We start from the raw sequence: 144,179 nt of genomic DNA, 5'->3' as shown, positions 1-144,179 counted from the left end.
CAAATACATAGCCTACCATTTGGTACAGCCTTGACACTTAATATGTCTTTAAATAGACAGCTTTGGGAACAGAGCAGCAGATGAAGAAGCAGAAAAAGTAGAGATGAATTGATAAGGAGATGGACGACTCTACTGAGCAATGTAGCGCTGCACAGATCACAGACAGCCATCGCCCGCAGCAACACAGGACTCGGCCCATAAATCCGGGCGACTTCACCAGAACAAAATCTCCATGGAGATGAGAGTTTTGCCACTCTGCCCCAGTGTGGCGGAGCATCTTCAACTCTACAGTGATAGGAGGAGAAAAATGGATGTAGGGCTCGATGGACTGACAGAGAGAGATGATGATAAAAGACAGAGAGAAGCTCACAGACGCACTTTCTGTCCGCCCTCCCCTATGGTGGCATGATATTACCAGATCTCAGCAGTGCTTATGTTTTTTTGGTCTGCATGGTGTAAACACACATACACACAAGCACACTGGCATGAGATGAGGATTTCTGTCACGACATATCGGAGTGGATTAATACTAGATGGTTTTAATCTAGCTCATGAGTTCATGACTGTTGTAAACACCATCAGCTTGACAAGCCACACACGCATAAATATACAAATATAAATGCTTATTTATCAACTTTGATGTAGGGGCTTACTGTGATATTTGCAAAAGCAGTGAACACACCTTTGATGGGCCACATACACACACACACTTTGTTTCCGCCTCTCACACATAGCTATATAAATGAGAACAAATCATAGTCCTATATTGTTGCGACCAAAGCAAACCCTAAATATACCAGTAAAAGAAACCTTGAATAAATAAATAAAAGCTATAATAATAATAATAATAATAACGATGATGATGATGATGATAATTATTAATATAATTATCTCTACAATTATTTGCAATAAATAATTTATAATTTATTATTCAAATTTATTTTTATAATATAAATTAATATAAATAGTATATATTATTTATTTGTATATTTACTTATATTATAAATTATTTATATATTATATATTTATATAGTATAAATATTATAAATTATGTATTATTATTTAATTATTATTATAACAAACTATAATAAACAATTATTTACATTTATTAATTAAATTGCTTTTATTATTATTATTACTATCTCGAAAAGAAAATTATTTGCAATAAATAATTTGTTTTTATTATAATGTATTTTTATATTATAACTTAATATAAATATTATAAATTATTTATTATTATAACAAACCATAATAATAAAATTATTATTTACATTTATTAATATTATTATACTTCATAATTATTATTAAAATATGTCTTATTTATTCACATTTATTATTCACTTTTATTGCTTTTAATATAAACAAATTATAATTAATAGAGACAAACCTTAAAACATGTTTACTCTTGGTTGATAAAGAAAACATCATTTAGCCCCTATATGAATCTGTGTTTCATTTTAGCGACACCTCCATGTGATTTCATTGTGTTTTACTATTCTTGTAAGGACATTTTTGCTCCTGCAAGTTTAGAAAATACACCCACACACTGTTGTACAGTCCAAATTCATTTAAAAAACAATTACCTGGCATGCATTTACAATACATATGCGTTTAAACTTAGAATTCAGGGCTTGCAAGTAACAAACACACATAGTTATTCACACACACTCTGGCATAGAGGTAAATCGCAGGACATGGAGGGGTGGCAAAAGAAGTGTTAACAAGAGAGATAGACAGAATGAGGGAAGAAGGAGCAAAAAATGAGGAAGACTTGAGGGGGAAGGGACAACACAACAACATATGGTGACAAACACAGTGACAGAAAGACTTGAGAAAGCGTGCTCAAGAGAGAGAGAGACACTCACCACGGTGAGCCATAGATGCGGAAGCCCCTGACGGTAACATCAGAGTCCTGTAGGTAGATGCAGTTGGTGAGCAGGGACTGAACATTCTCATAGTTCTCCGGCTTGAGTTTGGAGGCTGAAGGAAAGTAGTAGAAATCCTGCTTTATCAGGTCTGCCATAAACTCCTGATCAAATGTCAGCTCGTGGTTCCCGGCTATAACGATTTTTATCTCGTAGGGCAGAGTGCCTGAGGAAAGAGAAAATAGATGTCATCATACAGTGTCTTCATTAGGGTTATGATAGAATAAAGATGAACGATATTTATTTTATTATTTGCTATATTTAACTTTCATGCAATGTTGCCATGATAAGCAACTACAACGACTACAAATTTCCATAACTTTCCAAGTCATCTGTGGTTACTAGATAAGGACTTTTATGAATCATTTTATAGGGGCCCGCCCCTTTTCAGCGCTGTGCTTGTTGTGTTCGGTCTTCCGGTTTGTATTTCCACAGCATGAAGGAAAGATCTTACGGATTTATGAACGAACCACTCATTTTAAACTCTGTCTACTGACACTTCAAACATTACAGTGCTAATGATATCTTTTGTTAACTTTACAATAAGTAAATCCACTTCACCAGCTAAATACTCTTTGACAGCGATGCCACAGAAATACACACGATCCCCGCCGAGGAATAAGGGTCATATCTAGTGAAACGAAATGTCCATTTTCTAAAAAAAACAAAAAAAAAAGCCCAAAAAAACATTTAACCACAAATGTTCATGCGATGCGCCACGCATTACGTAGTCACACTGGAAAGGTCACGCATAACGTAGGCGAAAATACCAAGCGTTTACAAAGTGAAAGTAGAAAGACTAAATCAAACGGCCTTTACAAAAAAAGGTAAAAAACAACAATGTTGGACAATTTTGAAGTTGGAGGAGAAAATGAGATGGAGTTTTTCGCCCTACCGCGGTCCTTCTGCCTACGTCACGTGTGACCTTTCCAACTTGATTATGTAATGCCTGGCAAATGGCAGAGCAGTGCAAGATAAGCATTTGTGGTTAAAAAGTATATAATTTTTTTTTTTTTTTTAAGAAAATGACCGATCATTTCACTAGATAAGACTCTTATTCCTAGTCTGGGATCATGTAGAGCCCTTTGAAGATGCACTGAAACTGCAATTTGGACCTTCAACCCGTTACAACTATATGGAGATAAATCCTGGAATGTTTTCCTCAAAAACCTTAATTTTCTTCACAAAATTTTAGGGGGAAATGTGCAGAAAACTTTCCAAATTGATTTAAACATAGCAGAGCTTAGAGACTGCACTGTTGTTGGTACCTGAAAGCATAATCGAATTAGCCAAAATATTTAATAAATGAACACATAAGGGGAAGGGGGATGTGTAGCACTGTAAATGACAGGCGGACAAATACGGAGAAAATCTGCACTGCTTTCTGTGGGCACAGATGCCGCGTGGGCCTGCCAATAAGGTGGGCTACATCATTCTCCTTGAGGTATTAAGTTGGTCGATATTGGCACTTTGTGTTTTTCGACTAGCAGCAAACCAGAAGATGATGCAGGACTCTTAAAGAACTTGTTTTCGGCTCCTCTCTGGAACAATGCAAATTAATATAGCACTTCATAATTCTGACATCAATAAACATAAAAATATTATTACTCCTCATTCCATCTCCATTTTTTCACGGTTCTATAAAATTTTCACCACATCAGGGAGCGAACCTGTCCACGCCTGGCAAACACAAAGACAGTCTGTCCCCACAAATCTCCTCTCTCCAAATCGCTCTCCCCGCAGCCCTGCGGATCCGAGGCGAAATTACGCCAAACATCTGGAAATGTTCCCTTTATTTGAAAAGTGTCATAAAAGAGATGAGATGCGTCAGAAAGTGTAAGGTTTGAGGTGTGACGGAGAGTTCAGTCAGCCTGTGTTTTGACAATTACGCAGCCAAGCGCGTCCCTGAAAAGCGGCAATTAAATTGTGGGCGGTAAGGACGAAGGGGGGGTTCTGGTTTTGAGGACTTACAAAAAAAAAAAATGACAGAGCGCACACACACACACACACGGTCCCTCGCACATGCTTATGCTCAAAACGTGTGAGTTAACAGCAATTTTCCTGACACTTAACACACGCACAATACTCCACGGTACCTCTAAAAATCTGCGTCCATAAGCACAATTTTACAATCGCTGGGAGATGATCGTAAAAGTAAGACATGGACAAAAATTAAGTGTGAGTTTTATGTGTACGTGGCAGATGCTTTACAAGAATCAGCACAGGAAGTCTTGTAGATTTAAAGCCTCCTTCCAGAAGCAAAGCTCTGATATCTTTCATGTTTGCTCAACACTTTTGTAATACACGTAATAAAGGGCTATCTTCAAGCTCAACAGTTTGCTTTACAGTGATCTGATTTGATTTCCAAGCAGATTTTAGAGATCTTCTAATGCATGTCAAACCCATCATAATTCAACATCAATTTCTCAGACATCTGTCAATAAACTCTCTATATTACAAGGAATACTTCATTCTGATTAGTCTTAGCGTTTCTTTGTCCCAGGCAACAGATTTCCATACATGCTGTGTAAGTTTAATATCTGTTGTATCACTATATGCAGTCTGCTTCTGCCTGCATAATAAATATTTAATATTGATTAGGTAAGTATTTGTGTAAAAAGTGTAACAATGTACATTAGGGTCCTGATCACACTGTCAGGGTTTAATTTGTCCTTTACCTCAGTGGTTCTCAACTGGGTTTGCTTCAAGATTCAGACTTTACAGTATATTTAAATTGGTTTAGCATGCAAAAGTAAGCAAATGTCTTTAATCCTTATGCATCAATTAAAAAAAGTTACACATAGGTCCAAAGAAGACAAAAATGTCCATGACCAAACATTTCAGTTTGGTCTCATTTACCAAGGTACACCAAGTTGGGTTGTAAAAAAAAAGTTTAAAAAGTGAACTAAGAAAAAGTTTATGAAAATGCTTTATGAAGATTATTTTATATAAAATATAGATTTTATGAAACATGTAGAACTCTAAAACTGATAGAAAATCGAAGCCATAAATCTAAATAAGTTGCATTCCAAATTTGGGGTTGATTTCTCAAAAAATGAGCTTTCAGTAAGATTTTGTTTGGGTGCAGTACCAAAATTTGGTGGTTGGATTTGTGATTTACAGTACAGTAGAGTTTTCTCTCTCAAATATTACACACACACACACACACACACATTTTTTTTAATACACACATATAAACCACACTCTGACATCCATACCAACACACCCAGACAATTATAGATGCATAATTTATATTAATGGCTCTATAATATGCAGAAGTAGAAAACAAAAATAAAGTGAGTATTTGCTTTATAGGCCAAACCTGAGAAAATGCTACCATTTGGTAAAAAAAAAAAAATGTAAAAATGTTCATTTTGAAGCCTTGCCAACAGAATGAAAGCCTATTAACAAAGGGGACATTTTTGTCCTTAAGGTCCTGAGAGGAACTATTTTGTGTAAAATAGATTTATTAAAGGAAATGGGGGGTGAAATAGTAAAATTCCAATAAAAATGCACACCTATGCCAAAATGTATGCAGTTTGCATTAAAACAGACAAAATGATCAAAAAAACAAAAATGTCCATAAGGACGCAAAAGGGTTAAATAAATAATAGGCAGATAAGCAAACAGATAGACAAACAAACAAATAAATGTTATGCCTGGCCATGTAGGCATCAATGTGACTATCTTTTACCTACAGTAGTGACAAAACTTGTGCTCAGTTAGATGCACAACCTGTCAACAAATAGATATAGGAAGCATTTTTCTTGTAAAAGTTGATACGCCTTTATATTTTACTATCCTAATTATGCACCATCAAATGTTTAGTTGCATTGCATTATTTTCATTTTAGAATTGTTTTTCAATGCTGTTCACAACCCTGTTTTTGGGATCACGACCCACAGTTCTCCTTCTGCAAAAAAAGGATAAGAAATTCCATATTGTGTTTATGTTGTGTACCATCGGTTTCACATATATGTGTAGGCACTGCAAAAGTGTGAAAATCTCCCGGTGCATATGTTCATCACACTCGTTCCCTTTTTCTCTCCTTCTCGTGCTCCCTTTCTCTCTCATATAGATTCCACAAACAGCCAGACTCCTTCAAAGGCAGAATTACAGAGAGAATCACCATTTTACAATGGAGTCATTCTCTTAGAAACACAAAGCAAAAAAAAAAAGTCTTTGGAAGCAATCAATCACACAAATACAAAACGCCAGCAAGAGGGAGGACGGAAAAGACAAGCCCAAAGCTTTTGTGATGAGGAGCGGGAAACGGAAAAGAAAAAAGCCTGCCGATTTCAGCCCAAAACGCCTAATCTGGACACACGGACGAGTACGCGCTGCTTGTTGTTATTAGTTTCTATCTTCTTGGGCTCTTTGTCTTTGATTTCAAAAGCACTTTCAAGGCGGCAATAGCTTAAATTTCACTGTGAATCTGACAGGCAGCTTCTGTTCTTTTCACTTCAAAAAGAGCGCAATTAAAGCAGATGAATGCAGGCCCGTGCGTGCTCACACAGGGACATACGTGCAGCGAGAATAGCGTGTTCAACAACTTAAGACACACACACACACACACACAAAATGTCTCACTCTTAAACATGTCTACTGAGCTGCAGCATTGACATGTTTGTATGTGTGTGTGTGTGTGTGTGTGCTGTGGACCATTGGAATAAGGGCTTTAGAGGTGCATAAGCCCAGAGGAAGTGTCTGGATTTGAGTGCTATTGTCATTTCTGTTCTGGTGGGTGGTCTTTGGACTTTGATGGAGCAAATCCTCCAACCTCCAAAATTCAGAGCTCATTCAAGAGGATTACGGAGCTGTCTCACACTGTGTGTGTGTGTGTGTGCGTGTGATGCTGCAGACGTTCTGCGAGACGTTTGCCACCTACGTGATATGTGCACTTTCTTGTAAGTTGGCTGACTGCGAAAGTATCTGCCAATGGCATAACTGTGCATTTAACACAAATGAAATTTAATCAGGGTGTATTGTGAAATATAAATAGACAATCACAGATCTTCAGAGCACAGATTTTGTCATATTTAGGCAAATGACAGTTAGTTTCCATTTAATTCTTCAGGTAAAACTGTCATGCTGTCATGTTGAGTTTGCAGTGTATTCACTATAGATAAATAATTCAAGTCACTACAATACATTAAAAAGAAAATATGAAAATGCCTGCCTCTCTTTACAAAGTTTATGTTTATGACAGTGTTCATCATTTAATATTCTTATTTAAAGGGTTTTAAGAGATTTTCTCTTTCTTCCTTACATGATGATACTCATTAATAATTTTTGTTTAGTTTATGTTTTTATACTTTTTTCTGTTAAGAACAAACTGTAGATCAAAGACTCTGACTGTGGTGATGCTGATCAGTTGATTTTACATGAAAGCAGCACTCTGACTACTCATGGCCAATTGTAAAGAAACTCTCTTTAAATTTAAAGGGTACAAATTGCCTATTTGGACCATTTAATGAGATCTTTTTTAAACAGAATTTAGTTTTTCCCCATTTAAAGCTTTTTTGGCCCTCAAATTTTTCATGACCATTTCCTACCCTCTCTGTGACCCTTTTTAACAATTAACAGGCAATGCTTATGCTTTTAGGACTTCTATATAAATGCCCTCTTTATTTGTGAAATGGGTTCTGTTGTGTGAACTGTCAAGTCTAATATAGGTTGCACTGTCCCATATTTCAATAACAGCTTTGCAAAGCCTTTTCAAATTCATAAAACAATCCGTGTTGAAACGTGCCACTCAAATTTTGAATATCAGATGTGGGCGGCTTTAAAATCCATCTGATGTTACAGTTAAGGGAGCACAAAACAAGTCTTTTTTTTTTCAGCTTAGTTTCATAAACAGTCTTTTTGGACTGAATTCTGATGAACAGAGTTCATGTTTTCATAGTGCATCAAATACTTTTATTTCAAAAGATCAATGAAGATTTGATTTCTCATGATATGACCCCTTTAAAGCAAATATGTGACATCTGATTTATTTAGTTCATGCTTCTCACTTGTTTCAACCCTTCAGTTCACCATCTTCCTCCTTTTTAGATCTGTTTTAGTCCATAATCCCGGCTCAACAGAAAACAGTGACGCTTTGAAGAAGTGAAGTGAGGAATCTTTTTGCCAACATGCACAAACACACAAACAGTGTAGGTGTTCTTTGTGTTTCTTCATGTGCCCATGTGAAATGTACACACACACAGCATCCACCCATGCATAAGAAATCAGTCTCACACACACACACACACACACACACACACACACACACACACACACACACACACACACACACACACACAGGTGGCAGGGCACAAGATAGGAGCATAAACTGAATCTGTATATAAAACTGTGAGTTTGTATAGAGCTGTACATAAAACAGTGACACAGCAATTCATTTTTTTTTTTTTTTCAAAATAATATTCATATTTACTCTGTCATATGCAGCTCATTTTTTTCTTTGGATATGTTTTTTTTTTTTTTTTTTTTTTTTTTGCACTACTCTTTTCCCATTTAAAAAAAAATCCATAAACAAATGTTTGCATTAAAAAATGTTGGTCTGCTACTAATCATACCACAAATCATCAGAAGCACAAGTTGTATGTATGTATTCTATTTTGAATCTTGACAGGTCATGGAAAAGAGAAATACATTCTTCAAAATTAGAAAACAAATAAAAGCATACAGATAAATGACAGAAATTTCAAGAAATTTGCAAGAAAGTCTTTAAAGTCACCATGAAATCAAAATAGACTATTCTTATTTTTTATGAAATATTGTAGTATTTACTATAAATGATTTCCTTAAAAAAAAAATCATGTGCCCTCGTAATCTTAAATCAGAATAACTCCCCCTCCTTCTTGCAACAACATCTCTTTTTCTCTCTGATAATGTTTACAGAGTGAGGGCGGGAACCTGTCACTCACATGAGATCGACCAATAGAAAAATGGTCCAACGATCTAATCAATTCCCACCGATGCAAAAAAAATCAAGTTCCACCCAACATAATTTCTTGTTCGAGAAGTCACCTCATTGGGATGTTCAGTATCTCACAAAAGTGAGTACACTCCTCACATTTTTGTAAATATTTTATTATATCTTTTCATGTGACAACATTGAAGAAATGACACTTTGCTACAATGTAAAGTAGTGAGTGTACAGCTTCTATATCAGTGTATATTTGCTGTCCCCTCAAAATAACTCAACATACAGCCATTAATGTCTAAACCACTGGCCACAAAAGTGAGTACAACCCTAAGTGAAAATGTCCAAATTGGGCCCAATTAGCCATTTTCTCTCCCCGGTGTCATGTGACTCATTAGTGTTACAAGGTCTCAGGTGTGAATGGGATGCAGATGTGTTAAATTTGGTGTTATCGCTCTCACGCTCTCATACTGGTCACTGGAAGTTCAACATGGCACTTCATGGCAAAGAACTCTCCGAGGATCTGGAAAAAAAAGAGCCGTAGTTCACTGATAAGCCACGCAATTTCACGTTCATTATCGAAGGCGATACATCTGCGATATGAACGCGATATTGCGTGGCTTATCAGTGAACTACGGCTCTGTCTATTAAATGCCGCTCCATTTGAAAGCAGGAGATGGCGATTTAGCGGTAATCAGGGAACTGGCTTTACTGACGAAATGCGCGTGACAAAAGCATTCAATATATCGCCCAGCCCGACATGCGCAGCGTCATATCCAGAGGTTGTGTTTGGGAAATAGACGTATGAGTGCTGCCAGCATTGCTGCAGAGGTATACGCCTCACACTGCATCAAATTGGTCTGCATGGCTGTCGTCCCAGAAGGAAGCCTCTTCTAAAGATGATGCACAAGAAAGCCCACAAACAGTTTGCTGAAGACAAGCAGACTAAGGAAATGGATTACTGGAACCATGTCCTGTGGTCTGATAAGACCAAGATAAACTTATTTGGTTCAGATGTACACTCATTACTTTACATTGTAGCAAAGTGTCATTTCTTCAGTGTTGTCACATGAAAAGATAATAAAATATTTACAAAAATGCAAGGGGTGTACTCACGTCTTCTTCACAATAAGGAAGAAAAGACTATTGCAGCTTCTGTTTCATGCCAACTTTAAAGGGGTCCTTGAATATTATTTCACTTTTTTAACTTTAGTTAGTGTGTAATGTTGCTGTTTGAACATAAACAACATCTGCAAAGTTACGATGCTCAAAGTTTGATGCAAAGGGAGATGTTTTCTTTTACAGAAATCGCTTTTTAAAGGAACACGCCATTATTTTTGAAAAAAGGGTCATTTTCAAACTCCCCTAGAGTTAAACAGTTTTCGAATCCATTCAGCCGATCTCCAGGTCTGGCGGTAGCACTTTTAGCATAGATTAGCATAGTTCATTGAATCTGATTAGACCGTTAGCATCTCGCTCAAAAATGACCAAAGAGTTTCGATATTTTTCCAATTTAAAACGTGACTCTTCTGTAGTTAGATCGTGTACTAAGACCGACGGAAAAAGAAAAGTTGCAATTTTCTAGGCCGATATGGCTAGGAACTATACTCTCATTCCAGCATAATAATCAAGGAACTTTGCTGCCGTACCATGAGTGCAGAAGGCACAATGATATTACGCAGCGCTTGAAATCTGCTCTCCTCCTCCCTGCTGCCCCAGTCTGTTCAGCCACACTTTCTGCCTTTCACTTTCCAAAAGCTCATCTTCAGTGTATTCCTATTAGCCTATTTTCAAAAATAGTGGCACGTTCCTTTAAGGACTACAACAAATGGCAGGTAGGGACTACAACGACCTTCTTCCCGGGTTGGTGACATCACAAACCCCAAAATTTACATAAACCCTGCCCCTGGGAACACGCAACAAAGGGGATGAGGCCTTGTTGGGCTGCTTTAGAGAAGAGGAAGAGTTGTTGTAGTAGAGTTTTGTTACCATGCCGTCATTTTACGCTGGACTGCTTCACAAACGAGGGTCAATTCAACACTGGATTTGCACAAAAGATTAACATGACAGCACATGCTAGTCGATGAGTTGAATCAACTCCACAGCAACTACATAAATTTATCCACTAACCATTCAGAAACGTCCAGTTGCATTCTTAAAGTTGTAACTTCTTCCTGAGTCTCTCCATCAGTAGACGCATTTCCATTACAGATTTGCGCAAAACTTTTATTGCAACTATTTCCATTAACCGTTTCCATTATGGGACTAAAACTCTCGCGATGAGTCATTTTCCTCTCGCAATAAGTAATTTTCTACTGACTATACTTCTTTCTGAGCACTTTATTTGGAGCGTAATATATGCCACGGCTTCTGGAAGCCATTCTCCCTCATATATGCTTCCCTGGGTGCTTTTCAGTACTCCAATAGATGCTTCCTCATTTCTTCGCTCCTCCATCCTCCAGCCTGTGACCGTTTTTTTAAACCATTTTTTTTTCTATCAATGCCATTTCAATTCTATAAATGCATCGCAAGGAGGTGAGGAACAAGGAGTGAGAAAGCTTCCTGAGAAGCTATGAGCGAGGATGCACAGGTGCATAGACATCTAATACCAGTATTTCTAATTTATATTATGTTAATTATTAACTGTAAATAGATTATTATTAGTATTAGATGTCAAACTTTAATAACATAAGATCCCTTCGAGGCTCGAGTGCAGCTGATGAAGCTTTAAATTGATGCTTTAAACTGAAGAATATTCCAATATACAAATAAGATTTTCTTAGATTACCACGTCCTCGTTTTCTTTTCTTGCATCCTCCCGTTGCATCTATGGGGTCTCGTGTTCTGTACAAACATATCTTTCAAGAATGATGATGTGACTGTACGTCAGGTGACCTGTAAATGCTGATAAGTAAATATTTCTTTTCCGAACTGCCTGAAAACCACCTCATGCGAGCGTGCGATATCATGTGATATTTGTGAGGTTTTGCAAAATTCACATGTTTCCATTAAACGTAATTTCAATTCGCAATTACAATTTGTGCAATTTGAAGGGTAATGGAAACACAGCTAGTGTCCGACTCCGGTTTGAAAAGTGTAAGGCTGAACACCGTTACTGACATTCCTCATTTTGGCTGCATGAGATTCTCCAGCTTTGTTGTTGTTGAGCAACCGAAGCACGAGCTGTTAAAGCTCCACCCTCTTCTGGAAAGGGGGCTGGGAGCAGCAGCTCATTTGCATTTAAAGAGACACACACTAAAATGGCATGTTTTTGCTCATACCCAAATAGAAGCAAATTTGACAAGCTATAATAAATGATCTGTGGGGTATTTTGAGCTGAAACTTCACAGACACATTCTGGGGACACCAGAGACTTATAGTACATCTTGTAAAGGGGCATTATAGGTCCCCTTTAAGAAAGTGATAAGACAAAAGAAGATATTAATGTGTTACAGTACTAAACAACTGATATGCCATACACAGAGATCCATAGACACACTGCATTCAGCCACAAAACTAAACAAAGCTTTAATCTTTGTCTGAGACTGTGTTTTACACTTTAAGTGAAAAACTGTAAAGCAGTGTCAAGCTTCCTTGTTAATAATCCACAGCTAAACCTTCAGCTGACTAAACCCATGGCAGGGTGAAAAAAAAAAAAAATGCAGAAAAAAAAAAGAGCCGTAGAGCTTGAAGGAAGAAAAAGGGAGAGCACATTAAAGTTTCATGACGGGTTTCTCTCCAGATACAGACCAGAGAAAGCGAATGGAGGGAAAATTCCAAAGTTGAGAAGAGAGAGAGGGGAAAGAAAAGGAGTGAGAAAGGTATAAACTTTTCTCCCAAGATTCTTCCACCCCACACATTCAAACACACATCTCACACAGCCCACGCAGCTGTCACATCACCATTGGGCTAATCTATTATTCATTATGTGGACAGGACAGAACAAGACGGGGAACTACCAAACCTTCCTGACCTGAGAAAGTATATTATCTACTTCAACCCGCTTCTCTGCTCATAATGACTTCCAAACAGAAAAAGTACACTGAGAAACAATGCAACAACAGATTCATACTTAAAATTCAGCCTCAGCTATGCGCAAATTGTTTTAATAAACTCACAGAAAACACATGTGAATCCTCGCACAAGCAAACTTCTTCTCAAATTGGACTGGACTACTGCTGCAATCCGCACAGACAGAACTTACTAAAACTATTGATTTATTCTTCACCCTGCCACTACAGCAGATTTCAGTCATGTCTATGACCTCCAGAAAGGCTGTAGTATCACTTGTGATTACTGGGAATTTGTTTCAAATCTTTTCTTTTATCCAGTTCTTGAAATTATCTTCAAGCATGTTCTCTGGCCGGCGTAAGCCCGAAGGATACATGGGGAAGATACAAACACTGTTTCACCGTTGTTCCGCAGTCAAATACAAATAATTCAATACCAATAAACAATAAATATACAGATTTGCTTAAAATCACACAGTTAAAACTGCGCTCTGACATGCTATGCATTCATATAAATAGCACTGCTAATGAATGAACAGCTGTACTTCCTAATGATTTCTTCTGTTGGTTTAAATTAACTTGTTGGGCAGATGAGATAATGCTGAAATCATTATTTAAAATTAATGAATAGATTAACATTTTTTGTCATCTAGTCAAATGACAAAAAAGCTCTCTTCACATATAGATTTAAAGATATATGATTTAAAAAAGGTACCGAATGGCCATTAACAGTTTAGTATGTGTCACAATATTGGTCAATCTGTGATGACTGTAACATCAATATAATTTAAAATAACCTTAACGTTTAATTTATACCTTAATAACCTTAATGTTTTTTAATACTTTAAATAGGATGCATTCAATTGAACAAAAGTGAAAGTAAATACATTTATAATGTTATGTAATGTAAATTTCTATTTTAAATCAATGCTGTTCTTTTGAATTTTTCAAGGAATTGAAAATCCCCAGCACAACTGTTTTTAACATTGATAATGTTTCTTGAACATATTAGAATGATTTCTGAAGGATCATAGATAATGATGCTGAAAATGCAGCTTTGCATCACAGGAATAAATTATATTTTTAAATAAATTAAAATAAATAATTATTTTAACTTGTAGTAGTATTTCACAATATTACTGTTTTTCCTGTATTGACTTTTTGACTTGAAAAAAAAAAAAAAAAAAATCAATAAATTTTACCAACCTCAAACTTTTTAACAGTAGTGTGTCATATAATAAATCAAATTAAATCACATATATGATTTTTCTTCCTATAAATGAAGATAAAAAAACCAGTTTATTTCCATATCAGTGAATGTAAGTCTTTCTCTCACCTACAGTCTACAGTAATCAATTTTGCAATGTTTTTTGTCTATTTAAACACAACAGACAGACATCTTCAATTGCTGAGACACATCACTGTTTTTTTTTCCCAGTGTCTCGCACCATGAGAGTCATTTTATTAGTTCCAGCAGTGCTAAAACACACAATATAGTAACAACCCTAAACGCTCAAAATAATTAATTGGTTTGAGTAGGACAAACTTAAATTAAACAAATTAGTTCAGTCACATTAAGCATTTAGCACTTTCTTTTTCTTTCAAGTTCACAGAACTGATATTTTTTAAGTAAACTGAACTGTTACATTATTTTGAGTTTTATGAACTCTTTTAATTTAGATGAACTTAAGTTTAACTGAAACTATTTCTATTTCCCACACTGTAAAACTCAATAAGTTCAGAATACTCAAAACATTTGAGGAAACTTATTACCTCAAAACATTTAAGTTAACTAACTTATTTTTTTTAAGTTAGTAGAACTTAATTTTTTTGTGACAAGTGGGGCGGGGCCGAGAGCCATGGAAGTGGAGCAATGCTAATGTGGTGCACAGGTGTCTCTGATTAACAATCACATCACTGGCATTCCTTCGCTCCCACAGTTCTCAGCCTCGCCCTACTCAAGTACATATAGTTAATTTACATAAACATCACATTCAAATCTTGGTTAAATGTTAGTTAGCAAAAAACACATGCTATTATAATTATCAAAGAGACTGTCAATTTATACTTGCATGTATATAATCAAACAACATACAGTATATGTGGTCTTAAAAGTTTTGCAGCCCATCCTCAACCTAACCACACGATCTACTCTTCACCAGAATGGTAACCCTACAAAACTAACATAACAGAACCCCCTGTCAATCCCAACATAACACAACATTAAACACTAACTTATGTCTCCCTATGTTAATCTTATGCAAAAACACACAAAATAACACTTTATTTCAACATTTAGACAGTCTGATGCAAAGCATGCTGGGAATTAGAAATCTGCTGCAACTAAAACAGTTTAGTTTACTTGAAATATGTCAGTGCTGTGAACTCAAAAGTAAAAGAAAGTTTTAAAAACTCATAACTGTTAATTTAACTGAACTAATTTGTTTAATTTAAGTTTGTCCTACTCAAACGAATTAAGTATTTTGAGCATTAGGGTTTACAGTGCAGCATGCTTTGCCCATGGCACTCGAAAGGGAGAGTAAATGCTAAAATTATGTGTTATATAATAATTTTGTTGTTGTTGTTGTTGTTATGCTAATTTAGAAGAGTTTCTGTTAATGTGGGTTTTTGGAGAGTGGTGCATGCGGCTTGGTTTGAGAGCAAGTAAATGCTTCATATTGCTGCACTCATTCAGCAAGTGCTATACCATGCTATTGCTAACATGTTAGCAAATTAACAAGTTAGCATTTTCTAAATTAGTAAAATGTTCACATTGAGGATACATGAAAATTAAATGTATGAATTAGTGTACTCAAACATTTCAAGTTAAGGACAATTAAAATGCATGAGTACAAAGTAAAAATCTGCCAGTTCTGCTTACTTAAAATTTGAATTTCTTAACTTAAAAATTGAGGCAACTGATTGCCTCAAATTTTTAAAGTTTTGCCAATTTATTCGGCTTTACAGTGTAGGACACATAACACCGGTTTACCAAGGTACTGTGTAAATCTCTATTGTAGGTTTATATAAATGATAACTACACTTTGGATCCATGTTATCCACTAAATAAATAAACCATCTTTTATGTACTTCCACACCTCCTCTGAGTTGCTTTTATGCTGTATTGCCATTCACCTTGAGGTCTAAGGTGATGCTCCATTATTGAACATCCCAAACTGGCTAAAATATTAAGGCTGACAAGTCTTGAAGAGCTCAGACAAAAAGAGAGGAAACAGAGTTCGCAAACATCAGAGTGTTGAAGTGAAAGAGAAAAATATATAACTGACAAGAAGGCCATGAGACTAGGTTAGAGTTAAGAGCATCACCATATGAGGAAGTCAATGTGATACTGTGTGTGCATGAGTGTGTGTTTGCACACACTTTAAAGTATTGTGAGGTAAAAAGTAAATCATATCTCTGAGGATTGTTGCTGGATAAAGCAAGCATGTGCGCAGCGAGTTCTCTCAGATATACAGGAGCAAAGATACAGAGATGAGAAAAAGAACCACGTTATAAATATTTATACAGAGACAAACGCGAGAACAAACACGCGTACTTCCTTTTTGGCACAGGGACGGCATTGCAGAAAGAAAAAGAGAGGCAGGACAGCAGAGAATCAATAGCAGAAAAGAAGATGAGACACACGAGCGACGGTCTTAATCTGACTGGTGTCTCCAGCACCCCGCTGACTAACCTCCATCCTTCCATCCAGATCTCCTGCTTTCTATTCACTGAATCAATACCAGTCATCTTTCTTATTCGGTTTCTTACTGCGCCTTCATCACATTTTTGGACATGCACGTGTGTACAATACGTTATAAATAAATAAATAAATGCAAAACATCATGACTACGGCCTCTACATGCCACTTATGGTCTATAAACATCTTAGAACTTCATGTTCTCCTTGTGATAAAAAGGCATTTAAATTTGCTTTCAAATTCACTAAAATATTCTGAAATTATTTTATCAAAGATTGGTTCTTCAAAAATTGATTTTGGTTATCATTTATTTTTAGTGTTGTCAAATGATTAATCGTTATTAATCACATCCAAAATAAAAGTTAGTGTTTACATTATATAGGTTTGTGTATTTTTATTGTGTATATATATATATATAAATACACAGACATATGCATTTATGTATTTAACAAAAAAATATTTAATTTGTATAAAAATATTTATATTTACATATAATATAAATTATATATAAATACAATAGGGGTCTACGTACGGTTCGGTACGTACCTTTTGAAGTCAGCAGGGTGAGAAAACAAAACCATTTTTTCTCTTTTTTTTAATTAAATAATGTTTTACTGAACCAATTGTGTCTCTGTCTTTAAATTTATTCAATTATAATTCAAATTTTCTTAAGGAAAAAAAATCTATCTCTGCTAAATAATGCTGTAAACTATTAGGGAGCCCTTACTTGCACATTACTATAATTGCTATTTATTTTTAGATATAATCATCAACACTCAAATAATAATAAATAGTGTATGTATTGTAAACATGTAAATTACACATAAGGCAGTTTTTGCATTAACTTCTGTTTCTCCAATTCGTTGTTGAAATATAATAATTTACACAGTGGCTAAAACTTGTTTTTAGGTCTTACATTAACTAACAGGTTAAGTAAAATATAATTAATATATAGGCTAATATGGTGCATATATTGAGCGAAATAGTTAGTTTCTCTATCGAACTAACAAGCTGTTTACACTGAATGGCTTTTCTGAGGTAAATGTACTACGTGACATACAGTATTCGTTTACAAATGCCATTAATAGTTTACCTGTTTTACTGACATCTTGCCACGGTTGAAAAATTGATTAAGCGATTAAACAAGATATGATACGTTTCAGTCAGTTGTACTAGGGCTGTGACGGTATGGGATTTTTCTTACCGCGGTGAAGACGCAACATATCACCACGGTTTGGCGGTTAATACCAACCCCCCTCCCCCGACCTCCGTGGAAATATAATGACTTAAGAACACATGCAGCTTGTAAATGAACATGGAAATAAAGCAGTCGGTCTTCTTTATTATTTAACACTCTGAAGTCTGAGGTATCGCCGGCGATACCACCGCGTTTTTGTTTCTTACCAGTGTGAAAGAGACTCAAAATACTCCGTCAATGTTGCATACAATTAAGAGTTATACACCATTTTAATCTGTGGAATATCTTCTTTCATTTGTGTACACTCAGAGAAAAAAAAAAATGTTGTGTTTTTTGTAAAATAAAGAAAACTAACATGATGTGTGATCTCTCGTCTCCCTTTGAACGAACTCCAATCTGATAGTTCTCAGAAAATGAACTGTAACTTAGAGGATACTAATGACAAAAAAAATTACACTTATGTGTAAAGAAATGTAAGGTTTTAAATCGTGCAAGTCAAATCGAAAACAAACATTCTCTGTTTATGTAATCTGTATGAAAAGAGAGCCATGTCATACAAGAACTAACATTGTAAGTATTAGCATTGTTTCCTTGCATAGCAGATCCAACAAATTCCTCATTCATTGAAGAGATAACACAAAAAAAAATGTGTTGCAATGAATGAACAAACTCATCCGTTATGCATTACGCAAAATGATTCATAGAAAACGCTCTTAAGCGCTAAGATCAATCGTTAACGGGAAACCCGGCCCTGAGATGTAGGCTATATATAAAAGCTGTTTTAAAGCATTTGCTGTATGGATTAAAAAATAGGCTAGTAAATATATTCATATATCAGACAAAATTGCGTTGCAGCAAATCCTTTAAATTTTAATGTAGGCCTATTCAGAACAGAGCAACATAAAAATCAGAATATATAAGCAGCTATACGATTATAGGACAAAGTTTTACATATATGCCATTATAATTTGTGTTTTATTTTTTTAATTGTATCGAATTATAAAATAAAACGCAAATTTTAATCGGGCCTGTTTTAGGCCTTTCCTTATTTTTATATTTTAGACATCCATCAATTATGGTTATGAAAAAAAAAAGACTGGCCATCTCCTCATTGAATGTGCCTTTAGAGAGAAATGCACGGATTACATAATAAAAGAGTTTCTATTTTCGATTTGAATTATTTTGTTTTAAAGTAGTAATTTAAATCTTTCTATATATATCCGTCATGCCTGTGTGAAGCGCCCCTGTTCAAGCCAGAGACGGCAGAAACGTTTTGTTGATATTGTGAGTGTACACGAACAAAAGTAGACCTTTACAGTTTGGAATGACGTATTACTCTTACCTTTATGAGCAAAAATGAATGCCTATTTTAAGATGTTTCCACTGTTAAAAAAAAGCAAGAGATCTCGCTAACGCCTCCATATCCTGCAGAGCCCGCTTCAGCTTCACTCTGTACAAACGATTGGATATGCGTCTAAGAGCGCACATTTATTTAGGTTAAATATTTAAACTAACGTTGTGATATGCTTGAACTGTTTTATATCTATAGATTATATTTTAGACAAGTCCTTATGATTTGAGAAGGCTAAATTTATTAAAACATAGGCTATGATCAACTCATTGTCTGCTGCTGGCCGCTTGGCCATTAGCCTACTTAAAAAAAAACAACAACTTACATTTAACTAGCAAAAAAATGCTCCAAACGTTTTTGTAAATTAACTTTATAAAGAAAAGAAACGAAATATAACCATTTTTACATTACATACAAAACTTAACTATTTTAATAGCTGAAACAGTAATATATAAGCTGTTTTGGGAGAAGGAAAAAAAAAAAAGTCTGGATAGGGCCTATATTTGAGGCCAGTGCAGGGCGCTAATCTACAATTCATCCAACGCTGTTTTGTTCTCTGTTATTTTCATCTTTTTAAAACGTATGACAAATTCGTTCTGCTCTTGCCGTTCGTTCGGCAGACCCCCCACCACCTTGCAAAAAAACAAAAAAAAAAACAGAGGAAATACTGCAGATGCTGCCGGGACAGAAGACAGTAAATTGGCAAACAATGACAAATTGTTTATACTTCATATAACACACCATATGCATTCCTGTAACTTTCACTAGCAAATAATAAAAAGGAAAAAAAAAAGAAAAAAAAAAAGTGCGGTGATGACGGTGATGACCTAAACACCGCGGTCGACATCTTATTACCGCGGTTATCGTCACAGCCCTAAGTTGTACTATATCTTTCAACATACCTTCACATTCATTCTCTAACATTAGTAGTGAAGAGGAAGGGATGATCGTGTTCGCTCGCGCTGCCGTTTGAACTGAGGCGCCTATACAATGATCTGTCACGCCACATCAAAAAGCATCAAAACGGCATTTATTGTTTGAATTTCCTGTTAAAATGGACAGAATTTGAAAGATGGCACTTTGTTTCTAATCGAAAGTAACAAAACACAGAGCTTATTGTGATTATTGGTGGTTAATGCTGGTTAAAATAGGTTAGGTTAAAAAGCATTACTGTGCGCACCCCCCTTCATTGTAGTGTGGATCGCCTGTATTCGTCGTCTAACTGCATGACCCGAACCGTGATGTTTGTACCGTGACGGTTCAGGATGAATACATGTACTGTTACACCCCTAAAATATAAATATATATACACATGTAAAAAAAAATTATATATGCATGTGTATTTATATATACATAATAAAAATACAGAGTACACACACATATATCATGTAAATACCAACTTTTATTTTGGATGTGATTAATCACCTGACAGCTCTATTTATTTTGAAAGAGCTCTGTGTTTTATTGCCTATAGAAATATTAATAATAAAATTATAAACATCTATCTGTATACAATTATTTAACATTTAATTCATAAACTATACATGAAATTAAAAATATATCTAAAAAAAAAAAAACAAAATTAAATTAAATGTTTATATAACGTCACCAAAACCTTGAATGGTGATAAATTAAATATTTTAATGTTCAATGCTCAATACTGGTCAGGTCAAGTTTATATTTAAACTCCGAGTTTATGAACCAGGCATAAGTAAATGCACCTAGCTGACTTATTTCCAATAAGTCTATTTGGAATGGTACTTAATGTTTTCATAGTACATGAACTCCTTTTTCAAAAGATCTAGGCTTTTGTAGAATTTGAACATGCATCATTCACAAAGCTGCACACATCCCACATATCTTGCATGTTCATTATTTAACATTTTGGATAATCTGATTATGCTTTTTTGCTAAGAGTAAGACTGCAGTTTTATCATTTATTTATCATTTAAATCCACAAAATCAGTGCAGAAAATATGCAGACTTACTCATATGACACTTTTGGTGATGCAGTGATCCATAAAAGTATTGCGTATATTTTGTTATCTGACTTTGAGTCAAACAGCTAGCAAAAGTTTAAGGAAGCGAACAAAAAAAATTAAAAATAAATAAACTCACCGAGCCAGTCATTAAACTTTTTGACTTCGCTGGGCAGGCCGAGCTCTGTGAAGTCTCCAGCGTGCAGTAAGACGTCACCGTACGGCATCTGAATAGTGTCAGTGCGCGAGTGTGTGTCGGAGATACAGACAAACCGCGTGTAGCCCGGGGGCTTGGGGGTGTCATGGGGTAATGGATCTACCCTGTGGAAAGACAGAGGGAGAAGGAGAGAGAGAGAGAGGTGTGGGAATACATAAGGTTATATATCGTTCTCCCACAGCTTAAACAGTAGCATTGGCAGAAACGGGTCTCTGAGGGACGTGGCAGAGTTTTGAATAAGAATGGCCCACTTTAGAGCATCTCCTACTGGGTCGACCACACAGACTCTACCAACAACACACACACACAGGTACACACTCACAGACATTCATGCACATTTGCAAATATATAGCTGTGACCTGTTTTTCTTTGTAAATAGACATGAATAAAAAGTTTTTTCTAAAAAAAAAAGCAAAACAATGAAATATGGCCCATCAGAAAACAAACAAACAAAAAAAACTCCACTCACAGATAAAAGCATGTGCAAAATCACATATTTTCAAAAGCCACTAGTTAGTTGTTTCCCTCAAAAATTAGTCTTTTAAGGAAGCCCTGAATAATTCATATTCTCAAAATTCACATGAACCCAACTGGAGGCATTTCATAAGAAACATGGTATCTTTAAAATGCAATGCTCATGGCGTAAGCTGCTTAAAAAACAGCATGGATTTTGATGCCACAGCCAAACATGTCCATCTAAATACGTATGGCTGTAGCAGTGGTGTTTTAAAGGTGATGAAAGCCCCCTTTTTTAAAGCAAAGCATACTGTCATGCAAATTAAAGTGCTGAAATTAAAAATTGAATTCGTTTGTAGGACAACTAGTCAACCATAGTGACCTATACCAAATGTGCACATGCAAGTTTCTTACATGTGGACGTGGGGCGGCTGGAAGCGACCCTGGTTGATGTTGTAGAAGGTGAAGGCTTGAGTCGGGTTGGCGCTGTATTCGTCCACCTCCACCACTCCTCTTCCTCCTCTCTGAGTCTGTTGCTGCTGTCGTCGGGCTGCCATGATTTCCGAAAGTGTGAAAGCCATGGCAACACACACACTATCTCTTTCTCTCTTACACACACGCGCTTGTCCGGTGGTGTTCGCTCAAAGGGATTTCACTTCAGCAGGGATCAGATGGTCTTGTGCAAGTCTTTGGGACGTCCAGGACCGTATTCAGTGGCTCTGCTACTGGGATAGAGAGCCTGCATGCTTCCCCTCAATCACAATACACCAGCGGCCACAATACACCTGAGGAAAAAAGGTGCGAGATACAAGATAAAGGGAGATGTGAGCGGTGACAGCGGCATATTATCAAAACCCACAATCAGACATGCGGTTGGCGGTGGTATGTCCCACTCTCCAGTGTGTTAGCGCCGAGATCTTACACAAAGCCATGGTAACCATTCTGTCACGATTTCTATGTCTAACAATAGAGTTCCCTGCACTTTCAAGACGGCAGAAAAAAAGATGCGATGCAACAGAGACAATTGTTTGGGAAGAAAGAGGACACAAAAGCCCTCTGAAAGAAAGGGGAGCTAAAATGTTATTTTGAACTGAAATAACAAGTAGGAAAAGAGCTGAAAGCTTTCTACTCCATTCCTTGAGAAATATAAGTGCTCAAACAATGTAGAAAAAGAATTTTTTTGTCTGAAAAGAATAACGTTAACAATTCATAAAAAGATGGATGATGACTAAGCAAACAAAGTAAAACTATGTGAGACAAAAGCTTTGAATTATAGTGCAGTAGATGGTTGGATGAAAAAAATTAAAACGAAATTAAACAAAAATATCATATATTACTCTTACAAAACAAATGTAATGTGGTGGTACCATAGTAAAGTGATAGAATTAGATATATAGCATGGTACTGAATGATTGCCATAGTAGTATTTCAAAAAATACCATGGTATTACAATGATACATGTCAAAAAACATGGTATTAACATGGTATCATGTCCAAAAATTAATACACACATACTTGTTGGTACTTGTTGGTACTAACATGATTCATAAAAAGATCCAAAACGAACTACCAGTTTCATTGGCTTAATTGCATGATAATTTGAGTTTAATTTTACATGATACGGTTTTTGTTTAGATAGCAAAGACTAAAACCAACACATAATATCAATGCCAAAAATCAATCAGTCATGTTTAACAAGCATTCAAGAATTGACTGTATCTATGGTAACTGTCTCTGCTTTCCAAACAGACAAGCATCATTAATAACAGCGCACTCTTATACATAATCATGCATATTCAAAATATATGCGGTGCGGATTTACATACCAGAAATATACTTACCCTATTCAAACACAGGAGTCTAACGCCAATGCGTTTTCGGAGTCGTGCAGTAATACCTAATACATAACCGGTAAGAGCGTGAAAACGCAGCGGCTCCTGTTTGCAGAGGCTCGCGCTGGTTTGTTTGAACTGGAGTCGCGTGGTGCCCCGGTGTGTGTGTGTCTCGCGCTTGGAGTCACTCCCCCTCGCGCTGCTCTGGATCTTTCTCCCCTCCTCTTGCGAAACCTACTATGGTAAGAGCTAATCATGTAACTTCATTAATAATCATAAGCCAACCTTTCACTGTTGCTAAAAGAACCGTTTTTGTTGTTGATTAAGTGTATTCACAGAAAAATAACGCCACATAATTGGCGCCATTCGCGAGGAACTTCAATTCGATAATATTTGATATTCCTTTCAACATCATAACGCAAATCCATGTTGCCAATTTTCTGTTAGGCACTTTTGTATGCACTTAAAATTATTTTTGGATGTTTTTTATATATATTAAAAAGCGCTTTTCTTCAGCTTTACCAACGTCTCCCTTTCAACCAATCCGTTAGGAGTCTTCAAGGTAAACGTCACGTACTTCATTAATATTCATGAGACAATCCTTTCCCGTAGTATGATTTGTTAAAGGGTTAGTTCACCAAAAAATGAAAATTCTGTCATTTATTACTTACCTTCGTTCATATTCAGAACACAAATTAAGATATTTTAGTTGAAATCTGATCTCAAGATCCATAAAGGTACTAAAAATATATTTAAATCGGTTCATGTGAGTACAGTGGTTCAATATTAATATTATAAAGCGACGAAAATATTTTTGGTGCGCCAAAAAAACAAAACAAAATAACGACTTATTTAGTGATGGCCGATTTCAAAACAATGCTTCAGGAAGCATCGGATCATAATTGAATCAGTGTATCGAATCAGCTGTTCGGAGCGCCAAAGTCACGTGATTTCAGCCGTTGGCAGTTTGACACGCGATCTGAATCAAGATTCGACACACTGATTCATTTGTGCTCCGAATCTTCCTGAAGCAGTGTTTTGAAATCGGCCATCATTAAATAAGTCGTTATTTTGTTTTTTTGGCGCACCAAAAATATTCTCGTCGCTTTATAATTTTAATATTGAACCACTGTACTCACATGAACCGATTTAAATATGTTTTAGTACTTTTATGGATCTAGAGAAGAAATGTCATTGCTTCTTATGGAGGCCTCACGGAGCCATCGGATTTCAACTAAAATATCTTAATTTGTGTTCCGAATAAGAGTGTGGAACGGCATGAGGGTAAGTAATAAATGACAGAATTTTCATTTTTGGGTGAACTAACCCTTTCGTCCGACAAGTCAGTTATTTTAGTCAGGATGGCTTAATTTTTATATATATATATATATATCTGCAAATGCTATCTATGCTGTCTAATCAAATGTGGTATTTTTGTTTGACCTTGATCTGCATGTTATTTTTTTTAAAGTAGCAGTGGCTTTTAAAACCACTAAACGTCTAGACCTGTGTGGTAGTTAAAAACTGAATTCAGAAAACAACCTTTTAAGTTTTCATATGAGTTCAGCTATTTTGAAAAAGCAAAAAATGACATTGGAAATAATTATTTAAGAAATCTTGGTGCACACTGCCCCTTTGTGGGGAGAAAACAACATGATTTTGATGATATTAATATGACCACAAGCGGGCGACAAATAATTCAAAATGGCGTTCGGTGACATTTTTCTAATTTTGCGGCAAGAGAAGAATACATTTTCCTCTGAACTTTCACTTTAAAAGAAAGAATTAACTAATAGGCTACATAAAAAATGAGAGTAAGCCCCAAATGTTTCAAATGAAATGCAACAGTACAAAAAACAGCGTGAGATTTGAATGATTTATTAATAAAGTGAGGTCCAATAGTTCCCATTCTCTTCTACACACCTTCTGGGGTTGATTTCACACTGCTAAATTGTTCAATCTTCTGTAATGCTGTCATTCACCATGGTGGGAAGCATACTATTCAACAAAGCCTTCCAAAACAGTCCTGTAGGCCTACATGTTAGACTGTGACCTTCCCCAGCATGGCTCCTTCTATACTGTAAATATTAACTTTAAAAAAACAAAACAACACTAACATTTGTACATCATTTACACATCTGTATTCATAAAGCTTACAAATCACACCAGCAGCAGTCTGAGTCACTCCATCTGAGGGGCAAAGTACTTAAATCTGTGTGTGAAGCCATCGAGGTGTGTGTGTATGTGTGTGTATTAGTTGCTTTTGCTCTTCTTTGCTAATGCCATCAGTTCCTCAATCAGTCACTTTGCTTTAGTATAAGACAACAAAAATGATTAACGCACACACTCACACACACACAAAAAAAAAAGATCAACGACAATCTGCGGCTATCTCACAAATCATAAATTACTGTGCTAGCATAACAATATGTATTAGGTACTGCATTTGAGTGTGCATGCATGAATGTATGATTATTTATGCTCGATGCATGAGTGAATGTGCTTCCCTGTCCATATGAGGATATTACATATACAAGCATTAATAAGTGCTCATATAACAAAGCAGCTTTAGAATGATCACTCCGCCCCTCCCTCCCAAACTGGAATATATGCAAAACAACGCAGAATACTGTAAAATGACAGCTAATATTATCTGTATTTCTGTGACTTTATGGCTCATATAGATGTATGTGGTTGTGATTTAATTGTGATGGGTATTTTTCCATCTTTTATCTCACTCTTGCACATGCAGTCCATAGACTTGCAAAAATCACTAAAATGGACAAAGGATATTAAATAAAACTGTACCAGAACTACATATAGACACTCACAAAGTCCTAATAATATAATTTTTGTCTTCCTACAAGGTCATTTAGCTGATTTGTGAGGGGAAATGATCTGATTTCTGGATTTTTTTTTTCAGCCAATCAACATGCACATACTTTAGGTGTCGTCAGTTCAACAAACATCCTCTAATCTTCATCCACAGTTCAATAACAAGAGCAAAATATGCGCCTTTGTGCACAGCACAAAGGTTATATGTAATTACTATGTAATATACGATATAACTATGTAATACACCATAATAATCCAAAATGGAGTTCTTTGTTCTGAATAAACTCTTCACCATTTCCATGAGTTATGACATCCAGCTCAAAAAAAAGAAGAAGAAGAAAAAAAAAAAAAAAGAAATCACCATATTTACAATTTCTCAAAATTTTCTCAACAACTAAACTGCAGGTTAATAACAAACTCATTGCATCATGTAATCTTATAGAAATGAATCTTATACTTGTCAAGCAGGTACAAACCCAATAAAACCAGGTAGCTTAATACTTTTCTGATATTAAACTGAGATTATTATGAAATGTGTTTTGTTTTCAGGAGAGGGAGAGGTGAGAATATCTTTCTGTATCCCTGTAGAGGGGCAGTACAGATGTTTCTTGTTCCTACAACCAAGGTAAAACATCTCTATACAACAAAAACATTAAGAAAAAAAGTAACTTATATTTCCTTATTCTCTACAATATAAAATTCAAGTGCAATTGAAGCTCCAAATACTAGTTAAACAACATACACATAACTCTAACTCTCATACTGACAGGTAGTCTTTGTCTTTCATCTTGTTTTTTTTTCTTTTTTCTTTCTTTCATTTGTCTGGCTTTGTCTTTTATTTTGTGGTCAGAACAGAAGGAGATTCCTTTCTCATTAAGTTTGAAAAGAAACTTTAAGTGCACTAGGATATTAAAACCCCTTGTGCACATTAGGGGCATGAAAATAACCTTTTCAAAATAAGAATATATATCTGTGTGTGTCTGTATGTGTCCTTATACGCCATAAGCTTGCACATAATTTTTGTACACGCACACATACGCACACGCATATATATATATATATATATATATATATACATACATACATTTACAAATATATACTATAGATATCAAACATCCAAAGAGGGCTTTTGCAAAATCAAGCACATAAATATTAGCAAACAAAAAACAAACAAAGACAAAAAAGGGACAAATGGACAAATCTCAGACAGGAAGAAGGCCAAACGTCTTTATCTTCTTGCAGTAGTTAGGCCTTCTGGGAGCTAGTGGAGAAAAGACAGGAAGAGAGATGGGGATAGAGCCGGGGTCGTGGAACAAATGTTCGGGTTTCTATTTATACGGCCGTAGAAACCTGGTGACTTTGGAGCGTAGTAGTTTGATAAAGGAACGTGGGAACATCTCTTTTGATTCCTGCACGGTGTATTTAAAGTAGTTATGAGGGTGGGCCAGCACATCAAATAGAGCTTTAATCAGCTTCTTATCCTGAAAACAGAGAAACAGAGCATTAAAAGAGGTATATAAAGTCACGTCTGACCACAGTTACTTACTATAGTGAAAATAAACACTCACTTTTAATATCTCTTGATGGTTTTCTGAGGCATAAAGTCGACCATCTCGAACAATATCCTCTATAAGTTGCTGGTAGTCTTCTATAATGACAAAAACCACACACAAACAAATTGATATTAGCATATTATTTATGCATATAAATAACTTTTTACAATTTATAGAATGTTTTTTGTATGTATTTTGTGTAGTGACTGTCTTGTCTTTATATACAGGATATATTTATATATATACAGGGCTGGGTAGGTTACTTTTAAAAAGTATTTCACTACAAATTACAAAATACATGCTTTAAAAAGTAATGTGTAATGTATTTTGTTAGATTACCCGAATTTTGTAACTTAATCTAAATACTTTAGAATACTTTGGAATACTAATAAGCTAACACAAAAACAAGGTAATTGAGTTTTTATCTGACAATTCTGACTTTTTTCTTAGAATTGGTTATATAATGTTGCAATTGTGAGTTATAAAGTCAGAATTGTGAGATATAAAGTCTCAATTTTCCAGAAAAAAGTCAGAATTGCGAAAAATATACCAGAATTGTGAGATATAAACTCGCAATTGTGAGAAAAAAAGTCTGAATTTCAAGTTTTTGTCATGCAATTCTGACTTTATAACTTGTAATTGTGAGTTTACAGTACATCTCCCAATTCTGTCCTTATAAAATGCAATTGTGAGTTTAAATCTCGCAATTCTGAGAAACAAAAGTCAGAATTGTGAGATGCAAACTTAAAATTGTGAAGAAAAAAGCCAGAATTGTGAGATACACCACACGCCCAGAGTCAATCTACGAATCTGCCTGTTTCGTATTGCTCCTGTTTGTTCCTGTTTGACCCTTCCTGAACGACCACGCTCACTTCTAATAAAACGCTGCAGTTGGAGCTTACTCTGAGTCCTGCCTTCATTACAATTTCGTTACTCCCCAACCCTGTATATATCACCAGATCTATTTTCATGAATTTTCATTATTCCAGTTTTCAGTTATCCTTCAAATCATTCTAATATGCTGAAATTCTAATCAAGAAACATTTCTTATTATTATCAATGTTGAAAATGGTTGTGCTGCTTAATATCTTTGTGGAAATCATGATGCTTTTTTTTAGGATTCTTTGATGAATAGAAAGTTTCTATTCACTTTTGATTGATTCTGCATCCTTGCAGAATAAATCTACTCAATTCTTTAAAAAAAAAGGACCTCAAATCTAGTGCATGTGAATGTGCTTACATGTGGTTGTGTTTGGACTGTATCTTAAACTTACCATCATAAGTGACATAAGGAACCTGAAATCCTTTTCCACTGTTTCCCTCATTAGATTTGAATTGGATCCACAGTTTGCGTGAACGGGAGGTGAAGGCGATTGGTCGCTCATAGGTTTGGCATGTCTCATAAGTTGTAATGGAAGTGGGCAGGGCTAAAAATAGAGGGGAGGAGCTCAATAACTTGCATTCCTGCTTACAATAATTAATTAGCATCCAAAATGACAGGTATACCATACCACTCTTCCTCATGACAAGAACATCCCCACACTCATCCTCAATGGGCAGGAAGATCTCTGGTACAACAATAAGGATGCGCCTCTTGTTCGGAGGGTTAATGGTCCAAACGCAGTCCACATTAGATGGATAATCACCGGGATAGTTGGGAGATTCGATGTAGCCCATGAAATCTCCCAGCTCACCACCACATAGTTGATCTGCAAGGGAAAAGAACAGACAGACCCATGAATTGACTGCTGATCATAGGATCTGTGAATGGATTTGCATATCACTGCCTTACTTTTGCAGTGAGATACATTGTTAGCTCCGTCAAAATCTGTAGTGGTGTTTCCAGGGCAGGTGATGCAGTAGTTCTGTCCGGACTCGGACTGGTAAGTTCCAGCCGGACAACGAATGCACCGGTGAGTGGTGGCATTATAATGATGCCCAAGAGCACAGTGAACTAGAAATACGGAGTAGAGAAAATGCAATGTAAATATTGTCATAAGAAATGTGCTTATTCTGCAGTATTTCCATCATACCTTTGGCTTCACAGTCTCTGAAGGACGTGCTGCCCGTGTGTTTAGTCATGAGTCCTCCTCCACAGGCGAAGCACAGCACACGACCCGGCTCAGGCTGGAAGGTGCCCAGTGGACACGGCTGGCACGGACGGAAACCATCAGCAGAGAACTGACCGGCAGGGCACTGGCCTACAACCAGAGAAAGACATTTTGAGCATTTAACAAATAAAACAAGAACTTATTTTGATTATGCACTACCATTCAAGTTGAAGTGTGAGATTGGTAAGACTTTTTTTTTTTTTTTTTTTATGTTTTTGTAACAGTTCTCTTATGCTCACCAAGGCTTCATTTATTTGATCAAACATACAATTCATTCTAATATGCTGAGTATGCCTTCAGAAATCCTTCTAATATGCTGAGTTGCTGCTCAAGACACAATCTTTTATGATTATCAATGTTAAAATCAGTTGTGCTGATTAATTTTTTTTTTTTTTTCTGTATGTGAAATAGATTTTAGAACATTCTAAATGTCTTTACTGCCACATTTAATTAAATTTAATGCAAATTTCAGTTTGGAATTTACAAAACTTGTCAAATTAGCTTTAGAAGATTTAATGAGTATAGAAAACAAGCTCTAGACTACTTTTATGGTGCTTTTTGTCATTATTGCCGCTTCATTGCCCCTGTTCCCATTCACTACCATTGCATTTAAATGCACAACCTGAACATTTAACTAAATAATAGATAGATAAAGAAGTGCTTGTTTGAACTTTTTTATTCCACAAGGGGGAGCTAAAACCAAAGTGTACCCTATCAAGTCAATTGAACAAGCATTATGTCTTTCTTTTGTAAACCGTTCGTCTGTACATTTTACCATGAATATATGAGAATCACCTAATAAAGGTGTTAGTATTGAGGTGAAGTTGTATGCTGTCAGTCAAATATTTTGAGCTGCTCAAATGGTTAAAGTGAGCTGCTACCAATTGATCCAGACTTTGCTCAGTCGTTCATAAGAAATCTCGCATTTGCATGATAATGAGCAATTCTGGGATTTTTTGACCCTGAATTTCAAAACGTATTGATTAATTTGAAAAAGCGGTGGTCTTGCATTAATCAGCTCCAATAATCAATCGGTGAGTCATTACCATCACAAAGCTATTCATTGATTGAGTGTTTGATAACGTGTATCCACACACACCTCCGCACTCAGAGACGTTCTTGGCCCCTGCGATGCCCTGTCCCTCGGTGCTGGGGCAGGGCTCGCAGGACAGCTGTCCCTCCCTGTCCTGATAGGTTCCTGGTGGACATATGATGCATTGTTCCTGTTCTCCGCTGTAGAACGTCCCCACACCGCAGCTGACTGGGAGACACCCGAACACACAGAAAACCCCCCAAACACACAGATACAAGATTTAACACCAGATCAGAAAACAAAAGCATGCTTGAACTCCGCCAACCTCCTTTCCCAAAATGCTCACCGCACTTCCCGTCAGTTAGGACCTGCCCTATACTGCAGGTCTCATCTCCCTCTGTCTGTCGCACAGCACGCTGGGCCACCTCGTACGCCGTGCCGGAGAACTGAATGTAGAACTGCTGCTTACTGATGGACTTCCTTAGTGTGCGCATGGCGTTCTGCAGCCTCTGTTTGGTCTTCTCACGCACACAGTCCACATTGCATGACTCTGACACATAAATTAAGACAAAAACCATCATATTTACACTCTAAAGTCACAGATGGCATGACATGGGAACACAACAGTTAATGAGAGAGAACTACTATACACACACATGCAGGCAATGTTACCTGAGGCTTCCTCTTCTTTCATTTCCATCTCAAACTCTGCTGTGATGTGGGAGACTTCCTTTGATGGAGACTTCCGGCCACGACGGCGCTTTTTGGAAGAGTCGCACTTCAGATTCACAAACGTCACCTGACAGTCGTCTGTGCAAGGGAACTGACCAGCTGCTGGAAGAAAAGGAAAGATAAAAGAGGAAGAGAAATGGAAAGGAATAAGGAAAAGGATGATAGTAAATGAAACAGGAATAAGAAAGAGAGGATTAGGAAAAGAAGAAACAGGACAGAGGAAAAGGAAATGAGGAAGAAAAAGACAGAAAAGGTAAAGAAAATAGGAAAAAGGAAAAGAAGAAAAAATGATAGGGAGCAGGAAATAGGAAAAAAGATAAATGGAAAAGAAAAGGAAATTGGCAAGACAAAAAACAAGAACAAAAAGGGAAAAAGAAAATGTAATGAGAAGAAAAAATGAAGGGAAAAGAGAAACGAAGAATGGAGAAAGGGAGAAGAAAAAAAGAAGTGGGAATAAGAAAAATGTAAAGGAAACATGAGGAAAAGGAAAGAAAGAATGAAAGGAAACAAGAAGCAGAAAATAAAAAGGGAAAGGAAAAAAAATATTTAAAAAGTTGGAAGAGCCAAAGAAACCGGACAATGGAGAATAGAAAAAAGAAAGGAAAAAAAGTCATCAGAAAAAAAGGAAAAAGATAAAATGGAGAATAGAAATGCAAATGTAAAAAAAAAAAAAAAAAACAGGAAAAAGGAAAGGAAAGGAGAAAAGAAAAAAAAAATAGGAAATGAAAAGGGATAAGAAAAGAAAGCCAAAGAAACAGGACAATGGAGAATACGAAACAGGAAGAAAAACAATCATCAGAAAACAAAAAGGGAAAAGGAAATAGATAAAAAGGAGAAGAGAAAGGAAAATGTAAACGAAACAGGAAAGAAAAGGGAAAGGAAAAAAGATTAAAAAGAAGAAAATGTAAAAGAAATGGGAAAGAAAACAGGAAATGGAAAAGGAAAAAAAAGGACAGGAGAAGAGAAAAGTGTAAAGGAAAGAGGAAAACAGTTATAAGATACATTGTGTTCATCCTTCTATGAAAACATATTTTTAAATGTACAGTGTTTGGTGTTCTTTCTCACCCTGCAGGCCCTGCTTTCCCATGTCCCTGTGTTTCTCCTTGTTGCGGGGTCTCAGGTGGCACTTGGCATCTTTGATCTTAAACCGTGCTTTCTGCTTCACAGGCTGGGCCAGCATCTCTGATGGATAGGAAATCGGCAAAGTCTCACTTTCACTTGCACAGTTTGGATAATAATCATGGAAAACAACAAAATATGAGGCCTTTTTGAAATCCAACATTCAAGCACACTAAATCTGTCCTGTGGGCTGAGCAGCCCTTTCCAAAGTATTAAAAATGTGAGTATCTAGTTTAGCACAACAAGTTCAAAGTCAGTGAGGGAATGAAGGGAGAAGAAGGGTCAGGAGTTGAAGTGAGAACACACTGCGGTTGAGGACTTCAGCTGGTCTTCTAAAACCATATCGAGCGTGTGGCGGTTTTGGACCCGGCAGCAGGAGGTTTGGTAGTGAACCTTTCAGCAATTTTTTTTTTTTTTTTCAGAATGTGTGAATCGAGCAAACCGTCTGTTTACTCGTTCTCCCCGGGCCCCTGTGTGTAGAGGCCCTCAGGAGCCACTGTGGTAGAATCCCGTCTGTGTATTTCAAGTCTGTCAGCATGTAGATGTGCAGCCAGCACAGAGTCATTTACTCAGGTTCACAGCATTCCTATGTACGCCGTCCAAAACAAGAAGCGGCGTGTGAATGCGTATTTCTAAGCAGTCTGTCTGTCTGTCTGAGTCTTGCTTAGCTGTCCAAAATCTACACAACGAACCACATGGGGAATGTCGAATTCTGAGAGCCGGGAAAGAGAGAGTATACTGGGGATAATAGTAGTGTGTTTGTGATCTCAGCAGGGTTGAATGATAGGACCTCTCCTAATTCTCCTCACAGATCTCTGTATCTGAGCCCTTTCAGTGATCCAGAGTCTGTCATGTAATGTAATGGAGTGGAACACGTCAAGCTACATGACTCGTTTACAGTTGTCCTGTCTGATCTCTGCTGAAGGGGCCAAAAAAAGCCAGAGAGGAATTGTGGGACAAGGCAATGACATGTGAACATCTGCGTCCTTGCACTGAGCCAACCGAAAGGACAAGTAGGATATACTAGACTCATGGTGCAAGGTAAGGGAAGGAATTAAAGGAAAGGAAAGGAAACAGGAAAAAGGAGAAGACAGAATAGAAAGAAAGGGAAAAGAAACAGCAAATTTGAGAAAGGAAAGGAAAGGAAAGGAAAGGAAAGGAAAGGAAAGGAAAGGAAAGGAAAGGAAAGGAAAGGAAAGGAAAGGAGAAAAAGCAAAGGAAAAGAAACAGCAAATTTGAGAAGAGGGAAAGGAAAAGGAAAGGAAAGGAAAGGAAAGGAAAGGAAAGGAAAGGAAAGGAAAGGAAAGGAAAGGAAAGGAGAAAAGCAAAGGAAAAGAAACAAGAAAAAGGAGAAGAGGGAAAGGAAATGAAAGAAGAAAAATGACAAGAGCAAGGAAAGGAAAGGAAAAGAAACAAGAAAAAGGAGAAGAGGGAAAGGAAAGGAAAGGAAAGGAAAAAAGAGAAGAGAGCAAGACAAGGAAAGTAAAGGATAGGAAAGGAAAGGAAAGGAAAGGAAAAAGAAGAGAGCAAGACAAGGAAAGAAAAGGAAGAAAGGAAAAAAGAAGAGAGTAAGGAAAGGGAAGGAAAGGAAAAAAGAGAGAAGAGAGCAAGGAAAGGAAAGGAAAAAAGAAAGAAGAGAGCAAGGAAAGGAAAAAAGAGAAGAGAGCAAAGAAAGGAAAGAAAAAAAAGAGAGAAGAGGGAAAGGAAAGGAAAAAAGAGAAGAGAGCAAGACAATGAAAGGAAAGAAAAGGAAAGGAGAGAGCAAGGCAAGAAGGAAAGGAAAGAGAGAAGAGAGCAAGGAAAGGAAATGAAACAAAAAAGAGAAGAGAGCAAGGAAAGGAAAGGAAAGAAGAAAAATGAGAAGAGAGCAAGACAAGGAAAGGAAAGGAAAGGAAAGGAAAAAAGAAAAGAGAGCAAGACAAGGAAAGGAAAGGAAAAAAGAAAGAAGAGAGCAAGACAAGGAAAGGAAAGGAAAGGAAAGGAAAGGAAAGGAAAGGAAAGGAAAAAAGAAAGAAGAGAGCAAAACAAGGAAAGGAAAGGAAAGGAAAGGAAAGGAAAAAAGAGAGAAGAGAGCAAAACAAGGAAAGGAAAGGAAAAAAGAAAGAAGAGAGCAAGACAAGGAAAGGAAAGGAAAAAAGAAAGAAGAGAGCAAGGAAAGGAAAGGAAAGGAAAGGAAAAAAGAGAGAAGAGAGCAAAACAAGGAAAGGAAAGGAAAAAAAGAGAGAAGAGAGCAAAACAAGGAAAGGAAAGGAAAAAAGAAAGAAGAGAGCAAGACAAGGAAAGGAAAGGAAAAAAGAAAGAAGAGAGCAAGACAAGGAAAGGAAAAAAGAAAGAAGAGAGCAAAACAAGGAAAGGAAAGGAAAAAAGAGAGAAGAGAGCAAAACAAGGAAAGGAAAAAAGAGAGAAGAGAGCAAGACAAGGAAAGGAAAAATATAGAACATGAGAAGGGAAGGAAACAGGAAAAGGTAAGTGTTCGGTCGAATGAATGTGTGAATTGAGAGATGTAGTACATACTAGATTTACGCACTAGATTTTGCAGTGCATACATGTTTTTTATTCTGCATAGCTTTTTTTAATGCATACTATGACTACTAATTGTAGTGCACACTTGACTGTCGTACATACATGTTTTATGAGAGAATATGGCCCTTGTCTCAGAGCTGTGCAGATAAACCATAGTTCAGTTGATCAGAGAAAAGATAAATTACCTGTGCAGGTTTGCAGGGAGCTACTGCTGGATGTAGTGGCGTTCCTCTTCAGTGGAACTTTACCTGGCTGGACAGGCACCCCACAGCTCAGAGTGTAACTGTTCTCAGAGTCTAAATTACACACACACACACATTGAAAAAGCTTTTAAACAGATGTTCCAGGTGCTGCATGCACCTGAGTATTGTTTTGTAGTGCGTGTGTATGATGTATGTGTGTGTGAGTGGAGAGGGTTGGCTGTCAGGATGACAGACTACTGGGAAGTTGCCTAGAGAGTCATTGGCCTGACTTCGGCCTTGCCACAAATCGTCCAATGGCAGGCTGAGTATTTCTGTTGGCGTGAGGCTACAGACCCCGGGTGAACAGGATTAAAAGAGGTTTTATACAGCTTTGGTGCTCACTATGTGAACCCAAGGAGACCATTAACACACACATACAGAGAATCCAAGAGTCATAAACACACACACACACACTGCTAGGACACATTTCTGATTAGTGCGTACTTATTATTATAGTGCATACTAGATTTTATAGTGCATATTAGCTTTTATAATGCGTACTTCTTTCTGTAGTACATCTGCTGCATTGGAAAATTGTTTTTTTTTTGAGCATATAATTCACTATATTTAATATTTATATGCACACTACTTTCTGTAGTACATGCACTGCCAATTTTGTCTGGTTTTCTACTTAAAAAAGTCAACAACCTTTAAAAAACTTCTTTTTGTTTCCTATTTTAAGCATAAAACTCACTATATATTAGTAGATTTATGCTTCAAACAAGCAAGATAAATTTTCTCTGAAAATATTTTAAGGATGTTTAGATATTTTGAATATTGTTTTTATAGTGCAAAGTGCAAACTAAACTGTAATGATTGTACTGAGTGAGAACTGGCCCTTCTGTAAGAGCTGTGCGAATGAACCACAGTTTAGTGAATCAGGACTTGTCTGAAAAATACTTCTGGGTGTTAATATGTTTGCGCACATTCCTCTAAGCTGATGGTCCTTGCATAAAATTTGTCAGAGACAAGTTTTGGGCGTCTAACACCTTAATACCTTTACCAAAGCAGTCCACAGAGATGATAGATGTACTTATGAAATATCGTTGCAACATTCTTTTCAAGTCACTTTCTCACAGAATGTCAAAAATCACATTCACATGATTCCTCTGATCAGGCCAAATGTACATATCTTGCCCTTTATGGTTTGTTTGGTCATCTAATATTTATAGTTATAACAATTCTAGCATGTTTAACATCTTTACAACAGATTTAATAGGACTGTGAGTTGTTGCGAGCTTAATTCTCACGCACTTCCTCATTTCTGGCCAGTTTTTCCCCTTCATCATCAACCTTCTTGATTTGCTTTAAACATCTATCATAGCAGGATCTGAAGCCAAGCTTGGCTAAATGGCACATGATTAACCAGGCATGCAAATTATGTGATGTAAGGTTTGAACCACTAGAGGGCAGCAGAGGGCAAAGACTGTTTGCTCCAAAACCATAAATAGAGTGCTTCTTAATCTAAATAAATCTTTTCCTTTCAGATGTATAAGAAAATGAACAGATTTACAATTTATAATGTGCATTACTGAAGTTAAACAAATCAAACTGCACTGAATGTATCTGAACAATGCAGAATAACATGGTGTTCCACAGAAATCCCAAAAAGTAAGGTAACTAACCTGCCAGGAAAAGGGCGTTTGATGGACAGGACAGCGAACACACCTCCCCTCCGCCTGTCTTGGTGCAGCTGAGCTGAGCGCGAGGTGCCGGCTTCCCATTCGGAGGGCATTTTACCGCCTCTGAGGGACAAGTGAGGTATGGTTACCATGGAAATGACAAACATTATGGGATATTTTGGGACGGGGAATGAAAAGAAGACTTACCGACACAGTCTTTCTTGTTCCAGTGGAGCTTTTGTCCAGGAGGACACACACACTCGTAACTGCCCGGTGTGTTCACACAGCCATATTCACAGCTCCCATTATTGATGCTGCACTCGTCAATATCTGTTATGCACAGATGTCAGTTTGTCCATCAAAATGTGGATTTATTTTTAACCACTGGCTGGTATTGAGATTGTGAACTCACCGCCACAGTGTGTGAGGCCATAGAGACTGTAACCTTTGTGACACACACACTCAAAGCTTCCCGAGTAGTTGATGCAGATGTGGTCACATGTTCTCTCAAAGGAACACTCGTCAATATCTGCAGAGGACAAAGACACACATTTACACACACAACACCATCAAATCAAATCACTTGTGTTTACTCATTTCCTGGCTTGCAGTAATAATCACCCCACAATAGAATTTCACCAGGATCCTTGGATACTCATCCTAAAAGTATCCTAAAAGACAAAAACAGACCACTCTTTGCTCTTTTGACTCATTTTTGGTTACGTTTTTCAAAGCCACAATTGCAACCAGTGTAATTAGTGGTACTATTTATCCTAGTAGTTAACAGGTTTAAAGGTTTGTAGTATGTTTGTTAAAATCCCAAACCGTAAAAGCACATGTTGTTACAGACATAAGTGATACCTCAAATCGTTCATCATGTTGAGGACACTTCTGCTATTACTTTTCAAAGAGATTAGACTTTTATTATCTAAAAATAGGTGACAGACATACCACAGAGAGAGATCCATGTCATATGTACACTCTAAAAAATATGCTGGGTTAAAAACAACCCAAGATGGGTTAAATATGGCAAACCCAGAAGTTGGGTTAAATGTTTTATTTAACCAAACTATTGATTAAAAAGTACTATATAGCTGGCTTAAAATGAACCAAAATTAGGTTGGAAATTAAAAATCAGACATAATTACTAGAGGCATCAGTAATATTTAAATGGTGAACATTAATAAGCAATTTAATAAATGTTTATTATTTAATTATTATTTATTAAACTTATTAATAAATGTTAATTTCCAACCTATTGTGGGTTCATTTTAAGCGATCAATATAGTCATTTTTAAACAATAGTTGAGTTAAATAAAACTACACAGCAGGTTGGGTCAAACATTTAACCCAACCGTTGGGTCAGAATAACCCAATCGCTGGGTTTGCCCATTTTTAACCCAAATTGGACCATACTTGGTGGACTCTTTAGACTTACACCACAAAGTAATCCAGAACACCATAGCAACACCCTGGCAACCACCCAGAACACCATAGCAGCCACATACTGTAGTATCTACCTAAAACACATTAGAAACCACCCTGACACTATAGTATCATCCCAGCAATCAACAAGAACAAACAAGCTACATAGCTACTAACCTAAACACCCTAGAAACCACCTACCACCAGCTACATAGCATCTACTCTAAACACTCTAGAAACCACCCTGAAGAGTTAAGCAACCACATAGAAATGTCTTAATAACAACCATCTAGAAACACCCTAGCAAGCTGCATAGAAGTACCTTGAACATTAGGGTTGTTAATATTTCGGTACTGAAATATTAAAAATGTGACAAAACCAGCATTTCCCCCTAGCATCTTGAGCGCTCAGTGAAGCGTATCACAGATGTCTATTTATTACACGTTTTTGAAGGGTTGATCATTGTAGCCAATCACAGACATATCTGCTGAGTGCGTGAACACATTGGCCAATCTGAGGTGTTTAAGGGTGCGTTCACACTTGTAGTTTGGTTCGTTTGGTTTATTTGGTCCGAGAAAAACCGACATGCGTGAGGATTCTGTCCTTTTTAGGGTCTCATCTTCCTGTTTTTGGTTTGTTTACATGTCTTTGGTCCGTGTTGCGTTCATATATCATTCGAACCGCACCAGAGTTCGTTTGGAAGCGGTCCGAGACCCATCTTTTCAGCGGTCTCGGTCCGCTTGTTTGGTGCGCACCAGGGTTCGGATGGCAGCGTTCACATATGTTCAAATGAACCGCACTAACCGAACAATCGCACCAGGGTTCGTTTTAATCGAACCGAACATGACAAGTGTGAATGCACCCTAAGAGACGCTAAACCGCGCTCAAAATGCTTACATTTTTAACATTTCAGGACTGAAGTCCTACTTTGGTCTTTTAGAAACCACCTAGCAACCACCCAGAATGCCATAGTAACCATCTAGCAAGGCCCTAGCAACCACTCCTTAGTAACTGCAAAGAAACAGCCTGGCAACTATCCACAACACCCTAGCAACATACCAGTCAAAATATGCTTAAGTTAAGCATACTCTGCCACACCCATAGCCTAGACTGGCAGCTCTTTTCCCCTGATAGATTTTCTGGCATGAAGGGAAACAGAAAAGTAAATAATTAAAAAATAATAAAGATGTACCTATATAAACATAGCGTGGATACAAAGAGACAAGAATGACAGAAAGACTGATAGATCATCTGAGCACAGCTGGCACATCCACAACATTGTGCTTCACCAACACACCCCTCAATGAAAACACACACTTACACACCCCACATACTGATTAGCCAGGAATAGGGTGGTGTGGTGTTTTTGGTTTAGCTTAATAAAATAATTTCTGTTTGTACTCCCACTCGTGCTCTGACATGCTTGTAGGAATCCACCACCGTTCACCTCCAGTAAACTCAACTAAACACACACACCTCATACGACGCAGAATGCTTGCCAGCATCCCGACTAAACAACAGCCTGTGCATGATGTGCTTTTGATGAAGAGGTGTGGAGCTTCTCTATCCACATTTCGCCCAACGTAAGTAATGGCTTTAAAATAGTTCAACCCCAAAATTTGTGGGGTCTTCCAGAATCTTCTAGCTCCTTTTCATACAAAAACAGCAGACGGGTGGGGGTGAGTGTCCAGTTCAAAACTGGAAAAAGCACCAAAAAAAAAAAAAACTTCAACAATATTTCAAGTCGGGCACGCTAACAAGGACGCTAAAGACCAGTCTCTAGCGTCAGTCGCTAGTGCGAATTTATAAAAACGACCCGTTCAAAAGTTGCTTTACTGTTCTACTGTGTGTGGTTGCCCGGATGATCTACGACTGTTTTTTTTGTTGTTGTTGTTGTTGTTTTGTTTTGTGATGGTTGTCCATGAGTCGCTTGTTTGTCCTGAGCAGTTAAACTGCCCAGAAAAAATCCTCCAAAATTCTTCAGATTTCCAGCATGTTTTGCATATTTGAACCATTTCCAGCAGTATGATTTTGAGATCCATCTTTTTACACTGAGGACAACAGAGGGACTCAAACACAACTATTAAAAAAAGGTTCAAACATTCACTGATGCTTCAGAAGGAAACATGATGCACTAGGAGTCGGGGTGTGAAAACTTTTGAACAGGGTAAAGATGTCAAAATTTTTCTTATTTTGTTTAAATAAGATAATATTTGTTTAAATATCTTTTTTTTTTTTCATTTAGTACTGCCCTTTGGAAGCAACACAAGACACTTAAATGTTTGCCAGAAGACAAAATAAGTACAATATTCCTTGATCTTCAAATTCAAAAGGTTTTCACCCCATGGGTCTTAATGCATCGTGTCTTGTGTACGAAAGAGGATTAGGGCCAAGCAATAATAAAAAATAAAAAAAACATCTCGAGATTAAAGTTGTTAAATTTCGAGAAAAAAGTCTAAATAAAATGTTGAGAATAAACTCATTAAATTACGAGAAAAAACTTGTTAAATTTCAAGAAAAAAGTCGAGATAAAATGTTGAGAATAAACTCATTAAATTATGAGAAAAATGTAGTTAAATTTCGAGAAAAAAGTCGAGATAAAATGTTGAGAATAAACTCATTAAATTACGAGAAAAAAGTCATTAAATTAGGAGAACAAATTCGTTAAATTACGAGAATAAATTCGTTAATTTAATGAGTTTATTCTCAACATTTTATCTCGACTTTTTTCTCGAAATTTAACGTCATTTTTCTCATAATTTAACGAATTTGTTCTTGTAATTTAACGAATTTGTTCTCGTAATTTAACGACTTTTTTCTTGTAATTTAATGACTTTATTCTCAACATTTTATCTCGACTTTTTTCTTGTAATTTAACGAGTTTATTCTCAACATTTTATCTCGACTTTTTTCTCAAAATTTAATGAGTTTTTTTCTCATAATTTAACTACTTTATTCTCAACATTTTATCTCGACTTTTTTCTCAAAATTTAATGAGTTTTTTTCTCATAATTTAACTACTTTATTCTCAACATTTTATCTCGACTTTTTTCTTGAAATGTAACTACATTTTTCTCAACATTTTATCTCGACTTTTTTCTCAAAATTTAATGAGTTTTATCTCGAGATGGTTTTATTTTTTTATTATTGCTTGGCCCTAATCCTCTTCCGTACATGTGTGACCGTACCAATGTACATCTAAAATGTTAATTTGTACATCCACCCAGAAAGCAACAATATGTAGTGTGAAAGGTGACTCACCCTGACAGGTGCGCTCGTTGGTCAGGAGTTTGTGTCCTTTCTGACAGCTGCACTCAAAACTGCCCACCGTGTTCCGGCAGAAATGATCACAACCTCCATTATTCTCCAAACATTCATCGATGTCTGTAGGGAAGAGAGAGAGATGATAATGATAAACGTGAAAAACACTGATATGGGGGTGTAAAACCAGTACAACTATTCACATAAACAGCTTTTTGGATATATAAACAGTTTTCCTAAACAGGCAGCCACATACACAGCTCCACAACATCATCTTAAATATATCAGCCAACCCTGGCACGCTATCCACAAACCCAATAAAAGCTAATCCCGTCAACAAATGTGTAGGAAACTGTGTATGTGTGGAGTTTGGGGTTTCCTCTGCAGTTATTTCAGTAGCTGTAGCAAACACACATTGGCCCAGGTTTGCACTAATATTAACTGAACTGAGGTGGGACAGAAAGTTTCCACTAAGCTTAGGACCACAGATACACATGCTAACTGAACACAGGGCGGGTAACGATGCTTTTGGGAAACGCACCCCAGATTAATAAATCACATTCTAAATTTCAGACTTTTGGATTCCACTGTATGAAATAGTTGGAAAAATCCAATTCTAAATGTTCTAAACATTTTGAATGAATTTAATTCTAAAGCTAGAGAGAGAAATAGGCTTTGTGAGGCCTAAACAGCGTTTAATTGATTTGATGAAAAACAGTTCAGATGTTGGCAGCATCAGAAGACTTATCCCGGCTGATAAAAGAAAGTATGAGCCTGTGTTGTAAGGTCAGTCGGTCTACACAACCTAAAGGAAATGCTTAATCATCTCTGACAGTTTATTTCCTGTCTACCTGTCAGATATGTGTTCAGGTCAAGATGTTCTACAGTACCTAAAAGATGCTGTGCTGTATGCAGCTTGATGACCAATATAACATAATGCTGATTCATTAACAGAATAATAACAAATTATAGTGCAAATGACATAATGGAATGTTTAACAGTGATTTAGCATTCACACTTCCCTAAAACTCACTCTCACACACATGCACTTTATTCCAGTGGCTCCTTAGCGCAGGCAGGGGGCTAATGATATTCCACATAATGGAGTTTAATGGGACTAAATAAGCTTTGAGTTTAAGCAAACATTGGACATTTTTCACATCTGTAAATGATAAACAACTGCAGGGGCGAAGACTGAGAGGCTGAGAGGATTCATCGACATCGATTTTCGATCGGATAGGAGGAGAGCAAACACTCACACGGCAGTCAGAAACGTGCTTATAAAACAAGTGCTACGCTAACTTGATCTGATTAGAAAGAAAGAAAGAAAGCAAGCTTGCAAGAAGAATGTGGAATCCCTATGCGAACGTCTGTACTCAGGGATGTGTGTAGCCTTACCAAATATTTAGAGAAAAAAGCAATTAAAATTAATACATTTGTGGAAACATGAACCTCTACAAATAAGTCAGGACAGAGTTTTCAACAAAAGGAGCGTTTTTGCAGATCGTTTTCAGGCTGCTCACCTCAGGCTAGCTAATCTCTGAGAAATGCGCCGTTGAGCGCGCCAGTGTATTTTTTGGAGATTTAAATGGCCTGTTTTATTTGCTTTGTTCATAAAGGGATTTTGCCATGTAATAACACAGGCGCTGCTTGTCCAGAGCCGCCAGGAAAAACCAGCATGATTTCGCCCCCGACACTAAAACTCTTCGGAGCGCGCGGGGGTCCGTCGGGGCCGGTGTCATCCGAGGTGATGCCGCCTTGGCTGCAATTGTGTGGATTTCTGGGCTCTGTGTGTATTAATACAAATAGAGCTCAGTGTCCCGATTAGAGAGAGAGAGAAATGGAGAACTGATGGAGAAAACAGGCCTGCTGTATGACCCTTATCAGCTAAGTCTTTTCCCAGTGCTGATTGGTGAATATGAGGACAGGTGAGCCTGCTGAAAAGACCTTATAACATCATAAGATTGCATAAACATAGCCACTAGTTAACACTGTGTCTGATCAAACAATTAGTTAGGGCAAATCAGTCTTAAATTAGACCATTTTACCTTTTTATGTAACTGATTTAAAAAGGTTATGGGCATCTAGATAATTTGCTTCTAAGCGCCTCAAACAAATCTTTTATGACCTGTTTACACCAGTCGATTGGGTCAAAAGGGGATGAAGCTAAATACAGGTATAAAATGCATTGAGCGTGTCCACTTTTGAACATGTCCAGAGGTAGATGAAAACGCATTTGACCAGATTGCTTTCGTAGTGTAAACGCTCATGTGGTTGAATGTTTTCAAACAGCGCAAAAGCCTATTCTCCTCCTGTTGACTTAATGCGTAAACATTTTGGCAAGTGCGCTAGCCAGACAGGATTTAAACTTTGTCGGCTGAAGACCCAAATTTGGTTTGAAGACGAAAAACGTACCAACACAATTTTCTCTCACCATTCCTGATTTCTAGCACTCACTGCATTCGGCTGGTCTTGCAGCTGTCAGAGCAGAAATGAAAGTTGATGCTCTCCATGTTTTTCCGTCATCTCCGGTTGCATTCAAATGTAAATTGCGCAAGCTTATTTTATCCATTAGATCGAAAGATCTGGAGAAAAACAAACATTTACTCACCTATAGACCCTCCCCTCGAAGAAATCAGGACAGAAGTGGTCAAAAGGATTAAAGGGTTAGTTCACCCAAAAATGAAAATAATGTCATTTATTACACACCCTCATGTCGTTCTACACCCATAAGACCTTTGTTCATCTTAGGAACACAAATTAAGATTTTTTTTTATTAAATCCGCTGGCTCAATATCTAGTGATGGCCGATTTCAAAACACTGCTTCAGAACGTTATGAATCTTTTGAGTCGAATCAGTGATTCAAATCGCGTATCAAACCGCCAAACTGCCGAAATCACTTGACTTTGGCGCTCCGATCCACTGATTTGATTCGTAAAGCTCCGAAGCTTCCTAAAGCAGTGTTATGAAATCGGCCGTCACTAGATATTGTTAAAAAGTCGTTATTTTGGGTTTTTTTTGGTGGACAAAAAGTCTTCTCGTCACTTTATAATATTTAAGTAGAACCACTGAACTCACATGAACTGATTTAAATACGTTTTTAGTAACTTTATGGATCTTGAGAAAGGAAGTACCATTGCTGTCTATGCAGGCCTCGCTGAGCCATCGGATTTAATCAAAAATATCTTAATTTGTGTTCTGAAGATGGACGAAGGTCTTACGGGTGTAGAACGACATGAGGGTGAGTAATAAATGACAGAATTTTCATTTTTGGGAGAACTAACCCCTTAAAGGCACAATTTGTATATTTTCACCACTAGAGATGTCTTCACGTCTACAGCCGGTGGAAAAGAATCAGACGGGACTCGGGCAGAAATCATGATCATGGATGAGATTATTAATGATACTGAAGTATGAAGCAGAGCAGGACGAGGCCGCATATGAGAAACGAGTGTGACACACGTCTCGAGAGCAGCGGAACTTTTATTATGCCGCAGACGACCGCTTCCACTTCTTCCAGTCATGTGTTTGGGGGTAAAGCAGTGCTCTTTTATCATATCAGATACATTTGTGTGTTGAAAGTTGTTATAATGCTACTCTGAGCGTTCGCTCGGCACCTGCTATTAGACACTTGTTGCACACTGCAGTAAGCTAGTCTGATATTAGGCATGGTAAAACATGGTACTCGCGGTAAATCAAGAAAACAAGATTTAAACAATAAGACTTACTGTGTTGAGCTATATAACATGATTAGTTTTCTGTCCATGAATGTATTCAAACAGTTGCTCACCTGTCTAATAAAACACATAATATATTAAAGCATCTTGTGTTTCCGTGGTTTCTACAAAATAAAAAACGGAAATCAAGGGTAACACGGGTATGATGTCATTGATAGGCGACGCACAGACATGGTCCATGTCGTGGTTAAAATTGCTTATTTCTCTGGATTTGGGAAATTTCAAGAACACAAGTCAACAAAATATATAACATTGTTCTAGTGCTTTTTGGATATTTTAATCCAATAATCGTACATATTGTGCCTTTAAAACGGGACTGTCCTCCAAAAAAAAAAAAAAAAACGACCCTATAGTCCCATTTTTCAAGCACCTTATTATAACCTATATTTACGTTTTAAAGTCATGCGCCCTCTAGCTGGCGTAAAAATAATGACAGTGTCGCGTTACATCTGACGTCATGAAATGACGTTACCAATCAAAATGCGTGTTCATTTAAATGCAATGTGTGGACTTTTTACATCATTTGTCACTTTTTCCATTTAGCAAAACTCCCTTTTTTAAATGATTACAACCACCCCACCCCTAAACCTACCCTTAGTGATTTATAGTGCATATACACTTTATGAGCACATGTGTTCCCTGGGATCGAACTTACGATCACATGATGGCATATTGTTATATATTGCAATACTCTGCCAACTGAGCTACACGAACCCAAAATATGACACCGATAAAAGGAAACAATGCATTAAAATGAACATGTCCTGTTGTCGATAGGGGCGCAACTTTAGCAAACGCTTATAGGTTGTATTTCAGGGAAGTGACAAACGACCTATATGGGCGTATTGGTTGGAGAACACATTCCCAAAAATGGGAATGTGTCTCTACTTGTGATCTGTGATCGACCAAAACCAATCTTAATACCAGGTGTACACAGGGCCTTAAGTTCTACTTTAATATATATACTACTATATATATATATATATATATATATATATATATATATATATATATATATATATATATATATATATATATATATATATATATATATATATATATATATATATATTACAGTATTAATAATATTCATTTCACATTCACATTTTAATTAATTAATTCCACACTGATTCAAATCAGTATACATTAGTCCAAAGCAAAAAACAAACAAAAAAAACAAACAAACAAAAAAAAAAATAGAAATAATACAATTCATTCCACATCTGAAACAAGTTAAAGACAGACCAGCATGGTTATTGCTAGTCCATAGTCTATACTAGCACTAGAACAGCAGTAACCAGCCTGGATGACAAATGCCAAACTCTCCTTTCAAGCTATTTCAGTCCCAAACACACAAGTATGCAGGCCAGCGGAGACGTGCCTGGGGTACCATCAGCCGGACTGAGGAAACACACACACACACACACACACAGACACAGATATGAGCACACAAGACAAACTGTTCGTTCCCATAATTCATTTCCCCCAATGACACTGTACACACACACCTTCTAATCAAACATCTGGAAACTGTTCGCAGTCATTTCAATCACTCTCTCTATCCTCCCTCGCTCACTATCTTCCCGCATGCGATTGAGCGAGCGTCTGTCAGCGTGCTGGCCGGGCTCTCCTGTCTGTCATCACCGACGAAGGGCCTTTTATCAAATTCAGGCATTTAAACATGCCCTAAACAGTTTATATTGAAATGATTATGTTACAGAGGCAAGATGGGGCAGCTCCCTGTGAGACCACTCACTGAGGAGGGGAAAGAAATAGTGAGAGAAATAAAGTGAAGACGACAGCGGAAAAATAAGGAAAGGTCATTTGTAGACATTTACACACTCCCACACACACTTATAACAGAGTGATCTCTATGTGATGCACTTTTTTGTTTAGTCTGTGGTATAAGCGCAAAGCCGCCTGGGTTATTACATAAGTGGCACTTGTGTCTCTTCTGTTATGTGCAACATTTACATCCCAATTACATATGAGGGCTGAAAAGCTATCATTATTGTGTTTTCATCTGTCCTTGCCTCTACAGACTTACAGACTTTAATCTAACCCATTTAGCAGCAGCTAAATAAAAGGCACAATATGTAATTTGCAGTAAGCTAGATCAATATTGGGCATGGTAAAACATGGTACTCGCAGTAAATCAAGAAAACAAGATTTAAAGGTGCCATCAAATTGAAAATTGAATTTACCTCGGCATAGTTGAATAACAAGAGTTCAGTACATGGAAATGACATACAGTGAGTTTCAAACTCCATTGTTTCCTCCTCCTTATATAAATCTCATCTGTTTAAAAGATCTCCGAAGAACATAAGAATCTCAACATAACACAGACTGTTACGTAACAGTCGGGATCATTAATATGTACGCCCCCAATATTTACATATACCAGCCCATGTTCAAGCCATTACACAAGGGCAGCCAGTATTAACGTCTGGATCTGTGCACAGCTGAATCATCAGACTAGGTAAGCAAACAAGAACAATAGTGAAAAATGGCAGATGGAACAATAATAACTGACATGATCCATGATATCATGATATTTTTATTGATATTTGTAAATTGTCTTTCTAAATGTTTCATTAGCATGTTGCTAATGTACTGTTAAATGTGGTTACCATCGTTTCTTACTGTATTCATGGAGGCAAGAGCCGTCACTATTTTCATTTTTAAACACTTGCAGTCTGTATAATGCATAAACACAACTTCATTCTTTATAAATCTCTCCAACAGTGTGTAATGTTAGCTTTAGCCACGGAGCACTATCAAACTCATTCAGAATCAAATGTAAACATCCAAATAAATACCATACTTACGTGATTAGACATGCTGCATGACGAACATTTTGTAAAGATCCATTTCGAGGGTTAGATTTGCTATGTGAACTTTGTTTATGCAATGATAGAGTCGGGAGCTCGGGAGGGGGCGGAGATCGCGAGCAATTAAAGGGGCCGCAGCCTGAATCGGCGCATTTCTAATTATGGCCCAAAATAGACAGTTAAAAAAAACTAATAAAAAAAAATAAAATTTTGAGCTGCAACTTCACAGACACATTCAGGGGACACCTTAGACTTATATTACATCTTGTAAAAAAATTTCGATGGCACTTTTAAACAATAAGACTTACTGTGTTGAGCCATATAACATGATTAGTTTTCTGTTGATGAATGTATCCAAACAGTTGCTCACCTGTCTAATAAAACACATAATATATTAAAGCGTCTTTGGTGTTTCCATGGTTTTTACAAAAACGGAAATCGAGGGTAACGCGGGTATGATGTCATTGATAGGCGATGCACGGACACGGTCCGTATCCTGGTTAAAATTGCTTATTTCTCTGGATTTAAACATTCTTGGAAACATTTGGGATAATGTAAGTACACAAGTCAACAAAATATATAACGTTTTTTGGATATGTTTGATGTTTGGTGTGGTGTTTGGATATTTTAATCCAAAAATCTTACAACTTCTTTAAAGAAGTTAAAGAAGAAGTTAAAGGGATAGTTCACCCAAAAATGAAAATTCTGTCATCATTTAGTCACAAGTTGTTTCAAACCTGTATGAATTTCTTTCTTCTGAACTCAAAAGAAGATATTTTGAACAATATTGGGTAACCAAACAGTATAGCATTGTCATTTTTTTCTGTCCATACTATGGAAGTCGATGTCGGTTGCTCATATTCTTCAAAATATCTTCTTTTCTCTTCAGCAGAGGAAGGAAATTTATACAGAATTGGAACAAATTGAGGATGAGCAAATGATAGCAGAATTTTCATTTTCGGGCGAACTATACCTTTAAGTCATTTGCTTTATATTTCCTTTGTAATATTGCTGGAGAGCACAAGTCTTTCACAGACATGGAAACACATAATGCATGGTTGTATATTTCTGTATAAATAATTAATAATAACTAAATTAATAATAATAATTAAATAATTAAATCATATATATATATATATATATATATATATATATATATATATATATATATATTAGAAAGTCACCTCTGAGATCTATTAAGCCTGTTAGGGGTGTGTCCTATACCTCCAGCCAATCAGCATTAAGTCAGAGGCATCAGACCATCAACTCATAAGTTGATATCGATGATCAAAAGAAGCTCTACAAACGCTGTTTACTTATATATGCTCCCTAACTGAACAGAGACGTCTAGAGTGTCAGATCTAGCGTTCACAGCTAGAGTCTAATGTAACATCCTTTTAATGTAACATCCTTCTTATCCTTCTTATTTACTAAAGAACTTGATTACATGCTATTTTAACAGAGTTCACTAACAGGCAGTAATAAGCGGTCACTGGCACAGCACACCTGTGATAATTGACCCAGAAGTATGTGTGTGAGTGCATGAGTGTGTGTGATAAATGGCATGTCGGTGAGCAGATCTAAAGCCTTGTGCTGGATTTATGAAGGCAGACCCCTCGGGCGGGCCTAATTATTTGGGCGGGTCACAGCCAAACCAGACCAACTTCCATCTACGAACACAAAACACCTCACGTTAACACAGCACACCCCTATACAGCCATCCTATTAAAACTCACCAAAAAGTACCAAACCGAAAAGGTTTGCTAGTCTTACCTAGTCTCCCAGTTGGTTTTAAAGAGGTTTCAGCCACTTGTCAGCTCGTCATGCCACCCAGATAAACCAGGTAAAGACAAGCTTGTCCACATTCACATTCAAAAAAAAAAAAGAACTTTCACTGTTGTTAGTTTTACTCAAACTATCCTTGTTCACATTACTTAAAAACTCATGTAACTGCATAAACTTAATTTAACTGAGTTGTTTCAACTAAAAATGAGTATTGTTAGCTGTACTTAATAAGTGATTGTTCAGTCAACTTAACATTGCTGAGTGAAACATACAAATTAATGCTGACATAACTAACTGGGCAGTGGATTTGCAGTTCCTAGCATGCTTTGCAAGGGACTGCATAAAGCCCCGGGTATATATAGTGTTTAATGTTCAGTTGTTATGTTGGACATTTAGAGGAGTTTCTGTAATGTTTTTTAATTTTGTGATTAGCTTTATGCAGAAGAGTGTCGCCTGCGTTTGGGCTGTGAACACTCATATACGCATGTTTATAGGACGGGATTTCCACACTGAATTAAATTGAGTTTGTTCAATTAGTTTTTGTTTGTTTTCTGAGTGCATTTTGTAGGGCAAATAGTTATTTAAATAGTTAATTAAGCCACTAAATGAGTTCACCTTATGTAATATAATTTTAAAATAAATTTAACATTACATTATTAAGTAAACTGCACATATTATATAAAAGTGACAAATTCAAATGATTTGTATTTACTCAAAGGAATTTTGTCAGCTTTACTTGAATTTCTTTTGTTCATACAACTAAATTGTTATTTGTACAGATTACTCAATAAAGTTGCTTGGAACCACTTGACACTGCTTTTTATTTTTATTTTTTTTTGAGTGTTGGGACACCGACATATACAAGCTTAAAAACATGCAAACCAGCAGTGTTTCTCTCTCTCTCTCTCTCTCTCTCTCTTTCAAGCAGGTATACCAGATTTATAGTATTTTCTGCATAATTACATAAATTAACATTTCTACTGTACAGTATTCATGACTCATCTTGCACTGGGGGGTGTATGCTAATTTTCGTCCAATCAAATGCTTGCTTTCAGTAGCAGATCATGCTCTCCGCCGAGATGCAAACTAAAGCCACTTGGTTATTTATTAAAAAACAACAACAACAAGCCCTTCAATATGTCCCACCTAAACTTCCCGTTTCAACAGGAAACATCTTTTAAAAAAAGAAGGGCTTTAGAGGTCTTCTAACCTCAGGATGGCGCTCTGCGTGTGTGTTTATGTGTGTGTGTGGTTTTGTATGACAGCCTCACTAATCAAACAGTGGTTGGTTTGTGGAGGCGTCTTGCTGTATGGCGCAGATGGGGCTGTTTTACGCACATACGTGCTACATTCTCTTTCTTCTTGAAGAAACGGTCACATGACCACACCTCATCAGTATGGCAACCTCCCAAGGGAAATGAAAAGAAGCCAATTTCAGACACATTCTAGTGGCATGACCCACAGGTACCCATTCACACACTCCTTCATCAAATTCAGGTAGAACAGGAAGCGATTAATCTCAAAGTGTGCAGGTCTCCTGGACCGTAGTATGGTCAGTGAGTTCTTGAGTGTGTTTGTTTAGAGAGAACCCACCATCATCCCATGCCAAGATCGCTACGCGGCAGTTTGACTTTGAAATCCCTGGTCATTGACGTCAAAGCTGGAATTTCGGAAGGAGAAATGCTTCGCAGCCAAAGCAACAACAACACAACAACATCACCGACCCATTCCACACGCCAGGACAAACGGACGTAAAGCCAGTTGGTCTTGGCTTGGGATCACACACCCCCACACATCCGCCGATATACCTGACCATTTTGAGCAAAAGAATTCATCTAATAACGTGTCTCCAATTTAATCCGAGCCTTGCAGTCTAAATACAGGAAATCTCAAATTGTTCCCTGACATTCAGAAGCGCACAGAGGGAGGAAATCAGGACATGCTCCGTGCAACTTTAAACAAGTCATACAAACAACACGCATCTTCACTGACCTTTGCAGGTCTTGCCGTCGGGTTGAAGGGTGAAGCCAGCCGGACAACTGCAGCGCACCCCGGTGGCCGTGTCCTTGCAGGTGCGATCGCAACCTCCATTGTTCACCGCACAGGTCTCTGGGTAAATAAACACACAGGATGGGACAGACAGAGGAAGTAAGGTAGCATAAACACAATTAGAAATCAATTTTCAACAGTTTTTTGAAGGTACTAGACATGGTTAACTAAGAACTAAGTGAGGATGTGCAGTTGATTTGAGAGCTAGGCTTGACCGCAACTATTTTTGGGGGGTAAAGGTGCAAGTAAATAATGAATCCCAATGAATGCAGTTGGTAGTTTATAAGGAATCACAAAACTAGTACAGCACTTTGACCTTAGAAGATGACAAGGTTCGTGACAGACATAAAACAAATACTGCACGAAAAAAGATAACACCATCCCTCTGCCCGTCCTTAAACCAAAGATAAAGACTTCCTTGGCTACTTTGTCAGTCAAAATGTGAAATAAAAAAGACAAACAAAAGAAAAGAGTCTTTTCCTGAGGATAAAGTTAATAGAAGGGAAATCAGAAAGCGTTTCTGAAGGTGGAGGGTGGAAAGCGGAGGGTGAGCCGGTTAGTCTTGTCACATGAATGACTGTGGAGAGAAAGTCAACATAAGCAGTTAAACTGGAAAACATTGTGTTTTACTTCCATTCAGATTGCAAATACTGCTATGGAGGCATGAATATGAACATTTTTGTTTATTAAAACCTAATATTAATATTTAAATACTCAGATTAGCATTCCAGCTGCTAAAATATCTTATATGTTATGCCATCGCACATTCATTGTGTTCAAATATGAAACATATCGATTTATTGACCATTTTATGCAAAAAAACAGCCACATATTTGCACAATGAGACAATTTAAAGTTTTGTCAGTAGCCCCGCCCACTTTGAAATCTCATTGGTCCAAACTCTCACTCCACATTACTCTATAAAACATCAGATAAGCTCTGATTGGACCAGATTTCTTACTCGTAATCACACCTGGTTAGCGTACTGTGTCTGATTCTCCAGGTCACATTGGGAGCCAAGATGTCCATTTGGGAACAGTTACGAGACCTTGTTTGCTTTTGTTGACCACACAGTCAAAGACAAATACCCACAGGCAATTTGGTTGAGGACACAAAAGAGTAAAGGCATAGAAGATCTCCATCTTCAACAGAACATTTATTTTTTTTTCTGTGGGATGGGGGGAGTGGGTGAAGAGGCTTTCTGTTAATGATTTATTAAGCATGTCAAAGACCCTGTTATTAGAGTCTAATGCTATGGGCTTTTCAACTGCTCCAAGAACAGCTGGACTGTCTTTTGCCCAGGGACATGTACATGGGATGCGTGTACGCACAAACAGAGTTTGATTAAGTTAGCTGTGAACAGGGCCATCGCCAGAACATACAGTATAGAATGGGGGGGCATTTCATTTTCATAGGGGGGCACACATTTTTATGATCCGAGAAACATACTTTCACCAAAACAATAACATCTTGTATTATTACTGAATTAGATCAAGTTCTATATTAACACCAAAAAAACCCAAAAAAACAAGATAGTCCATCCTACAAACTACACCAAAGCCTTTTGCATTATGCATATACACTTCGTAAACACGAGGCACAAAAGCTTTTCAATTCCTCCAACCCAGTGATAAAAACGATACATATCGAACAGCAATAAAATATGTACATCTGTAGCATATTGATGTGTAACAAAGACTTTGAGTGTACACTCACTATTAAAATAGTTGGAGGCGGCGGGTCTCTGAATGATAATCATTTATAAATATAACCTAATTATGTTTCAAGTTCCATTTTGTGTAATAATGCATTAATTATGAATTTTCTGATCATAGGTGGAGGGTGAACTAACACCAGGGAAAGTCTAAGAAGATCCCTTGAAATAATTTCACACCGCACAACCTCTAAACATAAACACTGCTACAAACCACTGTTAATTTTATCAGATTACATACTAGGGCTGGGACAATACTGTCAGTGCATCGGGATTTGTGGATCATTTCTGATATTTTCCAAATTCAGATGGCGCTCTACGCTATTTTTTAACCACATGTTCAAATGCTCATGAAGAAGAGCGCTCGTGCATTCGGCTGAGTCTGAGAAAGCGCTTGCACCTCAGAATGATTTTATGACGCGAGATTAATGTGAACAGCCCACTGCAAAAACCCTTGTAATTCACTTCAACCTTTTTGAACTTTATGAATGATTATTTTATAGAAGGAATAGAGTGTCCCAGGGATGATGCGTTTTTGTAGGCAAAACCGGGAAGCGAGTTAGTATTTTAGGACTTCCGGTTCCAACGCCGTTAAGTCTATGGGTTTTTGCTAAATTGCCTGAAATAAGGTCTGTGGTAAACAAAGCCTCTAAATACTTTCACGTTTTGATCTATGACATAAAACACACCAGTTATAACCCACTTGTGATTTTTTAAACTTTTACTATGTCTTAAAATCGGCGGTTGCTAACAAAGTGCTAAAATGGACTACTTCCTTTGGCGGGGACTTTAGACGTCATCATTAAAAACGGGACATTTGGACAGCATTTCTCATGAAAAAGTGGATAAGTATTCAGACAGCGCAGATCATAATCAGCGAGCATGTTTTAAAAAAAAGTTGTTTTCTAAATAAAGTTTGAGGAAGCTTGGTGGTGGTCACGTTGATCCGTGACCATGGTGTGCTGTAGTCCGTTTATAGCCTACTGTTAGCCTTTTATATCTGACGACTTTATTTAGGCTTCAAAATCTATAAATGCTGTGTTACCTTGTAAAGATTATCTTGATAGACAAAACGTGTAAGTGTCATAACCTTTTGTTAAACACAGAGCTTATCTTCTGCGATTTTCCAAAAGTCTATGGGAAAAATGAATAGGCTTTCAACCGAGGGAACCCGTGCGCTGCTAACTTCCGGGTTGGCCTACAAAAACGCCTCATCCCATTCGAGAGGGAATTGCGATACTTATGGAAAATATCAGAAATGATCCAGAATCATTTCTCGATTCGCGATACATCGATGTATTGTCCCAGCATGCAAAGGACACTCCCTATATGATCACTAAAAGCTGTCACTCATCTTAGTTCATGGCGATCCAAAGCAGTTCTGTTACAATAAATGAAGCCGACTGTGCAATGAATCTCTTATTCACGTAATTGTTTGTTAGAATGAGAGGATATTTGCAAGTGTGCAAAACCACTCACCGCTCAAAACGCCAATGCTAACTTAAAAACCTCTGATTGGTTATATTGGTTCAAGAAATCAACAGATATGTTTGTGATTGGCTACATTTCTCAACGCTGCAAAAACACGTTGTAAACGAGATGCTTCATTATGGAATGCAAATAGCCAAATCCACAGAAATAAGATTTGCTGAATGACCAAACGATCATGCCCCACAATGCCCCCCCTCGTCGACGGGTCTGGCTGCGAATGACTGCACCAAATATCGGCCCCAAAAGTTCTCGAAAACGGGTGTGGTAACTCTAAATGGGCGTGGCTTTCGGATTGATGGATTTGTATGTTTATATATCTCTCCACAATGAAAGATGATGATTCCTCAGACATCTTGATCCCGGGCTCCTTTTGGCAAATGGCCAGATAAAACTAAAAGCACAGATGACTGGAGAAACGTCCCACTGCTGAAAAGAAGCCCTTCTTTGGGAGTTAGAGGAAACCGCACAGACCTTCCACACATCTAGAGCGTTGGTGCCTACAACAACTTTCAGATAAAGTGGTAAGTCCAGACTTGAGTCGAGAGACAGCTGCCCATAGGTGTGTGACGTTTATTTGGATCACGCTCCGGAGGTCAACGAATCAGAGATCAGCCTCTTTCCACATGTGCCCGACACATGGCAGTTTATTTAGATCAAATTCCTTCAATTCCCCCCTGCTGCTAAGTGACCACCTTTTAAAAACACCTCGTGTTTGGTGTCTCGCCTTCTCTTCTTCTCCCGTCTCTGGGTTTCCCATCATGCCTGAATAGCAGCAATAGCACAATAGCAGCTTTCTTTCTGACACTGACTTTCCAGTTTAATATGTCAGGATCAGTCACATCCTGGTGCTGTTGGCCCCAGCTGTGACAGAAGGGCAGGATGAAGCGGGAACACTGAGTGTCAAATCTAGCGTTCTCCTGTGGCACAGAACACACACACTTGCACAAACACTCACATGCAAAGCCAAGCTACTCGTGTGAATCTGTCATAACGGGCCCATTTGTGCATTATGAAACTTGGAATATGATCTTAGACAGGTGAAATAATGAGGTCGGTGAGTTGGTGATGACATCACATGTGACTCTCAAAACTCTTCACAACCTCTCCATACAGTTCATGGTATGATCTAGTGTGCATACGTACATGTCAAAGAGTGCTACAAATATAGTGTATAGGGAAGAAATGAATGAAATCTCAGCTCAAAGGGGGCAGCAAACTCAAACTGAAATGAGGTAGAAACAGAGGAGAGTTAACATTTGGTCTTTCTTCAGTGCAGCTACTACAGGGAGGAGAAAGTAATTCATAAACCAAAGACACTAAAAATCAAGGAAAGTGAAGGGTGAAAGACAGATTTAAAAAAAAAAACAAATCTGCATCTTCAGGTTCCTGGGTGTACCTAAAACTGTCAAAAGCAACCAGTAGTGAGAGATGTATGAACTGAAAATTGAACTGATTATAAGTTGGCTAAATCTAGAATTGTTTTTGTCACAAACATAACTTATTTTAAACTATAATAATAATTCAACACTTATATGATAAAAACATACTTATATTCTTTAGCCACTACCAAAAAAACTAGCCTTCTATACCCCATAGTTCAAAAAAGGTGTCTGGTCTGTCCTCCCAAATACTTTACAAACAGTTTTTCTGCCATACAAAGGCAGATCTGTTGTCTGTCTGACCACATCTTGGCTTTGGTTCATGAATTCAAGGATAAATGGCTAAATGGCTGATATATTTCTGAGGTTCGAGTCTGTGTGAATTATCTTCTCTCTCTTAGGAGAGCTAACTGTAGCAGATAGACTGGAAACTAAAAAGTTATTATGCATTTCTGTTCCGCACCCTGAAACAATCATTCCCCCATTAAAGACACATTAAAGTCAACACAAAATCAAAATTGGCCCTATTTAATTTCAGAATATATGTTCCTGGCCTTAAAGGGTTAGTTCACCCAAAAACGAAATTTCTGTCATTAATTTCTCACCCTCATGTCGTTCTGAACCCATAAGACTTTAATCCATCTTCGGAACACAAATTAAGATATTTTTTATGAAATCCAAGAGCTTTCTCGCCAACTGATAGACTCCAACATTACTGCTTTCAAGGCCCAGAAGGGTCGTAAAGACATTGTTAAAATAGTCCATTTGACTACAGTGGTTCAACCTACGAGAATACAAAACAAAAATGACTTTATTCAACAATTTCTTCTCTTCCTTGTCAGTCTCCTATGCTGTTGACGTTGTAAACGCCGGTTCAGTATTGTGCGATGCTGTACAGAAGCTGGCCAATAATGAGCCGCCGTTCTGACGTATAGAACCCGGAAGCGTTTACAACGTCAACAGTGTAGGAGACTGACAGGGAAGAGAAGAAATTGTTGAATAAAGTCATTATTTTTGTTTGTTTGTTGCACACAAAAAGTATTCTTGGCGCTCGTCGCTTAATGTTGAACCACTAGTTGCATGGACTGTTTTAACTACCTTTCTGGGCCTTAAAAGTGGTTATGACATTGCTATGTATAGGGAGGTCAGAAGCTCTAGGATTTCATCAAAAATATCTTAATATGTATTCCAAAGATGAACAAAGGTCTTACAGGGTTGGAACGACATGAACATTTTTGGGTGAACTAACACTTTAATGTGAACGATTCATCAAGCACACTATTATTATATTAAAAACCGTCCAATAGAAAAACTTGCTTTGCCTCTGCAACACTCTTTTTCAGTCAAGGGGTCAAGAAATACACCCTTATACAGGCAAACGTCATATCTTTCCATTGACAACCATTTGGTAGTAACAAAGTATTGCATTTTTTTGTATGCAACATATACATGATAAAACATTTTTGGGTCCATTTTGGTATGTAACACCCATTTTCTCATGACCATTTGTTAAAATCAAACCCTACATTTTTCTCATAGAACCGGGTTTAATTGGAACCAACATTGCATTACGAAAGTAAAACAGGGTTGTCATTTCATGTTAACTTTAAAATAGGGAGAGCATGGAGACATTTCCAATGGTGAGCAAATTTACAGACGCTAACTTTATGGAGTGCAGATGACAGAAGGTAAATGTGGGCAGATGATGTTTAATTTTTAAGAACACATACTATTAATAGAGCGTAAAAAATGATGTCAGGCATCTTCTGCGGTGGTTCACCACAGACCACAGCATCTTATGATGTGGAACGGTCTGGACCAACCCTCATGTCATTCTTCCTCCATAAAATTATCTGGCCATTATTTGTTCAGTATTCAGCCCACAAATGTTCCTCCAGTTCAACTAATCATTGTCTAAAATGGTCCAATTACAGCTAAAGTTGAAGACAGAGAGTGAAATGTTTAACTGGAAAAGTGGGGATTGGTTTATTATCCAGTGTAGAGCAATCCAGTGTTGTTTTTGTTGCCGTCTTTGGAAATGGGAGTGGATGGAAGCGGTCAGTTGTTAGTTGTGTTGTTTTTGTCAAAAAGAGAGAAGAGGCGGCGGCTTTGAAGACAGTTTAAGGAAAGAGCAAAAGGAACCTTGTCATGTTTGAAAGGACATTTCTCTAATTTGTAGGAGGGTCAGACACAGAAATATCGAACCACTGACCTCAGGGGGAAGGGCAAAGGAAAGGAAAGCAACTCAAACAAACTAAAGGACAGAAAGAAACGAGGGGGTAGAAGCACAAGCGCCATGGCAACACATAGAAAGAGGAAGAAAAGAGTTACCCATAAGTAGACGACGTTTCACCCGCTTGTCCACATCAGCTACTGACGTGGTATTGAATTCAGAGCTCTCAATTGCAGCCTCATCTTTCTCTAAAACACAAGTGACAGGGGACAAACAGGGAGGAGTAGGTTAATGAGAAGCCCAATGTCCATCGCCCGCACAGACAGCCCCGCTACAGGCCGACCCGCCTCTGGCGACACGTGGACGCCTGGACGCGGGCTGCCTGACCACCTTGGCGTTTGAGCCCAAACCAAAGCCAAGAGGTGTAAAGCCATGAAGAAGCGCAAAAAACCCTGTTAGAGTGTTAATCACATGAACAAATAGATAAATAAAAGTATATCAAGATCTCCCGAAATAAGAGAGGGGGGGGGGGCGAACATGGAGACATGGGAGGAGCTTAACAAAAGAGGGACAGGGATTGAATGGGGGGGGGGGCTGAGACTGACAATAAGAAGCTGTTTCCGTTGTAGTTCGTCTTCCATATCAAACGGCCACTTGTTTACCTCAGTGACAGACAGGACGAGCAGTGGAGGAGGGAGAGAGAGAGAGACAAGGGATACAGAAAAAGAAGAAGAATGGATACAAGTCAAAAGACAAACTGCATGATAATGAGATGACGACAAAACAGGACACTCAGTGACAGAGACGGAGCTGAAAGGAAGATGACATGAGAAGGATGGAGGTCTCATGGTGGGGTCCATGAGAGGAAGGTGGGGCATGCCGAGAGGTGGATGAATGACAGAGTCTGGGGCAGCGCTGGTTGCCTGTTTGTCTATGGAACACATTACAACTGGCTTGGACAGTCGAGTCAATGCAGAAAACCACTTTCCGAGCGTAGGGATTTGCCAGGTGAGTGTTGTGAGGTGGGTAATGGCTTCTGAGCATGCACATACAAGCACAGAATTGGTGTTAGAGTGGAAGGGGCGGAGCTCTGGGCCAATCCTGAATGGGTGGAGGGCCAATCAGGATGCCTTAAAGGGACAGTTCACCCAAAAATGACAGTTCATGGTGTTCCTAACCCGTTTGACTTTATTAGATATGTTCACGCTGCTTAAATGAAAGGGGACAGAGAGTGTTAAGATCTAAGAAGACAAAAACGCACCATAAAAGTAGCCCATGTGAGTTGATAGTGGTGTCATATGATGAAAATGGCAAAAATTTAAGTCGCTATTTGCTGAAAGTAATCTTATGGCGCTTTTCCGGCACATTACGGCTAGGCTCGCTTTACTTTTGGTTTGCTTTTCCACTGCAGTTTAGAAAGTGGGTGGGATTATAGAGTGATCATTACAGTTGCGCTGCCTCTACTGCTGTGGATCCGCTCCTCGGCTACCAATGAGAGGAACGTCTGCACCTCATCTATTGACCACGATACAGTCATTTCTTTTTTTCTAAATTGCGTTTGACGTTGTTTAAAGCAAGTCGTTTAAAAAAGTTGTGCGAACAAATGATACTGTGGTGGCTGTTACTGACTATTTAAATCTAGCAGGATTGGTGTCTCGTGTTTCAAATCCAATGATGCTGGTTGTGACGATTCTCTCTGACCAATCAGAGATTGATATCGGCTCGCTTGGAACCGGAGCCGCGGTGGTACTATTTAAGTGAGCCGTACCATGCAATACCGAGCCGTACCATGCAGTGCATCTGCACGTGTTCAAATATGGTGCGATAAGATGCATCACACCAGGTATAATGTCATTGACATGGCCAACATGTATTGGTGTGCCATATTTGAAACTACAAGGTCAAAATTTTGAAGCCATATTATAACGGGACAAAATTTAAGCTGCTATTTGCTGAAACTCATCTTATTTGTGTTTGCATACATTCAAATATGACATGTCATATTTGATGATGTGCCATATTTTAACGTAAAAGTCAAAATTGAAATGGCCGACTAGTTTTATGGTGCTTTTTTTTTAGCTTGACCGCATTTATCCCAATTTACTTTCATTGTATGGAATAAAAAAGCAGCATGAACATTCTTCCTAACATCTCCTTTTGAAGTCATACTTTGGGTGAACACTCCCTTTAAGATCAGGCACTGAAAGTCTGTTTGTCCTCCCCTCTTTAGTCACAGATTGGACTAATGTGCATGTTTACAGAAATCTGTCTGGACTATTTGTGTGTTTATGATTTGCATGTATACAGACTTGGCTCTGACTGGCCTCTTTAGAGGACTCCACCAATCAGAGGCTGGAGTGAGTGTGATGTCACAGAGAAATTAAATAAATAAATAAGCAAAGGACAAAATAATCAATAATCCACTACCTCTAATGTGACTACAGTAACCATAAAAAGCACAGGGGTTACTATTAATATTTTTAACCAATAAAGAAGGAAAAACAATGAAATAGGAAGATATTTCACACGGACAAAATCATGCAGGCGAATGACAGCTCGTGCGTTAGTGTGACAGGACAGGAAGTGAGTCGATAAGAGCAAAAGAAGAAAGTGAGAGTGCAGGGCAAAGGAAAACATGCAACTGGCATGAGGAGGAGGAAAGAGGGACGCTCTAAATGAAAAAAAGAGTGACAGATGAGAGAGGAGTGGAGGCCAGTTTTGAATTGTTTAGTGACTCTTTTTTATTCAGGGTTGCAGATGGGGGTTGGTTCATGCTTGTTGTGGGGGACAAGGACGAGAAGATGCCATTGGCTGGCTGATTTCAGAGAGGTCAGGCAGGGGGCGGGACTGGTGTACAGATTGGCTGGTCAGAGGGGATGTTGTTTTCTGATTGGTGGGGGCTCTACCGCTGATCAGGCTGCAATTGAGAGGTGTGTTTAACCCGTTTTACCCTTTCTTTCTTTCTTGCATTCGTTAGTAGATTTGCTTATAAACCACTTTATTCCAGTCAGAATCACTCTTTAAATTGCAGACAAGACAGGCAATCAGTAACTTTCACCAGAGAAGCAGAAGGAAGAGCAGGGAGCCCATGAGACACGAGCGAAAGGGGGATCCTAAAGGAGCGCTAAACACAGGGAAAGACCAGACCCACACAGCACAGCTAAACACACAGACCACAGCGAGGGTCCATAGAGACAGAGAGAGAGGAGGAAGAAAGGAGGAGGGAGACAGGGATGGGGTGGGAGCAGTCTCTACACTCCTCTTCTGGTCCCCGCGGCCGTTTGGTGTCGCTCCGTGGAGGCTGGAAAGGAAGAGTTGATTGAGTTTGACGGGAGAGAGTTTGGCTCCGGGCTCTAAGCTGCCAGAGAGAGACGAACCAATCCAGTGTACGGCAATCAGCAGGTACAACAAAACAGACTTTTGTGTTTATATTTCTGCGGTCAGTGGAAATGTGCGTGTACTGTGTCAGTTGACAGTGTAACCCAAAACATGATTGGTCAGGACACAATCGTACAAAATAAAGCTGCTTAACAGTATCATGTTCATTTAAATGATGGTAAATGATAACTATTTAAAGGGATAGTTCACCCAAAAATCAATATTATGTCATAATTTACTCACACTCATGTTATTTCTTAATTACATTCAATAGCGGATTGGAATAAGAATAGCGGATTCGTAAACACCTGATTGGCCATTGTGTTCACGCGCTCAACAGATATGTCTGTGATTGGCTACAATGATCAACGCACGGAGCGTTTGAAACGCTTTCAAACGTTCTCGTATGTAGGGCCCTATAATTTCTGTGATCACGGAATCGTGGACAGAATCGCAGAATCCAGTCATAAAAACGGAATTTACTATATAATGCGGAATGTCACGGAATTTGTCACATTTTTGATGAATGAATTAAAAGCAGGTCAGTACACGTAAATTAAATCGTAATATAGACTAGTCTGGGAATATTAAACCGCAAAAAGACTATTAAAAAGTGAATCCTGCATGCCTGTGTGACTCTGAAATGAATGATGCGGAAGCGCAGTTTCATTTACCTCACACACAATCGCACGGGCGCACGCACGCTGAAGCACATGCGATGCTCGCGGTGTTTTCGTCCTGTCGCCTCACTATATGAACTGAGCTGCTCTGAAAGTCACTTCATCAGCATTTAACCACTTCATTTGAGAAAACTACTGTCATAAACACAGAGAAACTCAAAGCTCTAGGCAAACCGTCAAAATAAAAGTTTGATTTAACTTGACAGAAACATATTACTGTTGTACAGTAGACTTTAGATAAATTAATTTAATAATAAATTATTAAAATATATTTTAAACAATAATCTCAGTGTTTCTTCCATGTTTTAATTTTAACAGTAAAGCTCTGTTGTGCAGCACATTGATTGACAAAAAAAGTTTAATTTCATGATTAAAAGATAAATTAAATGGTATGCATTCATTTGATTGCCAGAAAAATTTAATAAAAAAAAAAATCATAAAAATATATTTTTTAATTAATTAATATTGTTGTTTTTAAAAAACAATTAATTAGACATGCTTTTTGATTACTAAAATTTAATTTAACCATTAAAATGGAGTCAAAAAATAAATAAAACGGAAAAAAACGAAATCCAGAAAAATTAAATAAAACGGAATTTGAGAAAAAATGAAACAGATTTTATAGGGACCTACGTATGCATCTGTGTAAGCGCTCACTGAAGAGCATCACTGATGTCTTATTGCAACATGTTTCTGAAGCGTTGATCATCCAATCACAGACATGTCTGTTGAGTGCGTGAACACAATGGCCAATCAGAGGTGTTTACAAATCCGCTCAACAGCACTCAAAGCGTCACATTTTTAAAAATTGCAGTAGCGGCTTGGTATCAAAGTTGGTACTTTTGACAATACTACCTTCTTCAGAAAACTAAAAATATTTAGAAAAATCTCATACAATAAAAGCCAACGGGGTCCGGAACAACAACGGACAAAAACATTCTTCAAAATATCTTACAGGTTTGTAATGACATGATGGTGAGTAAATGAGACGATTTTTATTTTGGGATAAACTATCCCTTGAAATGTGTACTTCATTACAAAATCTAGTAGAAGAATAAATAGTTTCAACTGAATGATTTGAGTTCATCTTATGTTGTTGTACATTAAAGACAAAACAGTAGCATAATAAAAAACCTCATGAGGGCTGCCATTTTGAGATCACATGACAAGCCTAAAAGTACTCATTTTATCTTGGTAAACGTCCTGTTATTGGACAATTTAGATTGCGGACAAATCAACCAGGTACGTATGACAAAAAATAATGAGCTTTTGCACGACTGACAGATTGGCACAACATAAACAAAAAAGTGACCCTTTAAATATACTTCTGATGTCAGCCACTGGAATATCTTGGCCTGGGTGGGAGGATCTGATTGGTCACACTGCAGTGCAGTAAAACACATATAACATGTGTAAAGTGTTAATGTAAATGTAAGTCGAGTGTAAATGTATTTCCTGTGCGCTTCACATGACTGATGACCCTTCACTGGCTCACAAGCCCATGTGAGCCCACTAAACCCACCTGCTACACCAACTACAAAGTCTCTATCACATTTACAACGTTTCAGTCCCAGCTCATGCGCACACACTCTGTCTGGAAGGTTTTATGCTTACACACAGCTTGAGTAATGATACCAGCTGATCTAAATGTCAAACTTGGGGTGTATGAACTCTCGTAACATAAAGAAACTAATGATGTGGTAGCTGGCCTTCAGTTTGAGGAGTTTGAGGAGACAGCAAAGACTCATGAGAGCCAAATGACATAAAAAAAAAAATAAAAAAAAAGATGCTCTTTGGAAGTTTTTCCTTAACTTAAGCACACATGCTGGCATAAGAAATTGTAAAAGTCAGTCAAACACTGCAGAAGTCAGCAGAGGTTCACCCTAAGAAAACAAGCATAAAAATTAAACTTACCTGCAGTGTCATTTGTCTTCCTGAATTTCAAAAAGAAAGAGTGAGCTGAGAAAGAAAGTAAAACCCTTTTCTTCTTCATTTCTGAAGTATTGCCCCTGGATGCAGCCGTACCCGCATGGCGTATAAAGTTTTCCCTTTCAGCAAATATGGCAGAACTCCACGGGCCGACTGGTTGGCTTTTCCACCATTATCAGGATGATGAATGTGTTTTGCACACGGAGAGTTCAGCGATGAAATTTCCATCATCAAGCACATCTTCCCAAACCGACACAAGTACACACATCTCTCTCTCACCCAACCCACCCTTTTCTCCAGCTTATGTACTTTTGCTAGAGCAAAGATACATCAGAAGTCTCATTGTCTGCTCTAATAATCAAATGGAGCTGTGTGTGTGTGTGAGAGAATGAGAGCATGAAAGCCAGAAGAGAAGATGAATGACCAAATTAGCTGCGTCACTCCCTGAGTGTCAGAACTAATGGGCTTTTCCATCATTGAATTAGCCACTAACTGCTAAAGCAAGCACTGCAAATTACCACCATCCCTGAACCACAAGGATTTGATGCTTTCATGGGCTGGGATTTGTAGATGAGAAACAGGAGGTCAATCTCAGAGTTTTCTTATCTGTCATATTTGAATGTATGCAAATGCAAATGCAGCCCTTAATTGTTTTAGGTAAAATATTCTCTTCTCTTTTCCACATACAAAATGTAGGGATGCACAGATAATACAATTCTGGCCGATACTGATACACCAAAAATGATCTTAAGGTTTAAAAAAGTAAAATAAAGTAAAGTAAAGTAAAAGAAATAATTTTAAGTTTAAGTGCACATTTTAAGACAGACATTTTGTACACATACAAAAGCTGGGATTAAAAACAACCCAAGTTGGGTTGTAAATGGACAATCCCAGCAATTGGGTTGTTTTAACCTAGCAGTTGGGTTAAATGATTAAATGAGTTTTATTTAACTCAACTATTGCTTAAAAATGACTGTATTGCTTGCTTAGAATGAACCCAAATGTTGGAAATTAACATTTATTAATATGTTTAATGAATAGTAATTAAACACACTAAAAATGCTGGGTTAAAAACAACCCAAGTTGGGTTAAATATGGACAAACCCAGTGATTGGGTTGTTTTGACTTTGCTGGGCAGTTTTATTTAACCCAAATATTCTTTAAAAATTACTATACAGCTGGCTTAAACTGAACCCAAAATAGGTTTATTTAAATAAAAAATCTGACACATAATTACTATAAGCAACACTAATAATCAAAAGGTGAACATTTATTAATATGCATGTTTATTATTTAATTATTATTTATTAAACATAATAATAAATGTTAATTTCCAACACATTCTGGGTTTATTTTAAGTGAGCAATATAGTCATTTTTAAACAATAGTTGACTTAAATAAAACTACCCAGCAGGTTGGTCAAACATTTAATTTGCTGACCCATTTATGCTGGGTCATAAACATCCAATCGCTGGGTTTGTCCATTTTTAACCCAACTTGGGTTGTTTTTAATGCAGCATTTTTTTTTAGAGTGAACAATAAACATTTATTAAATTGCTAATTAATAAATGCTCCCCTTTTGTTGCCTCTAGTAATTATGTGTCTGATTTTTAATTTCCAACCTATTTTGGGTTAATTTTAAGCAGCCATACAGTAATTTTTAAACAATAGTTGGGTTTAATAAAACTGCCCAGCACATTGGTCAAACATTCAACCCAACCACTGGGTTAAAACAACCCAATCACTGACTTTGTCCATTTTCAACCCAGCTTGGGTTGCTTTTAACGCAGTGTGTAAAAATAGGCAGAAATGTGCAATATAATAAGCAACCTATACAATATACCATGTATCCCTAGAAAAAGCAAATCTCATTTGCATTTGTGTGGATTCAAATATGGAGCGTTAAGATCACATCAGATTCATTTGTGAACACAATTGAGATCTGAGACTATTTGTTATGGTGCTTTTATGTTTGTAGCTCAACAGGTTCCACTAATTTTCATTATATCGAAAAGAGACATGCAAATCTCCTTTCATGTTCCATGGAAGACAGAAAGTCATACAGGTTTGGCACAATATGAAGGTGAAATTTTCATCTTTGCGCAAACTATCCCTTTAAAGTTTTTGCTTTATGAGTGGAGCATGCTACAATTGACATGCGTATGTTTATATATCCCCGAACCACAAGGAAGCAGTTCGTTCCTGGATGCCACATGGGCTGGTGTGTGGGGTGTTCGTCTCTGAGACGTGAGGCCAATCTTTGGGGTTCGTCGTGCCAGAACCCAATGCACTCTCTCTCCGCAGCATGCAGCGTACCGAGACTCTCAGTGCGGAAACCATGATATGGACCTCTCGACCTGCCTACAAAAACTGCTTCAACAAACACTCTGTCCAATCTGTCAGAAACAGCCCTGCACTTATAACCCTGGTAAAGCTCACTCACCTCACTCTCTCCCTCACGGCCATTGTGTAAACACGACAAGGCTGAGGTTTCCATGAAGAACTTTGCTAGAAAAGCTAATTGTATATAAATGACCAGGCAGTGTGTGTAAGAGAGAAAGTAACTTACCAATGCAGGTCTTGCTGTCCGAATGCAGGGCATATTTCTGATGACATCCACACACAGGCCCCACGTCGGTGTCATCGCACGTGTGCTGGCAACCACCATTTCCATAGTTACATGTCACTGGCAACACACAAGAACTGTGAGGAGGGCTAAAAAGAAAAGTGTTCCACCACGGACACCCCTTTAATCAAGGTACACATATACACTTCAGTCATGGACAGATGGGGAATAAAAATGCTGAATAAAACCTATATAATCTTGTATAGTTACACTCTTAAAAATAAAGGTTGCAAAAGAGGGGTTTGCAGCAATGCTAAAAACATCCCAATTTGGGTTGAAAATGGACAAACCCAGAAAATGGGTTGTTTTAAATGTTTGGCCAACCTGCTGGTTTCATTTAACTCAGCTATTGTTTAAAAATCACTGTATTGCTTGCTTAAAATGAACCCAAAGTATGGTGTAAATTATCTTATTTTTAATTTCCAACCTATTTTGTGTTCATTTTATGCCAGCTATATAGTGATTTTTAAAGAATAGTTGGCTTAAATAACTGCCCAGCACGTTGGGCCAATATTTAACAAAACCGCTGGGTTAAAACAACCCAACTGCTGGATTCGTCCATTTTCAACCCATCCTTGGGTTGTTTTTAACCCAGCATTTTTAGAGTGTTCTATGGATGTTAAAGGTTCTTTATAGAACCATCAATGGCAATAAATGGTTAGTGTAGCAAAATAAATAGGCTTAACAAGAGAGGACAAAACACATCCAATATCTTTTGTAGATGTCAAAGAGACTGTTGGACAAAGAGACTGTCCAGATATTCCACATCTAATACGCCTACATTGCGCAATACTTGGACGAACAGGGGTTTCAAGGACTTTGATTTTCCCACTAGTATTAAAAATAGAAGAATGACAAATCGTGATGAAAGTTCTCCAGATGTTCAGGCCAGAGCCACAGCACTATAACTTATATGTCCTTGACAGTTCAGTGGCTAAGGTGGTTTGTTTAAGGAGAGATCAGTATTAGAGGACAGGCTAAAATCAATCTGTAAACCTGTTGTTTAGCTTTGATGCCACCAGCTGTTTTTATTTGAGATGTATATACAGAAGCTACTTGCGGCCAAATGGAAAAACAGGGATTTTTCATACCACTTGAAAAGAATCTAAACAAGTGTCGTTAACTCGAATGAGATCAATACATACATGATGACATTATAATTTGCAGCTACATTAATTATAATTATAATGTGGTCGTTTTAAATGTACATCCTTTACTAAAAAGATTTAGACCTGAAGAAATTAATAGTGCTTTTGAAAAATGATGTACACTCACATCCAGTCATGACAGTGCTCTAGACAAAACCTTTTTATTCTACATAAGGTTCAATAAAGAGGCTGCCATGTTGCGATCCATCTGACACACGTTGAGATTACCAGACACTTTCAGTTGCAGAATAAAATAATCAGTCTACCAAAGGGTATTTCTACAGTGACATCAGTAACAAAATTGATTACTTTTGTGTAATGCTTAATTAACATTGACAAAAATGTATGTATAATGTTTTCTACATTAACAGCCGCCAACTCACCAAATGTGGCCTGGGATTGCGCATGTTGTGCATAATTTTACTCATTCTCACAGATTTTGTGCTCACGTGCACATAAAGCCACCTCTCAGTACTACGTTTTTTTTCCTCGCTACTTATTGCACGTAAACAGTCAAATACACACAAAATAATGCCAAAATGCGGTCTTGGCAAGTGTTCATGTAAACACAGTCAGTTATGTTGTAAGTGAACGTAAGTTGAGAAAGAAAGGTCTTAAAGTGACAGCAGCCTAATATACCTGCTGCCAAATTATGACATAATATCTAAGATAATAAATATATGGCAGTTTTCCCCATGGTATAAATGTCAAAACTGTGACCAGTGAAAATGTTCAGTGGCTAGTAATTTTGGAAAACCACTAGCCACAGTGGCTGTTGAGCAATTTATTAATAATATATATTCAGGTTAGGGGTTACATAACTAAAAAAGTACATTTTTATATTTATAGGAGAGATAGAGGGATCAATGATATTTATATCATTATTTTGTTAAGTTGGTACATACATTTGCAGTCACGTTGATTTTCCTCAAGCTCAAATCCTGGACGGCACTCGCACGCTACACCGCCTTTGGGAGTCTCTCTGCAGATATGGGCACAGCCATGTTCCTTATTCATACAGTTCATCCCATCTACCAAAAGAAAGACAGAAAGAAAGAGAGGAACCTGAGTTACAGTCAAGTAATCTCCCATTACAAACACTCCACTGACAGGCTCCTGGAGATGAGCGTGTGATTTTTATGAGTGGTGTAAATTAGTTTAATGTTTCTGCCACAGGACCTTTTTTCACACAGAGAACAACACTGACACCGGCTGACCTGTGGAAGCGCACACAAAGACTCTCTCCATGGACAACATGCTCAGCAAACATCTACAATCCTTTTCTCCTCGTTCATTTTTCCCTATTTTCTTCTGAGATTGCAAAATCTCTCCTCCTGTTTCACCCACAGGAATAATTCACCCACGAATGAAAATTCTGTCATTGTTTACTCACCCTCTTACCGTTCCAAACCCATATGGCTTTCTTTCTTCCAGGGAAGACAAAAAGAGAAATTATGAAGTACATACTGATTGATTTTTGCTATAAAATTATTATTATAATTATTATTTAATTTAAAATCATATATTATTATTTCTAAATTTCAAACTGTAAAGAGATTTCAAGCTGTAAATGGGGGGGGGGGGACATTTTTGCTGTTAAAAACACGAGACAAAAGTCTAGAGATGCGTTTTTGAACTTCTTTTAACTTAAGCTCTGTGTTTTTAGAATACCGTGTCATGCGCGAGACACTGCAAGAGACGCGAGCGTAACAGTTAGTCCATCTTGTATGGATGTGTTTACATTGAAATGCAATGGAAAAGTAGTGCAGTGGAATGGAAAAATGTGTTCAATGTGAACGACCCCTAAAAGTGTCATAAAAGTGATCCATTCAACTTGAGTACTATATTCAAAATCTTCTGACAGCATATTGTCGACTATGTGTGAAAAATAGACCAAAATTTGAGTCATTACTCTTATAAAGCAAGCATTGCTATATCATGAATGAATAGTATTGTTCTAATTTCAATGAGTCAGCTGATCCAGTTCACGAATCAGAATAATGTTTTTTCAGTTCAGCTCTAAGGCTCATTAAATTGATCATATTGACCACTTTTTTTGGTGATTTTATGGTGCTTTTCTGTCTTTTTTGAAGGTTAAAAGCTCTGATTAAATGTAATTGCATATATATATATATATATATATATATATATATATATATATATATATATATATATATATATATATATATATATATATATATATAGAATGTTCAGTATATAGAATGTTCAGTATATAAGACAGGTATTTTTCTGTAGAGTTGGTAAGTTCTTTTCTTCTTCTGCTCCTATTATTAGTGGAGTACCTCAGGGCTCTATTTTGGGTCCGCTTCTTTTTAACTTATATATGCATCCAGTTAAGAAGCACAATATTTAATTTCATTTTTATGCAGATGATACACAGCTGTATCTGCCATTGAAAGCTGGCAATTCCATTCAACCTTTGTTGGAATGCATCTGGGACATTAAGGAATGGTTATTAACTTTCTACAACTTAATGAGGACAAAATGAAAATAACTGTTTTTGGTCCCCCAAAAATTAAGGAGTAGTCTCATTAAGTGTAAGCAGAGATTGTGTCAACTAGATCATCCCCTTTGAAGGCCTCACCGACACGACAGCCAGTGGAACAGATTCCCAAAAAAACATCCCATATCGGCGTGATGAATACGATCTTCAACTACATGGAACTGGTCTAAATATTTTGACTGCTGCAAACCCAATCAGGCTTATGATCTGTAAAGCTGCCTGAATCATAATCATACACTGTTCGCTGTTGGCCAGAGGAGAACTGGCCCCCTGACTAAGCCTGGTTTCTCCCAAGTTTTTCTCCATTTTTATAACCTGTTTGTCACCTGATGTCACCTTTTGGAGTTTGGGTTCCTTGCTACTGTCACCTTTGCTTTGCTTGGTAGGGGACACTTGATATTCAGCAATGATTTTGATCTGCCTGCATTGACACCACTGAATGCGAACTACATTACACATGTACATGTACAACTACATTTACAGCCAAAATGATTTACCTTTTATCACTGTAAAGCTGCTTTTACACAATGTGCATTGTTAAAAAAAAAAAAAACGCTATATAAATAAAGGTGACTTGATTAAGGAGCTGGGTAATCATTTCCCCTCAGTTTCCTCCCAGGTTAGGAACCTTGTGGTCATCCTGGACTCAAAATTATGTTTTTCCAAACAAATTAATTCTGTTGTTAAGAACAGTTTTTATTAATTGACAAAAACAAATTCTGTTGTTTGTTTTTAAAGCTCTTAGAGATCTTAATGATCAAGCTCCATTTTACTTACTCCTCTGTCATCTTCCAGACTTTTAAAATCTTCAGACAGGGCTCTTTTATCTATCACTCACTCCCGTCTAAAATCTGAGCTTTTTCAGTTGCCACCCTCCGTCTATGGAACCAATTGCCTCTGGACATCCACCTTGCACCTTCCATTACCATTTTTTCAATCAAAATTGAAAACGTATCTCTACTCCCTGGCATTTTAATATTATCATACTACTGTTTTATTGTCCGTTTTGTTTGGCTTTACTATATATTCTTTTTATGTTTAATGGCAGAAAGTCATGCGGGTTTTGGACTGACATGACGTAGCATAAAATGACAGAATTTTCAATTCAGAAATTGACAAATTTTCAATTCGCTCTTTCCTTTTTCTCTGATCTGATAAGTAGAGTATAACAGTTATCTAACACAGCATCTCTCACCATCCTGAGTGAATCCTCCAAGTTTCCTAAACAAAATGATAACATAAAAGCCCGGAATAAAAGAGGCAGACAAGGAACGACAGAAAGGAACTGTTGGGCTTCTCTAATGGACATCCTCCTCATCTTCTGGCCAAACAATGAGCAAAGAATGTGTATGTACACAAAAGCAAGTCTCCGTGGAAACATGGCGGGTTCTTGCATCTCTGCCCCCTTTGTAGCCTCTTCAGAAGCAATGAGTGCTCTCAGGACAGAGCCTAAAGTGGGCTGCTTTTCTGTCGGCGTCCCAGAGTACACCTTTATGTGCCTAATTAACGTGGACTCTGGAGAGGTCATCAAACCTTTAAACGACAAAGAGATCTGCCACATTTCTCACCCAACAGTGTGAGAGTGTGAAGTACTATGAAACATTTTAAACATCATTACTTTAGGTGAGTGATTGGCAGACTAATATAGTGTGAGATTGGGGCTGCACAGGGTTTGGTGGGGTTTTAACTGGAAGTGTTTGAGATCAAATAAGACCTTCTGCCTGGCTAAAGTTTTAAATATGCCATACAGCTGTCACAAGAATACAGAGAGGAAAGGAAACAAAATATTGACCCCTTTCACCTCAGACGGTCATTACTTCATTTGTGTATATCCACAGCAGCACTAAAGAAAAATGTGAGAGAAAATGGCAATTATGGGAAATTTTAAGTGAGTGCTTGTGAGGGAAAAAGACAGCAGGCTCATGCATATACCTGTGTTCAGTATCAGTATACACTCTGTGTGTGCATGCACTCTGTTACCCATAAATCCACCACTTAAAATAAGTGCTCTAAAAGCCCCAAATGCAATGTCAAAAGGGAAGCCACCTTTTAAAGTCTAAGGTATAATAATTTATACGCCAATTACAGTACAGCTTAACCCGGCATTTCTTCTGGCCCGACAAAGCAGTCTCAGATGTCCATAGATGGAGAGAATAGGATGGAACCTGTCTTTGTAGCTCTGAATGTGGATAAATATGAAATAAAGACCTCTGAAGACAGCTTCCATATCCGACAACTCTTTATAAGGGTGGAAAACTTTTGTTTTAGCCCAGTGGTTTAAAGGGGACCTATAATTCCCATTTTTACAGTTGTAATATAAATCTCTGGTGTCCCCAGAAAGTTTCAGCTCAAAATACCCCACAGATCATTTATTATAGCTTCTCAAATTTGCCTCTATTTGGGTGTGAGCAAAAACACACTTTTGTGTGTGTCACTTTAAATGCAAATGAGCTGCTGCTTTCCAGAAGAGGGCGGAGCTTTAACAGCTCGTGCTTCGGTTGCTCAGCAACAACAAAGCTGGAAAATCTCACACAGCCAAAATGAGGATTGTCAGTAACGGTGTTCAGCCTGTGGGATGTAGAATAAGGTCATGCACAATAAGGCATTAATATGTGCTTTATAAGTACTAATAACAGCCAATATTCTAGTAATATGCATGCTAATAAGCAACTAGTTAAAAGTGAGAACTGTTCTCCATACTTAATTTAAAAAATGATTACAATATGACACCTGTAATAGTCTTGCTAACAGGAAGTGATTTAACTGTTCTCCAAAGTTACAGTAGCTTGTGTTGCAAAGTTTGAAAAGTCTGTCATTTTATGTAACAAATGAATTTCAGTAAAAACCAGCTGCCTATATATAAGCGCACATACACAAACACAGCCACAGGCCCCCTTTTTCCCATCTCTTGTAAATGCCATTTTAATTGAAATCTGTCAGACTTTCAATCTCTCTCCAAATGCACAATGCTATAGGTACTAAGCCATGAATTTCAATGAGGCTCTTTTTTCACCAGCAACCATTGATGTCCTTCAACTGAAAACAGCCTTTTCCAAAAACCCTCCCCAATCTCTTCTTCAAACACAAGCTTTCTTAACAGCTCGTCACAAGTTCTCTCTCTCTCTCTCTCTCTCTCTCTCACACACACACACACACACACACACACACTCAAGCTTATTAATTACGGTTAACATTAAAGTGGGCCTTTTTTCTGGAACCTTCCCCGGCTAACCCAGTGACCCTTAATGATGTCACTGTGACTGGAGAAAGAGACAGTATTCTGGTGTCTATGTGTTGTATATTTCAATTCTCTCTCTACTTCTGTTTCTCCCTCAACCTGAAGGTTTACAAAGAGCTGGTGATCATACACTGAAGCAAACATACACACTTTAGTCTTTACACCTCTATTCTGACATAATGCAGCTGTTTTCTTCAGTGAGGAAAGAGTCAGATAGCAAAAGTGGGAGAAAGACAATCTGAAAAGCAAGCAAACAAAAAACAGCTGGACGTGGATCAGGACACCTCTAATCTTGCACACCTCTACCAACCAGGGATAGACTGGAACAAAAAATACAGCCTATGATCTGTACCAGTCCATAGCTAGCTGTATTAACTAGTTGATATATATATATATATATATATATATATATATATATATATATATAATTTTTGAAGAATTTTAAAATATTAATATATGTTATATAAATAAATATTAATTTTCAGTTCATTTTAAGTAAGCAATATAGTAATTTTCAAACAATAGTTGAGTCAAACAAAACTACCCAGCAGGTTGGGTCAAACATGTAACCCAACCACAGGGTCAAAACAACCCAATTGCTGGGTTTGTCCATATTTAACCCAACTTGGGTTATTTTTAACCCACCATATTTTTTTTATTTTTTTATAAATGATTCTTTAATTGATCTGATTAATAAAAAAAAAAAACACAGCAAAACCCCAGTGTTAAATTAACTCTCCTCAGTCTATTTGAGCCCACACTCTAGAGTGTTAAAAATAACACTGAATCAGTGTTAAAGTAAATGAGATAATTAAGTGATTAATTGAGTGATGACTGACCATTAGTGATGAACACCTGCTGTTAACAAGCAGAATCAATGAACGAAAGAGTCACCTTTTTAAGTCACCATTATGGTGATCGGTATTCTACTTAGTTGAGCTCTTCACACTTTTAGTCTTAGATTGTGCTTGGCTGCTGTAACTAAGTTATAGCCACCAAACAAACCAAGACAAAATAGTCAAGACCTCAACTATTAACATCAGGGGCCCTATTTTAACGATCTAAGCGCATGATCTAAAGTGCATGGCGCAAGTGCACTTAGGGTGTGTCTGAATCCACTTTTGCTAGTTTAAGGACAGGAAAGATGGTCAGCGTGCCTGGCGCATGGTCTAAAAGGGTTGTCTCTTTTTTTTTAATGAGTAATGAGTGTGTTTTGGGCATAACGTGCAATAAACCAAACAAAGTCTCATCTCCCATTCCCTTTAAAAGCTAGTTGCGCTTGCGCCATGGTGGAATTTGCAAGTGGAAAAACTGACCTGCTCATGCACGAGGTTAAAGCGCGCAAGCAGACCATCTACGGAAAAAGCCAGATTCCACCAAAGCATTTTTGTCTTTATGCACACAATAATAATCTTTTACATTGTAATCCTTTTATTTTTAATATTTAGCATGTTTGCGTGCTGCTGCACATCCCTGTGTGTGTAATAAGCTGAGTGGACGCATGCAGTGCACCCGCATATAGGTGCATATTACTAATGCTCTTTAAATAGCGCGCTAGTCTTTAAATAACAAAATAAATATTGTGCAATTGACTTCAGACCAGGTTTCAGTTGCAATGGCACAATCTATTTCAGTTGCCTAAAAATAGTAACAATGCACTTGAACACACCTCGTTTTCAGACCAGCACGCCCATCGGCGCACAAATGGGCACAAATGCATATGCTTTTTAAACAATGTGGTGCAGGACATGAAAATGATAACTGCATCGGGCTGAAACTAGCAAAAAAACACTTGCCGCATTGCGCCGGGTGTATGATAGGACCCCAGGTGTCTTCACTTATGCTCAATCATCACTCATTTAATCACTTTATCTCATTAACTTCAACACTGCTTCAGAGTTAATTTTAACACTCTTTAATGTGGACTCAAATAAACTCTGAGGAGTGTTAATTTAACACTGGGGGTTCTGCTGTGCAGTCTGAATATATAATACACAAACTAAACTGATCCAGTTCACAAACTCAATGCACCAGTTGCAGCAGATTATCAGTGCAAAGCTCTTGAATTTGAGTTTTTACGCAAAGCTGACTTTAGAAGACTTAGAAATGTACTACATGAGTTACATGGATCATTTTTTATACTTTTATGGTGCTTTTTCCACTTTTTTTGAAGACATGAGGACATAATTTGAAAATAATGACAGAATTCCCCCTTTGGAGTGAAAAGAACGTTTTCTTCCTTTAAATCTTTCTATATTTGCTTTGTATATTTAAACAAGTTTTGACAGCTGGCCCTCAAGTCAAGGGAAAAGTTCCGGTTCTCCTTATAGCCTGTCCATCCCTCCTACCAACATGACTCCACCTGCCACAGTCAAACTACATCTTGAACTGTAAGGGAAAAGACAGACAGAAAACTATAAAAACAGAGCAAAAGAGGAAACGCAGCAGCTCATGAAGGTTACTTCACCTCAAAAGCTAATATTTAATCACAGTATTTATAACCAGCGGAAGACGGTGGGCAGGACCTTCAGTGCCCACTTGCTGTCAGCACCTCAGCAGTATATGTGCATGTGTTTGTAAGCGAGTGAGTGTGTGTGTTTGGTACAGTTCAATCAAAGTTCTTCCACCCTAAAACTGGCCTGGACAAAGTTTTAGCCATGAGAGGACTGAAATAGTTTTTCCAACATGCTACTCAAAACTCTTCATTTAATAAAAAAAACAAAAAAAAAGTACATCACTAGGACTGCAAGCACAAATACGCACATGCTCGTGCCCTTTGACCTCTGCCGTGACCCTGCAGGATTCCACCGTTAAAGCAGGATGTTTGCTAGGGACTCGGGACAGGAGCTGGTGGCCGTGTGTGAGTGAAAGGTCTAACACACTTTACTTACATGTCCACACACATGTTGGATTTTCATGTTTTATGGGGACATTCCATAGACATACTGATTTTTATACTATACAAACTGAATATTCTGTCCCCTAACCCTAAACCTACCCAACACAGAAAACTTTCAGCATTTTTACATTTTCAAAAACGATCATTCTGTATGATTTATAAGATGTTTTTCTCATGGGCACAAAAAAAATCTCCCCACAAGGTCAAAATTTACTGGTATTACTATACTTGTGGGGACATTTGGTCCCCATAACATAGGGAATACACACACACACATACACACAGGTTTGTTTTTGTGAATTGTGGGGATATTCCATAGGCGTAATGGTTTTTATACTGTAAACCAACCCTACACCTAAACCTACCCATCACAGAAAACTGTGCACATTTTTACTTTCTCACAAAAACTTATTCTGTATGATTTATAAGCCTTTTATAAGTCAATATACAAATTTGTGTCCTGATATGTCACAAAAACATGCACGCACACACACACACACACACACACACACACACACAAATACTTGTTTTTGTGAAATGTGGGGACATTCCATAGGCGTAATGGTTTTTATACTGTACAAACCGTATTTTCTATCCCCCTACACTACCCCTACCCCTAAACCTAACCCTCACAGGAAACTGTGCACACTTTTACTTTGTCACAAAAACTCATTCTGTATGATTTATAAGCCTTTTGAAAAGTGGGGACATGCTGAATGTCCTCATATTTCACCTCTTTTTGTAATACCTATGTCATACCCATGTCATTATACACATTTGTGTCCTGATATTTCACAAAAACAAGTACACACACACACACACACACACACACACACACATACACACACACATACACACACACACACACACACACACACAAAGGCAACTCAATGCCTTTCTTCCTGAGATCATTCCAGTTCTGTATTGTGCAATCTGGATTATTACTGAACATTTTTCTGTGTGTGTGTGTGTGTGTGTGTGTGTGTGTGTGTGTGTGTGTGTGTGTGTGTGTGTGTGTGTGTGTGTGTGTGAACAGTGGATTCATTTTTCCCACTTCCTTTTCTCACACAATCCAAATAAACAAATTTGCCACCTAATCTTTACTGTTTTTTCTCTCTTCGCCCCACTTTTTCTGCTGTTATCCTTCACAGGACCAAGAATGAGAAAGTAAGAGAATAAAAGAAGGTTAAGAGAGATTCATATTTACCACCAATTACAATTTTGAGGTTTTTGAAAGAAATCTTTTATACTCTCATGCTAACCAAATGGCTCACCACTATTTATTTGTTCAAAAAATACATAGTAATAATGTGAACTATAATTCCAATTTAAAATAACTGTTTTATAATTTAATATATTCTAAAATGTAATTTATTCCTGTAATGCAAAGCTGAATTTTCAGCATTATTACTCTAGTCTTCAGTGTCACATGATCTTTTATTCTAATACGCTGGTGTTCATATGTTGAAATATCAATGTTGAAAACAGTTGTTTTTTGGGATTCTTTGATGAATAAAAAGTTTTTAATAGACATTTTTGTAACATTATAGTCAATACATCCTTGCTCAATGAAAGTATTAATTGCTTTTTTTTAAGAAAATTACCTTACAGACCACAAACATTTGAAATGTAGTGTATTTGCATGGTCTCATTTGCTTGACATCATGATTTTGCACTGTGCATTGTTTTTGCAACATTATGCATTATTGAAATGGACCTCTGTTTCATAAAAAGTAGGATTTGTCCCCTTTAAGAAAGGTCTTACTCTAATACCAGAATGTGCAGATGTGATAATGTGTCTCTATCAGTGTGTACAGAATGTTTGCAAAGGACTGTGTGCAAGTGAATTTGTGTTGTATTCCTCTCATGTGCTTATAAATCATCAGCCTGCATTTCTCAACCAGCGTCTGAACTGTAGGGGTGGTGCCGTGGTGAGCCAATGCATTAATGATTTTCTCTTGACAGAGAAAGAGAGAGAAAGAGACAGGTAGGTAGACCTGAAGCCTGTCATATCACAATTTTTAATAGGACTTTTTTGTTCCTTTGGGAGCTTGACAGATGTGGTCACTATGTACAGTTCAATTTCAAAATTTCTCCTCGTGTTTTTTTACGGGAAAAAATAACAGCATGCAGGTTTGGAACGACATGAGGGTGAGTAAATAATGACAGGATTTTCATTTTTGGGTGAATTATTCCTTTAAATATTTAGGAAAGGTTCTGATTCATTCACACTACACTGCCAAACCCATTGGTTACTTCTACCATTCCGAGTTTAGACTGTTGGCTGGGCACAAAAAAAAGTAAAGTCCTAATTTACAACCCACCAACAATCGCCAGGATTTCAGCGGTTGAGAAGAATTTACAAGGTTATTATTTTCACAACATGTGGTGACATCTTGTGCCATATTTAAAATCCCATCAGGAGCCAGGGCTTGATTTTCAAACTGGACAGCTCTGGCCAGACGAACACTCAACAGCACCATCAGATCTTCCGGAAATTCATGTAAAGTCAGATGGAGCTTGACCAGGACCAGAATGGTTCCAGAGAAAAATAAATAAATAAACAAAATAAAATCCAAGCAAATAAGGGGGCTGATACTGCAATAAAAAATGAATCTACAATCTGTTTCCATCCAGAGCAGGAACAGAGATGACAGAGAGTGAAGGGTTTACATCCACTAGGTTAGGCTGCTCTGACTCCTTCATCAGTGGCACTGGGCCATTTGGAGCAGAAACTGTGTAAACTAAACACTGTTCCAAAAAAACAATAGTCACCCTTTCCCAGGAATGTTTGAGACACAACTATAAAAAAAAATAAAAAAATAATAATGAAGAAAAAAAAAAAATAATGGAAAAACATCCCTGATGACTTACAGTGTAGCTATCAGGCTTTATTGTTTCCTTCTGTGTGTGTACTATTTCAACTCTCACTGAGACAGACAGACCGACAGATGGATAGACAGATTAACTGATGGATAGACAGACTGAGGCATGGATAGATAGATAGATAGATAGATAGATAGATAGATAGATAGATAGATAGATAGATAGATAGATAGATAGATAGATAGATAGATAGATAGATAGATAGATAGATAGATAGATAGATAGATAGATAGATAGATAGATAGATGGACAGAAAGATAGAGAGATCGATGGATGGATAGGCAGATTGAGGCATGGATAGATAGAGAGATAGACAGATTGACTGATGGATAGACAGATTGAGGCATGGATAGATAGATAGATAGATAGATAGATAGATAGATAGATAGATAGATAGATAGATAGATAGATAGATAGATAGATAGATAGATAGATAGATAGATAGATAGATAGATAGATAGATAGATAGATGGATAGATAGATGGATGGACAGAAAGATAGAGAGATAGATGCATGGATAGGCAGATTGAGGCATGGATAGACAGAGGGATAGACAGATTGACTGATGGATAGACAGACTGAGGCATGGATAGATAGAGAGATAGACAGATTGACTGATGGATAGACAGATTGAGGCATGGATAGATAGATAGATAGATATATAGATAGATAGATAGATAGATAGATAGATAGATAGATAGATAGATAGATAGATAGATAGATAGATAGATAGATAGATGATAGACGGATTGATGGATGGACAGAAAGATAGATAGATGGATGGATAGGCAGATTGAGGCATGGATAGACAGAGGGATAGACAGACAGGGAGATAAATAGATTTAGGGATGGATAGACAGACGAATAGATTGACTGATGGACAGAATGATTGATGGATGGACAGAAGGATAGAGAGATAGACTGATGGATAGATAGATTGAGACATGGATAGACAGACAGGCAAGAGGGATAGACAGATTGAGGGATGATAGACAGACAGGTAATTAAATAGATTGACTGATGGATAGACGGACTGATGGATGGACAGAAGGATAGAGAGATAGATTGATGGATAGACAGATAGGTAGATAAATAGATTTACGGATGGATAGACAGATAGGCGGATGGATAGACAGATTGATGGATGGATAGACAGACATGTAGATAAATAGATTTATGGATGGACAGATTGACTGATGGATAGATGGATGGACAGGAGGATAGAAAGATAGCCGGATGGATCGACAGACGGGTGGATAAATAGATTTTATGATGGATAGAAAGATGGACAGAAAAGACAGACTTACAGATAGACAGTCTGATGGATGGATGGATGGATGGATGGATGGATGGATGGATGGATGGATAGAGAGATAGACAGACAGACTGATAGATGGATGTATGGATACAGACAGATAGGCAGATGGATATACTGAATGAGGGATGGGTAGACAGATAGGTGGATATATAGATTTAGAGATGGATAGACAGAAGGATAGAGAGATAGATGGATAAATAGATTTAGGGATAGATAGACAGAAGGATAGAGAGATAGATGGATAAATAGATTTAGGGATGGATAGACAGACCAACAGAAAGATTGACTGACAGATAGACCGACTGATGTATGGATAGACACAAGGATAGATAGACAGACAGACGGATGGACGGACAGATGGATAGACATATTGAGGTATGGACAGACAGACAGATAAACAGATTGCTTTTAGATTTTGTACAGATGCTTAATGCATATGATTATTCCTTTCATGCATATTCATAAATAGACCATGACAACTGCTGTAAAACTTTCATTAACTATATGAGCTATTATGGACATACAGAGCAGACATTACAGTAAAACAGTGACCCATACAGGTCAATAGAACTGACAGAAGCCTTAGTCAAAGGAACATGGCCTCTTATAGAGCTCTAGTTTTCCACAGCAGACAGACGGCGCCAATGTCACACACACACACACACACACACAACACTGCGCTAGACTCAGGCCAGTAGGACACACTGGTGAGTGAAGAATTGTAAACACACAACACCGCACATCTCTCTCTCACACACACACACAGTCACTCACACACGTATACATAGGTCTTAGACACGAGCCAATGGGCCATACTGGTGACAGACGAACTGTAAACAAGAAACATACACACATTCACACACACAGATTCCCAAACACACACTATTGATGAGTGAGGGTGATGAAGGAAGGTGAGAGGTTCATTTAGGGTGAGATTAAACGTGTGAAAGCTTGCCTGTTTGTAATCAGTGTGTCTGACTGAGAGACTAAGGAAGATGAGGAAAACTGTTCGTGGGCTTAAAGGTGCAGTGTTTCATTTCTGAACAACTAATGACACCAATTGAAATTACAAGCTTGATCAAATTTGTAAATCTAATTTACATTATTATATTATTAATTTAAATTAGTCTAGTTCCACCACCATGCTTCACTGTAGGGATGGTATTGGCCAGGTGATGAGCAGTGCCCGGTTTCCTCCAGACATGACGCTTGCTATTCAGGCCAAAGAGTTCAATCTTTGTTTCATCAGACCAGGGAATTTTGTTTCTCATGGTCTGGTCTGTCATGTGCCTTTTACTGAGGAGTGTCTTCCGTCTGTTAACTGTGGGACCTTATATAGATCGGTGTGTTCCTTTCCAAATCATGTCCAGTCAACTGAATTTACCACAGGTGGACTCCAACTAGATGCAGAATAATCTCAAGGATGATCAGTGGAAACAGGATGCACTTGAGCTCAATTTTAAGGGTCATGGCAAAGGCTGTGAATTCTTATATACAGTGGGTACGGAAAGTTCAGACCCCCTTAAATTTTTCACTCTTTGTTATATTGCAGCCATTTGCTAAAATCATTTAAGTTCATTTTTTTCCTCATTAATGTACACACAGCACCCCATATTGACAGAAAAACACAGAATTGTTGAAATTTTTGCAGATTTATTAAAAAAGAAAAACTGGAATATCACATGGTCCTAAGTATTCAGACCCTTTGCTCAGTATTTAGTAGAAGCACCCTTTTGATCCAATACAGTCATGAGTCTTTTTGGGAAAGATGCAACAAGTTTTTCACACCTGGATATGGGGATCCTCTGCCATTCCTCCTTGCAGATCCTCTCCAGTTCTGTCAGGTTGGATGGTAAACGTTGGTGGACAGCCATTTTTAGGTCTCTCCAGAGATGCTCAATTGGGTTTAAATCAGGGCTCTGGCTGGGTCATTCAAGAACAGTCACGGAGTTGATGTGAAGCCACTCCTTCATTATTTTAGCTGTGTGCTTAGGGTCATTGTCTTGTTGGAAGGTAAACCTTTGGCCCAGTCTGAGGTCCTGAGCACTCTGGAGAAGGTTTTCGTCCAGGATATCCCTGTACTTGGCCGCATTCATCTTTCCCTCGACTGCAACCAGTCGTCCTGTCCCTGCAGCTGAAAAACACCCCCACAGCATGATGCTGCCACCACTATGCTTCACTGTTGGGACTGTATTGGACAGGTGATGAGCAGTGCCTGGTTTTCTCCACACATACCGCTTAGATTAGGGCCAAAAAGTTCTATCTTGGTCTCATCAGACCAGAGAATCTTATTTCTCACCATCTTGGAGTCCTTCAGGTGTTTTTTAGCAAACTTCATGCGGGCTTTCATGTGTCTTGCACTGAGGAGAGGCTTCCGTCGGGCCACTCTGCCATAAAGCTCCGACTGGTGGAGGGCTGCAGTGATGGTTGACTTTCTACAACTTTCTCCCATCTCCCGACTGCATCTCTGGAGCTCAGCCACAGTGATCTTTGGGTTCTTCTTTACCTCTCACCAAGGCTCTTCTCCCCCGATAGCTCAGTTTGGCTGGACGGCCAGCTCTGGGAAGGGTTCTGGTCATCCCAAACATCTTCCATTTAAGGATTATGGAGGCCACTGTGCTCTTAGGAACCTTAAGTGCAGCAGAATTTTTTTGTAACCTTGGCCAGATCTGGGCCTTGCCACAATTCTGTCTCTGAGCTCTTCAGGCAGTTCCTTTGACCTCATGATTCTCATTTGCTCTGACATGCACTGTGAGCTGTAAGGTCTTATATAGAGAGTGTGTGGCTTTCCTAATCAAGTCCAATCAGTATAATCAAACACAGCTGGGCTCAAATGATGGTGTAGAACCATCTCAAGGATGATCAGAAGAAATGGACAGCACCTGAGTTAAATATTTGAGTGTCACAGCAAAGGGTCTGAATACTTAGGACCATGTGATATTTCAGTTTTTCTTTTTTAATAAATCTGCAAAAATGTCAACAATTCTGTGTTTTTCTGTCAATATGGGGTGCTGTGTGTACATTAATATGGAAAAAAATGAACTTAAATGATTTTAGCAAATGGCTGCAATATAACAAAGAGTGAAAAATTTAAGGGGGTCTGAATCCTTTCCGTACCCATTGTACATGTGATTTTTATTTTTATTTTATTTGTTTTTATTATTTTTAATAAATTTGCAAAGATTTCAAACAAACTTCTTCTCGTTGTCATTATGGGGTATTGTTTGTAGAATTTGGAGGAAAATATTGAATTTAATCCCTTTTGGAATAAGGCTGTAACATAACAAAATGTGGAAAAAGTGAAGCGCTGTGAATACTTTCCAGATTCATTGTATATTATCATCATCTTGCCATTCCCATTCAGCATTTTTTTATGCAAAAATATGTGGGTTGAAACCTGGCAATTGTCTGCATATTTTGCTGATTGGCTGACTTTGCACCTTATTGTTTACAGCCTTTTGTGATTGTTTACAAGTACATCAATTGTTTACTATTGTAGGATTATTTTGTCTTATGTGAAGTATATATGTAAATATATGCATGTCAGATAGCTTAATTGAAATAGTACTAAAACTATATAATTAAATAAACTATAAAGAAAATAAATTAAAATACTAAAAGCTTCTTGAAGACTTTGAGCAGTATTTATCATAAAAACCATAATTGAGAAAGATACCAAGTCTTTCCAGTGGCAAGTATCTGATTCCTCTTTCTGTTTACAGTGGGCATATAAAGCAGTGTGTGTGTGTAGCGTGCGGAGACATCCAGGACTGCAACAGCACATCAGTTAGCTATCCACAAAAACAACCATTTAGCTTGTTTACTGACAAGTACACAAATGCACCACGCACTCACATAAAAACACACACTACTAGAGTATTTACTGAAGTTCTGCTTTTGAAGTAAAAATACTACATGCAGGAGCAGAGATTCACCAAAAGCAAATATGGAGCATTTCTGTACCCCTCCTTTCAAATTCTATATTTTTCTGTCCAGCTCCTGACTGGCTCTATCATTCTCCTCTCTCTCCGATCTTCTCTCAGTGAAATGTAAAAATAAGGAAAGTGAGCATGTCGCTACAATATTATACAGAACTAATTTGTTGATTTTTGAAAATCAAGTACATTTTTTACTAGGAAAGGAGTGGTTCTGATGCCTAAAGTTGTTTTTATGGTCTCTATTTATTGTCTCTCTGCTGTAAATAATAGTGAAAAATCACTTTTTACTGTTGTTCCACACAGACAGACACATATAAATACATCCTAAAGATCAGATATGAAATAACAGTGAATATAGCCTTAAATAGTAGGAGAGGATGAAAAGGAGTGGGCCGTACACTCTTCTCCACATTCCACACATGATTGTGAGGGACATCAAAGATGCGATTACGAAGCAACCCACTCTCATTCATGACTATGTGTGCAAATCGCTCAGTTTTGCGTAGTGTGTGGGAATGTGTCCGCCTCGACATGGAGAAGCATCATTAGTTAATTCTGACAGCCAGAATGGGAAAGCACAAGAGGGTCGCGTGATCTACACACACACACGTCATGAAGTCACATGTCACAACTGACTTTACCAAGCATTTGAACTGCATGCACCATCCACACACAAAGACATGCCCACTGGACGCCTACGCGTTCAAGCCTTCAACTTCCACCTCTGACCCTCAGCTCAGTCCAGGGTCGAGACTGTCAGAAGTGAGATGCTGCTGAATTGGCTGTTCTGAACCCACAGTGATAATGACATTGTACGCATGGACACATGATAAGAATAAGAAAACAGGACACGACAAGCTCCCATCACAGAGTAATTCTTCTGTCATCATTAACAACAAAATGGCAACTTTTAGTATGGGATTGGATTTGTGCCACAAGTACATTGGACATCACTTTCAAAAAATAATATTTAATAAAATATAATAACAAAAAATTATAACTACTTAAGTCAAAATTAATGATATGGTATACCTATGATATGCACTCTCAGGAAAAAAAAAAAAAAATGGTACAAAAGCTGTCACTGGGATGGTACGCTTTAAATGGGTTTGAATATGTACCATTAAGGAACTAATATGCACTCTTTAGGTACAAAGGTGTCCCTTTTGAAAGGATACCGCCCCAGTGACAGCTTTTGTACCTTTTTTCATGCTTATAATTAAAAAATGTTTTAATAATTCAGAGACCAAACATAAGTTACTGTAAATTTGAACTTTAATGTTTTTTCTCATTTAAAAAATGTCCAAAAAGTTAATATCAAGTTATATTTTTAATGTATTTATGCCTTAAATTGCAGTTCTTTTATATATAATATAATATAATATAATATAATATAATATAATATAATATAATATAATATAATATAATATAATATAATATAATATAATATAATATAATATAATATAATATAATATAACTGAATTAGTTTTAGCTTTAAAAGGGACCTTTTTTAAAAAAGGATGTAATATAAGTCTCTGGTGTCCTCAGAATGTGTCTGTGACGTTTCAGCTCAAAATACCCCAGAGATCATTTATTATAGCTTGTCAAATTTACCCTATTTGGGTGTGAGCAAAAAAAACCCACCATTTGTGTGTGTGTCCCATTAAATGCAAATGAGCTGCTGCTTTCCAGAAGAGGGCGGAGCTTTAACAACTCACGCTTCAGTTGCTCAACAACAACAAAGCTGGAGAATCTCACACAGCCAAAATGAGGATTGTCAGTAACAGTGTTCAGCCTTACATTGTTCAAACCGGAGTCAACACTGATGGAGAGACTCAGGAAGAAGTTACGACTTTTAGAACATATCTGGACATTGTTTTAATGGTTAGTGGATAAATTTATAGGAGTTGATTCAACTCATCGACTAGCATGTGCCGTCATGTTAATCTTTTGTGCATATTCAACTTGAATAGACCCTCGTTTGTGAAGCAGTCCGGCGTAAAATGGCCTCACCCCATTTGTTTTGTGTTCTTGGGGGCAGTGTTTATGTAAATTTGGGGGTTTGAAATGTCACCAACCCGGGAAGAAGCTCATTGTAGTCCCTACCAGCAGTTTGTTGTCTTTAAAAAGTGATTTCTGTAAAAAAAAAAAAAAATCTCCCTTTGCATTGATCTTTGAGCATTGTAAGTTTGCAGATGTTGTTTATGCTCAAACAGCAACATTACACACTAACTAAAGTTAAAAAAGTGAAATCATAATCAAGGACCCCTTTAAAGTAATTATTTCTCCACTTTTAAAGTTTAATATTTTATTTAGTACTTGAAAAGTTATATTCAATTATTTTGGCACAAATTTATTCAGACTAATTTATTTAGACTAATGAGATTCCATTGCAGGCGAAGCAAATCAGCCAGATGAAAAACGAAATGCCTGGTTTGTTTTGGTCACAGCTGGTAAGGACAACACGCAGTATTAGCAGGATGAGACTCACCATCCGAGCGGTGGATGCAGGTGTGCTGGTTATCACTCAGGAAGAACCCGTCTCTGCACTGGCATTCATAACTGCCCATAGTGTTGACGCAGATTTGCTGACAGCCGCCGTTGTTGTCCAGACATTCGTCCACATCTAGAGAGACACAAACACACACAGTCATTACAAGGTACACAAACACAGTCATTCAAGCACAAGGATCTGCAAAACCATCATGCTCCGTCTCTCTGCGTAACCAAAGCCGGCTCAGCTCAGGTATTTGCAACCATGTTTGTTTATCCGGAGCTGATTTTCCTTGATTTCCTCTCTGTGGCTACTGAAGAATGCCGATTAAATGAGTAATTTGATTTTCCAGTTTTCAAACACATCTACCACACAAATAAACCAGTAAACAGACGCACGGAAAATACGGAAATAAGAACATTAAAACAATATCTGTTGTCCAAACCTCAGTAGTATAGGCTAAATTGTTAAAGGCACAAGACAAACTTTTTAACAAAAGCTGTTTGGATGTGAGTATCATGTGAATAAATCTAATGTCCAGTCTGTATGTGTGTTTGCCCATTGCTGAGTCTTTGACAACACTATAAATGGCATTGTGGGTGTGTTGGTTTGAGTAACAGCGTGACACTGGAGACCAGTAACACACATGAGTGAGTTTTATGTAGCCCTAACACAGCAACCTGCCTCTGTGGAGTCGGCAGCCCATAACTCTCTCTCTCAGTGGTGCTATTATGTCTTGCTGTCTCGGAGTACCACCACTGCCACTCTTCTGACACTCGTCACTTTTCCAGCTATGTAGCCTGTCATTCTCACAGGCCATTTGTGACTTTTTTTTAATTTAATTTAAAAAAGGTTTCCGCTGAATGTCTGAAACATTTTCCCATCTCAATCTAAAGTTAACAGGGCCATAACCACCAGACACTGGAAGACCATTAAAGGGGATCATGCCTAGAATTAATGTAGCTACAGTATAATTTGAATAGACAACATAAGTGAATTCTGGTAGTATCACTCAAAAAACAAACAAACAAACAAAAAAACATTTTCTGGTAGTATCACTCAACAGTATAAAACAATACAAACAGTATTGTAACAGTATCAAACCAAACCAAACCAAACCAAACAAAAAACACAAAACAAAACAAAAACAAAACAAGTTTCCAAAAAAATGTTATATTATAAAATTGCATATTATAGTTTGAATAAACAACATACAGTAAGTGAATACTTTTAGTATTACTCAAACCTTAAACAAAACTAAGCTAAGCAAAACCAAACAAATCTAAACAAAAATGTATAACAGCTGGTTGCAGCAAAGGATGAAATTGACCGGAGTTATTATTATTATTATTAAAAACGGTAGCCCGCAAGAAGCTTGCAATACGAATTGCCTGTGCGCTGAAAACAAGAAAAAGGAAAGAAGAATATGGAGGAGGAAATGGTTGGGGAGACTGTGGATTGTGTGTTCTGCAATTAGAGTTAGAGGTAAATAAATAACTTTCCAATGTGCTGCTGTTGCGGATGGTCAAGCAAATGTTTGTGCTTTGTTTCTGTTTGATAGAATTGTAATGTTTATCTGAAACGAAGCCATGCTTGCTGATATTGTGGTCTATAACTCCTCCCCGAATTCCCCGCTGCTCTGTATCTTGCCCTCTCATTGGCTGTCGGTCATTGCTGATGTAGTTTTCAGTCAGAACACTTTTCACACAGAAGGATTTTGAATCGCCGACAGGTCCAGATATGTAGCATGCCAAATATCTCACGGGTGTTGGCGACTCGTCGGCGATTCTCTCAGATCACGTCTTTGTTCATTCACACTGCGTGATTGTCACTCGTGTGAACGAGCACCGATTTGCCTGTGATTTCGGGCATTTGTCGGAGATTTCTCAAAACCTGTCGGCGAGCCAAAATCAGGGCTAAAATCGTGCAGTCTGAACTCGGCTTAGGTGCAGCAGTGTAAGATTTATTGAAATGAACTAGAAACAAGATACTTGACTGGAAAAAACAGAACAGAACAACCAGGTATGAACAACAGAGAACTGACAAAGGAACTGAACAAACACAGGGCTGAAATACAAATGTGAACAGAAGATTGATACTAATTAACAAGACACAGCTGAACTCAAACACTAATCAAATCAGGAACCATGACAACAAACAAGTGGCGGGAAACTGAGAACAAAGGGGAACATGTGACCAAAGAAACACAAACTCTAGACATAAGCAACTTAACAGGACAAAATACAACTCAAACCGTGACAAAATGTTGGAATTCATATACCTATAATTTGAAAAGGCTACATAAATGAATTTTGTTAGTATTACTCAAATCTTAAACGAAAAGAAACTAAATGAAGCGAAATTAAACAAGACCAAATGAAACTAAACAAAACTAAAATTTTGGAATTCATATACCTCTAATTTGAATAGACAACATTAGTGAATTCTGGTAGTATCACTCAAACAAAAACAAAACATGTTTGGAATTCATATACCTCTAATTTGAATAGATATCATAAACAAATTCTGGTAGTATCACTCAAACAATATCAAACAATATCAAATAGCCTACAAAAAGTATTGTAACACAAAAAAAACAAAACTGAGAGAAACCAAACAAATCTAAATGAAACTAAACAAAAATGTTGGAATTCATATACCTATAATTTGAAAAGGCTACATAAAGGAATTTTGTTAGTATTACTCAAATCTTAAATGAAAAGAAACTAAATGAAGTGAAACTAAACAAGACCAAATAAAAGTAAAATTTTGTAATTCATATACCTCTAATTTGAATAGACAACATTAGTGAATTCTGTCTGAAACAAAACAAAACAAAACAAAAAATGTTCGAATAGCTATAAAAAAAATGAATAGCTATAAAAAATTTGAATAGACAACATAAATTCTGGTAGTATCACTCAAACAGTATCAAACAATACAAATAATATTGAAACAGCATCAAACAAAACAAAACAATAATTCATATACCTATTCATATCTGGTAGTATTACTCAAACATTGAAATAAAATAATGTAAAATGTAAAAATAAATAATAAAATCAGGTAACTAGACAAAAACAATGTTAAAATAACAATAACTTTATATACCTGTGATTTTTAATGACTTTCCATGGGGTCACATGGACTTTAATAATGTCATTTTCGAAAAAATAAAAATAAATAAATAAAAATGAACAAAAGTGAATGTATTATGTAATGTTTATGAATGGATTGATAGCAAATTTTCATTTGATTTGATTCTCTACTGAATCACTTCACTACAGCCTGACTGAAGCCTATATTCAACTGTGTTGCCTGACTACATCCTGTATGTGTGTGAACACATGGTCGAGTGAACGAGTATGTGTTGTCAGCCTGTTTCCGTCTGTCTTGTTTAGTATAATTTGGTTCTGTTGTTTACAAGCCACTTATAAAACTCACATTGAATGTTGTACACTGGAAGGCTGAATGAGCATGAAAGCTTTGGTAAATGAGGTGTGTAAACAACACGCCAGTTTCCTCAACTGTGATAGGTGAATTATCAGCTCTGCGCTCACAAACACGCTCAAAGTGACTGTGGTGTATAGATAGAGATCGCTGCGTCTGTTTCCACACTGTCACGTTTACATGTTTTTTGGTAAGGGCAGTCTGTGACAGCTAATGTGGATGTGCGTTTGTGTTTACAGCCTTGTCTTTTTGGAGTGTGTTAAGAGGCAGCAAGTTTTACGAGCTCTTTATTTGTGTGGCAAAGACTTCTACAGCCGTTAGCGCCTGAGCGGGGCGGCACAAAAGCACACTCTTCGGCCCACTGACTTCAAGCTAAGACAGCTGTGCTAAAGGAGACTAACTGTCTTACGAAAGCTTTTGTGTCCTGAGTGAATCTGTACAGTTTATTTGGGCTAACATTATGGACATGCAATCCATTCTCTTTCTTGCTGGTGATGTCCTAATAAAGTACGATAATCGCATCAGCCGAAAGACATGCATGAATGTAGGACATACATTCACAACATACAAACACAACCACTTTTCATGGTTTAATTTGGTCACAGTGGTTTATTATGTGGCTCCTGGCTTTACCTGGCGACATAACTCTTATTTTAGCATCCGCAGGGGCGTCTCGTTAACACAGCCAGGACAGCGAGGCCTTTACTGTCCTATTAACTACTGTACTCTTCGAGAGAGGGGGTCTTTATGCCCTCGTCCACAGAGGCATCCCTGTCTGCCCCAGGAACCGAAAGCTTTTTGTACTACAGTAGGGTTTAAAAATTAGAGATTTCTACTTAAAATGCTTCTATTTGGCATTGATTTAATGTAAAATGTTTTTAATTACAAATTACATTACTGCATAATATAATTTGAGTTAAATAAAACTGATTTTGAGAATTTCAGCCCCCTTTTTGCTTTAATAACTGCATGAACAGAGCGTAAGTTGCTTTAGCAAACCTGTAGGAAAGAGCAAACACAATTGTACAGAAGAGGATTAGGGCCAAGCAATAATAAAAAAATAAAAGCATCTCGAGATTAAAGTTGTTAAATTTTGAGAAAAAACTCATTAAATTACGAGAAAAAAGTCGAGATAAAATGTTGAGAATAAACTCGTAAAATTACAAGAAAAATCTCGTTAAATTTCGAGAAAAAATTTGAGATAAAATGTTGAGAATAAACTCGTTAAATTACGAGAAAAAACTTGTTAAATTTCGAGAAAAAGTCAAGACAAAATGTTGAGAATAAACTCGTTAAATTACGAGAAAAAACTCATTAAATTTTGAGAAAAATGTTGATAAAATTCGAGAAAAAAATTCGAGATAAAATGTTGAGAATAAACTAATTAAATTATGAGAATAAAGTCATTAAATTACGAGAAAAAAGTCAAGATAAAATGTTGAGAATAAACTCGTTAAATTACGAGAAAAAACTCATTAAATTTTAAGAAAAATGTCGTTAAATTTCGAGAAAAAAGTCGAGATAAAATGTTGAGAATAAACTCGTTAAATTATGAGAATAAAGTCATTAAATTTCGAGAAAAAAGTCAAGATAAAATGTTGAGAATAAACTCGTTAAATTACGAGAAATAACACGTTAAATTACGAGAATAAAGTCATTAAATTTCGTGAAAAAAGTCGAGATAAAATGTTGAGAATAAACTCGTTAAATTACGAGAAAAAACTCGTTAAATTTTGAGAAAAATGTCGTTAAATTTCGAGAAACAATTTGCGATAAAATGTTGAGAATAAACTAATTAAATTATGAGAATAAAGTCATTAAATTACGAGAAAAAAAATCGTTAAATTATGAGAAAAAATTCGTAATTTAACGAATTTGTTCTCAACATTTTATCTCGACTTTTTTCTTGAAATTTAACGTTTTTTCTCGTAATTTAACGATTTTATTCTCAACATTTTATCTCAACTTTTTTCTCGAAATGTAACAACTTTAATCTTGAGATGGTTTTATTTTTTTGTATTATTGCTTGGCCCTAATCCTCTTCCATACAATTGAGATCTCTTTAATGTCTCAATTGTTTGTTTTAGACAGAATGGATTAAATGGAGAGCAAATAAAGACATTAAGTTTCCTGATTCCCAGATATTTCTCCTGATTTAAAGAGAGTTTCAAAAGGGATCTCAACAATTTTAAAACTGAGCTCAGATTTACAACGATTTACCAAAGGCTGCAATAAAAAGTCTCAATGAGATTTGAATATTTCTCAGGAAATTCTTCTATTACAGAATTCTCCAGTGTATTAGATATAGAAAGATTTCGAAACACTAGATTTCTATAGATTTTTTTAGATATAGAAAGACGGTGCACTCATATTACCATGAATGGAAGACAATGCACAATATGGCGGAATAAGTCCAACCTTCATTTGTGTCCACATCTCCAAAGGATTTTCAGGAGAAATATCTGAGACAAAGTCGATACAGAAATAAAAAAAGATAAAAAATAATAAACAAAACACAACAAAGACCTCCATTATGTCTCCTAAGCAATAAAAGTGCAAACTCTAAGCAATAAAATTTTCCTCTGGGAAAGTGTTGCCATGTAACACCCAAAATACACATGCATTTAGTAATTACATTTTATCCCCAGCACATTGTAAATAATTTGCGATCTTCATTTACAAGTGTTTAAAGAATTAATGAAACTTTATGGTTGACACCTCGTCTCGACCCTTCTAAAAACATGACATGTTTCTTTCTTTCCACTTTCCTTTTACTATTTTTCTTTCCTCCCTAAAAATGCATGTTGACATCTCTCTTTCTCCTTTTTTCTCCTGAGAAAAATGCCACAACAGATGCAGGGAAATATCGCTTATGGCCACCCAGATCACAAGCTTTTATCTCTTTATTGCTGCATGTAACCATCCAGTCGTTGTGGCTTGCTTCTTATTTGTCAGTTCACAGAAGAGAGTAATATTTGATAGGAGGGTTTGGAGAAGACATGCTGGCTGCCTCCGTCTCGAGTGAGTCTATAGCTGCGAGCGTGTTGTGCACCGTGTTTAATGTGGAAATGGAAACAGATATCATCAGTGTGACAGCACTCTCTTGCTTTAAAAGGAGGGGAAAAAATAACATTTCAGCTGTCATCTCTCAATTAAGGCACTCTCTGCCAAAATTTAAACAAGAGTCCCTGGCATCCCGGCCTGCGAGTTTAAACTAGAATGCTTTTGTTTTGTTTGATTGCTCTTGTGTAAACTTTAATTTGGAAAAGATCTAAGATGACATGACACAACACAACAGAAGAGAGAGAGAGAGAGAGAGAGAGAGAAAAAGAAAGGGAGAGAGAGGAGGAGGGAGGAGTAAATTAAGAGCGAAATAGAGAACAGAATAAAAGCGAAAGAAGAAAAAAACTAAAGAGTAAGAGGTGAGGAGAGTACTGAACAGAAGAAAAACAGAAGTGAAGAGAAATAATATTGAACTGAAAAGAAAAACATAATTGCAGTAGTGAATATGACAAGGCAAAAGAGGACAAAAAAGAAAAGAACAGAAAAGTACAAAAAAAGTGAAGTGAGGTGAATAGAACAGAAGAAATGAAGTGAATGTGAACAAAACGAAATGGAACAGAAGTGAACTGAATGTCTATAGAATGAAGAGGGGAAAAAAGAAACAAGTGAACAGAACAGAAAAGAACTGAACAGAAGTGAAGTGAAGTGGAGAAAAATGAACAGAACTGAAGTGAAATTAACTCAATAGATGTAACTGGAAGTTACAGAACCGAAGGAAAGTGAAGTGAAGTAACAGAACACAACAAATGAGAAGTGAGGTGAAATGGACTCATCAAAAGTGAAGCGAACAGAAAAGGACAGAACAAAATAGAAGTGAAATGAACTCAACAGAATTATGAACAACAAAACAGAAGAGAAGTGAAGAAATTAACTGAACAGAAGTAAAGCGAAGTGACAAACAGAACAAGACGAGAAAGTACAGAAGAAAACAGAAAAAAGTGAAGTGAAGTAAATAGAACAGAAGAAGTGAAGTGAAGTGAAATGTGAATAAAACTAAATGAAACAGAAGTGAACTGAACAGAAAAGAACTGAACAGAAGTAAAGTGGAGGAAATGAACAGAACTGAAGTGAAATAAACTCAACAGATGTAAATGGTAGTGAAGTAAACAGAACTGAAGGAAAGTGAGGCAAAGTGAAGTAACAGAACAGAAAAAAGTGAAGTGAAATTAACTCAATAGAAGCTAAGCGAAGAGAAATAGACAGAACAGAACAAAACAGAAGTGTAATGAACTCAGCAGAATTGTGAACAACAAAACAGAAGTGAAGTGAAGAAATTAACTGAACAGAAGTGAAGCGAATCGACAAACAGAACAAGACAAAAAGGAAAAGAACAGAAGAGAACAGAAAAAAGTAACGTGAGGTAAATAGAACAGAAGAAGTGAAGTGAACTGAAGTGAAGTAAAATGAAATGTGAACAAAACAAAAAAGAAACAAGTGAACAGAAAAGAAATGAACAGAAGTGGAGAAAAATGAACAGAAATAAAGTGAAATTAACTCAACAGATGTAACTGGAGAAGAAGTAAACAGAATTAAAGGAAAGTGAAGATAAGTAACAGAACAGAACAAAATCGAAGTGAAATGAACTCAACAGAATGGTGAAAAACAAAACAGAAGTGAAGAAATTAACTGAACAGAAGTAAAGCGAAGTGACAGAACAAGACAAAAAAGAAAAGAACAGAAGAGAACAGAAAAAAGTGAAGTGAGGTAAATAGAACAGAAGAAGTGAAGTGTGAACACAACTAAATAGAATAGAAGTGAACTGATCATGTCTATAGAATGGAGAGGGGGAAAAGCAAGCAAACAAAAGAGAAAAGAACAAAACAAAATAGAAGTGAAATGAACAAACAGAATTGTGAACAATAGAACACAATTGAAGTAAAGCAAAGCAAAGTGAAGCGACAGACAGAACAGGACAAGTGAAATTAACGCAACAGCAGTGAACAGAACACAAGTGAAGCAAAGCAAAGAGAACAGAACCGTAGTGACATGAAGAAGTGAACAGAAGCAAAGCGACACAAACAGAACAGAATAAAATAGAAATGAAGTGAAATTAATTCAGCAGATGTGAACAGAACAGAAGGGGAGTTAGCAGAAGTGAAGAGAAGCAAAGTGAAGCGAAAAGAAGTGACCTGAGTTGAACTGAAATGAAGTGAATTGAAGTGAACACAACTCAACTCAACAGAACAGTGCTTAGAATTCTCTTGTTTAAACTGAGCTCAGTTACAACATCACCCGTGTTGTAATTCTAACTATATGAGTTCTCTTCTCCCATTCTGATGTTGGAACGAGAGGGGAAAAGCAGCCAAAAGATAAATAAACAGCAGCAGCAGCAGCAGCAGGCATTCATAAAAAAAGGACCAAATGATCAACACATTGAGTCCAGCTGCCTGAACATAGAGAGAAAACAAATAAGAATGGAAATGAAAAAGACAGAGGAACTGCAGTAAATTGCTCTTTAATCAGCTCCCCATTAGCCAATCTTACATCAATTAAAGCTTTAACTTGTTAACATGTGGAGATCTAAAACGACTTCCTACACAAGATCAACCAGGCAGACAAGCCACAGCACTGATTTCTATCCCATTTCAAAGAGCTCGCGGTTTGGTTAGCGCTCAGTAGGTTTGTTTGAACACACTCTGTGAATGTGTGCGTGTGTGTGTTTATGCAGAGCATAATCAGCGGCACAAGCCAAGCATCACTATTGCTATTGCTCATCCCATGTGCTATTACTTTTGGTTGGGTGGGTTGGGTATCTGTGGAATTGTTTCAAACATGGATTTAAATCCAAGTACTATTATCAGTGGCGGAAAACTATCAAATTAGCCCAAGTACAGTGAATACAAGTCAGATACTTTCTGACCATTTGTCTCTGACGTTGCTTTAAAATATTACGTCACATGCAAAATTGTGACATTTTATTAATCATCTTATTTTACTACCTGTTTTCATCCTATTTTTTTAAAAAATCGATGGGTTTGACTTGGGCAAGAAAGCAACTACACAGGACACCCATAGAAAAACACTAACAAGCACTTAGAACACCAACCCAGAAAACGTGAAAAAACTGCACGTTTCCACCCACAGTGCTGCCATTTGTTTTCGCAAACAACAACAGTGTGCCACTTCTAAGGCTGAACACCGTTACTGACAATCGTCATTTTGGCTGCGTGAGATTCTCCAACTTTGTTGTTGTTGAGCAACCGAAGCGCGAGCTGTTAAAGCTCCGGGCCAAGAGCAGCAGCTCATTTGCATTTAAAGGGACGCACCCAAATAGGGGCAAATTTGACAAGCTATAATAAATGATCTGTGGGGTATTTTGAGCTGAAACTTCACACACACATTCTGGAGATACCAAAAACTTATATTACATCTTGTGAAAAGGGGCAGATCTCCTTTAATATCTACATAACAAAATCGTGGCAACCATCCACAGCATCCTTGTAATGCAAAATTTTGTATGAGCACACACCAACTGCATTTTCATCAGAAAAATGTAAAAATCTAGTTAAAAGAAACCATTAATTATCTGGAAGTGAGTTAGAAAAGGTTAAGCAATACATACTTGGAGAAAATGAAATAGAAAGAGAATGTCAAAAAGACAAAAAAGAGATTACAGGAAAAGGTCATCATGAACATGATTCATTTAACCTTTTGAGAAGGTCAGTAGTTCTAGTGGTTTCACTTCCATCTGAACTTGCCTAATGCACACACATGCCAATGAGAAACATGAGGGGTGCTATGACAACACGTCATATGATGGTAAAGCGCCAATGAGAATGAATGAGGTTTTGAAAGAGCAAACAAACTCACACGCAGATGACGTGTGAATGAGAAACATCAGCATTAAGCAGACATAAGACATGAGGAGAAAAGATTACAAAGAGCCATATGACGACATCTCTTTCACCAAAGAAGTGTTTTGAGTTCAGAATGAAATGAAAAGACACTTTTAGCCCTTTTTAAAAACTGATGGATAAGTTGGAATCATTTTATGCGGTAGCAAACTTTAAGCCACAAATGCTGTTGAACCAGGAATATTCCTTTAACGAAGATTAAATCGACTCGGATAGAAGAGGACAAGGACAGAAAAATCTCTAAATGATTCACTTTTTCTGTGTCAATCTATTTCTAGGTAGAGGTGGAGGACAGGGGCTGAGACAAAGACAGACAGAACCAGATTAAATCCAGGAGAGAGGACAAGACAGAAAAAAGGGGAAGAAATGAAGAGAAATGTAGCGAGTCGGACAGAAAACTGGAAGCGAAGGGAAAGACATAACAAGAGCAGCAGAAGGAGGGGGGCTCGAACAGGAGAGCCCCCTCAATGCTGCTGATGGCTCTCTCCGGCCTTGTCTTAGTTCCCAGAGCCATCATTTAGACTTGTATTTGAGACATTCCACAATAAAGATGTCAAATAGAAGGCAAGTCTATCGCCTCTAGGGAAACAGCCTGGAGTTACTCCAAAGAGACCCACAGCCAAGATAACCAAGAAAATGCGGAGAGAGAGAGAGAGAGAGTCTGCAAAGACCGAATGGAAGAAAGAGAGAGATTTTAAGGATAAAAAGGATAAAAAGAAAAGTTAGAGAAAGTAAAGAATGAAGGTTTGATTATGAAGGAAAGAGTCATTGAGATAAAATACCATACAGCATTTTCACAGTTTTAGACATTATATAATGGTAATACCTTGGTTTTTTGGGCATAGTACCTGGTTTGACCATAGTATTCTAAGGAGTACAGTGTTGATACAATTTGATAGTCATTAAAGGTGTGTTGTGTAATGTCCACGTCATTAGAACCACCTTGCTTGTTTAAGCAGCACTGTAAACCTGAACAAGTTGGGCTAATGATGTTCCCAACTTTAAGTAAGCATAACTATTTTGTTTTGAGTTTGTAGTACTTTTGTAGTTTGTTAATTGCTGAAATACTGAGTTAGCTAACTTAAACATTTTGAATACAATTAACATAAAAGATTTACTTAATTAACTTTTTTATTTTGAGTCAAAGTCCCGTTAAGACAAGTCATTTCACTCGGCAGCCATTTTTGAAATGCCTCTCGGGTATGCAAGTGCAGCTCCTATCTCTTTGAATGGGGAAACATCAAATTCTCCAAAGCTTTCGATTCAATTTCATATTTGAAATCACCAATGAAATCTGAACAACTGTCTCATAAATGTTGTTTCTAAATGCTTGAATTATGACAACGGTATTTTTCAGGCTGGATCAAGCTAATGTGCATGTGCAATCCTAAGTGCTTGTCCCTATAGGAAGTGCGCGTCTGTCTGTTTCTATAGAAACTAGAGCTTGTAACGGCTGCTGCAGTGACACAATGACTTTACCAATCGGCGATTGGCTCTTATTTAGAAGGCGGGACTTATTCCCCCATATTGCGCGTTGCACTTTGCTACAATGCGAGTGAGCATTATCTGTTCAAATGCTTGGGAAGTTTCTATCTATGAGCTCAGAAAGCATAGAAGACATGCGTTCAAGTGATTTTGATCAGTATAACATGAATACATTGAACTGCCTGACTTTGTTAGCACTATAGCAACAAAATGAAGAGCAAATGTTCGCAAAATTGGCTCAGGCAATTGTGCGATTTGGAGGCGGGATTATTTTTTGGCCTAACAATAGAAAACGAAAGGAGTGTTTGCAAACATTCACTGCTTTTCACATGATCTGTTAGATGCTTCTAGTGGTGTAGTATTGGCCAACATACTCTTATGACAGTTTGTAAGTATTTTAGTAAATTGGTTGCGATATCATATGGATTCTTACATCTCATTCATTCATTTTTGTGCGATTTGCTTAAATCTCACTAAAGGGATGGGTTTAGGGGTGGACCTTTTACTTCATACGTTTTCGCACCAGTACAAATTCATATGAAATCTCCGACTAAGGGTGGGGCTCGACCTTTAGGCTGTGTCCACCAAAACGTTTTTACGCAGCAGACAACGCCAGCGGTTTTCTGAAAACGGCTTGCTGTGAGCGCTTGAGAGCACTTCGGCAGCTTTTCGCTTTACGTGCTATAAACAAAATATTCCTTTAAAAGTGTTACTAGTCTGATTTCCCAGATAGTAGTTTCTGAAAATAAAAATGTCGATACGATGTAAAATATTTGCTCTGTTTTTATTGATTTTGTTCCGTTGTTGTTCTTGTTGTTGTCATTCCGTTGCCGTTGTCCCAGCAGGATGTGGCGGTTGGTTGCTGTGGTATTTGTCCCGCCCCTCCTCCACTGTGATTGGTTGGCTAGGTAAAAAGTGACAGTGAAGAGTGCTGCGTTCTACCGAAAGATGAACATTCTTCAACTCTAGGCGAGTGGGGGAAAAAACGCTAAGGCCGTGTTTCCACCAAAGCCGCTCTGCTGAAAATGCCTAGCTGTGAGTGCGTGAGAGCGCTTCGGTAGCGCAGCTTTTTTTTTCAGTTGAGACGCTTCGCTTGCTATGATACAGAATATCAACAGTAGTGTTACCAGTATCTCATTTCACAGATAGTTTGTTTCTGTACTATTTCTATATGAAAATGTCGATACAATGTAAAGCATATGTTTTGTTTTAAATTATTTTGTTTTTCTGCTATTATGCTTGCTGTTGTCATCTATTGACGTACAAGTAGAATGTGGCGGTTGGATGGTCAGTGAAGTATTTGTCCCACCCCACCTCCACTGTGATTGGATGGTTGGCTAAAAAGTGACAGTGATGAGCGCTGCGTTTTACCAAAGTCCCTTTAAGACAAGTCATTTCACTCGGTGGCCATCTTTGAAACGCCTCTCAGGTATCCTGGGCAACCATGCAGTTCCTATCTCTTTGAATGGGGACACATCAAATTCTCCAAAGCTGTTTGCCAAGCTTTCGATCAAATTTCATATTTGAAATCACAACAAACTGTCTCATAATTTTTTTTCCAAATGCTCGAATCATGACAAAAAAACTGTTTCTATAGAAACCGGAGCTTGTAACGGCTGCTGCAGTGACGTGATGAACTTTACCAGTCGGCGATTGGCTCTTATTTTGAAGGCGGGACTTATTCCGCCATATTGCGCGTTACACTTTCTCCCATTCAAAACAATACTAGTGACATGTCTTGTGTTATTCTATAGTCTTTGGTTTTACCCAAAGTTTTACATTCTACTACTCTTGGCGACCGGTAAAAAACGGCGAGCGCTCAGCACTTCAGCGTGAAATAGACGCTTAGTGCCTTATTACGCTCCTGGCGGTTTAAAAACATGACGCTCCCATTAAAAACAATTGGAAAAATACTCTAGCCTCTGAAATAAAAATGCTTTGGTGAACACATGACCTTTACCTACAAATCATACCGGTCACATTGTACAAATTCATATGAAATCGCCAACTAGTACAATACTTACAAATTCTCATGAGATGGGGTTGGTAATTTCACACTTCACCTATAAGTAGTTTATGATATCAAAATACCATGGTAGTCATCACTATACATTATAGTTCTGTTTTGAAAGAGAAACAAATTAGGAAAAATCGTCTGAGGAAATCTGATGTAGCAAGGCGGAGGAGGTGCTAAAGGTCTCGGAAGTTCTAAACCCTGATGTCCCGTTCTGGGATCCATCATCATTACAATGTCTAATGAAAAACGATGACCTCAGCATCCTGAAACTCGGCTCCGCGCACATATTTGCTTTGGATTATGAGAGCAGAGAGGAGATGAGAGGGGTTCAAGGTCTTCATCCAGCTGCTAAGACGAACACCAGTGCTGTCTTCTCTTTCTTTATCTAATGCGACACTGAAATACGTGGTCACCATGACACTATAGAGCCACCACACTTTAGGTTGATAAGTCACTTTCAACCAAAAACACATCTGCACTCACTTAGAGCGGTAACGCAGACAGGCTCGCTACAAAAAAACACACTTTTTAACGAATTCCTGAATCCCCACAGCAATCCAGCAAAAACCATGAGACCCGGACCTAACTCTCTGGGTCATGGAATTTCATCTTTGAACTATTTCAATAAATATGATATGGCAAGTTATTAATTTTCTCTCAGCCTTTTTTCCCCTTACTTCCATTTTTAACCACTAACATAAACATCAGACCTGACTGCCGATTTCTGGGAATTGGATGCGATTGCGCCACTGGTGACATTTGGGTGACATTTTTAAGAGATGAAAATAATCGCAAGGTTCCTGTTGGCGTGCTCCTGTCAGAACGGGGATGGAATACTGGCGCTAGATGTGGCTCGGCTGGCCTTTTCCGAGGCGCTGCATGGAAAGATCGCTGAGGCAGATTTGTTTACGTTTGCGGAGGGGGTCATTATAGAGGTCGTTAGCCGGGCAAAGAGATGACGAGGGAGTAGTTCATCTGTAAGTCCGTCAAAAGAGGCAACTGAGTGTATTTTTCTCTCTAGCGTCTTACCGAGACAGTTGTGCCCGTCGTCTGCCAGCATGAATCCATCGTAGCATGTGCACCTGTAGTTCCCGGGGATATTGATGCATTCGTGAACACATCCGCCATTGTAGTCGTTTTCACACTCGTCCATATCTGAAAAAGACAGCACACATACACAAAATTGAGTCAGTAAACAGTTAAAGTTACAGTTTTTGTAACACAAACAGTGTGGATGAGTTACACATTGAAGTTTAATACTAAGGTTAGGGGTTGTTCAAATCACTAACCTATGGAAGTTTGCTTCCACCATGGAATAAAAAACATAAAAAAGGTAATTGCGATATTTTATCTCACAATTCTGACATTTTTTCTCAGAATTGCGAGTTATACACTCAGAATTGTGTGATATAAAGTCAGAATTGTGAGTTGTAAAGTCAGAATTGCGAGTTATAAAGTCAGAATTGCAAGGTATAAAGTCAGAATTGTGTGATATAAAGTCAGAATTGCAAGGTATAAAGTCAGAATTGTGTGATATAAAGTCAGAATTGCGAGTTATAAAGTCAGAAGTGTGAGTTATAAAGTCAGAATTGCAAAGTATAAAGTCAGAATTGTGTGATATAAAGTCAGAATTGCGAGATATAAAGTCAGAATTGCGAGTTATAAAGTCAGAATTGCGAGTTATAAAGTCAGAGTTGCGAGTTATAAAGTCAGAATTGCAAGGTATAAAGTCAGAATTGTGTGATATAAAGTCAGAATTGCGAGTTATAAAGTCAGAATTGCGAGTTATAAAGTCAGAGTTGTGAGTTGTAAAGTCAGAATTGTGTGATATAAAGTTAGAATTGTGAGTTATAAAGTCAGAATTGTGAGTTATAAAGTCAGAATTGTGAGTTATAAAGTCAGAATTGTGAGTTATAAAGTCAGAATTGTGAGTTATAAAGTCAGAATTGTGAGTTGTAAAGTCAGAATTGTGTGATATAAAGTTAGAATTGTGAGTTATAAAGTCAGAATTGTGAGTTATAAAGTCAGAATTGCGAGTTATAAAGTCAGAATTGCAAGGTATAAAGTCAGAATTGTGTGATGTAAAGTTAGAATTGCGAGTTATAAAGTCAGAAGTGTGAGTTATAAAGTCAGAATTGCAAAGTATAAAGTCAGAATTGTGTGATATAAAGTCAGAATTGCGAGTTATAAAGTCAGAGTTGCGTAAAATAAAGTCAGAATTGCATAATATAAAGTTACAATTGCGTGTTATAATGTCTAATTGCGAGGAAAAAAGACTGACGTTTTTTCTCAAAATTGCAAATTTTTTATCACGCTATTCTGACTTTATAAGACGCAATTGTGAGTTTATCTCACAATTCTGACTTTTTTCTTAGAATTGAGATCTAAACACAATTGCAAGAAAAAAGGTCAGAAACTCATAATTGCGAGTTTAAATCTCACAATTCTGAGAAAAAAGTCAGAATTGTGAGATGCAAACTCGCAATTGTGAGAAAAAAAGTCACAATTACCTTTTTTATTTTTTTATTTAGTGGCGGAAACAAGTTTCCATACTAACCCTTAGTAAGGACTACTAAAAAGTCAAATCCTGTTATTGATACTAAGCAGAGGTTAAATAGGGAGGTTTAAGAACGGTTGGCTCATGAAACAAGCCTCCATTACGACTATGAGTATGTACAGCAGACGGACGTAAGTGGGGACACTAAAATAAACACAATATTTCTTTCTCTTTCACTCACACACTTGAATACATTGAAATCAAATAGACAGAAAGTGTCTGTTCTCTGCCAAACAATGATAGCAGGTATCTGCTTTGTGTTCTGTATACCTTGGAGTGTGTGATTTAATAAGCCTGGCTTGTGCTCTTGGAGACGTACGGCACAAACTAAAAATATCCACACTATTTCCCACAAATAACACTCATGTTGTGCAACTGTGGCTATGAGGACAGCGAGAACTGCGTTTAAGAATGTTTTGTTTTTCTTTGCAAGAACTTCTACTCAAAACTGAAAATCTATTCAGACAGTGCACAGTAACACACATGCTCTTGCCACAAACACAAATCATACACATATACATCAAAATTATGGTGGCATAAATACTTCACTAGTATTTTATTTGTTGTTTATTTCTTTCGTCTCTCAAAGAGTGTCGGTTTTGGCTCATTGTGAGGAAAAGGGTCATCACAGTAGACAAACCCAGAGCCAACTCATCACAAAAACATCCATAAACACTCTGGAGCAAACAAAAAGTTCACGTTTCATTACTGTTTTATCTAGTGTACATGCTCCTGAAGAGTGCTACATTCACAGGAAGGAAGGGGGAAAAAAATTAAAAAAGAGTGACAGATGGATGAAGTCCCATGAAGGTAAATGAGATGGAGGAATGACAGATTTAATGATTTAAGTTCAGATCTCACCATAAAAGAGGCCACTTTAAAATAACACATCGAGTCTTTAAAGGGGACCTATAATGGCCCTTTTACAAGATGTAATATAAGTCTCTGGTATCCCCAGAATGTGTCTGTGAAGTTTCAGCTCAAAATACCCCACAGATCAGCTGTAACAGATGTAGCTTGTCAAATTTGCCCCTATTTGGGTGTGAGCAAAAACACGCCATTTTTGTGCATGTCCCTTTAAATGCAAATGAGCTGCTGCTTTCCAGAAGAGGGCGGAGCTTTAACAACTTGTGCTTCAGTTGCTCAACAACAACAAAGCTGGAGAATCTCACGCAGCCAAAATGAGGATTGGTAACAACACTCTACTACAACAACTCTTCCTCTTCTCTAAAGCAGCCCAACATGGCCTCACCCCCTTTGTTGCATGTTCTTGGGGGTGGGGTTTATATAAATGTTAGGGTTTGTGATGTCACTAACACAGGAAGAAGCTTGTTGTAGTCCTTAAAGTGATTTCTTTTGTATTGAACTTTGAGTGTCGTAACTTTGCAGATGTCGTTTATGCTCAAACAGCAACATTACTCACTAAAGTTAAAAAGTGAAATCATAATCAAGGACCCCTTTAATAAACAAATCATGATACACCAATAACTTTCATATAAAACTTGTATGCAAAAATCACATACTCAGGATGGCCTTATAATCATGGTGAAGATTACATTTTATGATTGATATTTAATCTAGATGTCATCATATACAGTAAAAGAGTTGCATAATAGCTTGAGCTGCAAGGTTCCTCTGCATGAAAACGCAGATACGTGAATGCACAGCTTGCTAATGAGAGTCTGTAACCTTGGTCTGTATTAAAGGAGTTTATTGTGTTTCAACTGGTTTTGAGGATGGCACTCAGGCAAGAGCGTGTCTTTAGAGAGTGTCATATGTTTGTTGAAACTGGTGAAATGCTGTAAAAGAATGTTTTTTTGATGAAAGCCCTTATATGGAGATGGTTTGGGCATGTTCTATGCAACTGACCAAACCTCAAGCATGCAGTCCCTTGTTTAAAGGGTTAGTTCACCCAAAAATGAAAATTCTGTCATCATTTTCTCACCCTCAAGTAGTTCCAAACCTGTATGAATTTCTTTGTTGTGCTGAACACAAAGGAAGATATTTGGAAGAATGTCAGTAACCAAACAACAGATCTCGCCCCCCTTTTACTTCCATAGTAGGAAAAATAAATACTTCTGCTTGATTAAAATCATTCTTCCAAATATCGGCAGAACAAAGAAATTCATACAGGTTTGGAACTACTTGAGGGTGAGAAAATGATGACAGAATTTTCATTTTTGGGTGAACTATCCCTTTAAACTACTCCAAATTCATTAACATTATAACAAGGTTAAGAACAAATTAATGCGTGTACGCATGTGTTTTGAATTGGGTGGAAAATTTTAGTGAGAAGTTCAAATTAATCCACACAATTGAACTGAATGAGACCCACTGTGTCCGTCGGTAAAACATCTGAGAGCTGTAAGAAAACGAGTGTGAGTGGAGGTGATAATGTTTTTAGGTGTCTGTGTGTGTTGTGGCCGTTAGCAAGGCTAACAAGGTGTATAGAGCTGCCAGTGAAGGTGTGAGGGGGATGGCTAGTTCACTTCCAGCTGACATACTTCCTGCCCTGGAGCTGTTGTTGATACGAGCCAGCAGCGAGCCGACAGTCTGGGCTGCTGCTTGCCGCTGTTTCCGCCGTCGACACGCGCAGATCTCTAATCGAAGGAGAAGTGTTTATGCTTAACATCCCATCAGGCAGATTAAGCACCTCCGCTAACACCTCAGCAGGGGTAGAGCCCGCGGGAGGCAACACCTCAACACTCCTATGGCCCAACATAACACACCCCATACCCAAATCCTGACTGCTGAAAAATGTGCCATGCAGGGAGCAAAGGAAGGAGGGGGTACTGCAAAAAGCCCTTTCTTAAAACTTAGGAAAAGGACAAACAATGACACCTTGCTAATGTGTGTTTTTGTAAAGTTTCCCACTCCTGTTAGTTAGTACAGCAGATAACAGTAAAGAAATGTAATGCCCATAGAAACTGAGATCTGTTTAAATTTTTGGAGGCAACTAGATTTTGAAAGCAACTTTTAAACAGTCTTTCATAATTAAAGGGTTAGTTTACTTCAGAATTCAAAATTCCTGATAATTTACTCACCTCCATGTCATCCAAGATCTTTCTTTCTTTAGTCGAAATGAAATTAAAAAAATCCAGGATTTTTCTCCATTTAGTGGACTTCAACGGTTGAAGGTCCAAATGACAGTTTCAGTGCAGCTTCAAAGAGCTCTACAGGATCCCAGACGAGGAATAAGGGTCTTATCTAGTGAAACGATCAGTCATTTTCTAAAAATAAATAAATAAAATGATATACTTTCTAATCACAAATGCTCATCTTGCACTACCTCTGTGATGCACCATGCATTACATAGTCACGTTGGAAAGGTCATTTTCTCCTCCAACTTCAAAATCGTCCGACATCTATGTTTTACCTTTGTTTTTTGTAAAGGCCGTTTGACTTAGTCTTTGCACGTTCACTTTGTAAACACTGGATTGGTACTTCCGCCTATTTTTTAGAAAATGGCCAATCGTTTAGCTAGATAAGACTCTTATTCCTCTTGTGGGATCATGTAGAGCCCTTTGAAGCTGCACTGAAACTACAATTTGGACCTTCAGCCAACTGGTAGCTGTTGAAGTCCACTATATGGAGAAAAATCCTGGAATGTTTTCCTCAAAAACCTTAATTTCTTTTTGACTGAAGAAAGAAAGACATAAACATCTTGGATGACATGGGGGTGAGTAAATTATCAGGAAATTTGAATTCTGAAGTGAACTAATCCTTTAACTGGCTTTTCATTATAAATAAAAAATTATAATTTTGTAAAAGTGCAAATATTGCATGCAGTCTCAATAAATAAGATGCCATGAAAAGTGCAGTTTTGCCGCTTCAAATGCTCAAGCTCTTAAAGCTGTCATTGTTTTCATCATTCAATAGCTGGAAATAATCGTTCTGAAAGTGATTCCAATGATATTGTTTCTCTTTATAGCTGTGGTGTGAACTCTGCTATTCCTTTATATTTTGAACGATTTTTAAATTTTTCGTTATAATTATAGTTATCGTCTTTAGTGTGAACAGGCCTTTATGCTCATCAAGGCTGCATTTATTTGATCAAAAATAGAATTTGAAATATGAACTGTTTTCTATTTTAACATATTTCAAAATGTGATTTATTCCTGTGATTTTTGTGCTGAATTTTCAGCAACATTTCTTATTATTATCAGTGTTTAAAACAGATGTGTTAACATTTTTTTTTCAGGATCTTTGATGAATAGAAAGCATTTGTTTGAAATAGAAATCTTTTATAAATGTATTTACTGTGCTCTTGATTAACTAAATGAATCCTTGCTGAATAAAATGATTAATTTCTTTTTTTCTTTTTTTTTCTTTTTTACTGACCCCAAACTTTTGAATGGTAACAATTATACAATCATTTAAAATGTTGTTTAAATAAAGTTTTAGATTTAGATTAGATTCCCTGTAATGATTTTGTATGTGTGTGTGTGTGTGTGTGTGTGTGTGTGTGTGTGTGTGTGTGTGTGTGTGTGTGTGTGTGTGTGTGTGTGACTGAAATATCCTATGAGGAGAGGGTCAGGGATGTAGGGTGGGCACAATCAGACAGCCAATCAGAGCATCGACAGCTCTGTGACGAGTCCGCAGACACCAGGCAGACAATGGCCTAGTAATGGGCCGACACCTCCATCTCTCATTCCATTTATCTGTCTCTTCCTCACCACCCCCCATGCCCTTTTCTATAATTTTCTCATACTAATACACACTCAGAAACACACACAAAATCCATTTTAGTCTTCACACAAGCAGAGACTAGGGCACTTCTTCAGTAATGCAGCAACAATCACCTGACCTCTTTCACAGATAGAGATAAAAAGGGAATGAGAAAACAAATGAATAAAAAGGCAGACCAGACTATTCTCTTCTAGGTAAACCGACTGACCCATAGTCCTGATGCTGAGTCATCTTTACAAGCTTTGTTTAATCTCTTTCTCCATCTTGCAAATAAACCCAGGGGATTTAAGATCTGTGGGGATTCCCTTCTGAGCTTCGCCAGCTGATAAAGCTTATCAATTAATCAATTTGCATAATCAATAAAACCCAAAAGGTTAAGGAAGGAAGTGTCATGTCACGACTACATCATCTCATGCTATCACAAGTTATATACATTTTATATTATATATATATATATATATATATATATATATATATATATATATATATATAAACATCTTTAAAACATGTAATTTCTATGTCACCATTTTGCTTTCATTAGTCAAACAAACCAATAGTCCCGCCCCCAACTCACACCACTGGCTGAGCCAATGTTGCTGTGTCATGCTGGTCAAGATGCTAAAACAAACAGAGCAATGTTTTGATACCGCCACAGAGCCACGGTGTTTACATTTTTGGGGGAATCAACCTACAAATGGCTTTTTAATTGCATCGTGTTGCCGTCTACTGTAGGGAAAACCATTAGATGCATTTTAAAGTGTGAGTTTAAAAGCCTACCAGCCCTCAAAAACAACAGGTTTACAAATCACAGACAACATATCCCTTGGCTTTACACTGACAGAAACATGCAAGACACTGATAATCTTTCATCAGAGACGGACATGGCATCTCATGATAGTACAGAGAAGCAGCACTTTTCAAATGTCACAATAACAAGCAAATGCACCTCAAATGCACTTCTGTTGTGTCTGTATAAATAATCACCAGTTAAAGTGAAGTTCATATACCATGAATTAAAGATTCAAATCATAGCAAATATATTCACTAAAAGCTAAAAAGGCAATAATGAATTGCAGTGGGCTTGGGGACCAGATCGGACTGAATTTACTGAGCAGTCACCACAAAAATCTGAAAACCAAAAGGAGGTAAACGTTTCTCCTGAAACTCCTTTGGAGAAATAAAAGCAGAAATAAATGAGACACTAGTAGACATACAGGAAGGGTATATAGAGCTATAAAATGAATGTGAATTGCATAGCTCAGGTTATATGATTTTAAAGAAATTAGATGAGAAACATTTGAGATCTTTTGCAGACTTAGGCAAAACTGAGCACAGTTAGAGACACTGATTTCTCAGATTTCTTATGAAATTTCAGACGAGACACATTTGAGATTACTGGGGTCTTTTTCTCATTTTTCGAATGAGACACACCTGGTATTAAGATGCGTTTTGGTGGATCGGATCACAAGTGGACGCCGCTAAATACAGGTGTAAACGGGGTCTAAAAAGTTTTGAGCTTGTCCACTTTCAACCACTGCTAGAGTTAGTTGAATACGCATTCGACCAGATTGCTTTTGTAGTGCAAACGCTCATGTGGTCGAATATGTTCGAACAGCCACAAAAGACCATCTACTCTCTGCCTACTGACTTAGGGCCAGATTTAGTAAATGGGGCAAATTAGCAAGTGCAACTGCACAAATGGCAAGTTTTGCACGTGATCTACTGCTGACGCACAAATTAAAGCACAGAAGCAGTCAAATCATTTACATAACGACCAACGCAGTCTACCTAGAGCAGTGCAAATTAGTGTTGGGTCGCAAATAAGCAGAGCTAATGCTCATCAGGTGCAGGTCGACACAGGCGCAACTTGTTACATGTGATCTGACAAACACATATATACGCCAACATGGCTTGGCGAACGATATGTTCGGATAACGTCTTCCTCTGGCATTCCAAAGAAATTAATACAAGTGGAAAATATTTTCTCCCTTCTACCACGCTCTCTCTGTTCTCTTGCAGCCATGTCTCAAAATGGGTTAAGACATGTTTTTTGGGGGGCGTTAAATAATGGCACAAATACCAGTAAATTGACTAGCTTAAATAATAGTAAATACTATTTTTTTACACCCATAAATTTTGAAAGGGATTCTGAAAGGGAAACTCCTATAAATGCCTTTTGCAATAAGATCGGCCACATAAATAACCCAGTCAAAAGCGCTAATTTTGCACTGCGTGTCTTTAGTAAACTCCGACTGGTTTGCGTTGCCGCAAACTGTTAGTAAATCTGGCCCTTAATGCATAAACATTATGGGAAACATGCTAGCCAGACGGGATTTAATCTTTGTTGGTTGAAGACCCAAGTTTCTAACAAACACTAACGGCTATCAGAGCAGAAACTAAAGCTGCTCTCCGTATGTTTTTCCGTCATAACTTGTTGCGTTCATATGTAAATTGCTTGAGCTTATTTAATCTATTAGATCAAAAGATCTGAAAAGCCAAGGCCATGCATTTACCCGCCAATAGATCCACCCCTTGAAGAAATCAGGAGAAAAGTGGACAAAAGAGAGGGATTAAAACACCAGGTGTAAACGGGAATGTGTCTACCTTGTCTACTTGTGATCCGATCGACCATTTTCTGCAACACACCTGGATTACTAAGATCGTTTCTGAGGAGAAACATCTTAAAAGCATGAGACTTCATTTGTTTACTACAAGAAACAATTGAGATGGTTATGAACAGTGTTGGGGAAAGTTACTTTTACAAGTAATAGATTACAATATTGTGTTACTCCCTAAAAAAGTAACTTGCTAAATTGCGTTACTTGGTTACTTTTTATGGAAAGTATTGCGTTATGTTACTTTTGCATTAATTTTGAGCTACATTTTCTCATCTGGGCTGTGCTATCTTATTTGTTTTTTTAAACAAAAAAGTTTTTCTTTTTGGTAAATAAGGCTTTTATACCATAAGTGAAATGAATAAGCCTCAGGCTGAAGGAAATGCAAATTCACGCTTGTACATTAGAGGGCACAGCTCAAACAAGAAAGTTCAGCCTTCTTCAACAATAGCAAAAAATGAAACACAAATATCATTTTTGCTTATTATTAGTATGGCTGAACTGGATCATTGAAGGTCAGCAGCAAAGACACTGCTTAATAAAGTGAGATTAAATACATAAAGTATATTTGTGGTATTTAACATTTAATTAGTGCAGGTTTGCATAATATTCTGAGTTTGCATTTCACTGTTTTCATTCATTTTGAGGAATACTGAATCTGTTTTGTGTAAGTGAGATTAGTCTAGAACGACAATAACCATCATGTTTACACACAACACCTCTGCACTTTCACGATTTCTCTCAACATGGCGACAGGAGAGCTGTCAGTCAATACATGAGAAAACAAAGTAACTATTTATTTGAAAAAGTAACTCAGATATTTTCTTGTAAATGTAAAAGTAATGCATTACTTTACTAGTTACTTGGGAAAAGTAATCTGATTACATAAACTCACATTACTTGTAATGCGTTTCCCCCAACACTGGTTATGAATCCCCTCATGTTCAACAGACTTCACCAGCATTTAACTGACTACAAAGGCACTGATGTGCAGACAGACACAATGACTGCATTAGAGAGTTAGCAAGCGTTTTCTTAATTTTCTTCAAAGCCAAACATGCAGGGCTTTAATTAAAGGGTGGGTATTGGGGGTGTTAATGGGCTTTTTTGCTTCAGACAAAACAGCCCCCCCACTCCCCACAATACACCACATTACAATGTGGACGGAATGTCCGCTCAGACAGTATAAGAGCAAAAAAAGAGAGGAGTTAGATGCATAGTTAACATGCTAGGACCAAAGCTGCCCGGTCGGATTCGACATAACTGACAGCCTCATTGCCCTGCGACCGTAGACTGCGGTTTGAAGGTGGGAGGAAAAGGCTTCTGTAAGGTCCAGAACATTCCCCATGTTTCCTTAGAGAAATAAAAAGATGTTGTTCTAGCCCACGCTGTCTGGCCTCAGACAGGAGTATCAAGCGCTAACTGAAGAGCAGTCTGGTGCGATGCCATTTCACATCCACCTAATTCATTAATGCAATTGAGAATGGGTGTCGGGTTTCATAATAGGTCGAGAGCGCATTTCGCCCTTTTCCTGAAACACAAGCTCCGCACATGTGTGTGAACCAGGGAGAGAGTGTGGCAAAATGAACCATCTAGAATCCACAGATGAAGAACACAGAGTACAATAACAGGAAACAGCAGAGAGAGAGAATAACCCGACTGTTTGTCTGCTCTAAAAGTGTCCATCATGCTCTGTGCACCTCAGCGATACTAAAGCTCATTTACGCCCATGTAGCTCATAGTCTTTAAATGCAATAGCTATAAGTCAGAGAATGTGTGTGTGTGTGTGTGTGTGTTTGCAAAATGGATAAATTCAAGATCTTAGAATTCAAATTTATCCTGGGTTAACTTAACCTGCACTCTAAAAAATGCTAGGTTGTTTCAATTAAATTTGGGTCAAATATGGACAAACCCAACAGTTGGGTTAAAAACCAAATTTGACTCAAATTTGGATTGAAACAACCCAGCATTTTTTAGAGTGTGGGCCTTAAAAATGATCTTTTATGTAATTTTTCTAGCAATGGGCTGATTTATCAATAACTGTAACCTGCACCTGCTCGGCTATGAAACAGAAGTTTGAACTTGTGAGTATAAAATTTGAAATTGAGCATAAACGATACGTGTTTAATTATACACACTGACTGCTGGGTTAAAAACAACCCAAGATGGGTTGGAAATGGACAAACCCAGTGATTGGGTTTCTTAAACCCAGAGGTTGGGTTAAATGTTTGCCCAGTTTTATTTAACTCAACTATTGTTTAAAAATGACTATATAGCTGGCTTAAAATTAACCCAAAATAGGTTGGAAATTAAAAATCAGACACACAATAACTAGAGGCAACAATAATAATCAAAAGGTGAACATTTATTAATAAGCAATTTACTAAATGTTTGTTGTTTAATTATTATTCATTAAACTAATCAATAAATGTTAATAAAAAGCAATACAGTTATTGTTATAAAACAGTTGGGTTAAATAAAACTACCCAGCAGGATGGGCAAGAATTTAACCCAACTGCTGGGTTAAAACAAATCATTTTCTGGGTTTGTCAGAGTGTACAATATTAGAGAAAAAAATATTAATTTTAAAATAATGTATAAAATATTTTTTTCATTTCTTTTTCACTTAAAGTGTTATGCTGATAACTTATTTTGTAATGATGTATTGATTTAGAAAAATGCATATTGTATATCAAACTTTTAATATAATGCCAATATATAATTTTAAGGAAAAAAATAATGAGAAAAAAATGCATATTGTATATAAATTTTTGTAATATAATGTCAGTCTATCATTCTAAATGAAAAAATATTAAATTAGAAAAATGCATATTGTATATCATTTATTTGTAATGTAATGCAAATATCTAATATTTAATGAAAAAAAACATTTCAAATTAGAAAAATGCATATTGTTTATAAATTTTTACATGTGAAGGCCAAGTATGCTAATCAATACTCTGAATTTGTCCTCTGCATTTAACCCATCCAAGTTAGTGCACACACACACACACACACACACACACAAAAATGCTGGGTTGTTTCAACCGCTGTTTGGGTCAAACATGGACAAACCCAATCGTTGGGTTTAAAATGTAATTAAAAAAATGAAACCAACGGTTGTGTTCGTCCATATATGACCCAATCATGACACAACCCAGCATTTTTAGAGTGCATTAGGAGTATAGTGAAGTACTGAACACACACACCCGGAGGGCAGCCATTTTGCTGTGGCACCTGCAGTGATCGGGGGTGTCAGGTGCCTTGAATCTCAGTCATTTCCTGCTGGTAGTGAGAATCGAATGCGCAACCTTCAGGTTACTAGACTCTCTAGCCATTAGGCCACGACTACACCAAAGAAAAATGCATATTGTATATATGCCAATATACAATTTTAATGAAAAATATATTAAATTAGATAATCACTGTTTTGTTCTCCAGTCACTGTTTTCCAAAAATCACATTAGCTGAATAACCTGTAACGACCTATTAACCTATAACATTTTTCTGTTACAAAATCCATGTTCAGAACTTTCTTCCAACATATGTGTGCATGTCCAGTACCTGCTCAATATATGTGAAGTGATGCTAATGTGTGTCTATGAGTGTTTCAGTGAGTGTGTGATACGCTCTGATAGTGTGTGTGTGTGTGTGTGTTGGTTCCAGCTGTGCTGTGCTCTCAAGCAGAACAGGAGAGGGAGGTGTAAAGACTGGAGCAGGTTTTGCCCTCCCAGCACCTCTCACCCTCACACTGCACTTCCTCCTCACTAATTAAGACCCACAGCAGGAGCCAGAGAACAGCTGGATGACCTGACTGAGTGTGTGAGGGTGTGTGAGACAGCGAGAGACGGGCGGACAGGGACGGAATGAGCGAAACAGAAGGAGAGAGATCTGTCTGGCCCACCTTCGCAGTGCTTGCCATCTCCCTTGTAACCAGTCTTGCAGATGCACTTGAAGGACTTTGGAGTGTTCTGGCAGATAGCGTCGACGTGACAGTTGTCTGTGGATTCGGAGCACTCGTCGGCATCTGTGGAGTTGGATAAGATTTAGTTCAATGCTTGCTACACATCCCACATCTGAAAAAGGTAATATCAGACAGTGACAAAAAATGAAAGAGATGTCACTAGATGAAGATGTGCTTTAAAAAATGCCACTAATAGAAGCCGAAAATCGAATGCTTCGATAGTAGGTCAGTTTCTAAAAACACGACAGCCTCTCTATTTAAATCAGTACAATACAAATAATAAAACAGAGAAGGGTCATTACATAAATCTTTCAGTTTCATTCATATCAGAAGAGCTAGAATGAGCTCCAGAAACAACTAAATCCTTCCAGTGCCAATCTACCAAAAGACAAACTAGTCAAACTGACTTAGATAAACATTGACTTTAATGAAAAATCAATGTGCTTTCAATGTGTGTTTTTTCTGACAGGAGATTCGGGGTGTGGTAAAGGTTACTCTTTGTCTCTGTTCTGAGAACAGTTTGCTTTCTCTGATCAGGACCTTATTGCTGGTTTAGACAAGTGAAATTGTACAGAACATATTGATTCAAGGGCAGTCCGTTTAGCCTTTTTAGCCAAGTAAATCTGCCCAATAAAGTGAAATATTGATTCACCTAAAAAGCTGAAATTATGCTCATTCGTGCTCCAGACACAGAGGTGAATGAATGAATGAGCAGACTGTAAGCTCGTTTGTCTTTTTGAGGAGGTTACTTTGATTTGGTTGGTTACTTATGTGTAGACTCAATCCTGCCACCCCACTGGCCCCCCAAAGTATTCTTTGTCTTTTCATCAAATCGTGTGAATCTTAAACTTTACGCAAACGTAAATTATCGCAGAATCCAATTGATCTCCTTTTGCGCAACGGCGCGCTCTTTTCATCCAACATCCAAACCATACATGCACATGGAGAGAGAATAAACAAAAAAAGAAGAGTTTTGATTGTGCACTCCATAACTTAATTTGATAAAATAATGTCTAATTGAAAAGATTAAAAACCTGGAAAAACAAAAGTCCACTATGCGCAATCGTCAAACTCATTTGGGGATAAATAATTAATGTCGGATTATTTGCAAAAGCATGTGTCCGACCTAAAATACACATATGAACATATAAAATACCATAAATCTTTCAGTCATGTCGTGGTTAAAAAGAGCCAACACACTATTGTTTGTTTCATTATTGACTTTTTCCAGGCATTCATTATGGAGAGACACAATGCGTATTGATGGTAGTGGAGGAGTGAGGGGTGGATAAGCCCCCCGGACCCCATCAGAGACCCCAGCAAAAGCTCTCCTTAAGGAATATAAAGACTGACGCGTATATGCCTTTTTCTGTACGTATTTCCAGTTGTTATGAGAGCGCAATATGTTAAACACTATGATTAAATTTTTAGATCAATGCAATAATGATAATTAATAATACAGAATGTAATGCTATTACATTTAAATCATTTGCATTAAAAACAAACATGCAACCACTGACCGGTGAATATCAGGTGTTAAAAGTTTCACCAAAAAAATGGATGTGAAAGATACAGGGGGGGAAATAGAATGGAACGCTTACCTGCGACTCCAACATTTCCCATGACATCCAAAGTATTTATGAGGAGGAAAAACAAACAGACGTCCCAGGAGAAGCAGGCAGGACCCATGGTTAGAGGCTGTGAGTGAATGGACTTCTCCAGTTGTGCGTTTCTTTGATAAGAAGGCTTTCTGCTGCTGCTGGCAGAAAAAGCACGAGAGCTCGAGCCGTCTGCTGATTGGTTTGCGCACATTTGAGAAGGAGATGGGAGGTGGAAGAAAAGGGGGCAGAGAGAGAGAGAGAGAGAGATGTGCGCGCGCCTATCTGAAAAGTATAAAATCAATAAGCAATAAAAAGGGAAACAGATAAAAATATAGTCTGTATTATGGCAATAAATAACAAATGTTACTGATCTTTCCAAGTGGGCCTAATTGTTGAATTGACATTTAAAAATAGCCTACTGAAAGCGTTTCTCAGTTTATGGTTAACCTAATAACCTCAAAATTATAAAAGTTGTACTTTTTAGTTCAACAAGAAATATTCTCGCGAGTTTGGTTGTGTGAGTGTAGCTACTTATTAAAAGCCATGTAATCAATAAAATACCAATCACAGGAGAGGTTACACTGCCCCCTGCCGACGGAATGGCAATACACATAATTGTAAAAATCACTGTGGTTGTGCCATGGTACAGCAATACATTACTTTTCATTACTTTTCTAGTTGCATGTAATTACTGGATATGATTTTTAAAATAAAGGCTGCATTTTGCATTCACAAACAGCAATTTATAGCTGACAAAAATGTTCTAGAAAAAAAAATTTAAACTTAATATTAGGATATAGATTTTATTAATGTATTCTTTTTTTAAATAAAGGCCTGAAAACCACAAATCCCCTGATATTTCCAGGTTTTATGACCACACACACACACACACACTATTTTATATATGTATATATATATATATATATATATATATATATATATATATATATATATATATATATATATATATATATATATATATATATATATATATATATATATATAATGCAACATTATTCATAATATAATAATTTATAAAATGTAATGTTCAGGTGTGCACATACGCATATTTAAAAAAAATAATATTAATTTATGAAATATAAGAAATTGTATTCATTAAATATTAAAACCCTGTAGTGTATACCAAGGTAAGGCTACTCATACCATAGAGAACATGTCCAAAAAAGAAAAAAGTGAAATGCTTTATAAATGATAGCTTTCACGTAACCCCAGGGCACCAAAACGAAATCGTTGATGCACTATCAGCAAGACTTGAAACAGTAAAATGTGTTTGCAACACAGACATACACAGACCAGGGCCGGGTCTAGGGGGGGGCTAGGAGGGGCAATGCCCCCCCAGATTTCTCTTGTGCCCCTCCAACATCCCCAGGATACTAATTTTTTTGTGATAGCACTCAAAATGTAAAAAATATATAAACCCTAAATTAGTTTATACGCGAATTACTAGAAACATTGTGCGGTTGTATTTTTCTGGCGTTCCTCGCGGTGCGCATCCTTTAACAGTTCTCCCTCACAGACATGCTCAACACTTCAGGTGCTCACTCACACCATGCTTGAATTGCCATAATTACAAGATTTCAACTTGTAAAAAGCATTCATGTCCTCATCCACATCCTTTAAGCAGTTTTCCAAGACACACCTTATCTGATCACTTCTCAAGACGGCCATTGTCAATCACTTGAGCAGATGACATGCAGCTCCTTTATAAATGCACTCTAGTCAATATTTAAACGCGCACACACCGTTAATACATTGCTACACGATCATGGAACACTTGGAAATGTAGCTTGGAATTTTAAAAATGTGATTTCCAAGTCATGAAAAATCTTGAAAATTAATAAATTAAAAACTAAAAAAAAAATATATATAGATGTAACTATTATAGTAAAATATAAAATAGTTTTGCTAAGTTATGTTCAGCTATGTATCAGCATATTGCGCTATTTGTTGAATAGTAGCCTATTATTTGATGTGATAACACCTTTCAGAATCTGCAAAATATCAATCATTTAAAAAATAAATAAGTAAGATCAATTTTTTTTTTTTTTTTTTTTGGCACTGCAACAAAAATGTTGTTATTATGAGATGTTTACATATAGTCCACAATATATAATAAAACACGAAAAAGGAAAGAATCATGCAACCAGGTCTTCTAATGGTTTAAATTTCTTCAATGAACCAAGTTGTCTTCTTCCACTTTTAAATTTTACCATTCTTAAAGATTTAGAGTAAATCCAAAATTCTTTCTGCAAAACAGAAAACAATGGCTTTGTTTTAAGGAACTTACAGTAAATTAATATAACATGAATATAACATTTTCCCAAAATGAAAATATTGTTCAGTAGACATTGAATGTGTTCACCTTCCATTATTATACCAAAATTAACATTTCAGAATTATAGAAAGTAATTTTGTGATTAGCTAATATTAAATTTGAAGAGGTTATTAATCGGAAAAATCTGAAAAATGGAGGAAACTGTTTAGTAGTTAAAAGGGGGTAGGGGGATCATAAACCTTTGAATCATAAATCATATTATGCTGCCCCACCAAGTTTTCGAAATGCCCCCCCAGTCACGCAATCCTAGAACCGGGCCTGACACAGACATAAACAAACAAACAAACAAACAGACAGACAAACGAAGCCCACCTAGCTGTGACATGTTTACAGTTTCTCTGAGAGTCTGAGGGGAGCGCTCCATGCTTCTTAACTTTCACATTTGCCCTTTCACTGTGTCTGAAACGCGCTGCACAGGTTGAATGAACGCGTGCAACGCCGAGGAACGCACCGCGACACGTACAGCGGCGCACATAACACGGACCCGCCTTACTGGGCATGACGTCACATAATTCTAGCCAATCGCAGTTCAGGTTCGCCAAGCGGTTGCGTGTCATGGCGTCCTCCTTGAAGGGGGTTGGGTTCGCTGCTTCATAATAAGTGCGATATTTGCGCTCCCACGATCAGCTGAGCGGCTCTAACGCGTTTAGGATATTATTGCACTAGCAATGGGGACTGTGCACGCGCGGGTAAGTGTTTTCTTAAAAGATCAGGGTGAAATATACTTGTTTTGCCTGTGACCTCTTGTGCTCGTGCTAGTTTATTGCTTGTTTTGCGTGTTATTGTATTGTTAAAGAAAGATGTGCATCTTTATGCACATGGCATTGGATATTGGCTATACATATGTGCAAAATATTTGCAATCTTTGTTTTGTAGAGTATGGATTCTTACCCCATGTATGGGCGAGATATGGGCGTCAACCCAGATGATATGGAAATGATGGAGGCGGTGCAAGAAACTAAACAAGAGGTTTTAGAAAATAAAGATGTAAGTTGTGTTAAACGGAAATTATACTATCATATATATATATATATATATATATATATATATGTCATGAATATGGAACATGAATCTTGAATACCACTTTTTAATTCTGACTGTACCACCCTTACAAAAAAGTACCAACTCTGATGCTAATGCCATAGTATTTACATGGTATTCCAAGCTACTTCCAATAATATCATGTTGCAAAAACGCAATATTACTGTGGTACCATGTCCAAAATCTCTGTTCTCATCTAGGTTGTTGTACAGCATGTCAACATTGAAGGGTTGGGTAGAACTAAAGAGGATTACCTGGGCTATGAAATCTCTGATGTCTTCACTGCCAGGAACCTGGTTGAAGTAAGTGAGCTGTCAAGAAGGTCAAAGTGTTTGTTAGGACTGGTTATTATAGGTAGCAATAGACCAAAATTGTTTAAGGTGGATCTGTCAATTTAACAGAGTGTCTTAGTGGACTGTGCACATTTTCTGTTTTCAAACATTTTATAATTTGGTTAAAATTTTGCCAATAAATGGATCAATGGATGAAAAATTATTACTGGTTACGTCTCATTTGCTGTCATTACATTGTATGAAACGTATCAGCATTAAATTGGCTATGGATATTGGCCATTAAAAACGATATTGGTCTATCACAAATTATGAGACAAGATAACAAGCCCAGTCTTTCTGCAGGTGATGAGAAAATCCCATGAGGCCAGACAGAGGTTGCTTCGTCTTGGCATATTCAAAGACGTGGAGGTGGTGATTGACATCTCAGAAGGTACTGCTTTCATGCCCAATTTAGTTACAGACAGTTAAAAACAAACTAGAGCAGCTGTTTATCCCAGACTTTCAACATTTATAAATTGTACTTCAAGCAAACCACTGTGCTGGAGAATATTAACCTATACACCAGCTCATTTACATACTCATAAAGACAGAAAAACCAGTGGGTCCAAAAGTCAACCTTTTTATTATCAGTATTATTTCTATATATAGGAGAATACATATATAGTAGAATTGCAATGAGAATTTTCCTCTGTGAATTGGATTTCACATTCAGCTACCGTGTTGTTCATAAGATGCTGTCTTTCTGATCTCCTCTTTAGGAGCAGACGCTCTGCCAAATGGACTTGATGTTACATTTGAGGTGACTGAGCTTAAACGACTCACAGGCAGTTATAATACCATGGTTGGAAACAATGAAGGGAGTATGGTAAGAACCATAATACACACACAAATTACTTTGCATCCTACAAACCGTCTGTCCACAATGAAATCCAGTGTACTGCATGACCATAACATGTGTGATATGGATAGGATTTTGGACCAATGCGATTTTACAGTGGCTGTGGCTGCACAGTGCAATACTGCAGAAATAGTACCAAAGTGATGTAGGAAATGTACTGTCAATCATCTTGTTAAGACTATTGTTGCATTTTCGGTAAATGAAACAAAGCTCAAATAAAATATAAATAGTGGATGAAAAACATAAACTTAAAAAATGTAGGAATGGTGCCTTGGCAACTGATATAAATTATGTTGAAAGTACTAAAATTGAATTTCAGTACTAAAATGACTAAAACTTCAACTAAAATTATATAATTTCATATAAATGAAAGCTATATAGAAATATATATAAAAATAAAACTAATAAAAATGACAAAAATGAAAACTGAAAATATAAAAAAAAAAGCTAATTCAAAATATGAATAAATACTATAATGGTATATACATAATACTAAAATGGCACTTTTATTCACAAAAAGATTTTCATTCATAATGTAAATAGAATAAAATATAATATGAATAATAATAAGAATATTAATAATATTTATAATAATAACATTTACAGTCAGTGTTGGGTATTACTAGTGTTGTCAAATCGATTAATCATGATTAATCGCATCTAACATCAAAGTTTGTAAGCGTGTGTGTGTGTGTGTATAATATATATATACATTTGTTAGATGTGATTAATTGCTATTAATTGATTTGACAACACTAGTAATACCAAACACTGACTGTAAATGTTATTATTATTATAAATATTATTCATATTCTTCTTCTTATCTTATATTCACGATTAATCGAATGATCTTTAATTATTCTTATAATTGCAATTAATCGCAACTAACATAAAAGTTTGTAAATATGTTTGCATATATATATATATATATATATATATACACACACACACACATATATATTATATATTTACAAACATTTGTTAGATGCGATTAATCGATTTGACAGCACTTCCTTTCTTAGATTTTCTGTGTAGTTTCTACATGGTGTGTCATTGCGTTACTGAATTTGTGTGTTTGTACCTCCTAAAGGTCTTGGGCATTAAACTTCCAAACATGATTGGCCGAGGAGAGAAGCTCACCTTTCAGTTTTCCTATGGAACTAAGGAGACGTCCTACGGCCTGTCCTTCTTTAAACCACAGTCAGGATATTATGAACGCAAGTATGTTTTCTGCAGACAACATAAAGATGAAGTGTGTAACGTTTCTCGATGTTAAGATTCATTTACAGACTTTAGCTTTAAACATAGCAGTAATGTTAAATGGATATGAATCCTCTTTGGTTTCTTTGCTTTGTGTAGCTTCACTCTAAACCTGTACAAAGTCACCGGCCAGTTCCCGTGGAGCTCTCTAAAAGAGACGGACAGGGGAGTTTCTACAGAGCTCAGTGTAAGATATTGACCATAAATAGTGATTTTAAAGCATTGGTTGTACTTGATAATGAAAGCTATAATGCGATATGTGTCTTGCAGTTCCCTCTGTGGATGACGGATCACACTCTGAAGTGGGAGGGCGTGTGGCGTGAGCTGGGATGTCTGGCCCGCAGCGCCTCCTTCGCTGTGAGAGAGGAGAGCGGCCACACTCTTAAATCCGCCCTTTCTGTAAGATGCCTTCTATTGTGTTAAAGTTTTAGCTCCATGGTTTTAGACTGATTTCATGGATTTCTTATCTCTTACAAGCACACCATGGTAGTAGACACCAGGAACTCTGCCATCTTGCCGCGAAGAGGTGCCTTACTGCGGATCAACCAGGTGTGTGAACTTATCAGTAGCTATTTTGTATATCTTCGCTCACTGTTAGTTTGCCTCGCAATGTCCATCACTGATTAAAACTGTCTGGACAATAGTTGTGTTCGCTCTGTTGGTTTAGGAGCTGGCAGGATACACCGGCGGTGATGCCAGCTTTCTCAAAGAGGACGTTGAGCTGCAGCTTAACAAACCATTTATCTGGGGATCGGTGCGTAGTCTTGATTCACGTATATAGTTATAGATATTTCTGGTTTTGACATTGTCTATCATGCTTTAGAAAGGCTGTGGTTGCTATAAAAGTCTCTTTTTAAAGGACATTTGTGGTAATTGGACATTAGTATTATTAAGTATTTCTAATGACTTTCTCTTATAGGTGTTGTCTGCATCTTTATGGGGTGGGATGATCTTTCCTCTCGGGCGTCAGCCTACCTCTATTGCTGACAGGTGTGTGTTTGTTTGTTTGTTTGCTTGCTTTTAGGTGGTTGCTTCATTGTTCCTTAAAAGGTTTTATAGTTATAATTGATTATAAATGTATAAATATACAGATTATCCGGTAATTAGCCATTTTGTATTGTCTATAGAAACGTTTTATAATGATAAAATCACTCTATTGAAAACGCATTCAGCAAGGACGTGTGACTAATTTAGCCACTGAATTAAATAGGCCATGTTATGCACTTTTACAAGGTCTTGATTTGGTCCCACTTTATATTAAGTGGCCTTAACTACTATTTATTTACACCAAAAAATAAGTACAATGTACTTATTGGGTTCATATTGAATTGCAAATCACTTTTGCTGCTATTGAGGTGGGATACGGGTAAGGTTAGGGAAAGCTTTGGTGGTATGGGTAAGGTGTAAGGGATGGGTCAACAGTGTAATTATGAATGTAATTACAGAAATTAAAATGTGTGTAGTGTGAATCTAATTCGGATGTACTACATTTGACATGTTGTCACTGTCATGTGACCTACGGTGTCAGTTGCGCCGCTTCACCGAGATTCACAAATCCTCTCCCGTGGCCTCATGGGATAGTAAAGTGTCTATCGTATGTGCTTGATGGAAGTAGTAGGTCATCCGGGTACTTTCTGTCTATGAGTACTGTGAATTTGGACATACTATACTCTAAAAAAATGCTGGGTTAAATATGGACAAACCCAGACAAACCCATTTTGACCCAGTGATTGGGTTAAATGTTTGACCCAACGTGCTGGGCAGTTTTATTGAACTTATCTATTGTTTAAAAAATACTATATGGCTGCTTAAAATGAACCCAAAATACGTTGGAAATTAAAAATCAGACACATATTTACTAGAAGTGACAATAATAATCAAAAGGTGAACGTTTATTAATAAGCAATTTAGAAATGTTTATTATTTAATCAGTATTTATTAACTTATTAATAAATGTTCATTTATTACACATTAATAATGAAGACTGCAATGGAGATGTTTCAGAGAGTTCAGAAACGGTGTGCACTGATATAGAGAATAACTCCCGCTGTAGTGACTTTTTATGCTCAAACAGGAAAATTACACACTAAAGAAAGTTGTTAACATATTAAAAAAAAGCATAATAGGACCTCTTTAAGACATGAAAACCAGCCTGAACATGTCAAAGGCAGAGAGCCATCTCTCATTGGCCGATTGGTGCTTGCAGCAGCTTTGGAGTTTATGTTTTTAGCATTTTATAAATTGCATCGTGCATGTGTTTTTTCTGTCAGGTTCTACCTGGGCGGCCCAACCAGTGTGAGAGGTTTCGGCATGTACAGTATAGGCCCTCAGAGTGAAGGTAAAGGTGTATATGGTCACAGAACACACATTTTTATGCATCATTTTCTTGTGTACCTTATGATTCCCCCCCCCTTAACGTTTCTGATTTTAAATCTTACCTGATCAGGTGATTATCTGGGCGGGGAAGCGTATTGGGCTAGTGGGCTTCACCTGTACACACCCCTCCCCTTCCGCTCAAACAAGGGCGGTCTGGCTGACCTCTTTAGGACACATTTCTTCCTTAATGCTGGAAACCTTTGCAACCTCAACTACGGTCAGTAGTCATTTGATGAAAGCTTTTTAGTCTTAATTTGATTAGTTTTAACTAAGGAAGTGTAGTTCTCTGTTGCAGGGTTATTATTGTTAACTAAAACGAATATTAAAAACAAAACAAAATTTTGTTACTTCACTGAAATAAAATAAAAAACTTATTTTATTTCAGCTAGTTGCTAAGGCAACATTTCTTGTTTTCATTTAGTTTCACTAAAATAACTAAAAATTTAATAAAAACCAATAAAAAATGAACATAAAAATGACTAAAGCTTAAATTAAAGTTAAAATGAAAACTGAAAATATAATAATTGAAAGAAATTAACTAAAATAACACTGGTCATTGACTGAATAAATGCATTGAAGCCTTGTGTCCACATGGTGACGCTGATGTTGCAATGAAACTTCGACACTTTCAAGTCAGAGACCTTTTGTGGTATAAATCAACTTCTTTATCCTTTTACAGTAGTATTAGCTTGAATTATGCATTGTGTTTGTGTAGGAGAGGGTCCACATGCACATCTGCAGAAGTTAGCAGAGTGTATCCGTTGGTCTTACGGCGCAGGAATAATTCTACGTCTGGGAAACATTGCTAGACTTGAACTCAATTACTGCTTCCCCATGGGTGTTCAAAGCGGAGACAGGTACATATACACATCCACTGAACCATATTCATGCTTAAAGGTAGGGTAGGCAATGCTTTTCAGAAACACTTTTTTCGTTATACTAGTTGAAACTCGCTTCACATCCTGATGGCAATCAATAATAGAAGTGGTCTAAATATGAACAAATCTTCTGTGGAAGTGACAGGACCAAAAAAATGTTTGTGCAATCATTGCATTCAATGCAACAATTCGTTCACTCAAGAAGGGAAATTGTGTCATTGTTTTCTTACTTTCATGTGATTCCAAATTCAACATGAAATTGACTAGAAATTAAATTAATTTTGGAACACAAACATTTAGCAAAATTATTTAGCAGAATGCCCTTGACTATATTGAATTCTGTCAGATTCAGTATACAGTTGCAAGAAAAAGTATGTGAACCACTTGCAGAATCTGTGAAAATGTGAAAATTTTTAACAAAATAAAGGAGATAATACAAAATGCATGTTATTTTTTATTTAGTACTGTCCTGAGTAAGATATTTTACATGAAATATGTTTACATATAAATACATATAATAGCTGAATTTATTAAAATAACCCCATTCATAAGTATGTGAACCATTGATTGTCATTACTGTGTGTGGTTACTTGATGATCCACGACTGTTTTTTTGTTTTGTGATGGTTGTTCATGAGTCTCTTGTTTGTTCTGAGCAGTTAAACTGAGCTCTGTTCTTCAGAAAAATCCTCCAGCTCCTGCAGATTCATCAGTTTAAGCATTTTTGCATATTTGAACCCTTTCCAGCAGTGACTGAATGATTTTGAGATTCATCTTTTCACACTGAGGACAATTGAGGGACTCAAACACAACTATTAAAAAAGGTTCAAACATTCACTGATGCTCCAGAAGGAAACACGATGCATTAAGAGCCGAGGGGTGAAAACTTTTGAATTCAAATATCAAGGTAAATTGTACTTAATTTTTCTGCCGGGAAACATTAAAGAATCTTCTGTTGGTTCCGAAGGGCAGTACTAAATGAAAAAAATGTATATTTAAACAAAATAAAAAAATGTGGACGTCTTCATCCTGTTCAAAAGTTTTCACCCCCCGACTCTTAATGCATCGTGTTTCCTTCTGGAGCATCAGTGAATGTTTGAACCTTTTTTTAATAGTTGCGTTTGAGTCCCTCAGTCGTCCTCAGTGTGAAAAGATGAATCTCAAAATCATACAGTCACTGCTGGAAAGGGTTCAAATATGCAAAAGCTGGTGGAAAATTGATAAATCTGCAAGAGCTGGAGGATTTTTCTGAAGAACAGAGCTCAGTTTAACTGCTCAGGACAAACAAGAGACTCATGAAGAACCATCACAAAACATAAAAACAGTCGTAGATCATCAAGTAACCACACACCGTATTGAGAATCAATGGTTCACATACTTATGAATGGGGTTATTTTAATAAATTCAGCTATTGTTTGTCATGTGGACTATATGCAAACATCTTTTATGTAAAAAATCTTACTCAGGACAGTACTAAACAAAAAATAACATGCATTTTGTATTATCTCCTTTATTTTGTTAAAATTATTCACATTTTCACAGATTCTGAAAGTGGTTCACATACTTTGTCTTGCAACTGTAGCCTTTAATTTCCCCAACATTTAATAACAACCTCTTTGCAAATCATTGTAACCACTTATTTGAATCCTAAATTATTTTTTGTTCCCTGACAGGATATGTGACGGTGTGCAGTTTGGAGCAGGCATCCGTTTCCTGTGATCTCCTCAACTGCTGTCCTACTGTTGCAGCAGGGATTTGTGGGATAGCGCTTAAGATTTTTCTAATATTTTTGGATGTTGAACACTAATTGAGGGATCCCTACTGCATGCACACTCTGAGGATGCATTTCGTTTTTGTACTTTTAAGACAAAAAAAAAAAAATGATGTGGTTTTCCTGCATACCTCTCTCACTGTTTGATCAAGAGTCCAGTGTATGAAATCATATCCGGTCTGCAAGGAGACTGCAGGTGCTAAAAGAGTTAGGCTTTTACAGTTGTTTCCAAGGAGGAGCGCTTTAGAGATTATTCAAGCTGTTAATCCTGAGATTCAGTTCAAATCCACACCACCGTCCACCATTTTGTGTGCTTTTTACTCAGTTCAGTCATGCCAAACTAGATCATTGAATTGATTCAAACCGACCTCATCGAATGAGTAGTGAGTCAAAGTCCCCTTCGTGAAATCCACCAGCAGTGCTTTATTATTAGGACACTTTTTATTATCGTTTGAACTTTAAATTTATGTTATTGTTCACAAAAAATAAACCTTTTTGTTTCCCTAATGTGTTTTGTGATCATTTAAGAAAGTTTATTACATTAAACGGCTGAAACAGTTGTCAAACACAACATACATCTATAACAAGGCATTTCCTACAGGCCAGTGGTGTATGTGAACCACTAATCGAAAGAAAATTACAAGGTCTGCTGGAGACTTGGTAAACGATAAACATTTGAGATCTCATAGGCTCATATCAGACTACCTTTCGAGTGCCAAAACACACATTTGAACCATTTTTTTTTTTTCTGTCTATCAAAGGTGAGTGGCAGTTCATGAACAGCTTGATATCTGTCATGGAAAAATAAACTGAAATGTGTCCAAACTATTTGCAGGATCCCTCCAGAGCCAAATATCTGACCTTGATGCAGTGGTGTAAAGTATTTAAGTAAATGTAATTAGTTCCTGTACTTAAGTATCGTTTTGGCTACTTTGTAGTTTGACTGAGTATCAAATACCATATTAGCAACTTTTACTTTCTACTTGGCTACATTTTTGAATGAGTAAATGCACTCTCAAAGTCCCTTTCAAGGAAAGCTTGTTCACTCGGCGGCCATATTTGCATCCATCTGTTTGAATGGGGTGGAATCCTGAAAACTCAAAAACTGCTAGGCGAACTCACAATTAAGCTACATATTTCAGATCAGCTACAAAATCTGACATGAGCTATCTCATAAATGTTGTTTCTTATGCTCAAATAGCATTAAAACGCGTATTCTTCAGGCTAGACGAGCCAGTGTGCAGTCCTAAGCGCAAGTCTCAGGTTTCTATGGGAACCGGAGCTTTTAAGGGCAGCTGCAGTGACGCACTGACTTTTTCAATCAGCGATTGGCTCTTTACTTCTGACGTATTCCGCCATATTGCGCGTTGCAGTTTTTCCCATTCATAACTAATAGGAGTGAACTGTCTTTCTATATCTAGTTTTTGGTACTCTTTACTGTAATACATTTGTGATGTGTAATGCGATTACTCGATACATTTTGTATGGCACCTAACTTTTTTTGCAGCAGTTTATTTTTGCTATAAAAGGAGCGATATTCGCCATCAACAAGGGCATTTACAGCTCTGCCTTGAGGTAAAGACCAAACACAAAATAAAAAAAAATGGTGTGTATTAAATTTTGTCTGGTACAAGAAACTATTCTTGTTAAGAGAGGGTTTTGATTCTAATAAGAAGTACGCTCATACGGTTACGCGCATCTGTCTAAATAAATAACCGCCGTGACGTATGGAACGGGAGCGCGCACGCACTGAACTCGCTTGGGGGTCAGTGCGCGTCGGTTCAGTCTGGTTCCGCTGCCACACTGACCACATACAGTCAGTCAGCGAACCGCAGGTGTGAGTTTACAGTATCGCACGTTCCCAACCCACCACCCCGGATTTTAAACGTGATCTTTCTTTTGGTGTTTATAGCATTTTTACAATGTTGTGGACGGCGAACACGATCATGAGGAAATTCTCCTCGAGCTCTGTGAGTAACCGCATCTTCTGCATGGTAGTGAATGAATGAATGCATACGTGGAAATGTGCTGTATTGATGGCAGACACATGCATACACATTTAAACAAGTTTATATATGTTGGTGACTTCTTAAATAACTGGGGTTACCCATGTACTGTTATTGTAAGCATGCTGTCAGCTGATATAACCCGGTGTTTTAATGCAGTGTTGTAGGTTGCACACTTGCACATTGAGATATATATAACGTTATATAATATATGCATACTATGAACATATTAATAAGATATAGGGTTAAACCGGTTTGGGATCCCGTCTTTGCCACGTTGCTTGGTCGGATTACTTCTAATGGACAGATCCGTGGGGAGTTGCATCAGCAGGGGGCGAGAATATGAGGGCAGATCATATTACTAATGTCACTATTACTAGAACACAAACTTTAAACCACATGTGCACTGACAGATTAACATTTTGCATACATGATCTTGCCATGACAAGCAATAATACATTTCAATACTTGTTTGCTGTGTAAGCAATGCTTGAGCTGGTTCCAGTAAGGTTAGATCTTATTTTTTAGCCCCATTGTGTAGCACAGTTGAAATGACTTTGACATATTTTGTTTTTTGCATACATTGCTAATGCATCAATATGTACACACAAAGCAAAAAGTGTGAATTAAAAAATGTAAAATAATAATAAAAAAAAAAATACAAATAATAATAATGTAGAATAGAATGGAATGGAATATAAGTAAATAAAATAGACTTTCAGCAAGATATTTGGATCAATTATGTGCTCATTTTTTAGTAATAAAATAATAATAATGTATGTTATTAAACCATTTGTCCTCTTTTTTATCATCTTGGACATTGCCATTTGTCAGACAGTGAATGAACTACTAATATGAGATCAGAGAATTGGTTAGTTTTAGAGAACAAAGAGATTGATTATGTTTCATATTTTAATGTCAGTGACGTTACTTCAAAACATATAGTTTAGTCTGGTGTGCTTGATCTGAAATGTTATAACATTTTAATACTCTTTCACACAGGCTTACTACCAAAATAAGCTGAAGTTGGCCCTGATTGGCCAGAGCTTGTTTGGACAGGAAGTGTACACAAACCTCCGCAAGCAGGGCCATAAAGTGGTGGGCGTATTCACAGTTCCTGATAAGGACGGCAAGGCGGACCCCCTGGGTGAGTGTCAGATGGGTGGGGGAGCTCTGAAGTGTAGCTCATGTAGTGTGTCATGGGGGCTGGGAAGCCACATTTGCAGCCACATGCATGGAAATGTGCAACTTTATTTTAAGTGCCACAGAAGTGGAAGTGAAAGATGGGAAACAGGGAAATGAGGAACCCCTGCCCCACACCTCGAATCGCTCTAATCAAATGTGTCAGGTTTGTGGATAATCATTGTTGTAATGAACTCTAACAGGAAGTGAGGTTGAACACCAGTGTCCTACTTCAGTCACAACACTGAATTCCTGAGCAGCGCATTTTGCTCACAACTCAACCATGTGTGAGTGTTTATGTTTGCATGAGGCGCAGGGGCATTTCAGTGTCGGTCAGAGAAAGAGAAGTACATCCCGCATAATGATCTCATTGTTTTGGTGAATAGTGGTGTGAAGCCATGTGAGGTGAAAAGTCCTCGAGTGATCAGAGTATTTGTGATCTACGGCCTTGTTTACACCTGGTATTAAGATGCATTTTGGTGGATCTGATCACAAGTGGACGACGTTAAATACGGGATGTAAAACGTTTTGAGCTTGTCCACTTTTGACCATTTCTGGAGGTAGTCAAAAACGCATTATACTGGATTGCTTTCATAGTGGAAACTCTCATGTGGTCGAATGGGTTCGAACAGCCACTAAAGGCTGCATACTGACCTAATGCATAAACATCATGGGAAGCGCGCTAGCCAGACAGGATTTAAGCTTTGTCGACTGACGACCCAAATTTGGTTTGAAGATGAAAAATGTACCAAGCACAATGTTCTCTCACCATTCCTGATTTCTAACTGCACTCACAGCGTTCGGCTGGTCTTGCAGCTGTCAGAGCAGAAATGAAAGCTGTTCGCTGTATGTTTTTCCGTCGTCTCTGTGCATGTTCATATGTAAATTGTGCAAGCTTATTTTGTACATTTACCTGCCAATAGACTCTCCCTTCGAAGAAATCAGGACAGAAGTGGTTTAAAATGGACAAAAGACACGGATTAAAACGCCAGGTGTAAACGGGAATGTGTCTTCCTCGTCTACTTGTGATCCGATCGACCAAAACACATTTTAATACCAGGTTTAAACAGGGCCTATATGAAAACAAAGAACAGAGACAATCATTCTCAAGAGTACTTAATGTTTAGAGTTTGTATGAATTAAAGATGGATTCAATAGAACACATGATTATGTACAATAATTTAATGTGCTGATTACCATTTTAATAACCATATTCAGGTGGTGAAAAGTGCCTATCACTATAGTGCTGGTCACTATAACTTAGACTTTTGAAGTTGTTACAGTTCATGACTGATACATTTATAGATTCAGATATAAAGGACAAGGTCAGTTACTTAAGTATGCGTGACATTGATTCGATAAATGTTACTCTAGTTCATTGTTCATTGAAGTTCACTAAAGTCTGAATATGCCAGGTGTGACCTGGTTTTATTTCAGATAGCTTATATAACTTCTCAGGACCAATCTCTCTCTGACCTTCAGCGGTGGTGGCGGAGAAGGACGGGACGCCGGTGTTTAAGTTCCCACGGTGGCGGGTGAAGGGCAAGCCCATCCCGGAGGTGGTGGAGGCGTACAAAGCGGTGGGCGCTGAGCTAAACGTCATGCCCTTCTGCTCCCAGTTTATTCCTATGAATGTGATTGACTTCCCCAAACATGGATCCATCATTTACCACCCCTCCATCCTGCCCAGACACAGAGGAGCCTCTGCCATCAACTGGTGAGATGTTACTAAAGTTTAATTCTGAGATCTTTATATGGACACTAGTGGTTGAGTGTGTTTAAAATAAATGGATTTAACCCTTAAATTAATACATCATTCACATCATTCACTACCCTCCCCCTCATTCATTTTTCAAGGGGACCTATATTGCCCCTTTCACAAGATATATTTTAAGTCCTCTGGTGTCCCCAGAATGTGTCTGTGAAGTTTCAGCTCAATATACCCCACAGATAATTTATTATAGCTTGTCAAATTTGCTCCTATTTGAGTGTGAGCAAAAACACTGCGTAATGCAAATGAGCCGCTGCTCCCAGCCCCTTTTCCAGAAGAGGGCGGAGCTTTAACAGCTCACGCTTCGGTTGCTCAACAACAAAAAAAAAGCTGGAGAATCTCACGCAGCCAAAATTGTCAGTAACGGTGTTCAGCCTTACATTGTTCAAACCGGAGTCGGACGCTAATGGAGAGACTCAGGAAGAGGTTACAGATTTAAGAATGCATCTGGACGTTCTTTTGTAATTGTTATTAAAATATAAGAAGAGTTTTATAATATTGCGGCAGTTAGAGATCCATCTGTGTTAGATATAGTTCCGGGTCGCTGAAGATCCGAATATGTAATAATGATTGTCAAAACATTCATGCATTTAAAGGTTAAATATGTGTGTGCAGGACATTAATCGAGGGTGATAAGAAAGCAGGATTTAGTATATTCTGGGCTGATGATGGTTTGGACACTGGCCCCATCCTCCTGCAGAAGGAGTGTCCAGTAGAGCCCAATGATACAGTGGACACACTTTATAACCGCTTCCTGTTTCCAGAGGGCATCAAGGCCATGGTAACTATGAAGGAAACATCATGACATTTTTATGCAAACTAAACATTAGATTTTAAATCTGAGTTTACTTAAATTGTGTTCCAACAGGTAGAAGCTGTACAGCTCATTGCAGATGGCAAAGCTCCCAAGATCCCTCAGTCTGAAGAAGGAGCCAGCTATGAAGGAATCCAAAAGAAATCAAATGCTAAGGTGAGACACAAAAACAGTTATGTAAATCAGCAAAAAATGTAATTAAGGTGTGGTTTTAGGCTGTAAATGTAAGTGAACGTCAATTTATCCGTCATTCTCTTTCTCTCTCTTTCTCCAGGTGAATATGGCTCAGCCGGCAGAGGCCATCCATAACTGGATCCGTGGTCATGATAAAGTTCCGGGTGCCTGGGTTGTCATCGATGGAAAGGTGCGTTTCTTATGAAGCTTTACCTGTAAATATGATGATACTTTTGTAGCTCTTACTGATTTTAAATTGTAAATTTGGCTCCCCTGAAATGGGTCATACCATTAACATTGCCTGAACAGTTGAATTAAATAAAACATGCAAATCGTTTTACGGTATACTGTATTTTGAATAATGAATTAAATGAATCTGAAGTCTCACTCATAGGCAAACTCAAGACTAATTCTGATTGCTAAGTTGGTGATGTTTTTACTGCATAGTAATGTGTGTGTGTGTGTGTTTTGTTCTGTAGCCGGTAACGCTGTACAGCTCATCCATGCTGAGCGGGTCGGTGCCTGCAGGTCAGCCAATAGAGGTGGAGGGGGCGTCTCAGCCTGGACTCATTGCCAAATCTGGGCTTGTCCTGTTCGGGTCTGATGGAAAAGCGGTTAGCTTCTAGTCTTTTATTTACTTGGCTTCTAAGCTTTTAATGCATTAAGCTACAGATTCCTAGTAAAGAGTATTAATTGCTTTAATATAATATCACTGTGCAGCTCCAGGTGAAGAACCTGCAGTTTGAGGATGGAAAGATGATTCCTGCATCCAAATACTTCTCATTAGAGGAGACCACCAGTTTGGATCTCACAGACGATGAGAAGAAAATGGCAGAGGAAATCAGGGTGTGTATGTGTGTGCCTCAAAAATGCATTTTAGAAATATATTTGAGCAATGATGCCATTTTGTCTTTTGTTTCATACTTGACTAGGTGATATGGAAAGGTATCCTGAGTAATGTTCCAGCTATTGACGAAACAACCGATTTCTTTAAGTCTGGAGCTGCTTCGATGGATGTGGTCAGGTGGGTCTGACCTTCATTTATTTATCTTATTAATGTATATACAATTATACAATTATAGTAATTATTTAATATTTTCAACTAATATATATATAAAAATATATATTAGTGTAATTTTAGTTCTTAAACTTAATTTTCTTAATTGCCATACCATTTTATTTTTATTTATTTCAATTACCTTTATTTCAGTTACCAATTTTTTTTGTAAAAAATTTATATTGACATCATAACCATTATCACATTAACATCATTAACCACATTTACATATCAATGCTCATTCTAGGGTCAAAAGTACCGACCGCGATACCAAGTCGGTACTGAAATTTGGAAAATGTGACGCTTTGAGCAGATTTGTAAACAATCTGATTGGCCTTTGATTGGCCATTGTGTTCACGCATTCAACAGAGATGTCTGTGATTGGCTACAATGATCAATGCTTCAATAACACGTTGTAAATAGACATCAATGATGCTCGTCACCAAGCGCTTAAACAGATACACACGGGAGCGTTTGACATTTTAAAATTTCAGTACCGACTTGGTTACGAAGTTGGTACTTTTGACAACACTAGTTCATTCAGTACTCGGCAACTTTGCAGAAATATCTTGAGGTCATTTCACATGCAAAGAGGTTAGCCAATCATAACAGGTTATTTACATAGTAAAGTCATAATTGTAGCAAAAACAGATTAATTAATTATAAGGAGGTGAAAACTATTTTTGAAAAAGCAGACCTTGATGAATATTATAAGTGGATTATGTGTTATTGTGATTGTTTGGTTTAGATTGGTGGAGGAGATGAAGCAGAAATGTGGAGGAGTTCAGCTTCAGAATGAGGACGTCTACATGGCCACCACCTTCCAGAGCTTCATCCAGATGTTCGTCCGACGCCTGCGCGGAGAAGACCAGGAGGAGGAGCTGGTCATCGATTATGCGACAAAAGATGTCAATAACATGACTGTAAAAATGCCCTATCAGTGTTTCATCAATGGCAAGTTCGAAGATGCAGAAGATGGAAAGACTTACAACACGGTGAACCCCACAGATGGCTCGGTAAGTTCTGCCGTCTTAAACACACACAAACACATACCTAGCATATCTAACGTTTGCGTTGTGATTTTTCAGGTGATCTGCAAGGTGTCATATGCATCAGTAGCAGATGTGGACAGAGCGGTTAGTGCAGCCAAAGAGGCCTTTTATAATGGACCCTGGGGTAAAATGAACCCTCGTGACCGTGGCCGGCTACTCTACCGGTAAGATGGAGGGAGTTTGTGTTTACTTTATTGAATCACTTGGCCAATATTTGACACATCTGTTAAGCAAATAGTAACTTTGTGCTATTACAACTACTACAATTATTTAACCAAGAACTGAGAACTTCCTGTTGGGCAGTTTTCATATTTCTTTTTGACTTCTTTTGTTTGCAGTTTAGCTGACCTGATGGAGGAACACCAGGAGGAGTTGGCCACTATTGAGGCAATTGACTCTGGTGCCGTTTATACGTTGGCCTTGAAAACACACGTCGGCATGTCCATTCAGACCTTCAGATACTTTGCTGGCTGGTGTGACAAGATCCAGGTGTGTGTGTTCACTGTGCAGACCTTCAGCATGTTCATTTTATAATTTTCTGTCTTTGACGCATCATATCCTGTTCCTTACAGGGCTCAACGATACCCATCAATCAGGCCAGACCTAATCGCAACCTCACCTTTACAAAGAAAGAGCCTCTGGGGTGAGTGAGTGTTAATGTGTGTGTGTGTGTTTATGCAAATTTGTTTATCATAAATATGTAGCATGTTGTTTTTTTGTGTCTCAGTGTGTGTGCCATAGTGATTCCTTGGAACTACCCACTTATGATGTTGGCGTGGAAGAGTGCAGCCTGTCTAGCAGCGGGAAACACACTCGTCTTAAAACCTGCTCAGGTAAAACACGCAAACACTTATATCCAAATATATTAATAGTTCAGATTATACATATTAGGGGTGTGACGAGATCTAGTGCCACGAGATCTCGCGATATTAAAACATGACGAGATTTCTCGTAGAGTGAAAAGCTGTCTTGCGATATCGCCAAGACGGAGCGTGAGAGGATAGAATATGCCACGGCTACATTTGCCTCTATTCGTTGCTCAACAGAGCCCAAGCATCTGATAAATGTCTTATCTTGTAAAATGCGTGCTCAGTACTACCTCTCCCTATCCACAGAGTACATACAATTGCGAATTTGAAAGCTAAAGTAAAACAGTTCGCTGAGTGTGTGTGTGTGTGTATATATATATATATATAATACAGCTATGGAAAAAATTAAGAGACCACTTAACATTGATTTCTGAACTTGAGTGGTCTCTTAATTTTTTCCATAGATGTATATATATATATATATATATATATATATATATATATATATATATATATATATATATATATATATATATATATATATATATATATATATATTATATATATATATATAATTATGGAAAAAATTAAGAGACCACTTAACATTGATTTCTGAACTTGAGTGGTCTCTTAATTTTTTCCATAGATGTATATATATATATATATATATATATATATATAATATATATATTTATTTATGTTCTGAAAAACACAAATTACTGAATATTCTTTTGATTTTTCCAGGTAACCCCACTAACTGCACTAAAGTTTGCTGAATTGACAGTCAAAGCTGGCATTCCGAAAGGAGTCATCAACATTGTTCCAGGATCAGGTGAATACATTAAAGGAATATTCCAGGTTCAGTGCAAGTTAACCTCTGTGAACGGCATCTTCTGTGGCCTGTTGCTGACCACCAGAAATGTGCATCTCGTGTGTTTAACGCACTTTTATTACATTCAAAAATGTGTTATTTGAGCTGTGAAGATTTTTGTTTTTCAAAAGTATTTTCTGTGTTAATCCGCTTCTGATGTCACTGATATAACATTCTTCTCTTGATGACTGATATTTCTGTCATCTCTTTCTCTCAGGTGGTCTGGTCGGGCAGAGGATGTCCGATCATCCTGATATCCGTAAGCTAGGTTTCACAGGCTCTACTCCCATTGGCAAACAGATCATGAAAAGGTGAATCCAATTCATGTAATTTCACTAAAATCAACACTGTAATCTATTAACTCTGTTACTTTTGCTCAAATACGTCATGTACAATGACAGTGAATCATTAAAACTTTTAATACAGTGCTCTGAAAGATGATAATGTCGTTCCTGTTGCAGCTGTGCGGTCAGTAATTTGAAGAAAGTGTCTCTGGAGCTGGGTGGTAAATCTCCCCTCATCATCTTCAGCGACTGCGATATGGACAAAGCAGTGAGAATGGTGAGAGAAGACGGCTAGTGAAGGAAGATGTCAATATAAGTCAAATCTGCTAAGGGGTAATTAAATGTAACAAATCATGTAAATGACCTATCAAGTTTATAATATACAGTATATTCAACATATGTGAGTCAAATTGGACGACTACAGGGACTCATCTCAAGATCACTTATATCAGATTCAGAATGTGTAGTCTATGGAAGTAAATTAATGCCAAATGTTTTTGAAATAAAAAGCTTGTTGAATTGCTCTAACTGAAAACAAATATGCACTACATTAGCTGTACTTGCATTTAGATGCACTGTATTTTTAAGGCTTGCATTTTTATGGGATGAAATTCAACATGGTCGTATATTTAAGCTGTGAATATTTCAATTAAAAATATTTCACACACATTTTCATTATTAAAAATTCAATAATTCATATTCACATTTCAAATTTCACTTCCAAGATATTTATTCTGTTTAAAAATACAACCTATAAAATTCAACTAGCAATTTTCAGTCCATTTTATTTCGCTTTACAAATTCGCTTCCACAAATTCAGTGGTTCAAATTCGGCAGAAAATTCAACATTTCACATCCGGGAACTGCAGGAAGAGCAGTAGAGTGCCGATGCATGTTCTCCATCTGCTGTTAGTCTGCTTCACCAGCAGGTGCCGCTAGCGGCTGTTTAGGAAGACCAAAGCAACGCTAGTAAATCATCATTCATTCATAAAAACGGATCTACAGAATTAGAGCAAGCATAAGTGAATATGTGATGATTATCAGGGCCAGTATAAATGCAGAAAAGCTGATAAAGACACAAAAGCTGCATTTATGTTTAATTCAGTGTATTTACGCTTACTTTCCCAGTGTAGCTACAGCTTTCTGTACAGTGAACAAGATAACGTTATTGCCCGATGCTGGTGTACAGATCAAACGTTAAATCTGAGATAGACATATATTTCTCTCTGTTGTTTAGTTTCCTTAACTTTATATCGCGGCGCTGTGTTGTAATACTAGGACTTCCCTCATCCGTCATAGGATTGCCCTGCCATCAGGACAAAAATTCTTAACACAGTTTAATGGACTCGTACAGTGATATAAAAGACCAAACTCGCACCTCATTTGTGATGTAGGTTAGACTATATAGGCTCCAAGAAAGCAGATACTGGCATAAAGTTGATTTGACGCTGAACGTTTGATTATGATACTCGCAAATTTAGGGACCGTCTCTAAAGTTACGACATTCTGTATTCACGTTTCTACCTTCTACCAAACTCTTGTAGACACACATGCACATATACATATTCAAACACACCTCACTCACAGTACATGCATATATATATATATACTATTTATTTATTTATTTATTTATTTTTTTACACGTTCATCACACTATTTTTTTTTACTTTGTTCATTTTTTATCTTACCTGATCATAGATTATCCTGCTTATACAAATTTTAAATAAAATTTAGAAATAAAATTAACTAAGTAGAACTAATTGTGTGATGAATGTGTAAAAAAAAGAAAAAGTATATGTGCATGTACTTTGAGTTGAGTGTGTTTGAATATGTGTGTGTGTGTGTGTGTGTGTGTGTGTGTGTGTGTGTGTGTGTGTGTGTGTGTGAGAGAGAGAGAGAGAGAGAGAGAAGGGTGCATCACTCTTTGACCTGGCACCTATAGATGAACACTTCACAGGTAGTTTTGGTGACTAAATCATTCTCATCATATGCTATTGAGCTTTAAGTTATGGCATTTTTTTGTATAATCCAATACAGTAGTGAAATACATAGCAATCTTTACATATTACTTGACACTTTATTTGGAACCACTTTACAGTAAGGTTCATAATGTATTAACTAATGTGAACTATCCATGAGCAACACATTTGTTGTTGTATTTGTTAATCTTTGTTAACATTAATAAAAATACAGCAGTTCATTGTTCATGTTACTTCACTGTGCATTAACTAAAGTTGACAAATACAACTCTTGATTTTAGTAATGTATTAGTAAATGCTGGAATTAACATTAACAAAGATTAGTAAGTGCTGTAGAAGTGCAGTTCATTGTTCGTTCATATCAACTATTTAATATAAAGTGTTACCTTTTATTATAATAAACATCAAAAATCTAAAAGGTTTGCATTATACCTGACAGCTAGATGAACAATTTACAGTTGGTTTTGTGACTAAGTCATTCTCTTTAAATGCTATTGAAGGTAGAAACGTGAATACAGAATGTCGTAACTTTAGAGACGGTCCCTAAATTTGCGAGTATCATAATCAAACGTTCAGCGTCAAATCAACTTTATGCCAGTATCTGCTTTCTTGGAGCCTATATAGTCTAACCTACATCACAAATGAGGTGCGAGTTTGGTCTTTTATATCACTGTACGAGTCCATTAAACTGTGTTAAGAATTTTTGTCCTGATGGCAGGGCAATCCTATGACGGATGAGGGAAGTCCTAGTATTACAACACAGCGCCGCGATATAAAGTTAAGGAAACTAAACAACAGAGAGAAATATATGTCTATCTCAGATTTAACGTTTGATCTGTACACCAGCATCGGGCAATAACGTTATCTTGTTCACTGTACAGAAAGCTGTAGCTACACTGGGAAAGTAAGCGTAAAGACACTGAATTAAACATAAATGCAGCTTTTGTGTCTTTATCAGCTTTTCTGCATTTATACTGGCCCTGATAATCATCACATATTCACTTATGCTTGCTCTAATTCTGTAAATCTGTTTTTATGAATGAATGACTTACTAGCGTTGCTTTGGTCTTCCTAAACAGCCGCTAGCGGCACCTGCTGGTGAAGCAGACTAACAGCAGATAGAGATGATGCATCGGCACTCTACTGCTCTTCCTGCAGTTCCCGGATGTGAAATGTTGAATTTTCTGCCGAATTTGAACCACTGAATTTGTGGGAGCGAATTTGTAAAGCGAAATAAAATGGACTGAAAATTGCTAGTCGAATTTTATAGGTTGTATTTTTAAACAGAATGAATATTTTGGAAGTGAAATTTGAAAGGTGAATATGAATTATTGAATTTTTAATAATGAAAATGTGTGTGAAATATTTTTAATTGAAATATTCACAGCTTAAATATACGATTGTGTTGAATTTCATCCCATAAACATGCAAGCCTTAAAAATACAGTGCATCTAAATGCAAGCACAGCTAATGTAATGCATATTTTTTTCAAATAGTGCAATTCAACAAGCTTTTTATTTCAAAAACATTTGGCATTATCTTACTTCCATAGTAGTCTGTACATAAAAAATGTCAGTCAAAATATAACGTACAACACATGTTGACTGTAAGAAATGGAATCCGATGGCCTGGGCGAAGGTTAAATGCGTGTATGTCTTTTCAGCGCCCCTGTGAAGTTCACTTAATTTCACTCGTTTAATCTGACTCCAATTTCAAATGATTGTTACTCTTAGGTTGTGTTTACAATTAGAAATTAATCATTGGTTATGTATTAATTTAGATATTTGATTATTCTGGGTATCCCATACTTTCCATTATTCATTCATTACGGACCCATATCGCTTAGAGTCACACACCCCAGGTTTGCGTGGATCTCACGACACAAATTCGCCAGTTCTGATTCTTAGTCAGAGGGTGCAGAGTTTACTAATGCATTTGAGTCGAACCGCCACATGCTTGTTCATACAAAAACACAGTTTTCTTAGTCACGATACTGCAACTTGCTAAGCCAGTTGATAGACAAAATCAAAAAGTCCCATGATGTGCTTACATGCTCCTTTCATGGGCCTTTAGTTTGAATTGCGGAAATATGAACTCCAATAATCTGCTGGTCATAATGATTTCAGAAGAATCCAGAGTAAATCAAATATAACATTATATATGTCAAGTAAAAATGTATCATGCCAATTGCATGTTTGCATACTGTAGATGTATGAGGACAGTTTAGGGCAAGGCGATGTCCTATGCTATTTCTTCTCTCTTCTCTTCTATCTTCTCTCCAGATGAGTTTTATTGCTTTATTGCAGGGCGCTTGATCTCAGTTTTTGTCATAGCAGGAAAATCAAGTCTTACATGACCGAATTTATACTCGTTTGTTATGTATTATGTATGTTATCGTCTCTGACAGACAGCATGTTGAAGACGCTCAGGTCCACATTTTCTCCCTCTTCACAGAAAGCGATGAGGTAGTCAAAACATGGACATGGAAATGTGAATATGAATTATTGAATTTTTAATAATGAAAATGTGTGTGAAATATTTTTAATTGAAATATTCACAGCTTAAATATACGACCATGTTGAATTTCATCCCATAAAAATGCAAGCCTTAAAAATACAGTGCATCTAAATGCAAGTACAGCTAATGTAGTGCATATTTGTTTTCAGTTAGAGCAATTCAACAAGCTTTTTACATTTGGACTCGCTGGACCTCCACTTCTCATAAATACTACCATATATTGTGCATGTTATTTTTTGACAAGACATTAATGTTGTGATATTCAAATTATGTGGATTTGAAGACGGATAAATTTTTGATAACGGATGCGATAATGTGCATAAGGGGTGAACTATGTTTGATTTTTGGGTAATTGTAAAACGTGCTGGAGATATTCGAAATGTTTTTTTTGTAATTCATTATACTTATTTTACTAAATGAAGTTTATTTCATGGCATAAATTACGTTACTCAGAGACTGACATGTTTGGATTGTCAAAAAGTTACATTCAGCTGTCACAAATTCATTGATTTTTGAAAATCAAGTTCATGTTTTACCAGGAAACGAGTGCTTTTGATCCACAAAGTTGTTTTTATTGTCTATTACAACAAAAATATTTTATTTAAACCCATGAAAATGCAGATCCTGTTGTAAATAATAGTGAAAAATCACTTTTTAAAACAGTTGCTCCATTATTACCCCTTAGCAGATTTTGACACGTATACAAATGCCAGATCTTCCTCTTGAGCTTACTGCATGTTTGCGTGTACGTTGCAGGGCATGAGTTCTGTTTACTTCAACAAAGGAGAGAACTGTATCGCTGCGGGCCGGCTGTTTGTTGAAGAGTCCATCCATGACGAGTACATCAGGAGAGTGGTACGTGTTCCCTCATGCATAGACTGCATCTTAAATCATGCGAGCTGCTTCTAGATGAGGATGTACTGATGTGTTTTTGTGTGCTCAGGTTGAGGAAATCAAGAAGATGAAGATTGGAGATCCTTTGGACCGCTCCACAGATCACGGTCCTCAGAACCACAAGGCCCACCTGGACAAGCTGGTGGAGTACTGCGAGATCGGCGTGAAGGAGGGAGCCACACTCGTCTACGGTGGGAGACAGGTGGACAGACCAGGTGAGTCCTCTATTGTAACCAGACACCCATGCTTTAAAAGGGTTTGTGAGCATAAATAGGTTCTGTAAATATTTTTAGAACATTAAATTTGGCAATTTTGGTAATGTATAAGCATAT

At 37.3% G+C, this 144,179-nt stretch overlaps 4 protein-coding genes across 7 annotated transcripts in view; 2 read left to right on the top strand and 2 right to left on the bottom strand.

Annotated features, from left to right (window-relative positions):
• Positions 1 to 22,351, bottom strand: part of mpped1 (metallophosphoesterase domain containing 1) — a 51,388-nt gene extending 29,037 nt beyond the window's left edge. The window contains exons 1-3 of the mRNA XM_067390898.1: positions 22,179 to 22,351; positions 21,231 to 21,412; positions 1,866 to 2,091 (exon numbers count right to left, since the gene is read on the bottom strand). Of these exons, the coding sequence (XP_067246999.1) occupies positions 1,866 to 2,091; positions 21,231 to 21,412; positions 22,179 to 22,345 (575 nt within the window). The 5' untranslated portion in view covers positions 22,346 to 22,351. The remainder of the gene's footprint in view (positions 1 to 1,865; positions 2,092 to 21,230; positions 21,413 to 22,178) is intronic.
• Positions 22,352 to 26,484: 4,133 nt separating this feature from the next.
• On the bottom strand, positions 26,485 to 117,728 carry scube1 (signal peptide, CUB domain, EGF-like 1). 4 transcript variants are annotated; one of them, XM_067391566.1, is made up of 23 exons: positions 117,566 to 117,728; positions 115,905 to 116,027; positions 103,169 to 103,294; positions 88,268 to 88,402; positions 69,879 to 70,004; positions 67,769 to 67,885; positions 59,371 to 59,460; positions 52,399 to 52,515; positions 42,053 to 42,175; positions 37,779 to 37,895; positions 37,574 to 37,696; positions 37,370 to 37,489; positions 35,688 to 35,798; positions 32,926 to 33,042; positions 31,801 to 31,962; positions 31,475 to 31,678; positions 31,195 to 31,356; positions 30,018 to 30,185; positions 29,777 to 29,938; positions 29,496 to 29,693; positions 29,259 to 29,411; positions 28,000 to 28,079; positions 26,485 to 27,912 (listed from the first exon to the last, which is right to left on the bottom strand). In XM_067391566.1, exons 1-23 carry the CDS (start codon positions 117,651 to 117,653, stop codon positions 27,760 to 27,762), a joined length of 3,075 nt encoding a protein of 1,024 aa, XP_067247667.1. In that variant the 5' UTR covers positions 117,654 to 117,728; the 3' UTR covers positions 26,485 to 27,759. The 4 variants fall into 4 exon arrangements, with proteins under 4 accessions (XP_067247667.1, XP_067247668.1, XP_067247669.1 ...); XM_067391567.1 differs by having other exon boundaries at positions 31,801 to 31,959; positions 117,566 to 117,727; XM_067391568.1 differs by lacking the exon at positions 59,371 to 59,460 and having other exon boundaries at positions 117,566 to 117,727.
• A 2,732-nt stretch (positions 117,729 to 120,460) lies between these two features.
• Positions 120,461 to 128,937, top strand: samm50l (sorting and assembly machinery component 50 homolog, like). The gene is made up of 15 exons (XM_067390897.1): positions 120,461 to 120,610; positions 120,798 to 120,908; positions 121,163 to 121,264; positions 121,598 to 121,685; positions 122,014 to 122,120; positions 123,244 to 123,374; positions 123,513 to 123,600; positions 123,684 to 123,812; positions 123,891 to 123,962; positions 124,081 to 124,167; positions 124,333 to 124,403; positions 125,684 to 125,751; positions 125,860 to 126,006; positions 126,505 to 126,646; positions 128,340 to 128,937. Exons 1-15 carry the CDS (start codon positions 120,590 to 120,592, stop codon positions 128,383 to 128,385), a joined length of 1,410 nt encoding a protein of 469 aa, XP_067246998.1. The 5' UTR covers positions 120,461 to 120,589; the 3' UTR covers positions 128,386 to 128,937.
• A 1,302-nt stretch (positions 128,938 to 130,239) lies between these two features.
• aldh1l2 (aldehyde dehydrogenase 1 family, member L2) overlaps positions 130,240 to 144,179 on the top strand; it is a 16,250-nt gene continuing 2,310 nt past the window's right edge. Inside the window, exons 1-19 of the mRNA XM_067391562.1 lie at positions 130,240 to 130,407; positions 131,446 to 131,590; positions 133,108 to 133,342; positions 134,012 to 134,177; positions 134,265 to 134,366; positions 134,485 to 134,574; positions 134,864 to 134,998; positions 135,105 to 135,230; positions 135,317 to 135,408; positions 136,190 to 136,457; positions 136,530 to 136,657; positions 136,832 to 136,982; positions 137,066 to 137,136; positions 137,221 to 137,326; positions 138,047 to 138,134; positions 138,391 to 138,484; positions 138,635 to 138,734; positions 143,710 to 143,808; positions 143,897 to 144,062. Coding sequence (XP_067247663.1) covers positions 130,360 to 130,407; positions 131,446 to 131,590; positions 133,108 to 133,342; positions 134,012 to 134,177; positions 134,265 to 134,366; positions 134,485 to 134,574; positions 134,864 to 134,998; positions 135,105 to 135,230; positions 135,317 to 135,408; positions 136,190 to 136,457; positions 136,530 to 136,657; positions 136,832 to 136,982; positions 137,066 to 137,136; positions 137,221 to 137,326; positions 138,047 to 138,134; positions 138,391 to 138,484; positions 138,635 to 138,734; positions 143,710 to 143,808; positions 143,897 to 144,062 — 2,410 coding nt within the window. The 5' untranslated portion in view covers positions 130,240 to 130,359. The remainder of the gene's footprint in view (positions 130,408 to 131,445; positions 131,591 to 133,107; positions 133,343 to 134,011; positions 134,178 to 134,264; positions 134,367 to 134,484; positions 134,575 to 134,863; positions 134,999 to 135,104; positions 135,231 to 135,316; positions 135,409 to 136,189; positions 136,458 to 136,529; positions 136,658 to 136,831; positions 136,983 to 137,065; positions 137,137 to 137,220; positions 137,327 to 138,046; positions 138,135 to 138,390; positions 138,485 to 138,634; positions 138,735 to 143,709; positions 143,809 to 143,896; positions 144,063 to 144,179) is intronic.

Source organism: Chanodichthys erythropterus, chromosome 8 (assembly GCF_024489055.1).
Source record: "Chanodichthys erythropterus isolate Z2021 chromosome 8, ASM2448905v1, whole genome shotgun sequence".
NCBI lineage: Eukaryota > Metazoa > Chordata > Actinopteri > Cypriniformes > Xenocyprididae > Chanodichthys > Chanodichthys erythropterus.
This window is presented reverse-complemented; position numbering and strand designations above follow the sequence as displayed.

Excerpts from the sequence above, each read along its gene's own strand:
- samm50l (XM_067390897.1), top strand. The coding sequence starts at position 120,590 with ATGGGGACTGTGCACGCGCGG. Across the intron at positions 123,601-123,683 it reads GAGTTTCTACAGAGCTCAGT|TTCCCTCTGTGGATGACGGA; the intron begins GTAAGATATTGA and ends TGTGTCTTGCAG. Across the intron at positions 123,813-123,890 it reads CTCTTAAATCCGCCCTTTCT|CACACCATGGTAGTAGACAC; the intron begins GTAAGATGCCTT and ends ATCTCTTACAAG.
- scube1 (XM_067391566.1), bottom strand. The coding sequence starts at position 117,653 with ATGGGTCCTGCCTGCTTCTCCTGGGACGTCTGTTTGTTTTTCCTCCTC. Across the intron at positions 103,295-115,904 it reads AGATGGCAAGCACTGCGAAG|ATATGGACGAGTGTGAAAAC; the intron begins GTGGGCCAGACA and ends TGTCTTTTTCAG. Across the intron at positions 37,896-42,052 it reads CAACGAGCGCACCTGTCAGG|ATATTGACGAGTGTTCCTTT; the intron begins GTGAGTCACCTT and ends TGTCCTCTGCAG.